Raw genomic sequence first — 144,179 nt, 5'->3', positions numbered from 1 at the left:
AAACTGGTTGTTAACTTAACAGTATATATATTTAATTTAAGTATACGTTAATGATGTATTTTGTTTTTTCCAAAGTAAAATTTGTTAAAAATATTTCAAGCTATTTATTTTATACGTAGTCGTATAATCTTTATCAATATATTTTTGACTCGGTGTCAACGGGACTGGATGTTGTCTTTTATAAAACATCAAAATCATCAAATAAGCCGATAGACGCCCACTGCACAGAATAGAACTACCGCAAAAATTGCCGGTGATAGGACATGCGCTGCCCGTGTCCAGAGACTTCCGGCGACTTTAACTTTGTCGCCGTGTCTTCCGGCTCTTAGTTGAGACTCGAGAAACCCCGACAGTCTTCGGTTGTTAATGTTGTTTCAATAGATTGCAAGTATCAATACTCATTATACGTAGATTAATATTTATTGTCATCATCATTTCATCTATAGGACGTCCACCGCTGGACATAGGCCTCACTCTTTGACATGGTCTCAACTCCAGAATCTTAAAACCTCAGCTACCATCGTTTCCGCGCGTATGTCCTTAATGTAGTTTATTATAAATCTAAATTGAGGGTCAGATGTTTATTTGGTGACTTTTTATTTTTACAGATACATCGTCGTTTAATTTATAAGGAATCTTGAAGAAAATCAAAACTATTGAAACAACAAAATACTTGCAGTATTTTGTTATTATTGAAACTATGTGTTGCATTTTTATCGTAATTTTTAATTTAAATTACAATTTAAATTAACAGCAAGAAAATGGGTTGCATGTGTTAATTTTTAACAAGTCGACTGTAAAGAAAAACTACACAACGAACTTTACCTTAATAAATAAAATAATATTTTTTCCGTTTATTAACTGAGTTTTTAAGTCTTGCCCTTAGTTTTCTAAAGGTGTGTACATTGTATTACTCGTTTCAGTCTATAGTATATTCAAAATGTAATACCGTTTAAAGGTTTTAATTAAATCAAGTTAGATAAAATGAAAATGGTTCACGGCAGCAATACTCAGAAGTATTTAATTAAGTACTCCTTTATTTCAACATCCGCCTACTTAACTTTGTTGCTTCTTTAGTATTGTATTGTTTTTGTTCGGAACTAATTGTTATAGAGGAGGTATACATCTTATTATTTGACTACTCAGTTGACGAATATGTGTCTTATTCATACAATTTTTTTAGCATAGCATAATTTAATAGAATGATTGTTTTGATGTATTAAAAGAAATGCAGAAAGGTTATTTACTTCGTACTAAAGTACAATGTGTTAAATTATAATATTAATTGAAAAGAAGTTTTGAAATACATACGGAGCGATATAAATTTTTTGAAATACAATTACACAGGAATGAAAATGTAACTCGGTTACATCAATCTCGTATTAAAAAAAAATATTTCAAAGAGTTGCTTGCTGGCTCGTCAAACGCAAGCTGGCCTCCCGGTCTACATAGTCTATAAAAATAATCGTTTATTAAAGCCCGTTCTTAACCATGAAACACTTTGTTGTAAGTACTCAATGTTTTATATTATTCCATTCAAAATTGCTGATAGTTTTAATAACAAATTTGTTGAAAATGTTCCAAATGTTTCTAGAATAATGTATTTATTGTGTTTTAATTATTACGTGCAATAAAATTGCATTAAAATGAAAATTATAATTTATTTATAATATGTTTTTGGCTCTTTTCTACTTGCGAAATTTTTACGGTTGCATATAATTTTAAATTCAATTTAGAAAGTTTTTATAAGTGACGTCAACGTAAATACACTCATTCGAATAGATGAAATTAATTAGCTATTACTTTTAAACCAATGGTCACACATCTTTAAAGCGCCATATTTGTTTAGAAGACCTAACTTTATCTATTGTTCCGCTTTTACGGATTCCGATAACACCGCCGAAGCGAAACCCGACATTAAGATTAATGTGCGCTTGGTAATCTGAAAGCTATTTCGAGAAATAACTATACGTACTGTGTAATTATATTATAGTATACTATAAGTATTTAAAAATAAAGATACATTAATTCGTATTTCACTAATATATATAGATTACCATAGATTTTCTACTATATACTGACTCATCACTTTGCTGAATAAAGGTCAGATAAAAATGAGTTTGATGAAATCATATAAAAAGAGGTTGATGATGCGTTCCATAGAATAAAAATTATGTTTTTAAATAAGTAGTTCCTATATTCTTCGCTACGCGAAGCAGACAGGGTAAAGCAAGAATATAATATATGTTGTGTTATTCTTTATCATATTATTATTGCAAAGGTACGTGGTCTTATCTTAAAATAACTTTTACGATTTGTAAATCTTTTTATACAAGAGCCATTTAATATGGATCCAAGCAACTGTAAGTATTAAATCATTCCGATTCGAATCTAGAAAAATTAGTATAAAACATGAACTATTCTATGTATTATTTACGAATTCTATGTATTATTTACGATTTCAAAATCATCGTATTCTTTTAGTTACTTTGTATAACAATATAATTCATGCTTTTGTAGAGAACATCGAACATAAATAAAAAGAATATTTAACCTAACAAATATCTTTGAAATAAGGTAAAGACATATGATTAAACATAGTGATTCTGGATGCACAAGTCGAGGTACAATAAACAAATAATTTAAGATATTCTTCAAAATATTAATAATTGTCAATTTTGAATTGTCAAAACTCAGTTATTTGGATTAAGTTATTTAAGAAAAACAGATGGTACTCGATCAAGGTAAATAAATATACAACTAAAAACTTATTTACTGATTTATGATATATTTGTTACTAGACTGCTAATATTTTATTTGTGGATTGTTATAATTTTTATTTCCAGAGATTCTAAGGTACCAGCGTCTCCTGATAGTACATGGGAGAAATTGAGACTAGATTATTATTCTATTCCATTCATATAAAAGTTAACTTATTTTGATGCATTATGTATTCGCCTAAAGTAAATGTTAATAAATTATGTATTTGTATATAAAGGTATACGTTTAGGCTCTTAATGAACAACAATTATTAACATAATCATCTTAATGTCAATTACATCAATGCAATCTGCGCCACTCCTGTAGTGTAGTAATACGTACGTACTTGTGAAATATGGTTATATATCTAAGCTAAAACAAAACCAAAATAACTTTGTGTACCAAAAAGTAATTGTCATCCTTTAAAGAAAATTATCGAAAAAATTGTACTCCAAAAAATATAATACTCAACCAATTACATAGCCATCTTCATATGTAAAATATAACTACGTTTGTCATTTATTTTTTTAATACATATCCAAAGTTATAATTTATTATTTTTATGTATTTATTATAGACCAATTACGTATTCTGAGGACAGCTAATGAAACCAATGCATCGATATTAGAGGAATCGGAGCGTCCATCCACTCGCCTTTCCACAATGCTTACAAAGCGGATTTTTTACCCGTTCGGTAATATATCCAGGAAAAGCCGTGACATATTTAAAAAACTTATTAGACGGACAGACGGCTATCACAAGGCCACAGCCTCACGTTTTGGACCGAACAGATCCAATCCACGCTCGATACCATAGTAGCCAACGCAATAATACTACAGAAGATCATCGCAGTTGGCGTAGGAGTGCGCAAGAAAATTTCCTAAGAGAGTCACGATCATCAGTATTGACAGAGAGAAAGGGAGAGAATGTAATACGTAGCTATTATGGGTAGTAATGATGGTTTCGGTCAAATCTAGGGCAATTTTCATGTATAAAGTAGCTAAACTATTGAAGCTGTCATTATTCTGGATTGTAAAAAAAAGTAATTCTTTTTAACCAGCTTACTTACTGACAGCTAGGGCTTCTTTTAACGAATTCAAGCAGGTTATGACCGAGTAACCAACATTGCAAACATTACAATTTTCAATGGAGTAGAAAGTCACCATCACGTCGCCCAAAGTACCGAAAGTAATAATAAAGTATTTTTGCTCGAATTAATATACTTGGTTTTGTAATATGTGTAACTTCTAAAATTCTTTATTTACATTAAATGTATTTTATAGCATTTTATCCTATGTTATTTCACTATGGGGCAGTGCTGCAGAGAATAATCCTATAATTATTAAAAAAATGTGTGAATTATTTACAACTTAAAAAATAGAGATTTAATGGCTGCCTCTCAATACATATTTAATTACATACTATTATGTGCCAAAATTAAAAATTTCTTAGTAAAAAATAGTTTAGACATTTACACAAGAAAAAAAAATCTCGTAACTCATTAATTTCATCTTCAGAAAGTTATTAAATTCTTCATGTGTCTGAGTATACTTATGTATAGTAAATTTCTGCACGATATCGTAGCCCTTCCTTTTATTGGTTTTACATTTAAATTAAAATATTTTCTTAAATAAATCTTAATACAGCAGTTAGGAGTTTTTGGATGATCAATATGAGTGGAATTTGGTTGAAATTTTGTTGAGTCATTTACACATAAAAAATTGTAAATTTCATTTAAAAAGAGCAACTGTTGAGTGTTCTAGCTGGCTCTTCTTAGCGGATCAGCATTCCGTGCCAGTAGTAGCTTACTTCCAATAATATTAAAATAATCTACGACACAAAAGTGCATGTAAATGTTTACTTTAATAAAGATGTTTTGAATTTGAACTACATATCTATTTAACATCACATTGAGTATCTATTCGGATGATAAATGCCAACAACGTAAAAAGAACAGGCGAAAGAAGCTCAGCTAAATATATTTTTTAAAAGAATATTGAAGTAAATATTTACTTTATTTCAAATAACTTGTCGACAAACACGTCATTAAAGGACAGACATTTACAGCTTATTAACTCTTAGGACAGAATCGTTCTTTGACATTTCTTTAATATTATCACAGAGTAAATGCGTACACATTGTCCGTAGAAAGATTTACTAACTCGACAAATACGTTAGGTATCTCTTCCACTAGCTACAAGAGCAATAAAATGTACGTACTCTTATAGTCGGAATTGTTTTTTGTAAAATGCATAAATTTGAAACATTATGTTAAATAATTTAAATGACTATACATTCATGTGTACTTATAAGCATTTTATTTATTGTTTTAATATTTTTTAAAACCAAAACGGTCATTTTGTATAATTTTCTTAGTTCATCTCAAATTTTAAATAGTTAATGAATCGAAAATGTTTTATTGCTTTTAAAATGAAAATTTAAATCGTGAAATACTTACTCGACCTCATAAGTGCAATGGGGGATTAGGAAGCGTTCGACTTAACTGGGCTTTGAATATCACGGATGCTTGGCTTGTAAAAGTAATCCCTGATATTGCATTTGCAATTTCGTATAGTTCTAAGAGATAGTAAAACATACTATTTAAAATGAAATTTTTTTTAGTAAATAATTTGTGTTATTGTTGAAAGTTTTAAAGTTTATTATCATGGTTTAGTATCTCTTTGAACATAAAATAGGGAATGTTTAAATTATTATCTTTATATTTAGCCACGATTACTGCTACAAATATTATTTTAAAATATAAAATTTTGGTTTTGATAATCTTAAAATAAAGTTTTATCCATCTTTTAATTTTGTGTATGTGTAGAAATCATAAGTCCATGATTTTAGTCCTGTTTGCAAAACATATTTTTGATAAGGTTAAAATGGATTAGTAATTGGAATAATGTAACATTTCATCCATTAGATTTAATTTCATTCGGTCAGTTTCCATTTTGTTTCTCATAATGAAATTTTGCATCATGTTCAGTTTCAATTTCAAAAAGTTATTGGTCGCTATAATATTTTTATATGTTAGTAATGGCGTGTTCCATTACTAACATATAAAATATTATAAAAGATACTGATAATTATTTATCTGTATCTTGGTGACGAGTTGTAGTAACTTTTATCTAATTTATTTTTAGAAATGTTATTATTAACCGGCGGACCTATAAACGGTGACCTGATGATATCGCAGAACTTGACGCTCGCTTAGGCAAAATCAGATAACTATTGCTGTTATTGTTGTGTTGTTCTGGAAGGAAAAAGAGGAGGTCTTCACCTAAATGGAATCCACATCTCAAGAATTGAGAGAACAAGATATTTAACTATATTAACATTAGATTTAAAAGTAAATAGCAAAGTGTATTAGGAAACATTAGAAATAGAATATGGAGATGTTAAAATAAAAAAAAGTTTATGCGCAGGTGTTTCCTCTAATACTTTTTCTCTAATACTCTGTATGTGCTCCCTGTGTAATGCTTTATGAGTAGTAATACGGAGTATCGGAAGGCGGTCAAGTAACCCGACAACCCTGCTTGCAGGGTAGCTTTTGTTGCCAGATGACACCAAAATAACCTTGTTATAATAACTAAAAGACTTGTACGTGAAGGGAAAACTATAGCTAATAATCCTAAGAAAGCAAACATAAATAGTGAAAAAAGGGCTCTCCCACTCAGGCGTTCCTACTTAAACTCGATGACAGCACAACCTGGTGTGAAAAGGGCTTTAAATTGCGTATAATACCATCGTGCACTGCTATTAAAACTTTCACGAAATAGAATAGCCTAAACAAAAATAGTAGAGGAGACATGTAGACATGGCTTGGAATATTTTTTATCGCCAATCACGTTTCACCACCTAGGGGTAGAGACTTTTTATCTAGACAATTTTATTCCCATTTTTATATCTTGAATTTTAAGGTCCCCGATGTAATCAAATACCACAAGCAATCCGCTCATCTCCCGATCTTAGGCGCTAAGCGTATATCACGCCCTGCGCACAAAAAAGCTCTGCCACTCATAATGGCAACGCTTGAACTCTCCCTAGAGGGGAAGTATTTTTTCGACTCAAATAGGTCAACAACCTTTCGGAAGTTTCTTTCGAAGTCCCGCATAGAAAAGACACCGTTGGTGCCACCTTACGAGCACTCCGCCCCCAACTACTCGTCGCGTAATGTTCCTCAAACATAGACCTCAACGAGGTATCTATATATTTTTTTTTCTGTTCCCCGCTATTGGGGACCTCTCGTTCCCCTATCTCGCGTGGGACAGGGACTTTTTATTTCTAATAATTTATTCATATAACTTTTTATTATTATCATTCTCCTCTTTCATGTATTATATTATATGTCGTACTGTTTTTTTCGTTCTACAATTTTCCCACTCTTTCTCATTTATTCCATTAGCCATACATCCATCCTCAACCACTACATTCTAGGTTTCCTTTTTTTTTTATTTTGCAACATTACATTTATTGTTCATACATTTAACATATATTTTCTTTATAATTATCATATTAAATTATACTGTTTATTGCACTATTTTTAGTACTACTTTATTTATTTTATTTCTATATTTTAGTGTTTGCTTAACTTTTTTATTGGTATTCAAGTCTATTTACGTCTATTATTTTGTTTTATAATATTTTTACCTATGGCATTTATCACCACCTTCTAAAGTATCTATATTAGCCGCAAAGCTCCGCAAATCCACCGGTCCATCGGAGCGCTTTCTGGCGATTGCGGAGCATTCGGTGCTTCACGCCACTCTTGAAGAGGAATTTAAATAAATTCCCCACATTATTCCAAAGTTATGATATTCACCTCATCTAGATTCCCCGTCGGGCGCGAAGCACCACACACGCATACTCACTTGCATGAAGGCAGGGCGGTCAGGAGATGCCCGTGTCGCTACCGACTGAAAAGAAGTCCTCACTTCGCTCAACACTACAGTCAGTACACTACACTATAGTCACAAAACTATACATCTGCACAGGTATAGTTCCTCTTCGTGAAAACGTCATCGTTGTAACTAGGATACGATCTGCCTGAGTAAATTTGTCAATTTGTGTTGTCAATTTCGATGCAACTGCATAAAGCCGAAATGTCTGACAGTGTAATATCACATACTACTCGAGAAACTTTCGGCCGCTACAGCTATTGGTTCTACGAGTTTAATGTAAGATGGGGTGTTTATAAAACTGATAACTAAAATAGAAAATAAATCAATAGACACTGGCTCTCCATGCCAGCAGTAACAAAATTATTAAAATAAACATGAACACGTGTACTTTTGATTTCTAGCCTGTTCTATTTACTTGATGACCGCCCGCTCTTTTTTTCCTTGATTATAAAGTCCACCAAACGATTGTTTTGAATAAATTGCCGTTTGCGATAAAACCGCCCTTTTCTACTTCATCTTTGATCTCTTTTATAAGCCTATTTCTTTTTTTTGCTACTATGTTAATGTACAGTAAAGAATAAATAAATAAATAATTGAAATACTATAGCCGCTTCGAATTAAGCATTTCGTGCTGTATTTGAGCGTAGGGTATTACAATCAAGAACACTAATGTTATCTACGTGGTAATGCATGTTAACGCCTATGATTTATGAGTTCCAGATTAGGCTAACTTGCGACATGACTCAGTGAATATTGCCTCTGTGTTAAATAATTTTACATGAACATTGGCATGAAAATGTAGCTAAAGTTTAATGTATTATTGCATTATACTTTCAAATGGATTTTGAAATCTTAGTGTTTGTGAATAGAACTTCACAGGAATGAATTTACAAATCAATCATTACCAGATAACCATACACTGGTAGAAAAGATATCAATTACTATTATAATATTTCTTGCAGGCACATAGGAGTTCTCAGATTTACGTGTATGTGTACTAATTAAATCACTGTTTACAACAGTTTTAATTCAAAAGAAAGTAAATAATCGTCGTACACACTATATACTGTACAAATATAATAGAATAATCGACGAAAATTTAATTTAAATCAGTAAAAAACTTTAATCAATTAGACATTTACACGCACTTTTGAATCGTCGGTTATTTTATCAATATAGTTAAGTTTATATACCGCCGGAATACTTATCTGCTGAGAGGTGCCGGCTAGAAACTCAAAAATTGCTCTTTTTAATTGATATTTAATAATATTCAGTATAAAATTAAATATCAACCGTCTAAACGACTCAAAGAGCCAATTTTCACTAATTTATTAATCAAGTAAAACCTCGTGAATGCTATTATAATATTTAATTAATCATTTCCTTTTAGTTTTATGTTTAAAATGTGATGATGTATGTCAACTATTCAATGAAATTATTTAAAAATAATTATTTAACAATAACTTAATTTTACATTATCATGTTTACAATGAATAGCAGTAATTGCTGATTCAAGCCATGGCAAGTAGCGCAGTTTTGTAGTCCACTTCTTAAACTAGGGTAGAGTGATAGCGTAAAGTAGGATGCAACGAGCGAGGTCGTAGAGCACGTTCAGTCTTTTAAGGCAAGACAAATCCTAACTTCTTTATCGTATAATTATACTTTTAATGTGTAGACTTTTATATACGTACAATGCTAGTATTTTTTACATGTACACAAAGACATTGACGTATACTTTGCGTATGTAAAACAATTTTATATATTAGTTGTGTAAGTAATACAATTGTTTTATAGTTTTTACTTTTTTGTTGTTTATCTAGTAAATTTGAATGTATTTTTCGATTATTTTGCTTTTTAAGGAAAAGGACGCTGATGGATGTCACAAAGTTTACAACTAATACGGTTTTCAATGACTTAATAAAGTTAAGTATCCTGTAATTGTTCTTCTTTTTCTTTATTATGTTGCCGGTACACATAGTGGGGGGCCTACCCACGCCCCGTCTGTAGGTTCGTGAGCGCTACTCAAGAACCTTTAGGCCACAACAACCATCCTTTGCACAAGCGATCTGCTGTGCCCACTACCGTTCAAACGAGCTACGTCGGTAACCTTGGTTCATCGTATCGCCTCATTTTTGATTCGATCTCGCAACGAAACTCCGAGCACAGTTTTTTTGTTCTTTGGGTGACTTCTTGTAGGCCCACCGTTAGCGACCACATCTCCGATCCGCAAGTAATCAGCGGTTGCACATACTGATCACCCACCTTTTTTTGGACTTTGAATTATTTTGGACGACAAGATGTTTCGGAGTTTCCGGAAAGTACACCCGAGTTGGATTTGGCGAGCGATCTCTATCTCGAAGATTACAGAAGACTGTTATAATTATTAAATGATAAATAAATAAAAAAACTTGAATTTGATAATCAAATAACTGTGATATGTCAGCGTGTGATTAATAATCAATAAGTTTCATCCATTACACTAGTGTTATTTATTTTAAATAATAAACACTATCACCTTTTCACTTAAACAGTCATAAGGCGATAGATGTCAATCATGCAGCTGTTATGATAATCAGCAATCTTCAAATCTCATTGCACCTCTTAGTTATAACACGCTCTGCATACGAATAGATATTCCCTCGTTGATTTATTCCAATCTTAATCATTAGATTAGATTTTGAATAGCCTTTATACTATCTCAATAAAATGTGGTTTTTTTCCATGGTTATATACGTAATAATACCGCCAGAACTCAGATTTTTTTTTCTTTTATGAATAGAACATTTAAGACAAGGTATTTACGAATATTTTATGCAAATTTTCAACCTTTTACCACAAACGATAAATATAAGTGTTATATTCTAAAATCGGAAAAAATGTGCTAGCGAGTTGCTAACATTACTGACAGTAAAGAAAGATTAATATGAAACCATGACAAGAGTTCACCAGAAGTTTAAATTTTTACTAACCTTTGAGATGTAAGACGTCGAATGCTGGACATAGGTTTCGTCTAGATTTTCATTGGACCGGATGGATGCGCCCAGCATCCAGTCTTCCGAGGATCTTAACAGGTTTGCATATTTCAATAACAATTCCTTATAAATAAATATTTTTTTTTAACGTTATTACTTTGGAATGATATTTAATTAGGATTCTACCGCCTAATATTAACTAATTAAAAAAATCGATTTATTAATGTGTCTGAACATTTTAACAAAAATACAATAAGTTGATTAGTAGAGAGTGGGTTTAGGGCATGAAAACTGTAATAATGAAATGTTAAAAGAGAAAATAAAAAATGTAAAATGTTTGTACTGTATAATAAGTATCAATTGGTTAAGTAATAAAATGTTCAAAACTGTATCCCTGACACGGGAATATTGGAATGAGGACAGAGACAAACGTGAACAGGTCAGACAGGCGCCATAACGTCCCGCCAGAAAATAAAATTTAGTAGAGAAAGTTAAATTCTGTCCCCTTTGTATGTCAAAAACATGTAGGTAAATATTGTATGTGTCATCTAAGAATCAGTTGATATTTTTGATATAATAAAATGAAAACTGTAGCAGTGACAACATTGACTTTTGCGTAAATAAAGAGTATTAATACTTCCTTTATGATGTATATTCGTTACACAAAATAGCACACGAAATCTTAGTTTATAGTTTATATCCGTAGTTATTATTTAAAAGATACCACAATAACAGCTGTTGTCGAGAAGCCTGTTTTAATACGTATACAGTTAAAAATGCCAATTGACAACGTCATCGATTTAATCTAGAGACGCCTACTGCAAGGCATTGAGTCCCCCAAAGATATTTACGGGGGATATACTTTAATCGCCATGCTTAGCAGGCGGGTTGGCTATCACAATGTGGTGTTATCGTATACAGAAACTTTTTTGTGAGCAGTGACAACCCTATATAATTAATGTACAAATTGTGGATTATATAGCTGCGACCTTTGGTCACAAGTCTCAGTCCTCTACCGCAGGCTCTGCTGTTCAAATATTCCAGTGATGGGATAAAATTTGTGGCAGTGTTGCAGGCAGTTTTCTGCGAATATCTCTAGGCTTAATTAATACCATTATTAAAACAATGAAGTATATTTGAAGTTTTATCGTACAATATTGTAACTACATTATTTATTCCGTAACATTTGTTAATAAAGTACTACGTATGTTAATAAACTATTAATGGAAGTATATTCATTTTACTTATTTATAAAAATTTCGTACAATTGCACAAGAAGTTAAATCTGTTTTTGTCGTATTCAATTCGTTGTTTTTGTAATTGCTTTAATACCATAATTCCTTTTAAATGTATGCAATAATTTATTTAAATTGATTTAGTAATTGTAGCAAAAAGTCGATGGTAGTGTAAATAAATCTACCAACGTTTTAATTTAAATCACACAATGTCACAAAATGTACAAAACTATCACACTAAAAGAAGTTAATAAGTTAATTTTTTTCTTTTTGACAAATAGTGAACAATAATTTATTTTTAAATGAAGTAATACGAATTTTAAAAATGTTTTATCTTACTATACCGCCATTACGTTTACTGTTTTTTTCTGAAACCATTGATTTATATATATATATATTTTTATATATATATACACACAGATATATACTCGTATATATATATACATATACATACATATATATATATATATATTGTCAGTATATGAGCTAAACATTCACTCTTTTAAAGCTTTTAGTTTATTTCCAATCATTCTGTATAATATAACTGTCACTTAACTGTGAGTTTAAATAAGTAAATTTTTATTTTCGTAGATTTGCCTTTTTAAAATTAATAAAATTAATTGAAAATTTTATTCATATTCACTAATGCCGTATTTAAAAAATTACTGTATAGAGTTGTATAAAATCTTTGAGATTAATTTATGCAAAGTTTAATTAACGTTTTTCTATGTACTTGGTCTTTTTCTAATTAGCTTGGTTATTAAGAATCTTATGTAATAATTATCACAGGCTAATATTCAACTTGCAACTGTAAAGTAATACCTGTCAAAATGATTTATTCGTGCCAAATTATTTGTATTAACGATTGAAATGCTTTTAAAAGCCCCTTAACCAGAAAACTCATTTATCATTTTGCTTCGAAACGTTGTACCGATGTTTGTCTTAATATTAAACGTATTAAGGATACAGATATGTATTTGCAATTGTACTATATGTTAATGTGTACTGTGCTACTCAGTTTGGTTTATAATTCTATTAAAGTTATTATTTAGAAATAATGCTCTTTCCATGATATTCTAAAGAAATACGGTCAATTTGAGAAAAATAAAAATTACCTAGACTGATTTTAATAACATATTTTTTCGTTTCAGCGGGTCTCTTTTTTAAAATTCTGGTTTATATTATTGTCTAAGTAGCATAAGTAAATTCAGCGTGTTTGAGGGCGCAGAGGTCGCCTTTTAAAGTTCGAAGACTCCCTGAGAAGCCTCGACTCGGGACGCCATATACAGACACATAATTTCACCGAATTGGGGTTGGGTTGGATTTTAGTTTTCCCTAGTAAGAGTGAAGATTCCGTGAATTAGATTTGGTAAAGCAATAAGGGCTATTAGCATATATATTTGATTAGTATCAAAACTTCCTCGCAGTTTCTCAGGGGTAAAAACAGCTGGAGTTGTTAATAGATAGTTTGTTAATGTTTAACCACGAGCCACGTAGACATATTGTTTGACTTGGATGCCACCGAGCTTCTTATATCGTTTAAACAGAAGATAATCACAAGCTGACACATTAGTCGTTATGATTGTGAACTGATAAAATTTCATTTTTCTTTACGCCCATCATATTCAAATATTATCGCAGTAGAAAACAACAACTAACGCCGTTGAAAGCTTCGACATGGTTTGTCTAAAATATTACTTTCAGTTTCTTGTTTAACAAGTTATAACTAAAGCAAAACAAGCTATAAAAATTTGCTATATAGTTATTGCGTTTTAGGACCGACCTTTCACTGTTGGGTAGAATAAATTTAAAAAGTTCAAGTTCGAGATGGTTCGAGGGTGCGGAGGGCGTCTAGCCTATGATCCCTTCAAGGGAGCGTACTTCTGGGGCTCCCGGGAGAGCTTTGACTTGGGCTACTACATATACTACTACACCGGATTTAGAGGGGGCTTAGATCTTAGACGATATAATAAAGCCATGCGCTACATGGTTTTAGATACCATGAAAGTCATCATCATATATAGAATAAATATAATTCATGATTGACTAAGTATAAAGACTATTAATGAGACAACTATCTTATTATGTGTCATATACACTTAGGTAAATATATTCTATGTAATTATGCGCTTTCTATAACTAAACAATGATAAAGATAGTAAGGTACTTATAAATGTGTATAGTTTTTATTCGATTTGTTTTAAATTTTTTTCTCAGTATTATCCATTATAAGGAGCTGTGCAAACGATAGGTAATTGAATATTCTTTGTAATTAACGTCAAAGCAAACACAGCGATGAAACATTAAGGTACGTGTACATTGCTTCTTTTGACTTTTAATATTTTCATTATAAATTCATAATTTCTCGACTAGCAAGGTTATTATCATATAATCTAAAAATGTGGTATTTTGTACTGCTACTTTTTAAATGTATGTCATTAAGACTAAATGAATGTAAAAGTTTTTTTGTAGTTTTTAGATTCAGGAAGTCTGTTATCCTATTTTATTACATCACATACATCACAAATATCGGTAAGGTCACTGCAAGTCGTAGGCCTCACCCAAAAATATTTATGGGGTGATATATCGTAATATCGACGCTGTGCAAGCTGGTTGGCGATCACAGGGTTGTATTATGGTATGCATAGACGCTACTGCCCATCTTCTGAAAACTAGATTATGTGCAGTGGAAATCCTATAATTAATGCGCAAAGGGTGTACTATATAAGATTGTATACCGAGATAACTCCCGAAATCCTGAGACCGGCGATCGTAGATCTCAGTCCTTTACCTGCTATCTCTGCTCGATACGCATAAATTAAAAATGTAATTAAAGTGTTAATCACGTAAGTGATTTCTCATATAAAATGAAAAATTGTAAAACTCCTTAGGTTTATGTTGGCTAATTCGCTTTTGCCCTATCGAGACCTAGATTCTGTAATTTAGGTAGCACAGATGTCGGTAACGAGTTCCATTTCTTAGTCTTAGTATCAATAATGAGAAGCTCGTCAATTTGTGTTTCCTGCCACGAAATAAAATATCATATCTCACTGTCTCTCATGGTTGGTATTTTTTTAGTAACTATCTTAATTTTGTGCTTAAAGTTGGATACAGTTGCCTATTTCAAGTATTTTTCAAAAATTTAAAAAAATATATTATTTTAAAGCGAAATATTTTAATTTACGTGACGGAAATGTACAGAAAATATAAGTGAATATAAACTATTTACGAATGATACAGAAAGCGCATCGCCTTATTTTACTTTAATTTTCAAACAATACTAAAATTTACAATATTTAATGCTTTTGATTTATAATGTTCGCTCAACAAAGATGTCAAAAATTGTGAATCAGGAAGTAGTATGTAATTTATTAGCTTCACTTTTTTAATATGCTCTATCAGGATAAATAGCTTTTATGTATATTTTTGATAATATTTTTTTATAACTTCATCAACTAAGAATTAGAGAAAATTAAAACTCATGAACAAATTTTTAGAAGTAAATTTATAAAAATGCTTTACATTTAATTAACGATATTGAGTTTCTATAATATTTCCTATTTTATTTCACTTGTCTTTTTCTTTTTCAGCCTATGGATGGCCATTGCAACGCATCGGCCTCCCCATAGATCGCCACATGTCCGACCTTGCGCTGCTCTCGTTCAGAGACCTTCATAAAGTCTTCGGTTCACCCAGTGAGGAGACTGCCCACGCCACGTCTATTGGCTTGTGGTCGCCACTTTAGAACCTTACAGCCCCAACTGCTATTGGTTGCACAAGCGATGTTCCCCTCCAACCATTAAGACTTGTCTATTACTTGCCACTGCCATCTTGTCTTTGGTTTTTGTAAATTATTTACACACATATTTTATTGTTATCATTGATCCAGCTACTGTCGTTATTACGCCAACACTCAAGGTGCGAAGTAATACCTGTCAAGATGATTTATTTACCTCGGCTTATTAGTGGCGTCTCTAACGGAAAGCTGTTTTAAACCGATGAATCAACGGAGTCGTTCATCATTCACTATTTTATAATGTTGAATTACGTATTGTGTAAATTAGCATAAAGTTCTAAATAAACTGTTAGGTGTTGAGCTATAAAATAAAACAACAGTATTAAATATGTTTATTGTACACGTCTGTATTATAAAAGACACTAAATGGGCGTAAAATACGGTAAAAGGTAAAATAGATTGAAATGTGCAATTATAATAATAAAACTAATCGCAGTTGATACGAAAAATGGGAATTACGGGGTATATTAACAACGGGAATTAAAGTAAACATTTATTAGTGGTCCTGAAGGGAATAGTCCGTATGAGTGTCCAATATATATGCAAGCGGACCTTTTTAGTAAGGGACCAGGGAAGAGCCGCGACCACTATCTTTAATTTCACAAGCGGTGAGTATGCATGCATACTTACCGCTTGTGCATGCATTAGCCACCATGCATTTTATTATATATATATATACATATATATATATATCATCATTATATATATCATCATTATATATATATATATATATATATATATATATCTATATATAATGATTTAAGTTCATAGCAAGCGTAAAATTAAAGGTTTTTTAACAGTCTTTCAGTAACAGCTCTTTATTATATTCTATTGGCACTCAACTTCAGCAGGTGGCAGTTTGTTCATATATTAAATGAATTTTTGTCATCATCATCACCGTTACAGTCGAACCGACGTCCGGCGACTTCCGACGATCTTAACGAGGTCGTCTGTCTTTCTGACATCCAGCGTTCTGGTTACCAGTGCGAGGTATCCACACCAGCACTTTAAAGACCCGAGGCCATCATTCTGTGCGCTATGTGGCCTGCTCACCATCACTTCAACTTGCAAATACGCTGGTCTATGCCGATCACTTTCTTTCGTCAACGAATTTTTACGCTTCTGATTCGATCAATGAGATTAAAAGGAAGTCTGTGTTTTAAGTTTCATCATCATTTCGTAAAGTAATAATTAGTAGAATTGTCTTCGTTTTTAAACGTCTCTATTTACACATCGCCAGTTTCAGAAAATGAAAATATCTTATGTCAAGCAAGTTGCGAACAAACAAGGAGTTTCAATTAAAATTTGCTTTCCATTACAACTTCTACGACTCCGGCTTTGTATCCAATGACGTATTCGTTCCAGGCACATTTAAGTGCTATTAAAGTTCCTCTTTAATTCACCCGTATTGTAATATTACGTATTTTTAGAAAATTTGTATTGAATTAGTAGAAAAGTATAAAGGAAAATAAGGCTAAAGAGTTTTTGTGCATGTCATGTGGTGAAATCCTTTAGTCCACTAAGACACTATGCTCAGTCTTGTCCCAGCGGTAGAGGACTGAGATTTGCATTCGTAGGTCGCGGGTTCGATTCCCAGGATACAATCTCATGAGATTTACTCTTTATGCATTAGTTATATTCGATTGTCACTGCTAACAAACAACTTTCCCCAGGATTCTCTGTATTCGTCGCAATTCACAAACAATTGTAGACTTTTGGTAATGTCGTTTCTAGCGAGCCTTATCTCGCACCCATAAGTTCATTTGAAGCTTAAAGCTAAGATCTTAACTAATGTGATGTGATAACATGTCAAGGGAACACCATTGGCTTAATTTGCGCTTAGGCAGATTGCGCCTTTTTGATACCTTAAGATATAATAATGACATTAAAATTTATAAATGCAGGCTGCGTTTAGAGATTAATTATCTATGAAATTAGCATTAATTTACATATCGCAAGTAATAGTAGTGTTATCAATGTAATTTAGTTAAGTTTATTATATAAGGATATATTTATCTATAAGACTATAGTAAATCAATAGCCGTAGTATGTGTCTTTGTCTGATACTTTATAATTGCCTCGATTTATTGATTACTATAATTTTTCTAACTACAGTTTTTAATTTTAATTTTATTTATTATGCAATGTTGTTGTATTTTTTTCTATATCTATTTAACCTTTAATTTGTTTATTAGATTTATAATAATGAGCTTTTCTATCTCAATCACAGTGTTAATTAAATACCGTTATAATAGTCAGTAGTTCTATTGCTAATCAGTTGTTTACATGTCGATGTGTAGAATTATAGCAAGTAATTGTGGTTAGTATAATATGCTAAATACTTTGCAGAACCCATAATCGTATCGTTTTGAATAAAATGGTTCAGGTCGAGATTCATTCCAAGGTGTTGTCTTCTCCGAATATTGTTTTCAAGATTGTCCTTTCAAACATTTTCATGTAAAATAAATTAATTAATATGACATATTTCAGAGAGTGATCACTTTATACGGGGAGATAAGAAATAGGTGTACTTAAATAAAATTTTGCGCAGTATAGGCACCTGAAAATCCCTCGTCCCCTTGATAAATAAGTAAATCCACTGCAAAGCGTATCATACCCAATAAAAAAAAAATAAACATTTTTTTTAATAAAATAAAAGGTACGTACAATATATAGAAATCTACAGTTGTTGTTTTATCAATAAAATCGGTTATCATGTCATTTTATAATATAGGTAGTACTCATTTTAAATATCAGTTGAGCTAAATTCAGGAAAAGATGTCTTTAATAAAAAAGAAATCTATTACATAATCCTCTCAGCTAATTAACGTAAACCTTTGACGTTTTTTGAAAGAAAATTGTTTTGAAAAGGCTTAAATCAGTTAATTACTTCATACAAGATTGTAATCAGTAAAGGCATCATCTGACGCAGATGGGGCTGGAATAAGCAAATTACAGAATAATATATTGCTTTAAAGATTTGAAAATTTGTTCACAGTTCATGTTCATTTGTCAGAAAAGAGCATTAAATCATTAAGACCTCTTTCTAATCACAATGTATAAGGTTGGCACTCTGAAATATAATACATAAATTTTTTTCTTCTTTTGGAATGCAACAGGCCAGTAACTTCTTACAATATAAAGTCTGCAGGGACAAATAATAGTAATTAGTTTTAGTATATAGTAATTCGAATTTTACAACGCTTTTTCTTACTATAATATCGTTACGTTATTTATTATTTCTCAAGTCATTGATTTTTCGTTAAGGTGTACCACACATTATATATTCTCACTTTCAAAGCTTTTTCACCTATAACCGATCACTTTCTATGGTTATAATAATCAAACTATTTCTTGAGGCTTGAATAAAAATAATACCAATATGTATTTCTCGATATAACAGGGCGTAATTTCATTTCTGCTCGATTGCCTCAATAGCCTACTTCAATAGGGTACTTCGTCGTCTGAGCTTATACGAAATAATATTCAGACGTCTGGTCAAAGATCTATGGTCTCTTTATTCAAAACTTTATTCATGCTTTTGTTAACCAGCATTCTTGTCCGTATATATTTCTATATTTTTATCAATAATACATTAAGTATTTATTTTTATAAACAATAAAGCTTTTATCGTTAGTATCATAGTTATTATTTTTACTGCCTATATTTTACACACGACAAATTTATCCGCTTTTATAACCACCTGTTATTTTGGGCATCTTTTTAGCTCTTTTGAAACACACCGTGTACAATATTCTCTGTACAACTATGGAACTCCCTTCCACCTATTGAAATGCATTTAATTAGGTCCTTCGTGAAAAGCTGTTTCGGAAGCATTGCTTAGAATCTTAACTGTATTTATATTTCTTTTCAAATATGATTACATATACGATACGTAAATATAATACTTGTTTTAGTAGATATGTATGTATATTACATAAAAGTACTACATAAAAATTTATGGACTTAATTTAAATGAATAGGGGTTAATTTTTTTTTTAATTATTGACATTAACTAAATGTGTATATGCATTCCTATTATAATATTAATAGTTAATTATTGATGTATATGTACGAATGAAGTTAACGAAATAAATAAATTTAACAATTTTTTATTTAACCAACTGATATTATTTATTTTCTGGTAGTACGCAAGATGTTGCATACTACCTATGGTTTTGAAGGCGCTTCGGCTATAATCGTCGTGTCAATAGGACATTTAATGCTTAGAAAATAGTAAGATTCGATCACATTTTGCTCGAAGCCTACCAAGTCATGCGGTAAATAGGAACGATTGAGAATAAAATACTAATGTGTTACACTAATTAATGAGTATCCTTGATCGGCGAATATAATATAATAATATCTTGGTCACACTATTGTACAATCTTATGTTTCAAATGATATACGTTCTGGTTACGTTTTGATGCGTATATATATTTTACATAATAGTGGAATATAACATAATATTAGTAAATAAGTCTATAGAGCAGACAATTTCAATAGAACTTGATATTTGTGTGAGGGATTCGAGTTACTCATAACATATGAAGTCTAGACTAGTCGAGTGCTTTTCAATCTTCTCGTTGACGACCATGAAGGAAAATATCGTTTGATGCCAATACAACACGCTAGTTTTTCTTCATACTAGTATTTATATCAACCAAGGCCGCGAAAAAAAGTTTAATAATATAAATAAACATTGAATTACAATTTGTATACTTATAGAAAGTTGAAGAAAAATGCAATGTCATTAATATTATTAATTAATTGCCAAAAAATGTTAAAGGACAATAACAATTTATTGTTTGCTTCTTCCAGTATCGACCAAATATTGCCCGTGCGATAGACCAACGTTCCGCGGCAAGTCGTCATAAAAATGTATGATGTGGAGAAAATAGCTAAATGTTGGAAACGCTAGGTCTTTTGTTCCATGTCGAATTAGTCTTCAAGTGAGTCACTCACCAGAGCTTTCGTCCAGTCCCTAACCATAAGCCAAAGCGATATAACAATTTACTAATCATTACTTAAGACAGTTTTCAACATGTTTATGGGGAGAATTATCTGATCTCGAGTTTCCTGGGAATCATGCCCGCGATCTACGGTCACAAATTTCAGTCCTACAGGTACTACAGGGCCACCACTTCTCCACTTCTACAAATATATAATGTATTGATTCCGTATTATCCTTAGTATTATCCTATAGCTTATCATAACAGTTTAATCCGTACTCATTTGGAAAATAAAAATATTTTTGATTTACTCACAAAACTTTAAAATTCGTCAGTTGAATATTTTATTATTGACGAAAGTTCACCAGGTCTTAGCCATGAACTGGTTACATTTTATCTGGAAAAATCGATACCCATTCAAAGAAGAAAAAAAAATCACGTAAAATATCGTGCATGTGAAAGCATACCGGGACGCAGTCTCAGTTCTGTTTTTGTAACATGCACTTATTTCTGATGGAATTCAATTACTGTTAGTGTAGAAAGAGTGAAAATCGTGTGGTGTTTGGTAATATCAAATAAAAATATGTTCTCCTACGGTTTGTAGGTAAATAGTAATTCGAGATGTTTGTTGAATAATTCAGTATCAAAAAGCGGCTTTTGAAAATTATATATATATAATATATTATAATGATATCCAGAATTTGCAACTAAAATATTTTAACCAATGAGTGCTAGCAGTGACGACTTCAGACACTGAACCGTGTTCTCTCTCTTCGGAGCTCATTGGGAAATTCATGGTCGCTCCGCAAGCCATGGGCAGGTTTCGAGATTTCTCAATAAGTTTGGATAATAAATGAAAAGATTCGTTGATGAATGACAGTAATCGATGTAGCCCAGCTATTTGACAATGAATAGGCCACATAACGTGCTGAACAGATGGCAGTTGAGTCCTTAAGGTTATGGAACAGAGACAAGAGACCGGCAAGAGCAGATTAGGACTTTGACAGCAGGGTTTTTCTTATTATAGTCAACTTCCACATACATGACTTACTCATGATACATGATGAATGAATTACAAATAAGAACATAAAAATAGGCGCTATACAGAGTAACGTGAGACAAAAGGGGAGTCCTATTCTACACAGTAAGTTAGTGATGAGGTATATAGATATCCTTATTCTTACCTTACTCGTCTCACGCAGTCTTCCGCGCGCACCCATTGGGCCTAATGTTATATAGCAGAGCGAAGTCCGATGAAGCTGTAAGAGCCAGAAACGCTAACTGCGATCACCAATAAATATAAATTAAAGAAAATAAAAAAAAATGTTTTGGACGTTTTAGTTACTATATACATTTTAATATATATGAATACATTTTAATATATGTATACATAAATATATATTTAAAGTTTATTGAGTATAGTTATGGTTCGCACATAATAAGACTTATCTTTCTTAATTCTACTTTAATAATATATAAGCATATTACTTTATTTTCACAAATGATGTGAATGAGTTGATAGTATTATAATTTTTTAACTTAGGCTTATAAGTTACGTAAGGGTTCTTTGCGTAAGTCAAGGGAATATGCGCGAAACATGTTAGTGCATTAAGCATTAATTAAAAGTACGGCAATATTCTTGAGGGACATTAATAAGGAACGTGACATTTCGGCTTAGTATGAAGTAAACTAATTATGTTACTACTTTTTCCTAACGCATTATATAACTATAAACAGCAAATTTGTGTATTTAAATATATTTGTTTATATCATAACTTATATCAGATCCGTGTAGACTATGTATACTAAAAATATCAGAATGAACGCATGTGCTTAACTGTAGCAATGTTTGTGTTTATAATTAAAAAATTTTCAATTTAAAAAATTTTTTTTTGGCAGATATTAAGGAAAAGGTTAATACCTATTTTATAATCAACTTCATAAAAATGTGTGTAAAATATATTTTTTTTATTATGATTTACACACACATGGAGGTTAAGAATAATGTTAAAAGGTATTTTAGTTTAATAAATAGGAGATTGGAAGTTTAAAGTTATTCAAAATTACTTACGCGGATTAGTTTTGTTTTATTGGTACTTTTGTTCTTCTTTTATGTAAATTGTAAAATGACGCTGCTGTACTGGAATCCAATGTTTTCAAGAACGTTGGCTAGAGAAAAAATTGGTAAGAACCATACCATTGTCTTAAGGAGTTTTAGAGTGGAGATCATGTACTTGTAAGCGCAGCGCAGGAGGACCACCCGTAAGGTAGACAGATTACCTTGTTGAGATAGATAGAAAACGTTGGATGGAAACTATTTTCTGCCGGTTTATTGGAAATCCACAGGGAAGGCACATGCCCAGCAGTAAAAGTATTACCAGTGAAATTTTTACTTCATCGCATCCAAGACAATACAAGTTTTACTTTACAATTTTAACTTAAGTTTGTTGTAAGAATAGTTTATGCACGATGTTTTTTGTTACATAGGCACGGTTGTACAAACAAGCTTTTTACAGAGGAAAGTCCTACCGCACAATTAAAAGTACACAATGATCAAAGAAAAAGAAGCGAGAAAACATGCAGCACTAATTAACTTGTTGTACAACTTTAGCCTTTGTACTGGGAATTTTTATAAAATAAAATCTGTGTGCGCTAAGACTTATTAAGCGAAAAATATGTGACAATCATTAAACATTACTGTTTTATTGGTTATGTAGTGGATACATTTTCTTTGAGAGGCTGATATATAAGAAAGCCGAAATCTAAATAACTTAAATAAGAAAATAGTAGTAGTAACAAAAGCAAACATTTATTTACCAGTACAATTACTAAAAGTGAAATTGCTAAACTTGTTGTGAAAGTTAGCAACGAACGTAATCCATTTTCCTAGACAGGTGTACAAGGTAACATCCGTTTAACTATGTAAGGTATCTAGTCAACCGACATTTCTACGGAAGTAGAAGAAATTAAATACTTTATAATGAATTTTGTAAAAGAGTTGTGCGTCCCAAGTACGATAAGTAACGGAATTTGATTATAAGAATTTTTTGCCTGTTCCATGTGAATTTTTTGTCTTTTTATTGTGCAATAAAGAGTGAAAAATAAATAAGTTATATAAGTTAAACAATTATGCAATTTCACTATTAGACAAACATGTGGTTGTTTGGAAGGATTAGCATGCTGTATAATTATATAGTATCTTAATTTTATGATAAATTTGTGACATTGTTCATGACACAACCTACAAACATATCCTTCAAAAAAATCCATGATTAATATTTAATTTTGAAATATAATTACAAGTTGGGTCAAAAGCACATTCAGAACTTTTTTCACAAGTTTTACAGAAACTCATAAAATAAAATTTTAAACATAGATCTCAAAAAAAAAATATGCTTCTTATATTTAAGCTTAACCTTGATAAAGCGAAGAAAGCCTGAAATACTGTATATTAAATAGGATGTCACGTCCCTGTTACGAGAAATATGAACGTAATATAGAATTTATAATAATTGCAGACTCTAGATTATTGAACTTTTATTAAATATGACTACTTCTTGACATTGATAAAATAGTGAAAGTACTTATAAATAGTTCACTAACATAATAAGTACAAGGATTATATAACAGTTTGTTTTTAATCAAAGCTATAGCGAAATAATGATACGTTAACACTAACGCCTTGCCTCTTTGAACAAAGGCATCACTGAAGCGTAATATTACGAGTACATTTAGATTAATGTATTTCAGACGTCAAAATTTATTAGTTATTTTCGCCCAACTGTACATGTAAAATATGATATATTATATAGTGAACTTTTGAGTATTACACTAGCTCCTGTAATAATACATTCATCTTAATATATCTTTATTTAATCAAAGTGAGGAATATAATATCGAAAGAATTATAATTAAAACATTATTAGAAATAAAGAAGTAAATAATAGAATTGAGGTTTTATAAAAAGTAATGAAAGATTGTCGTACAACAGAGAATAGTATCAAATGCAGGGTGTAAAAATTGAAGTATATTAGACACAGGGCATTAATTCTGAATACATTTATTATTGAAAAACTAAAGAAATAAACAAATTTAAACTTAAGAATAAAGAATCCACTGGATAAATGTCACTTCACACCGTAGTTATAACCTAACACAATATAATCGCAGATATCATAAAATATCTACCTCAATGACCGGCAAACATGATAATCATAAAAAAAATCCCAATATTCTGGGTCTCCTTCCTCTTGAAAAATATTTCCTTATAAAAATATAATAAGCTGATGTATAATAATATAATTTAAACTTAGGTATAATAAGTAATCGAATGTTTTCGACATCGAAGCTGTGGATATCGACCTTAAATTTCTGATGGTTTATGAGATTTTTGTTTCAAGGTTCGTTGTTTAAAAATTAAAACCACAGCCAACGAACTTTTTAAATAGTTATTTATTATTGATAATATTATCTAGTTTTATAAAACATTATCTATAGCTATTTATTGATTGTACCATTTCCTATGTGTATTGTACTTAGAATGTAACTTACTGGGAATGGATTACATTTTGTGCTTTCTTATAATTGGGCAATTTATTCTAAACTAGCGTGTTTCATATTAATATTGCTTATTGTAACAATTGTAGTGAGCATATTTAAATTAAAAAATAACCATACATATGTATCCTTAAGTAAATAAGTATAAAAAAATAAAAAATGTAATCAAATTTTAAGTTATTAATATAAATCGTAATGTTTTGTTTCGATTATTAAAAATAGTTTTTTTTTTCATAACTTTCTGTCATGCATATGTTTAATTAACGGAAAGATTTATGGTAAATAATAGAAGTTATTTGTTTTATGAGGAGGAAATGCCGTCGATGTGAGGATGGCTTATACAGGACTAGCACACCCGGTTAGACTAACGTTCAAGAACAGACGGCTTGTCGCGAGCTTCTCCGGTTGTCGCTTTCATACCTCAGACGGTGACTAGCATTTGTGCGCGCACTGTAATAACGGATTTAATTGGTTCAATGTCTGTCTGCCTCTAGACGAACCTATCTTTTTATTTGTAGTTAATCAGGGCTCATTAATTTTCACGCATATGTAGTGCCGTTTGTTGCATATTTTAAATCGGTTTTGTAACAGAACATGTTTAATAGATTTTTTGTTGTAAATTTTAAACACATTTTATTCAACAATCGATAGAAAGAAAAAGATTTAAAAAAATTATTTATTTTATCTATTTTACTGTCTTTTTTATTATATATTATATCTTATGTGTATTTTTCAGATTGTTTTTAACAGTTGTTTATATATATAAGTATATGACAAGGGTTACAAGCATGTGTATGGCAAGGGTAACAAGCGTCCCGTTAAAGTTGAGCACTGTCTCGGCTGAGATATTATAACTTCTTTTTCCTAAGAAAAGTGCATCGGAAAGTGTGCCTTAATTTAATTTTTGGATTTTTCACCTAAAACCAGAAGCACCAGAATTCCAGGTGTTCATCACCTAGACACCCGAGAGATGAAGGGAGCGAGTACTAGCATGTGTAAATTTTATTACAGCCGCCAGCTATGCTTTGCCCTATAGAATGTTTTAGGACGACATCTCGCTTTCCCCGACAATTAATAGTTTTTTTTTGCAACACCTAATCGTGACGATTGAGTGTATTTTAAGCAGTTGGCGTAGACACGTCGAACGCACAGTCTCTTTACCAATTCAATAGCAACTTGCTCACGATGGGGTTACCGCTGAGAGTTAAAACTCGTCACACGTAACTACCGGTCTGTGTTTAAATACCCAGACCGCGATGACTTAATCCAGGGCGCGAAAATCCACAAGTTCGAGTAGGACATTGTATTAGTCCCCAATTTCTGTAGACTAAACTATAAAGTATTGTAAATAACATTCAAGAATTGTTTATTTTATCTATCAATCACTCTCATTGAATTAAACTTTTATTAGACCGTGATTTGTTTCCTTTAACTCGTGAGAGATCTAAATAATAAATTTTGGTACGGGACTGACAGCCTCAAGGCAAACACTTACTAATATGTATAAAACATTTCCAACGAACCGAGAGTCTCAGACGGATTTCGTAAATTTGAAAATTTGAGGCTTAATAATTGATGAATATAACTAAGTAAAAAAATTGACAAAGAAAACGTTAATATAGGCAATTATTACAGAAATTACGTACTTGCAGATAGATATAACCCACAAAGATGTAGAATAATTGTTATGATTGTAGACAATGGAGTTTTTTTTATGAAAGTTTACTTGTCATTTCGGCCGAAATCATCTCCGGGTCGGATAATAATATCCGGATAAATGTTTGATAAGATATTGAGATTTATTTGTTACATAATTTAGAATTGGATACGAGATACGTTTGGTTATGGTTACATTGGAAATATTATTTGAACCGGAATCATGATTAAAAGGATATGTATAATATACCTGTGTATCTATGACGAATTTGATATTACTATAGAAATAATATGATGAAAACAATATAAAATTAATTATACTTTTAGGGAAAACATTTAAAGAGTATTTAACAGAAGAATAATTTGTTTTTGTGACACGAGAAATGATTATGCAAGTTTTCGAATGAGCGTCAGACAATTTTTGTTTAGCTGTATATTTGTATACGAAAACAGTCTCTGGGTGACCGCTTCTACATTTACAATCAGTTTTCTGGTAATTTAGAAGAACAATTGACACCAAACACATTTAGTCAGACAATTTAGATTTTATTTCCTGTGATTTTTTTTTGAAAAGTTTCTGAAGCATAAGCAAAAATGTGTGAAAATTTTGCTTGATGTACTGTTTCTTTGACGCTATGATTATTTGTAATTCTAATTAAATTTTATAAGTTTCTTCAGTTGTGTAAATATTAGTTCTCAAGGTTAACGTTGACTTAGAATAGCAGAATCTAATTTACGTAAAATTAAATGCAAGATTCAGAAAACTTTCGTGATGAATTAAAGATAATAAATATTTATTGTTTACCACCACAGTATTTTGTATAATAATAATAATAATCTGTTTGGCACTGAAAATATATACAAGTTTTGTTTTACTTGTGCAGTTTAAGTATTATAAGTAGTTTATAATGTATCGATAATGACCACCTTTTTTGTTTTTCCTTATTAACCAAGTCCGTCTTTCCAGTCTGAAAAAAATTGCCGTTTATATTGAGGCCGCCATTTGTACATTATTTTTTGCCTATTTCATTTCATGTCTTTTTACGTCCTGTTGATGTACAGGAAAAAGTAAGTAAATGACCAACAGGGAAAAGTGATAATAATAATTTTATACATTTTAACAAATTTATTAAGAGGATTAGTTACATTAATTCTTTCGTGATATTTACACCGGCAATTAGACTATAGGTCTCAAAAATTTCCACATATTACGTTACATATATTATGTTACGTTCCATACATTATCAGCTTAATACATGAGTAGAGTAGTAACCTAGATTTTAAGATCATCAGTATGCAATCGTAAGAAATGAAAATTTTGATCAAAGTTTTAATCGTATACCATATACCAAACATGCTATACATTCGAAATACCATCCAAGTTGAAAAATTATGCAAAACTGCAGGCAGGCTTAGAACAGGCAACGATCGTTGAGTTCTTAAAATGGGCATCGATCTATAGCAATGACTCTGCCGCTTAACATACAAACTCATTGATTGTAGCTTCCAGACATTCAGACCTCGCACCGTTCTGGGACTGAGAGATTTGCTTGAATTTTCGGATGACGCGACGGTCCTGACAGGCATCATACAAAATGTTTTACAGTCGTTCGAAAACTAACCGGTCTCGACGGAATTGAGGTCTGCTCGTGTATCACGAGGGTCGTCAACCCCAGATCGTTCTAGATAAAACCATTGCTGAAGTTTATTTCGCCACTTTTTCTCGCAGCACTAAGACATTCTAAAGTGGTAGATAAAATAGTAGTAATATAGCCAGGTAATAGCGGCAGAAAAAATCCCATCAGGCGTCCTTGAGATGGAACGCTAAACGGGTATTATCAACAAGTGACAGCCCAAGTTGAGGTAGCTCCGTGAGCATCCACTGAAGCGATCTATGTACTCGATGGCTTCTCAATCCAGCGCAAGTCAGGTAGAAAAAACAATGTAATTGTGTTTACAGGGACTACAAATGTATTTCATTTTACAAACAAATCCAAAATTAAAAAAGATTGCAACCTTAAATGCTACGAAGCTTAATACGCCATCAAAAAGTACGAGATAAACTGCGTCTAGTATAGAGAATTTAGTCAAAGCAGTGGGTTTTATTGTAATTTTATAAGTCATGAAAACAAAAAATATTGATTTTATTGTTATGAAACATAACCTTTTACACTTGTAAATGTCTAAAAGCTACATATACACCTTATGAGCTAGATCTTATAACGATACCTTAAGCCGGCGAAGATTAATAGGATCCTAATGTTCTAATCCTAGTTAAATGGATAGCAATAACATTCAATGAATAACGTCTTACAGGTTAATTTAACATGTCCTTTAGTTTAGTGCAATGCGTTACGTTTCGACAAGAACTTGTAGATGAAACGATAAAATAAGTAAAGTGTGAAGGTGGTGCCATAAAAAATGTAAGATATTAAAAGTATCGATTACTAATTGATTATAAAAAGTTAATGTTGCTTAATTAAACACTGTCTTGAAAGATATCAAAAATAATTGCTATTTGAGACCTGTTATATATATTTTAAATCTTAAAACGGATCACAGAAAAGGAACGGAGTAGTATTCTATGAACTTTATGAGCAATTATGTATCGTTCTTATATCATAGTTAATGACGTCTTTTGTAATAGTTGAACGAGTGATTGTTGTAATTATCTGTTTAATATCCTCTTTAGGATACCTGAATTTACGTCATATGAATGGAAAATTAATATCGGTATATAATAACTAGTTATTATAAATTTAATAATGATCAATGTCATGATACGATTAAATTAATAAATTATTGAAATTGGCTATGCGATCTGAGAGTGGTAATTAAAGTATTTTATAGCTAACATTAATTGTTTAAAAGATATTTATTCTTATAAAAATGTAATGTTTATGTTTTAACTATGCTTAAATTATCTCATAGACTTCTATATATTATAATTTACACACACACACACACTCATAACTCAACACACAACTCTCTATTGGAATTAGACAGTCAGAAAATCGTTATAATACAAGTTTGTACAGGTAAAGTGAAGATAGTCAGCATAAATTTTATTTAATATAGTATTAGTGTACTTTTGTTTGCGATTTCTGGTTATGTTATATTTAAGTATATGTTAAAAAGAAATAGATAAAAGGTGTAGTATTTTAGATGTAAAGTTTCAATTATTTTCTATTTCGTTATTTATATATTTGCGTACTGGCTATCTGTATACCTTCCTAACTTAACTCGTACAAAATATTTATTAGGCATAAGGTTCGCTATTGCGTAATGTGTATATAAATATATACATATGTATGAAGAGCCTATCTCTTCATGGCTCAATTAACTGTTCTTAGTTCCGTACCCCCTTGTCCATTTCCATGCGCACAAATAATGCGTGGGTAAACAGGCGAGGAACAATTGTGCACCACCGTTAAAATAATACTTTGATTAATAATTGAAATTTATCTTATAATAATTCGTTCACATAATAATTTGTCACTGGTCGCCATCTTGATGGATTTATGAAAATGTTTTTTTATTTTTATTTTAATATTCTTTATTGTACACGTTAAGATACATTTAATAAGTTTTACAATAATATACAAAAAAAGTACAATGGGCGGTTTTATCACACAAGGCAATCTCTTACAGACAACCATAGAATGGAAAAGGTAAAAGTACTAATAAAGCGTAGGTTACGTGTACAAAAAATGCATATTCACAAACGTTCATTTGTTTGTATATAAACGTACATAAACACATAGACATACATACTTAATTGTTATAATACTTTGTTGTTACATTTTCTGGAAATGTCTACATATGTATGTACAATTTATTACATAAACACGTGTATTGTGGTTAAAAATTTATTAATTTGACTTTAAAGCTTATACAAAACATCAAAACATTTGTCTGCGCTCACAGCTTCAACAGGCCAAAAACAACCCACTCCATCGATGTGTAGTCGTACGAACGCTGATATAACGTCTACGTTGCATGATACAAAGGCATACGTTGTATTTTGCGTACATGAATGTTTTAGGTATTAACACAGTGTAGTTTATAAAGAGTTAGTCTATTATACCTGTATTTATATATTTTTACTATTCTTTTGCTTTAACCTCAAAATATTTCTGAAACATTTTAATTTTTACGAGAGCGTAAATAGATTTTACTTTGGATCTGTAAGACATTTGAATTAACTGGTTATTTATACGCTTACACTTTATATATAAAGTAAACAGGGAAGATTAATACACGCTTATTTGTAGAAATAAGAGATAATCATCTTCAATAATTCAGAAGAGTATTTATAAATAAAACATAGTTCTTTAATTAGTTTGTTCACCGGGCTAATTGTTTAGTTTTGCCGCAGATATAAATCTCTGAAAATTTAATTGAATAACAGTTGCCCGTAGTCTTAATTAAATTTCAAACAGAAATAACAACTCAAAACTTTTATGGAGCAAACAAATCCTAAATTATAAAGTTTATCAGTATAGAGCTTAAAATATATTTAATGCTAATTAAATAAACTTAATTCTGAAACTGTGAATAAGGCTATATTCTACATAATATAACTAATAGGTAAGAAATATAATATGAAAGTATACATAAATATAACACAGATAAATAAATATACATGTCAGCAGTGATAGCGCAATAGTAGGCAACTTGTGATCGAAGCGCGCGTTCTATTCTCGAGGTACAATCTTATATGATTCGCACTTTGTGTATTAATTACATAGGATTACCACTGGTCACAAACAATTTTCTAGAAGATAGGAACCCGCGTCCTCTGTAAATAAAATACTACATAGCGATCGTCAACTCGTTTGCCAAGTATAGCGATTACGGTATTTATGGAGCAAGATATCTATGGTGAAGCCTATGCCTTCCAGTGGGCATATATAGATAGTATAGTTAAATCTTGCTCACTCTCCCTTTATTGTGGCTTTCTGAAATTTCAATTTGTATGCTGGTTTATTAATTTAATAAAATCAGAAGCTAAAATGTGACAGCTGTTGCGAAGCAACAACCATAAACCACATTCGCAATCCATTATTCATTCTAAACATGTATATATACTGCGTATATACTACCTGTGTATCAACTAACATTTAATTTTCTATCTGAAATTTTTGTAGTACATTAAAATAAATTAAAAATATCTAAAAACGTATTCCAATAAATTCGAATGTAGATTATAATTATACACGCAATATTATTACCGATAGTTATTCAATTCTCCTTTCACTAGTTTACGCTACGTTGATTAAAATACAAACCTCAAAGGCAAGCTTTACAAACTCCGCTAACAAATTTAATACAAAACAAATAGAGGAAAACATTTGTGGTCGGATTTCGCCAAGTTGTATGTTTAGTAATTTGAATTCATTTTACTTTATCCCATGAATGTGACAAATGTAATTTAGTTTTACTAATATTTTGTTGTTATTATTTTGTAGGCAACCGTTGCTTCTTTGCCATAAATAATGCAAAAGTATCGTACGTAACCACCGTGTTAAGAATTCATCATAATCATGTCAACCAATAAACGCCCTATGATCGCTACAAAGACCGGTCTTGCGCTGTCAGTTTCCAGCTACTTCCCGCGACTATAACTTTATTGTCGGTGCAGTGGGGGGGCTTGCACACAGCGCGTCTGTCAGCTCTTGCTAGCTACGCCCTTCCTCGTCGGGGTGTTTTGCATTTTATCCTTTTGATTGCGCAGACCATCAAACATTACTACGCAAACTCAGCCATCATGGTGTGCACAGTACCACGCTTAGGCTACTTACCTGTTAGCTAAATCAGAGACTCCAAACGGTTGTTGTAAATAATTGTAATTAGGCTGGCTCTCATTTAAATATCGGTGTTCTGCAGAGTTTTATTGGCGACCTCTTTTTGTTTCTGCTTTTTTAAATGTCCTGATATTTTTCGAAAAAAGTCTATGTGATATTGTACTTTTGATGATGATACCTTATTTAGTTGATCGTAATATAAATAATCTTGATGAAGTAAGCAGTGCACTGTCACGTGTTTTTATTGGTTCTAAATTAAAAAATTTAGTCTTAAATGCTAAGAAAACTAAATGCACTGAGTTTACACTTGCTAATGTAAAAAGTCCAAATTGTTTTTTAATTAATAACAATCAATTGTTAGAGCTGTCTAAGTCAACAATTTTCTTGTCCAATACTTTGGATAAGAAGCTTCAGTATAGCCTAATTTCTCGACACTGGCACAAAACTCAGCTCAGCCATCTTTGCAGTTAAAAAACTAAGGCAATTAACGGACGTACATACCCCTCAACCCGCCTATTTTAGTTATTTTCATATCGTTCTCTCTTACGGTATTTTATTATGTGGTAGTGTCGCCGATATAAATTCTGCTAAAAAAGAGCTGTACTGGCCATTTATTACTTTATAGCCTGTGAGATGTTTGTAAAGAAATCAGTATTATAACAGTTGTTATGCAATATATTTTTATTAACTTATTATTTATCCGCCATAATTTAAATTCTTATAAGAATAATAGTGACAGACACATGATAAATAAAGAAAATAAAAATACACATGTAATAAAAGTTCCGTCTTCAAAAAGTTAATAAATCCATAATAGGTATGGGTGGAAGCAAGTAAAATAAAGTTTCACAAGATATCATTGACCTCCCGTTTCATAGTTTTAAATCTAAACTTGAAAGTATACTTTTTATTAATTAAGTTTAACTGAATATTGTTATGTGTAGAAGAGTTTAAAGGTCAGTGTTTTGCAAAATGTTATTAATTAAAGTATGTAAACTTTTGTACATATTTCACAGAAGTTTGTTATATCGCCACGAGTTTACAGCTTTGATTAAAAATGTCTGTACTTTGACATACTTTATATGAACTTTTCCCGAGAAAACTAAACACGCAAGTCCATTTTCTGTAAATCCTTTATATCCCCGGGTAGCGGTTAAGAACTGTGGTACATTATTTGAAGTTGAAAGTTTAGTATCAGTTAGTTCATTTAGAGTTAAATATTACAACTCTTTGCAAACGGTATACCGTAACATTTTAATGAATCTAGTCTAATTTGATATCAAAAATTTCGAGAGCTTGGATCCATACAGAATGATTGGTTAAGACGTAAAATTATAACAGATCTGCTGTCAATTAATGTATGTTTCAAAATTTAATGGTTCAATAAATATTAATTCATATATCAAAACATAGTGAGAAAAAGCATTTTAAATTCACATTATTTATACATATCAAAATTAATAATTGATTACTATCAGTCCATGTAGACTTTGTACAGTCAGAAGTTATCGGTCTATCATTAAAATAATTAATATAATTAAATAAATAATCAAAATAATTAAAAAGTAAAAGTAAAAGTTTTAAATAAAGCTTTTGCTGGCAATTGACTGTTGACAGTTGGCTGGTAAAGCTTTTACATATATAACCAATCAAACTGTATGAGCGTTTTCCCTTTCCAGGATTAAGGTTATTACCTAGGATTAAGTAGAAATAAATTTGCTTGTATGAAACAAGCAAGCAAGAAACTTGGAGTGATCTTATTAACTTATAACAAAACTTTTTTATTACTTCATTCTAACGTGGAAGATTAATTCTCATATTTGCTCTCACAAAGTCGGAATATGACTGACTTGCATCAGTTAAATACGTAATAATGATGTTATATCATAACGGCCGGACTACGTGATTGCTTGGATTCATCAGCAGCCGTGTATTGCTTTTACCAATAAACCTTCCAATTCATCGCTAAGAAGTCCTCCAGAATACGCATTCTTAGATATCCTGAGCCTCCACGGGCAAGAGACCAAACATCTTCAAATCTACGTCAGCTCTTAAATAAGGAGAGTAGTGATTATTTTTTATCAGAAGATAATCAAGTGTAAAAGGCGGACAACTAATCGTATGGGATACGGTCTGCGTACAAAACCACACTTTACACATTTGCACCCGTATTGGAACACAGTACTCATTTAGATGTTCTGAAAGAATTTACTCCAATTTGCTTTTTAATTCACCGTCAGCGATCAGGGCATGAATATTGACATGCAACGCTGCGAAATTGTAATCATCATTTTCATCGTCAATTTAGCTGTAGGATGTCCACAACAGAACATAGGCCTGCTCTATAGATTTCGGCTCTATAGAAGCGGCCTGCACCCCAACTCCTTCCGACGACCGTAACAAGATCATCTGTTCACCTGACTTACATCATACGCTATAATTGCTGGTCCTTGGTCTCCACTGGAGAATTTTAAGGCCCCCGAGCCCATTTATTCCGTGTACTATATGTGGTCTATCTACTGCCACTTCAATATGGTAATCCGCTACGGTATGTTATTTCGTTCATGTACGGATCTCTTCAATACAGATTAAAAATCGCAGAAAATCTCGAACGTCCTCCTCAATGATTAGCCAAGCGATTGTGCACTTGCCTATGAGGCCCGAAGTGAGAGACAATGCTTCCTGCGTGTTAGAATACGAGTTCTATTATATTGAAATACGGGTAGCATGGAAAATTATTCACAATAAGAAACTTTGAACATATCTGTCTTGACAGTTAAAAGTGTAAAGCTTTCTTTAAAATAAAAATGCTTACATCTCAAGTCACAATCACAAGTCGGAAATCAATATTTCCTATTGTAAACTGCAGTCGAGACCAGTTTTATTCTATTTTACCCGACTGCGCACGACTTTTCTTCTTTGTCGTCTAACCGTAATTGAATTCCATCAGGAATAAGTGCATTCTAGGAATAAAAATTGCACTTTTCGTGACCCAGATTATTCGATTTAATATGTTGGAAGTATTTAAAAAAAATCTTTAGTTTAATAAGGGATTTATCCCTTCCCAGCAAGTCGCAATTTACTTCGAAAATTATCACTAACATAACCTTAATAATAATAACCTTTAGTTATATAGTAGTTATATATATAGTTATATATATAGTTTAGTTATATATATAGATAACGCATAAAACTGCCTAACACAACAAAATACTACAGAAGGTATAGCCTGTCTCGTAGAATAATTATGTTGAAGTAACATTATGGCTAGTACGACCCGGTGGACGTGACTTGGGGAAGCCGCCGAATAGGGGAACCGATAGTTAGCGTTGTGGGTAGTTGTTGGACGCAGACAGCGGAAGTGCAGTCATGGGGATGATCTTAGGAGGATTAGAAGGATGATCTTTTACATTTGTTCTGTAAGAATGGTTAAACACTTATCAATATATAGGTAAAGATCCGTTTATGTATGTATGTTCGTATTATGTAAAACATTATGCGAGCATGGCTGCGAGCATGTACCCACTTAAACCTTTGGTTTTAATCAAACGTACTGGATTGTCTGGTAGAAATCACTTACAAGGAAACTTAGGGCACATTAACAATTAGTAATTTAATTGGTTTATGTCCTCAACTGGTTAGTAATAAAACATATGCTATTTTGATAATTTCAAATAACATTTAATTCTTAATGACATCTGACACTCTCTCCTCCTGTGGTTACCAAAAGAGACGGCTAAGGGAAAAATAATTATGGATGGTGGGAGATGCTGTTTATCTCCAGAATACAAAATCGAAATAAAAAAAACTGTACTCGCCAACTCGCATGCCCTGCGTGTTATGAATTGGCGCATATGGTCTCTAGTCCTCGGCGGCTCCACTTTTCGGGCTTCCAGCCTTTCTTATTGGGAACCTATGAGGGAGAACGATGTCCAACAACGGACGTCCAATGGCAGAAATGACAATACTGCCAATGTAATACAAATTAAATAATTTTAGTTTTGACAAGTTTTAAAATAATATTTATCACTTACTGTGTTATAAACATTATTTAGAATGAAAACGCGATTGACAGTCCTAGTCAAGGTCCACTTGAGAGAGTCCGCTTACTAACTTTAAGCCGGGCCTTCGCCCTTGGCCTTCCATTCTTGTGAAATAAATAATCTAACATGTTCTCGGGCTTATTTATTGTAAATAGGTTCTTATTTTATTTTTATTTTACCACATTGTTTTATTCTAACTAAATTTAGAAAAAAAAACTGTAGATAATAAAAAAACAACCCTTACAAAATAAACTTATTGTGTATATTTAATACTATATAATGTAAACATGGACGGGTAACATTCGCATAAAAAGCTGTGCGTATTGTGGATTCCACAAAACGGTCTTTTGAAAAGGAATTCAATTACATGTCAATGAGGAAGAAAAAGAAAATCGTTCACTATTATTTGAAAATACAAAATTATACCCAATTCTGTGCGACATTTTAACTTTGGTTTTAGAAACGTTTTAAAATAGTGTTTACGTTACATAAACATAGCGGCTGATAAAATTATGTGTAAAGTATAGCAGTAATACAAAATTTTACTTTAACTTAGTTTTCTAATATGTGATATCTTAGTAAATACTTTCGCACTTAAAATCAAAAACGTTGCACATTAGATAATTGCTTTTATTGGTATTAATGTGTTAGGTTTGTAACGTAGTATAGAAGCGAAATAACTTTCCCTTTAATAATCTATCGTTAATACTCGGCAGATGTAATAATCGGAGCTCATACGCCAGGAAACTTAGTCTTGTCAAAACTAATTAATCATAGATTATTTCGTAATTTCTCATGGCTTTTACAATTTATTTATCCGATATATAGATTCTCGATTACGATACGATATACTTTATATTAGAGATTTTTTTTGTTCTCATGACGTTCGCGAGGAGTTACTGTAAAATATTCCAAGTGCGTAATAATTCAAATAAATAAAAAAAAACTTTAGTTTTTATAGTTTTAACGAAGCATAAATCTTATCAAATAACCATTTAAGTTAACTGTATAATAGCGAAGGATTAACTAACGAATTACTGAATATATCCGCGTCAGGTAACCGGGAGCTTAATGCTGTTCATTTACCTAGACAGCCAGACAAGTTTAGTCCGTTTAGGATAGAATACACGTTCAACAAAATGTGTACTATCCTGACCAAACTATACCGTCTGTATCCCCAAAGACAAGCTATAAAATTTCTTACAATTGCAATATTTACATATTTTTTTAATTTTTATTTTTACTCGTTCAGGAAACTTAAAAAAAGTAGTTATATTTTATAAGACGACTTATACATCAAGGGGTCATTACCAGTTTCCGACTTTACCATTATTACATACATTGTGAGGACGTGCAAAAGGATCATAATCCTACATAGACAAAAGTTACTCAATAAATTCTATAGCACATACAGGATAAGGAACAAAGTCTTACACGATACATAAAAACATATACTCACATACACATGCATGTCTACACATATGCATGTGCTGCACTTACACTTATGCATATAATGTACAAATAAATAAAAAAGCTGTTATTTTAAATTCGACATGATAAAGCTAATATGTTTAATGGAATCAGGAGTTATTTTGCGGAAGTCCATCCTAAGTAAGAAAAGGACCAATATATAGCCACTTCCGCACATGCAGTCGTAGTCGTGCAATATAGTGCACCACCCCTGCCAGCCCGGTATGTTATGTGTGTCGATCTGTGTTACACACATCAGAGCTTTCATACATAAAATATTAATTTAACAGAATTATAAATTATTCTCCGTTGTAGTGGCTTTTTTAATTAACGTGTAATAATATTTTAGCCACTTTTGTTATCATTGTATTTTGTTTTTTAATAAATAATTTAATTTTCTAATAGCTAACATGTTACTGTTATACGTGATCGTTATAGCATCGTAATGCGACCAAAGATTTGTTCATGCTTTTTAATTATGATTCGTACATGTCGACTTGGAGAGGAAAAAAATATTATTACCAAAATAAGCAATGACTGGATACAAAAAACTTTATTAGTATCTGATATATGAATTGTGGAAATATAATTCTTTTAATATTTTTTTTCTTTATCGGTTTGGAAATAAATGTAGCTTGCATTGAAACAAACACTACTAAACCATTTTAGTTATTTTAAATATACTCACAAAATTATTATTAAAAAAAACTTTATCATAACTACGAGGCAAGTAGAAGGCAAAGTGTTTAAGCCACTGATAGAGTCGCGAAACTTTTCACAAACTTGTCAACTCTAGGACTACGAAAGGCAAGATTCTTTTGACGTCGTGGATACTTCTGTCAAATGCATGTTTACGTTTATTCCTACAGAGATATTAAGAAATATATTGATTTTTCTATGAAAACTTTCATATATTTAGTCTGCTCATAAATACTATTATAATTAAAATAAAACAAAATGTTACTTTTGAATTAGGATTTTGTGATATTAAAATGGATTTGGGCGATAAAAAAATCGAATCGCTCTGATTGCTTTAAATATAGTATGTGTATGGTATGGTGCCAAATAAATTTTTTAAAATTCTCCATACGCTTGATATTAGTCAAATGTTAGTGTACCAGGCTTAATAGATACAATTAAATCTCCTCTGCTTGTGACTGAAAAAGATCTGGCCGAAAAAACCGATCAAAGCAGTAAGGAAAAAAATCCTGTCCGAAAGCAATAGATTTTTCCTCGGGGGATGAAGATAGCACCCAAAACTATATCGCGTATTTAAAAAGATCACTTGTGACTTTTTATTATTAGGATCTGTATTCCACAGACATTAGCGTCGGTACATTTATTTGTATACTTACATTTAATATTTCCGAATTCTTTTTCGCTCATGTTTTTGCATGTTACAGTGTTTACTAAGCCTCTTGATCTATTTACTAACTTAAATCTATTAAAACTAAGTTGAAGTCAACTAACGAATAAAGGTGTACCATACATTATTTGAAAGCAAATGAGCTATACATACATTCTTTTAAAGCTTATACACCTGCAAGCGATCACCTGTATCAAAATCACTTACAATTTCAAAAAAACGTCTATTGCATAGTTAACCGCCGTATTGAATTTTTTAATAATTCTAATGTAATTGCAAATATTTCGTTCAAGTTTTTAAAATATTTATTTATATGTATCTCAAGTCGACTTTTTTTATAGACTTATTTAAAAATTTATCGCTAACTATATCCGTAAATGAAATACCATACATCATCTGAAAGAAAAATCAGCGAAGAGTAATTAAAAATTTACGCCCACGCTTAATAGAGTGAAATAATCGTTATGATGATTAAGATAAGCAGCCATTAGTCCTTTCATCATTAGTTTAAAGTTATTTATTTTCTCGGCTCTGTTTAATATACAAACATAATTAAACGATAATTATAAAATAATAAATAATGCGATAAGATAAACATTAATTAAACGAGCATTACATTACAATCACATATTCTTTCAGAGTCGACAAGGAGGAGGTTTCAGACCGCTCGATTAGTTCAGGATTTAAATATTTTGAGTATCTATGTAACATGAAACACACTATTATCAAAAGTTCCACAATTTTCTTAAAAAAAACAATAACATAAAGTATAAGATGTTTTGTCATAATTTGTAAAATATCCGTGAATGATTAATTCTGATTATAAGTAATACTTTTATAAATGAAATAAACAGTTGATAATAATTTCTCGGAAACACAATCACGAATATAATCTAGTTCAACATAATTAGCAATACGAAATCAATGGTAACTTTCATTAGGGCTGTAATTGATACGAAGGAATCCGAAATTAATCCAAATACCGCTTGAAAGCATTTATCGAAACTGCCGAATGTATCCGAAATTATGCTAGAACTCTTGTGCAGCCATGATTCGAATATACGTACGATAGGCTGGCAATGCTATTTCACGCACATACGCCTTATGAATTTCTATCTGTGCCTCCCCGCAGAGTACGCAAATGACGTTACTCTCGTTGCATGCAATTGTTCATTTCGTGCAATTTAAATTATCCCGTTGTTTTGCGCAAAGTAGAATTTATTAGAATATTTAAAACAGTTAAATTGATTTCGTCATTGACGATATTTATGTGACGTGTTGTCACTCTAAGGATACCTACAAAAATATTATTAATTATCATCATCATCATCATCACCATTCCACTGATAGGACGTCTTTTGCTGCATGCCTTTCCCATAGTTTTCCAATAAAATCAGTTGGTGGTTTGCATCCTGCGTTTTCCATCAACCTTAACGAGGGCGTGTGTCCGCCTAGTAGATAGATGTCCCATGCTGCGCTTGCCGATCCTGGTCTCCTCCCTGACCCAGGCGTAATGCTTTGCTATAAACTAAATACGGCATTTTGTTTATAGCAAAGCATCCCTTCGCCTTTGTTTATTAAGTTTCTAATGTACGTGCCTTAATTATCGGAGAAACACGTCGAGTCAAAAATTATAGTGGAGTCAATACCAGAACACAAATCGAAGGTTATATAAAAATTAATCCAAATACATATTATTCATAGGGTAAGCAGGCACAAGGAATAAGTAAACAAAAGAACGCGTCCTCATTGGTACATTTAGCTACAGTATAAACGCATCTTTACATTGTTATTATTAACCAATAAGAATGGCTGTATATTTTGTAGTATTAGCTCTCTTCAGTGATTTTTTTATCAACTCATAGGTGCCCAGATGACTAGACGCCCACCACAAAGCGCAGACCTCCTCCAAAAACATATTGGGGTATAAACCATAATCGTCACTCTTGACAGGCCGGTTGCCGATCGCAATATGGCATTATGGTACGCAGAGAACGCTCCTGACCATCCTATGGAAACTTGTTTGTGAGTATCAATTTCATATAAAAATAATGCATAAATTGTGAATTATACAGGATTGTATCCTAGGGATCGAACCCGCAACCCTCGATCGCAAGTCTTAATCCTCTATCGCTGGGTCGACATCACATGCAACATAATATCCATCTTAACAAAAATAGATTAAGTGTGTAGATTATTTTGTATGCTAAATAAAAACCTCTTGGGAGAAATAATATTAAAACGGAGAGAGCAGATGGCGATAAACTTATGCAAAATGAGACCTCTTACGTAACTCAATGCTAAAGTCTTTTGATATTTTCTGAGTACCTTCTCCTCGATCGCTTCAGGTATAAATTATTCTGAGATATTTTTAAAGCAAACGATAATTATGAGTTCATAATATTTAAAATTTTTGAAATTCCTTTACAAGTTAATCTTATACTTTGTTTATTACAAATTTCTAAGATAATTAGTAAGAACGACAAGTTATTTCTCTTAAATTTTTCTGTGTAAATTAACATTGAAATTGAAATTTTCTGTAAAGCGTTTGCATGGTGCTTTATTCTGTTCTTTTTTAATACTATCATTTATCAATATTTTCTTTTTAAGTTACTACATTATATGTGAGTATAACCTATTAAGAGCGTATGGATGAGATTAGAATAGAATCTAAAAGAATTAGATTCTATTCTAATCTCATTATGTCTGCACACGCACGCTACAAGGCTTAAGACTTCCCCAAATATCGCTATGATGACTTGTCTCGTACTGCCTGCATTCAGCCACTTTTCGCAACCTTGACGTAGTAAGTTCACCTAGTGGCGGCTTTCGTACGGTACGTTTACAGACTCGTGGTTGCAAATTGAGAACGTTTTGGCCCAAACTATTTACCGCATCTATTGCCACTTCACATAAGGAATTCTTCGAGCTACGTCGGCGACCATGGTTCTTCTGCGGATCTACTTAATCTTGATACGATCGCACAGCGAAGCTCTCAAACCCTCTCCATTGCCATCGAGGTAACCTTGAGCCTTTTTATAAGGCCCATCATAAAAGTTCACGTCTTATATCTATATGTTATGACAAGCAAGATACGTACTGGTCAAAGGCCTTTGTCTTTTGACATTACCGATTCAATGTTTACTTTGTTTACTCTTTTTTTATATCGTATAGTTTAGTTTACTTTGATCCCTTTAGGTTTTTATGATTACATATCGGTGGTATAGTTTAGTTACTTAATAAGGGTTGTGTGTTCCTGATAGAAGCGACAGTGGCAATCGTCTTTGCTCTTGGTGCCACGAGCTCGCCAACCCACCAACTACTACAGCAACTTACTGTATCACGCTACGCTGACGATTGCAAGCTCAGCGCTTAGAGGGTTCGGACGTGTCTCCCGACTTTCCCGACTCCTGTGTTGCTGACTTGTAATTAGGTTCACTGCCTTGCACCCCGGTGCAAGGAATTCCTACGCACAGCGTTTGGAAGTGCGGAAGTGTCCTCGGATTTTCCCGCCGCCCTCTCTGCTGTTGCTGCCCGTTAAATCCTGTGCCCCAGTGCGCGGATTCGCTACGTTCGGCGTTTGGAGTGTCGGAAGTGTCTTCGGACTTTCTCGCGTCCCTTAGTAGCTGACGCAGACTATTGTTTCTAACTGCTAGAGAACGTCTAAGGCCGTTCCTAAGAAACCGGCAGTGAACGTACGTTCAGTCTGTGAATGGTCGTAGACATCGCTGCTCCTGTCGGTCCGGATGGCTCCTTCGTCGTGCCAAGTCAAAAAGCAAACCGCATCCGAGCCATGTGTTCGGTCAAAATCTGTCGGCCCCAAAATCTGCTCGCTCCCCGCGTTCCGCGTTCTCCTCGCGGAGAGGCCCGTGTTTCTCCCGACCGCCGAGTAGTCCTCGCTTCTTGCTACATACACTACACTCCACTTACTACACTATACACCTACACGGGTATAGTTCTCCACGTGTGAACGTCTTCGTCGTAACTGGGGTATGATCCCCTTTTGTATAACTTTTATGACAATAAATTCTTTATACCAACTCATAATCTTTTACAGTAATCACTTGTGGACGTATTGTGAAGATTGCCAGGAGAGCACAATTTGATAAAAACTAGAGTCAGAATGAACTATTCCTGTAATGTCTTTCTTCATCTTCAAACTGCGTGGGTTCCAAACGTCCTTTAATTTGAATATTTATTTGTTCACTTTTAATCTCCTCTATAAGGTAGTAGAGAAAATCATTCTAAAAGCTATATTATAACTAAATAAAGCTTTAATCTGCAATATTTTTTTTAAGTTTTTATTTAGGAAAGTTGTTAAATTTATTATAAAATTATTAAAAGGTATAACTTGTAAATAGTAGTAAGTGAGCGGAAAAAATAAACGAAATTTATATATTTTTTACCTAATTTTGTTTCTGTTGTGAGTATTGTATAGAATAAGTAAATGTATTGTATATGTGTCTAATATAATGTCTAAATTTAAAATGGACTAACACGGTTGCAAATTAGTTTGAAAACGTGTTAACTATGACGACGACTCAGTCGTGAGACGTCCGTCCACGATCGACTAGAAATTATAATGATCAGAAATGTGGCGACCGAAACATTCCACGTTTCGGAATAGTTTAGAATTTAAGCGAGTTATTCGTAGTATGCTGGCCTTTTAACAGATTATTTTTATTTATTGTAAAACTGAATAACGAATTTTGTAAAGTATATTGTCACACCTTGCTTTATTTTCATATTTTTATTTCTTAGCTTTTACTTAAATAAATAAAATAATTTTATACTTTAAAACTGGGATAAAAGCGTCATTTTTTATTTTTAATATCAAGTAACAACGTTTTAGAAGCTTTCTTAAAGTAAATGCTTAAGTAAAGTGATGTCAACTGAGGATTAAAACGAGAAAATGACATAGATTTAGATAAAGTAGGATAAATAATTATTTAAACTCTTAAAATCGGTAAATTATTTATACTTCAAAGAACTATATCAACACTAATTTCTTATTAATTAATTGTCACTACTCATAAACAAGTTTTCAGAGAATGGGCAGCAGCGTCCACTCCGTAATGTACTACTATACTGCGATCATCAATCCGCCGGCCAAGCTAGGCGAATATAGTATATTCCTCTATAAATATAGATACCTTCTAGGAAGGCCTATGTATTGCAGAGCCTTACAACTTCCTCGAAGTTTGCAACAACGACAGCTTTCGAGTTATTTTTTATTCTTCATTAAATTTGGAACACATTACGTTACATTAGTTTAAAATATAATACTTTTGAAATAATAATGCTTTTGACATATTTGTTGGTAGATTAATTGCTATTACGTTACATAACAATAGAGGATACGTATTAATATAGGTTTATACATTCATGCGACATCTGTATAGTTCGTGTCAGTGATCGTGCGTTATTAGTTACTCCAGTATTGCGCTGTTATATTAACTGACGGTATCGTGGCGCTATTATTATCGTTCAGCGTTATTACTTGTAGGCTAGTACATAATAAATATAGAAAACCTTTATTTGACGTACAAAATCATTGGCTGGACATGGACCTCCCCTGTAGATTTCTTAATACAAGGTTGCGCCTAGCATTTTCTGACGACCTTCACAAGGTTAGCTGCCTTGTGAATGGACGTTGGTTATTTAATCTGGTCGCGGTTTGAGGCTTGCCCGCTGATAATTCAACTTGTTAATCCATTGGGCTACATCGGTTATTTCTGTTTGTTTAAGATATTTTTTAATCTTCATAGAGAAACTTTCCATGGCCCGCTGAGCGACTGTGAGCTTGCCAATGAAGCCCGATGTATTTGCTGATATTTTATGCGATGATAAGAATAGTTACAAGAGTAGTTTGGTAGGTATCTGTTCACACACTACACTGTCACATCTTAAATATACCATGACTCAACTTAAGACTACGTTAAATAAAAATAAAAATAGACTGTTTAAAAAATATACATATTATTTAAATATCATTGCTCATAACCCTATCGTGTTCGATTAACATTTAAATTTTTAACTTTACCCAAAAATTTAAAAGTTCTGAACATGACAGCTGAGATTGGAATATACGGCAAAGGCAATGTACATTCTCGGGTGAAAATATATCGACCATCTCAACAGCATAATAATCTTTTCATCGAAACTACAGTTTAAAAAGTGTAAAAATATTTAAAACGATGATTTAGTCATGGTTATATTAATACTAGCTATACCATACCTGCTTCGCGTAACTCGTTCTGCCTTCTGTAGGTGTAATTTTATAAAACCGATTCTTGGAAATTTCTAACATTCTAAAAATATTCTGGTCAAGTTATTATTATTATATTCTGAAAAGTTGAAAGAGCATTGTGTATGTGTGCCGTATCATTTTACTTCGCAGTAGTGTACGCTTCATTAATATCTGCTCAAATATTTTTATTTATTAGAAGTGTTTATTTTGATACATTCTGTTTTAATACATATCCTTCAGTTTTATTTCTAGTAATTGTTTTGTATGTATCATTGTGGTGTGAAACAAATGTTTAATATTTTTAATGAGCCCTTTAACCTATTCTTGTTAAAGTGAAAAAATAAGCAGTATATTTACAGAACGCTATTCAAACCCTCTCTGGGGATGATAGAATTTCGTGGAAGTGTGGGTAGAGTTTCGTCGAAAATAAATTTCGTGGAATCCGTTCTTCTAAATTTCAAGTCTGTTTGCCTCATGATTTCAGAAATATCGTAATGAGTCAGTAGATAGGTATATATTTACGTACATATTTATGTATATATATACATATATATGGTATACTTTTTGGCGATTATTAAATTATTATCGATTACGAAGTGAACATTTGCATATCTTTGTATGGGCCACAAAAAGAACTGCTTGACTCAATTGGAATCCAATTAAAAGCTTTTCGTAAGAAAAAATAATAAAAAAGAGCTGTTTTAAATCGAACTAGCGCTTCGCCAGTTTTTTATATAAACCTAACTCTTTTATGTTAAAAGGGGGTCAGTAAACTTTGGCACAAATTTCTTCTTTGATTCAATGTAACCCTTGGAGAGAATTGGGAATGTGCTTTATTAGTATTCACCAAACAAAATCACTTACGTACGTGTGTTTTGGTAGTACGTCTTAGCTAATAAACATTTATTACTCTGTTATAACAGTATTATTTATTACCCTATGGTATATTATAATATTACGTAGCTTGACAACTTTAATAAATGTGGCTGCTAAAGTGTTTCATCGTGACTGAAAGCCGTGGCCAATCATGTCAATATCCGCAATCATTTTTTTCACGTTTTTCTGTTTTGGTAAGTTTCGTTTCCGAAAAATTACAGCCTATGGTGAAATACCACCGTGAGCGGCTCTGTAAAATAAAAGTACTCTTTGGTAATTCCGTCACTTCAGCCAATTGGTAACCATCTTTTAGCATGCTACATTGCGGTGCAATGTAGCTGCTATGTATATGTACATAACTATTTGTGTATGTACCCTTTCTTGACATATTTCAGGTTTTTTCGAGCGAATTCATTTTCATAATGAGATCAGGTTAATTTGGTCAAAGGGCAATTATAAATAGATGTGTCTATAGTTAGTTTCCTTCTGCTTGTGTACTGATTGATTTCTAGTTGGACTACACGCAAACAATGGTTTTACAATCGGTTATTATAAAAAGACAGCTGCTTTGTTGCGTTCTAATCCAAGTTTTTCTAGATCCATGTCGGTATGTAAAGTTGCATTTTCTTTGATGTACCAGATCTATTCATGAAATAACTCCGCTTGACATTCAGCTGTCCAGCTACTAAGCTATTTTCAAAAGAAGAAAATTTTGTTCAATGTGCCATTTATACCTTTTTTCGGTTTCTGAGGTAAAAATTCTGTACATAAGATCTTCCCTCGTTCTCAGTAACTTAAGGATCTCCTACGGTTCGCGGCGATGCTTTTCTGAACTGTGCGAAGGTATATACGGGGGCGGCAAAACTTCTCTCAATACCCCTGCTGCGTCACAAAGGCATGACGAAGAAGATGCCTAATCCTAGATATATGTGCTAATACCTACTAGGCTTTAGACATATGTACTACGCCCTTTAGATTCGAGGGGTTAGAGGATTACGTCTTTTTATATCTACCTTTAGCGAGTTACTTTGGACCTCGATTTATTCTTATTTAAATAGTTTCCAGGAGAATTTAATTTTGTTTCTAAAAATAAATTATTAATGTATGGTTCGTTTGTTCAAGTCTAATAATAATCTTTTTTAAATTAGCCATTGCTTTCTCTCTTGAAATGGTTATATTATAGCGATAAAAGTATATCATATCTGTGCGCTTTCTTAAAAGATGCTAGCATTTCTTAGATTAATGGCCATATATGGATCATACGAAGTCTGAACACGTAACGTCCCTTTGCAAAAATATTTACTCGAAGAGCTATGCAAGTAGACGCAATCTCAAATTACAACTACATGAATAGAAGTAGCAGTAAGCGTGCCATAAAGCGCGCAGAACTGGCGACCGCTTGGGCCTAAAGATTCTGGCGAAGAGGCAAGCGCAGCATCCGACGTCTGCCCTCACAAGATGGATAGGCGACTTTGTTAAGGTTTTCGAAAAACTCTGTTTGGACAAAGATCTATGGGAAAGGCCTATATCTAACTGTAGACGTCCTATTGTGGAAATGAAATGAAATGATGAATGGAAAATTCTCACTCTGTGAAAAAATTTTTGAAGCTTTATATAACAATATCGTCTTCGTTTATTTCAAAACTTTTACAGCTCTAATTTATTTGCCGTTGGCGAACGAATGCGCTCGGTACTACGAACTCGCAATACAATCTATTTTTAAAGCTTTGTTATACTTGAAAATATGATACTGTTAAACTATCTTTACCGATATATCTTTATTACAAAGAGAGCGGCACTGGATTCAGTCGAAGCTAAACTTCGCTATGTACATTTATATTAATCTAAATCTTAATTCAAAACGTATAAATTAAATTATAACGACACGTCATAAAACAATTGTTAAAAATAAAACATCCTTAAATAAATATATAAAATCCATATATATTTATTGGTGTTCAAAAAATCCAAATATCAGCAGGCTTTGCAAAAAGAACATTGTATTGTAACTTTTTTTTACGAAGTTGATACGTTTTTTTGCTCACATCAATATATCCCACTTTCCATCTTAACAATATTTGACGGCGTCGTATTAGAATCGTGTCCGTACATAAGCGTGCTAAAATTATATTAAATTTAATATATTACCCCGTATTGAATTTTTTTCATATTTTAGCATTGCTTTTGAGTGGGGCTTTTATTCATTCGACTTTATTAACAGTTTTCGTTCAATATATTTCTAATAATATATAGCTTATCCATGTATTGCTTATGAAGTGATTATTATTTCATATTCGATATCACTCTTTTTTATTTTGTGGTAAAATTCATCACAATAGAATTAAACCAAAAACTTCAAATTCATAAAAATTAAGTTTCAAGGATTCTCTCTCAAGTCTCAGGGTAGGCCGTAATGATGTTTCTCCGGATTGGAAAAATAGCACGTTCATTTGGATGCTTCATGGAGTCACTAAGCCTAAAGATACTCTAGTAGGGACCTAGGCCTCGGCACTTCACTTGAGACATATTCAGGATTCCGATACAAGGGCGCGGGGGAATGTTGGAAGAACGTATTTACTGTTGGCCTTATGGGACTTACCTTCGCTTTATATTTCGCACTCGAATATCTAATACATGTTCCCATTGCAAAATTTTGTAGTATAGTATAGTCACAGTTATCTAAATATGTATTTATCACAACAGCGCCAACTAGAGTAACAGCTGCGCGATTATTTCGCTTGCAATTTAGAAATTTACAAACGTACCTAAACATCACATTTTGCTGCGTAATTAATTGCTGTTTAACTCATCTCATAACCGTGATATCTAAACATTTCGGCAACGTAAATAAAGCATTAGGCATTGATAAAACCATTTCGAGTTCATTTATTTTCCTTAGTAAAACGTGAAAATAAATACGTTTAATTATAAAAAGTGTTTTATTTTCATAGAATCGTGTGAATTATTTTTTTGATATTTATTCGAAATGGTACCATCTAAGAAACTTATACCTGTTTATTATCATCTTCATTTTAGCAGCCGACGCTATTGCAAAGCATAGTCCTCCTTCAAAAATTGCCACAATGGCAGGTATTGTGCTTTTCTCGATCATAACTGTGACGACGGTATGTTTCCTTTAACTATATTAAGCTATATAATTATTTTTAATGGAATCAGCCGTTATTTTGCGGAAGTCCACCCTAAGTAAGAAAAGGACCAATAATTAGCCACTTCCGCACATACAGTCGTAGTCGTGCAACAAAGTGCACCGCCTGCCAGCCCGCTGATAAATACGCATGTGGCAAACAATGCGAATTACACAACTACCACCGCTAAATCACTCTACACGTGTTTCACCCCTCCACGGGGCATCTTCAGGAGTAATGTTACACCGATTAGTGCCAAACGCAGAGACTCTGCATGCACTTTGTTGCATGACTACGACTGCATGTGCGGAAGTGGCTAAATATTGGTCCTTTTCTTACTTTTATTTATTTGGTATTGATCGTTACTTACCTTTAGACACAACCTATATAACTTTCCTAATCGTTTATTTTGAACGAATAAAAATATGAAAAAAAGTTCCTAGTAACAGGATTCTTTGGCTCGGGGACACCATTTTTAATTTCCGGCGTCAGACACAAGTGCAATCACTTTTTTTTATTAGTCACGCCGAAAATCCTATTCCATTTTGCAGAAGGGCCCTTGATGTATCGTTTTATTTATTTTGCATTGAATAATTGAAAGTTTGCAAACTTAAGACTAACTTCCAAGTTACAACTTAAACTTTTTGTTATTTTATCAAGTATTCTATTGTTATACAAAAAACTTCTACAATATGTTATGAGGAAATATTTTACAACTTAGTACATTAGCTATGTTTATTTTTTTCTTGCTTCTATAACTTATTATTTGTGGTTTGAATATTTTTTCCTTGTTACTTGTAATTCCATGGGCTACATTGGTAATATAGTCTAATTTGTTTTGTGAGATTTTGAGTTTCTCTTCTTTAACGCGTTAAGCATTTCACTCTAAAATGTCCAAGAGGAATCCATCTCTTTTAGATTCGAATGCTATTACCGCATATGAGAGCATATAATTATAATTTTACACCTGTAAAAGCATTACCTGTTAGTCGTTGGCTTGTAAATGTTCCTGGGGTAAGCTGACAAACAGCTCTAACTGGAAAACTACTGGACTTGGAACAAAACCCCATAAATAATTTTATCCAGCAGTAGGTGACAAGCAACTGAAATAAAGATGATATATCAGGAATATAATAAGTTAAGCTTTAAAAATAAGTTTTGAAAAAAAAATATACAAAATAAATCATCACGGAAAATAGCCGAAGATTGTATAGCTAAAAATCCTGAAGAACATAGGTATTAGTGACTGTCTGGGTAGCGGACTAATTAGTGCGCAAATTTGTAAATATAAAAACTAGAACATTCCAACACATTTTAATTCGTATCATGCAAAATTAAGGCCCTAAATGCTGGTCACGAAATATTCCCGTCGTCGCGTGTCCATCTAGGTTATAAGTACGTCACGCACTTTGTCTTTTTGTTAAGGTTCTGTCTATTTATTTTGTGACTTTTATATGTTATGTTAACATATCACGCATGTTAAAATAGATTTATGATCATCCACCGTTTAATGCGAGTAGAATAAATAATACGTTACATACGTACGTAACATGATTTTCCATTTATAGTAATAGTTTAAATAGTAGAAATAACGTTGCAAATTTATCATGTTATCTTTAAAGTATTTCCTTTTTAAATTCCTGTTATATGAATCTTAATTATAAATCAGACAAACAAAATTAGAGAAACAAATCTGTGTATTACAGTGTAAGATTTTTAAGAGATAAATTAATTAAGAGATAATTAGCTCGGGAATGAATTTCCTCATCCTAAGCTTTCTCCTTTAAGAACTTTACTAAGGATAAATATAATAATAATAGTAAAAAATAACTGAACAAAGCTTGTTGACTCTGCTGATGAGAACCCATTTGGAATACGATGGCATAATTTGATGATAGTTCTATCAAATTAAGCTATTCGGGCATTTTTCTTTTATCGTATACAAGTGATAACTCTACACGAGAAAGATATTTAAAGATATTATATGAAGGTATTAAAAATAACTGCAGTTAAATATTTTAATTGTAATTATGTTAATATGTAGGAATAAGTTATTAATTTACGTGATTATTAATACTTGTCCCACCGGCAATAGTTTAGTGGTACAAATAAATTTATAAAATAAAATCGTAGATAACGTTATTTCCAAAACTGTTTTTTCAATATTATTAACTATATAATATAATATACAAAGACCACATGTGTAAGTCAATTTGACAGAAGATAGTAAGAGATTGAGTATCCCCTGTATCGGCACCTTTCACAGACGAGAGTTTTATCGTAGTCACCTTCATAATATCTATAAATAATTCATTTATTAAGCTCTATTATAATGTAAAAATATTTGACATAGTAAAAGGATATTTGTTCAAGTTTTTATACATCGAACTTCTTAGATTTATAACACGAGTCATTACATAGGAGTATACCGTACATAATTGCCCACAAAAGACTTATATAATTTATGATATTGCTAGTAGTTTTTTACTATAGTATTTAATATTAAATACAATACTTAATTAAAAATGAAGTGGCCACAGATATTTAAAAAAATCATCTAGGTATGTGAAGAGCATGGTTGTACAGGCTAGCTACAGAAACAGCTTAGCCACCTTTCATATAATTTTCATTCATTCCATTCTTTCCATTTACTCTTCATATTCTACAATATTACAATTTTGAATCATAACTTATTTTAAATGTTAAATATAGTTAATAACTTTCATAAGACTTAAGTTTGAATAAGTCATGTAAAGTTATTTATCGAGGAAAACTATAGTTACACGGCTACAAGAAAAAATTACATCCAGGCACAATCAAGTAGAAAGAATATCCAGCATATTTTAACGAGTGCGGCCTGTTGTTGCATTTCGTATTGAAGCCTCCGTACAAAGCGCTTTGACGGGTGACGTTCTGAATACGTAATGGACACGTTTCGTTTCGTACTTCGGAACTGAAATTGCTTTGGTATACGTTTCAATTTTTAGAACATACGTTCTTTTTATAAAATAACAGAGACGAGCAATGCGGCTAGCAACTGTTAAATGTTACGATGTAGTAATAAAATATGCACGGGATTGTAAAACATAATAAAATTAAGCCTTACTCCGATGATTACTTACTCTTACACTTACTCACTGCTCAAAACGGAAAATCATCAAGTTTATTGGTCCCTATTTGGCACCAGAAGCTATCGTGAAAATAGACTGTTCAAAAATAGAACTCAATAAACCAACATAGCAGATCACGTCCTGTAATATATAATAAATAGCTGTTTCCCACCCTCTTCGCAAACTTAACGAACGCCTCGTAACCTGCTTGCGATTTTCTCTATTTTTCTCTATAGGCAATATTCCTACCGAATTTATATAATACATAAGTAAATACGGGTATATGTATATGTGGGATGTGATTTGTAAACAAAATTCGAAGCAAATTTCATTTAAATATTTATCACATTATCAACTTTAGACACAGACACACGTTATACCGACCTTCGACTCTTTTACAATATGTTTACATCTTCAACCAAACCTTACCATAATAATAAATATGCCTAACTAAAACATAATATAAACCACACATACATATATAAATATGGAGACAATAGCGAAAAGAGTAAAAAAAAACAGTATATTTAATTAAATATGTTTAGCTCTGTATTTTCGGTGTGTAAGTAATATCGATGTTACGTTTTGTTTGTAATTGTATGTTTGTTTAGTTTTACGATTAGCCTAGATATAAATATAAATTTAATGAATAATTTTAAATTAGCAGCTGAAGCGCTGAGCGTAGGCTGTTTGGACTGGAGGCATCGGTCAACCGAGGCGTTAGTAAAACTTGTTGTACACACACGTTTGAGAAAATCGTCGCCTAAGGCAACTCTGATAACTTAAAAGTATGCAAGCACAGTTGTCTGAGTTGTATGGGTCACTATGGAAGTTTGTTCATATAAACGGCAGTGATTTTTTATGTTGAACACGCCCTGCCTTCCTCTCTACGAGCCGCGTCTTTTTCCTCTTCTTTTGATTTTCCTTTATACTTTATATGCACTCTTATGAGAATTAATTGTGTACATGCCTATAGCTAAGTGTTGCAAAACCCTAAATAAGCGACATTCGGCCGTTGTTTCGACCGGTAGCCCGTGCCACGGTTTAACCACGTGTTAACTGTATGCGTGTTGATCGTACATTGAATAACTCTTCGCGAGAAATGTTCCCGTATAATTTCGCATACTAAATTTATTACTACAGTTGATGATCTTAAATGTCGTGAAAACAAATTTATAGTTATGTATAAATAAAACAATTTTTATTTGTAAACCATTTAATTGAAGGCAGAATATGTTTAATATAACACTTAACAATCCGTGTATACCTGAAGGTGAGTTGTAGCGTATATATACAAAATTAATACAACTGACTTCCGATAACGTGAATAAATTTTTCCATTAAACAATGTAATCAAATTTAACTTTATAGTGCAATAAGATTTAGGCACAATTAGTTTAAAAAATCATAATGCTTTGAAAACTGCATTAAATAGAATTTCTTTTAATAAATATTGGAATGTTTTCAGTCCTTTCAAAAGGTTGCTTTAAAAGCACACTGTCGTTAATGTCAGTGTAATAGAGGTTTTAAGAAATAACACACGTTTCAAACTATACAGAAATTAAGTTGAAATAATATCTACAGCATATTCAGTCTTCCTGTATACATCTGATACCTACGTTTAAGAAAACTACACAAAGATATTACAACAGTATCTACCGTTGACCGTCCATCAAAACCTTTAGTTGTAACATCTTAAGACAGTTTCTGAAAGCGTCAGTTCATTTAAGTAGACATTAAACTTTAACACTAATTTGCAGGTCATATGGTGAACTGATAAGGGATCGGTCATCATTGTGTTTTAAACATCTAATTTAAAATATTAATAAAATTCATCGTTGACGTACAGCAAATTAATAATAGCTTTTCAATTAAATACATTTCCATTATTAAGTTTATGCTTATATATAAACTATTTTCTTAAAAATGTTTCGCTTTGGTACTTGTTTCTGAACGTACTAATATTGTCAAAGTTTTATATAATAACTCACTTTATCCATAATATTTATGTATGACATTAAAAGTAAAATTATTGTTAAATAGTACAACTTATTTTTATTAATGTCGCCCACAAAAATAAACATTGAGTCTTAAAGTAAGATTTACAAATAACCTAATAATGTTGAATATAACCTTATATATAATAAGAAAGAACATCATGTATAAATTAAAATTATGTATATATGAAAATGTTACAAAAATCAATAAGTTACGTTCATAGACATTAATAAAATCACAAACTTTATGAAAAATTGACTTAATTTCTTATTGAATTGAATTTTGTTTACACCAATCGATTTGTTTGGCCGTTAATACGCCGTCGATAATTTTTCCAAAATAGAGAATGGACGCAAAGGGGTATTAGAAATTCTTCAAAAGGTTAATTTAATGAATATACTTGCAAAATGTAATATCTAATAAAGAAAAGTATTGCCTTTTTTACACGAAATAATAATGTTCACATTCATCGCATAAGTTATATTTAGGCCATTCATATAGCTTGAACACGTACATTTATGCAATTCCAATAACAGACAATTATAATTTCTAACATATATCATATTTACACGCAGCGTAGAATGTTTTTTAAACACTTTAATAATGCTTATACTTCAATCCTTTTTAAACCGATATAGACTGGATGAAGCAAATATATATAACTCTGTTAATAATACAAAGACTAGATGAGAAATCCTTTATTTCTTGTTTCTTTTTATTTATTTAAAATTCTACACATTCTAACACTTTAGAAGCATATGATTGGCAACATTTACTATTTTACTCAACCGTTTAAACCATAAATTTGAATTTCATATAAACCTCTCCGATAATAAACAAGATAATTTAAAATAACAGTTTTAATCGATGATTTGCAAGTTTTTAATAATATGCAATGACTATGAGGGTTGCAATTAGCAGTGTGAACGATGCGAGTAATCTCATAGCGGTATCTGTGGTGCTAATATCAGAAGAGATGATGTCCACCCATTCCGAGTACCCAGCTGCATTGCGTGTACGTACTCGAGCGTGGAAGGTCGTGCTGTTTGGCAGTTGGCCAACCGTGAACAACGTATCTGTGTATAAAAAAAAATAAAGTGAGCATAAGAATTTAAAAAAAAATCTTTGTTTTCTTTAAGCTTTTTTTTTTACCGTTGGCAGCTTCAATGTCAATTTCAAACTTTAATACATTGTCCCATTCCGGTGGATAACCAGCGCGAACTGGCACCAGCTCAAACGCGTAACCTAAAATAAAAACAAAGGATGTAAACAATACATAGTACCAACGTAAGAATCTGACTCATACAACTTATAAGAAATGAAACTATTGATATGAAAATACACTTGCAAAAGCTAGTTCAAACTTCGTTAAATAAGTTTTTCTTATATCTTAAATAATATTGAGGCCTGCTAGTTTATATATTATAAATACCGCATGAGAAAATATATCACAATTTATAAACAGTATTCCTGGTATTAAGCTTACAATAAATAACAAAGGATTGTGTTTTTTCGTAAGTTAAAAATAACTATCCCATTATAAATACACTATTTACATCACTTTTCTTTTGTACGATTTACATAGAAGCTTATTTATGTTTAAAAAGTTGAAACTGCTTTAGTATCTTGTTTCAAAAAATTTTACGTCCTTATTTGTTTAAACTACTGATTCTTTCTTGTACATCGTTCGTTACTGCAGCCGATGGACGCTCACTGCAAGGCATTGGTCTCTTCCGAAGATCGTCACCATGACCGGCCTTGCGCTTCTCGTCTTCCCGCGATTATATCTTGATTACATTAGATCTTCGGTCCACATTGTGAGGGGCGGATCCACGCCGGCACGTACATCAATAAAATCAAAATAATTTTCCTTCACCCACATAAAAGAAAACAAACAGCAAAGTACTACTTATTACACTATAACATTTCTGTAAGCCTATCGACGATATAATTAATATTTCTATGTAAATTCAATATTCAATATATACTTATGTAATCATGTATGAAATGGTAAACAGTAACTTAATTTGAAAGATAATTTATTATATGGGAAATTATTAGATTTTGGACATGAAATAATTAAAGAAATTATTGTTAATAAAAAACCAGAAATCCATAAATTAATAAAGGAACACTTTACCTAATACTACGAGGTTAGCTGGATCGGGAGCTTTCTCACTGTCAAAGTCCATATTACAAGAAGGACAACTCACGTTGAACGTTATTGTGCTAACATTAGATGCATACACGGAAATCTAAAATACAATAAGGATATTTAATTCACAAAACAACAAATTAAGATTAATTGTGTAATTAAGATGTAATTGATAATGTGATGTTTTAATAACTTACTTCTTCAGGCGCATGTGGTTTATTGCCTTGTGTGACATGAAATATGACTGATGCTTGTCCTTTTGGATTCTTCGCAGTACATTTGTATTCGCCATAATAACTTTCGTTGTGCATTCTGAGCACAAGTATAGAAACATTACCAACCGGAGACGTTATTACCTATAACATTATAAAAAATGTATCCAGTATGCACATTAGCGAAATAAAAGTATGGCGGCCTCGCAAATAAGTGAAAAGTTCAGTTACTGGATATAGTGTGTGGAAAGTTCAGATTAACAAGGTCAGGACATTATGGGACATAAGCCTTCGCCATAGATTTCCAACAGGACGGATTGTAAGCCGCCTGCATTCGACGTCTTTCGACGATCATAATGAAGGCATATGTTTTTAGTTCATGGTCTCCACTCTAGAAGCTTAAGAACCCAGAAACTACTCGTTCTACGCACTAAGTAGCTTGCTCATTGCCACTTCAAGTTGCCAATCCGCGAGACATTGTTGATGATGTCTTTTTATTCATTTACATGCATCATTCCTAATTAGTCGTAAAATGTTATTGCTTTAATTATTAAAGTGCACTATTCAGAAATTTATTGGTATAAATAGTAAAAATTTAAATCTTTATTAGCTCAGTGGCAGCCCATATGTATGTTGCGGATTCGCTTCCAGACAGATACATTATTGTGAAAGTTACTGTCTCTCGAAAAGATATGATGACCGATGTTGCATTGACGGCATCCACCTTATTCCCACGACTTTGTCAAAAATACAATTTGGAAGTCGAAATATACCACAAAGATAAATATAACATATCTGAAAACAGTCAGCAGTGAACACAGTGTGCTGCGGCTAGTCTCTGAGATAAATAATGTACTAATACATAATGTTTATGTTACACTTTCGAAAACCCATTTGATAGTAGCCGAAAAAAGAAGCATAGATCCTATAGACAACGAGAAATATTCTTGATAAAAGGTACACTTCAGTGTAAATTATCAAAGGCAAGTTAGCAGGATAGCAGATTTACTTTTTTATACTTTATACATAGTTTTCGAATATTACACGGTAATAATGAAAAGTTCTCGTAGTATTTTACAGAAAAGTTTAAATTTAAAAGCTGATTTTTATTATCACACGAGAAAATTATTTTGTTGACTGTAGGTAAATCTGTAATGTTTTACATTGTAAAGTATAATAAACTGTTTATAAATATTAGTTCTAGTACGATACCTTCTCCTCATCTTCAATAGGTTCATCGAAGTCATTTTCATTTCGTCTATACCACGTAAAAGTAGGTATTGGGTGAGCAATTGCATTGCAAGATACGTTCTTGCTGAAATATATAAACAATTTAGGTTTTCAATACGAGCATACTTGATGTTTGTAAGAAACTAATTGTAGTTAAAATAACACACTTTTATATTATTTTATTGACCAATGTGTTACTAAGTCAAATCTCAAGAATGGTTCCACTAATTTATTTTTTAATATTCTCATTAAGACAAATTCAAGCTTCTTTTGAAAAAAAAGTACGAGAAAAAGATATAAAGAGGTAAATAGTGAAAACTACAATTTTTTCCCAAACAAAACATAGAGTAAATTAAATAATTAAAAATAATACTTTTACTAACGTTTCATTTAATATAGCGTACACCTCTTCTGTTCTGTAAGTAGAAGTATATATTTCTTCAGTGTCGCTGTTAAACAAAATTGGTTTGTCTGAAAATAATCATATCTATTAATCATTTGTCCTTGAAAAATTTCTTATCTTTTATATTAATTTCACATAATACTTACGTTGAACGGTGAGTTGAACTCGCTTATCCGTGTAATACCTTAAAGCGTTTTGTGTTACTTTACACACGTATTCCCCAGTGTCCTGATGACTCAAGTCCTTGATTTCCAACTGATAATTGTCACCCTTTTTTCTTACCACATATTTTTTTGATTTATCTAAACATAAGAAAGTATAACGTTAAATATTAACAATTCCGTAGTTTAGGTCATTACAAAAAAAAAACAATTTAATTACCCGACAAAACCTCTATATCCTTGTACCATTGTACAACCGGTTGTGGTTTTCCCTTGGCTTCACAATTTAATCTTGCTGACTTGCCTTCTTCTCCTTCAAAACTTTCATAGCGATTTGATATATTTACTTTTTCTAAAATATAAAAGAAATTGTTATTTTTTCTCGGCACAGAACTACTACACATGAAAAACATAAATATAACGGCTTTTGAATAATTCATGTTACCATGTAATCATGATTGACATAATAATTTGAACCAAATAATGTGGAAATAATTTGCTTACATAAAATTTAAGCAATACTGTTTAGTCACGTCGTTTCTGTGAATTATCAACGACTTCCTGAAATTTGTTCTTTATTTGAAAAAAAAGTAGTCTTTTTAGATTTGACCGTCGTTTTTACTTTTGTCACACAAAATTTCTCACCTCCAACAAGAATTTCGATGGTTTCATTCAATTCGCCTGCTTTACAAGTCCAATTACCGCTGTCTTCAATTTTTAAACTGTGGATTATCAGAGGCAGCAGCGAGTCATTTTTCTGCTTCTCTACGTACACTCTGGTGTTTGAGGTAGATCGACCCTCAACTGGTACTCCGGAGGGCGAATACCATTCTAAATTCTGCGATTGAATCATATAATAACAATAAAAATACTTTTAATAATATTCTGGTTATATTTTTTTTTTCATTTCAAAAGCAAAAGCATGTCACCCGTATCAACTACTGTACCGTTCACTTTTTATGTTCTAAAAACTACTGAATATATGATGAGTTTTAAATATTATTAATTTTAAATATTACAATGATATCTATTTATTTTTATAATTTGAAAGAAAAAAAAATTAAATTGCATAACTACATTTTTTTTTAGGAGGCAATTTTTATAAAACTGACATTTGGGACCCGATAATTAAAAGTTTGACGATTTTTAAACTGACATATATCATTTCGTTACTAACTTTTAAATTTAAAATGAGATCTACTTTTGGAATTGATGATAGTTTTAATTAATTCACATAGTCGTACACAAAAAAATCCATGCATTTGTTAATGTGCTAACCTGCTGAAGATTTTTTCCTTTACAATAAATCGCTTTCTTTTCTCCGGCGTTATATACAGATGACCTTGCTAAAACACGAAGACTCGGTGTACCCTCACCTTCTTCTGCTGAAGTCACTATAAAAAAATATATTAGTTTTATAAGTCTTCATATTTTACACGCATATAAACTTCATCATATATTTCAGTCCTAGTTCTGGCATAAAGAACCCCAATTTTCTACCTCCGTTAGGGAAAAATATACATGATAGGCAATGCCATCTCCAGAACATATTTGAAATAAAAAATATACACTTAGCAAATACGTTCTGTATGAGAATCTATTGGTTAGGCCTAGGATAATAGTGGACTTTATAAGTAATGATTATAGTGGTATAATTAAATTCTTTGGATTCTATATTCATTAAACTCTTAAAACCACAGAAAAAGAGAAAACTCTTGATTAATTCTTTAAAACCAAAGATTAAACTAATTATAAAAATGAATAAGAGCAATATTTATTTTATCTCATCACATGATGTGTTATGAAAACTCCTTAATCTGAATGTTAAATCTAGAAATTTCCTCATAATATACATGTATGTGTATATATATATGTTCGTTACCGATGAGATACTAGTATATTGCTAGTACATAAACTATGTCATCAGAAATTTTAAGAAATTATTCTTTATCTTTTCATTTTATGTATTTTTCCTTTCGTACTATATAGGAAATCATTATCAAATATAAAAAAATCCTGTCAAGAAAAAAATTCTTGCATGGATTACTTCCAGAATTTATATAGATCACTAAAGATTTACAGTAATAAGTTATTTTATTCTATTTATCATTAAGTTTCAATAATTTTGGGTAAAACCATATAAAAAGATATTAAGCTGCTAGTATTTTTGCACAAACGATAAGATCATCTGGAGCAGTCCAAGTTTGACACGAATGTCAAGTTTGTTGGTACGCCTAAACGAAGAGTGTAGTCCATTAGTAAAATGGAGTTTTGGAGACACGCCTATGTACATCACATTCTGTAATCCTACATGAAGGCCATAACTGAATTAAAAACGTTATTTATATGTTCTACTATTTTGTACCACTCCCTTTAACAATGTACAGTATGTTCGTTTATAGATGTAGCTTTAAAAAGATGAATATACGTACATATAGCAAATTTGTTAGAAAAATACTTTAAGTGAATAACATTACTTTATGTGAAAAATATTATATTAATTTATTTATTCTATTGGAATACGACTGCCTAATAACTCCTGGCAGTACAAAGTCTGTAGTGACAGATAATACAGAATAATTAATTTTAATGTGTAGCAATCCGAATTTCGAAAATGCTTTTTCTTACTATATTACGTTTATAATTTCTGCAACAGTTGTTATTTTGATGTGTACTATACATTAATTAACAATAAATTAGCTACATTAATTAACATATTTATCATTTCAAAACTTTTACACCGATGAAAAATAATTTTGTATGATGTTGAAAAATCGTTGACGAAGTTATTTACATTATTTTAATCGACTGTTATTTTATCAGAAACAATACAGTAACAATCATTAACAATAGTAAATCGTATGAAATTTTGAAAGTCATAACTTAAACTTTTAAAATGAACCTCTGCTTTTTAGACTAGTAAGGGAATGCGTGACTTGTTTTTTAACTTTGAATTTTAACTTCAATACTTTTTAATATTTTAAATATAGCAAAAAAGAATAAATTCTTCATCCTCAAATAATACGAAACAATGTTTTTTTTTTATTTTTAAATACAGTACGGTCTTATTGTGGTCGTTGGAAAGCGTTTGATACAGGCCCCCATGGAGGAGGTATATGCCCAGTAGTGGACGCCAGACGGCTGAAAGGATTAATGATGGTAGAAAAGTGATGATTTTGGACAGAATAAAAGATTTTATGATGAGTTATGTCATAGCTTTTGATTGAGTTCGTCTATTTTCTATGATCTTTCTTATACATGAAGCTTTTTCACAAAATGGAAGTTGATTTAGAGGAAACTTACTTAACGCCCTATTATTTTGCTTGTAACTTATAATTGTTGTTAAAAACCTATAGATGGGCTTAGTTTCTCATTATAACATATTATGACATGTCACGCGATAATTAAAAAAATATGTTTCTTCTATAGATTCACTAGAAATAGGACTGATTCTTTACTTACAGTGAAGTCCAAATATTTTATCATGCGCCTCTCGAACTTTTTGCGATTCACATAAAGAAATGGTAAGCTTATATTACTGATATAAAATGAAGGTGAACAATTCTACAGACTTTATTGCCGGATTATCGAGTACATACAGCGGTAATTCGAGTACTTAAGTAGCTTAAAGTTTACGAGCGATAAGACCTAGGATACCTTGGGATTAGCGACTGATATGGACTGGTGTCGAAGGAAATATTTCTGTTATTTTAACAGGTATTATTAGTGTTAAATTTGAATATACTAATTTACGCTTTATCGCCAATAACTGGTTTATGCAATTAAAACCGCTATTACGGAAAATAAATTTCGTAAGCAATTACCTTTAAATACTAAAGTATGTTGGAATAAAATAACGTTAAGATAAATTCTTTTCATAGAAATTACAAAATAAAGAATTTCAAAATTAAGGTTCCGGGCTCGGGTTATTTCTAAATTAATTCACGTTAAGTTTATTTCTTTACCTAGATAGAACCTTTCTTAGAATTTTTATGGTCGAAAAAGGTTGTAAAAATTTTATTACCTCATTTCTATACATACACGATTATAAAGATATAGTAGTATTTAAACATTGTACAGCAATGTGAAATTTTTGTAAATCATGATGGTTATTTTTGTCACAGGACGCGACAGAGATGCGATTACCTTGTTTATTCTCGGACATAGTTTACGTTTACATAGTTTTTAATCCTTCGTACGAACAATGAATCGTGTAAGAATGAACTAGCTCTCCCTTTCACATATGAATTAGCAAGTGTGTATGTTACAAAAAAGACATTTACTGTTTTGTTTATGACCGGATTCAGCTTTCAATTCTGTGCTCTAGCTCGTTAAAAGATATATTAGATTAATTAATAACTTAGGTTATATATAAGTAAGATTGTATTAAAAATTTAATTAAACTAATTATAAAAGTTAGATTTTAAATAACCCATAGATTTCATAGATCTTTTACAACGCATTTTAAAGTAAAGTGTAGTATAAGAAATTACATTTTACAATTTTTAATACATATTAATGATAAATATAACTGATTTTATATAACATAATAATATAGATTCTGAAAAAAACCTAGCACTCAAACCCATATCTGTGAAGAGTCTCGTAATTTTTACTGACCATACACAGACATGTCTGAATTATCAATTTATCACACGACACATTAAAGGATAAAAGAATTTTCTTTTGAAAATTATTAAGATGTTAAAGGATTTTACAATCAAGATAAGTTTTTTTTAAAACTAGTCTTTCTTACGTCATGGGAACGCATTTATTTTCAATTTTAGTTGACATACACTACGGGAATTTAAATAATAATTTATATTAAAAAAATAAAGTTTACCATGACGGTTTTTTATTTTACTTATTTCAAATTGTACTAGTTCTTTCGATCAATTTGCTTAAATTTAATGTTTAATGCATGTTTCATAAGTTTATTGAAAGAGAAAAAACATTGTAGATAATGTTTTGTATAAAGAGATAAATAATATTCCTACTAAGCTGTAAAATCTATTCGATTTTTAACATCTGCAGAATAATGTTTTGTTCGGTGCTGTCAACCTTTACGGATTTTACAGCTACGTCGAATCCAGGCCCGCGGATGCGGATTTATTTTAGGATTGAGTAACCACAAATCTTAAACGAAGTAATAGTCCAATAATTTTAACAATATTTATTCTTCCTTTTAAACTGCATCTTGCTATGTTTCGTTCTGTTATTTAAAATAAATAAACCGAAGTGTAAAATATAAGTAAGTAAAAGAACGTGGTTACTAGTTAAGAGCACACAAATTCTATCCGCTATTTACTTATAAGTTTATATAAATTAGTAGAGATGTATAAAAAAAAAACAAAATCATAAACTTATATGAACATAATTAGAGTAGTAAAAATGAGAATGTAAATGATACAATGAAGGTTAAAAAAAAGAAACTAACGTGTGCTCGCGCTATCTCAATATTTCTGTGCGCATGCAAAACTAGGACGCTTAAGCCTTCAAGGTAAAGAATAGATGTATGAATGTGCTGTTGGAGAAAGTTAACATTTGAGTCGGGGTAGACAGTGCGCCGCAGTAATTTTTCTATCCTTAAAGAGGTCAGAAAAAAGACCTGACTATCCACGATCTGCTTGCGTAGAATACTCTATTACTTCTGCTACAATGTGCGAACAAGCTGGGACATGCTGAAAAATTGCCGCCAACTATTACCTTCTTCAGAGGTAATACTACTAATTTAGAGGTAATAATACTAATAATGCCAGAAGACGGATACGAAGCTGGACGAAGGTAATTTCAAAAGTTTGAAACATAATAGTGCACGGCTCCTTAAAATTTTCACAAAATATACAAACTGGTATAAAATGGTAGCAGAAATTGAAGTCCCTGACCACGACTCTTTAATCATAAGGAAGCGACGAAGAAAAAAATATTTGGTTAATATTAACGAAAAAAAAATTGTTTATTTATTACTATACATCTTTATGAATATTTCCAGTGGCTGTTAATAATTTAGCTGACGAGAATGTATGTCAAAATGATCGTTCTCTTTACCTGTCCTAGTATTATTGCAAACAAAAGGACATTTGTGTTGGAAACATAAAAATACTGTGTTTCAAAAATTTTGTTTTTACTCCCTCAGTAGCATACATGTTGTATTGTTCGGCTTTCGAATTTTAATTTTTTAATTAGGCCAACTACGACATCTATTAGAAGTATTTGATATGAAAAACGTGATTTTATACATTTATGTAGGTGAAACCACGCAAAGAGATTTTGTTTAAAATACCAAAATAACATTTTCACGGTATATAAATCGAAAACTTTTATGTCTACGTAAACTCTGTCTTTAATAAGAAATTTTAAACCAAAAGAGGTTGTATGACGTACGAATCAGAAACTAAAACCAAATTTTCGTGGTTTTTTTTCAGTTCTGTAAATAATGTTTTGTATAATTTATTTGCAAAGTTATTAAATTACTGACCCAGTATTACTACATTAAATAAAAAATAAATACATTTGATACCCATTTATATTCTCGCCAGTCACGAAAAATATTTTAAACATTATATAATCAATTTTTTTAATTTCATATTGTGTTATTGCGTAAAATTCCGAATACGTCTCCGTAGTTTTATCGATATGAAATTTAAAAACTAATTTCTGTGGAAAAATTGTTACTTAGCTCCTTAGACAATAGTAATAATCTCTTTTAAATGTTGTACGCATAAAATTTTGCGCCCATATTTACCTAATCATACATACAAAAGCGCTTCGTCAAATTTGCATTTCAAATTAAGTTTCTTGTACGCAGTACTTCCAAGAATAGCTTAGGCAATAGAAGGATGAATTGCATTTAAGTTTATTTACATGTTTCGCAAAACTGCATTTATTCTTCATGTTTGCGTGTATAATTCTTATAAAATATGTATTTCTACAAGCGAATTGGTATAAACGCAGAATAATAAAAACAGTAATAAAAATTAATGAATATACTCGTACCATGATTACATGTTTCAGGTTAAAGAAAAGAAGGGAATAATTTTAATTATATTTATCTGTTATATTAGTCTGTTCTTCTTCCAGGAAAAGTATGTTATAGAAGAACACACAAAGGGTAATGAACGTAAACTAAATATAATAAAGCACAAGGACTTTAAATATAATAACTCCACTTCATCCATTAATATACTCCCAAATCTAATTCGCTCCATTACAACTTATAGAAAAACCAATTTCTCTTCACAATGAATCCAATATCATTCAGAAAAAATCTCGGCAAACCGAAATGAATAAGTCGAATTATATATCCTTTGCGAAAGGGATTTGAGCTCTAAATCAATTACGGTAGCTAATTTTAGCTACATAAAGTTAATTTAAGATTCGGCTTTGGTTTTAAAAAAATGTGACCCTTTTCACTACTATGTTTACAGGTACCTGTGTTACTAAACTAATGAAAAATATGTACCAGGTGAATGTTAAACCCAAAGTATTGTTAGAACAGATAGAGCCCAGCGGAATGGAAAATGGCCGCCGGGGCCTAAAAGGCTCTAAAGTGGAGACCACGGACTGGCAAGCGCAGCGTAGAACGTCCACTGACAATCTGTACAGTTGTACAGACGACTTTGTTCACTTCATTGGAATACACTAGATGTAAGCCCATTCCTATTAGTTCAATCGGAGAAATTTAAAGAGGCTTTCGATTAGAGGACAATCTATAGTTAAAATGTGGATGATAAAGTTAAACTAAAATGGCCTATTTGCAATAACAAAAGTTGTCTTGTATTGTAACTTCAAAGAAAGTCTGAATTAATTTAATATATGTAGGCAATCTTTCTTTACAGGTATTCTTAAATTACGTGTAATTTATTGTTTAAGCATTAATAACACCGTTTGTCGTAATTTTATTTTTATTTATGTCATGTGTAGTTGGCATTGTTTTTTAGGCAAAATATTTTTATTAGCCGTGATAATTTGATATAAAGGTATAGTCTGAAAATAGTCGTAAACTATCATCTTTACTCAATGTTATTTTTTATAATATAATATTAAAACGTTAATTAGCGAAGGTCTGTCCGCGTATCTCTTTATTTGTATGTTCCAAAACAATGTCTTGTAATTTTAGTAATCCTATAATCTCTTTTAACAATAACTATAATATTTAATACATTGTAAACACGTATCAATTCAGATATTATTGATTTGATAGTTTTTTTATAGTTATTATTTTTTGTTCAGTATAAATTTCGTTTCCCGCTCGCTCTTTTAACGTGCTTGAGTTTATTTTTATCAATTTTTCTCTACAGTACATGGTCATGTAGTACGGTTAATAATCTTAATAAAGGCAGAATTATCACAGGGTTACAGGGTACTATCTAGTTAATAGAACATACTAAATAGCAGAAAACATAATACTCACTAAAGCAAGTTATGTTTCATCATCATCGTTATCATTTCAACGGTTAGAGGTTCACTGTTTCCATTATGATTGCAATTAAAGATATCCAATACGACTGGTTTGAAGCTCCCTGCATTAAGCGTTGATGATTCTGCGCGCCATATGGCCTAAACACTGGGCTGGACTGTGATCCAATTAGGTTCGAAGTAATGTTAAGTATAAATTACATAAATATTTATACCTAGAAGCCTTTCATTTAGATAGAAGATGTATTTGAAGGAGAAGAAACAATATACAAAATATACAAAAATCAGATCAGGTATCTTTTTTTACTTAAGATTCTGGAGTGGAAACCAAGGACCACGAAAGCGCAAGCGAAACGTAGTACATTCACCCATAAGGTGGACACGACCTTGTTAAGGCCCTATGTGCAACAACTGATGTTATAGGCCTTTAATCTATGTCGGTTAAAAATTATAAGCGTATTTGTAACCTATTTATACATTAATCAAAATCCAATTACTTAAATTTTTATCCGCCATAAAGGGACCTGTTGTAATTAGTAACCTCCATCGTTATGGCTAGCGGACGTTTTTATTATGTTCCATTAGATAAAGAATCTTGGGCGGGGCAAGAGATTTAAAACCCGTGTAAATATAAATCAATTGGTTTTAAACGTTTATAATTAACTCTCTTTAAATTTATTAAGATTCTATAAACTTATTTCAATGTCATCATTTCAGTCGTAGGATTTCCACATTTAGACTTAGGTCCGCTCCATAGATTTTCAATAGAACTGATTGCAGGTGGCTTGCATTCAGCGTCTTCCGACGATCTGAACAAAGTATACTTTGTGTGAACGTCCTAACTGCTTAACTACTCCATCTAATCTGGCCGCCATGTGACCGATTAAATGCCACTTCTTGGATTATTTGGTTATACAATCTACATAAAATTATATTAATTTTCTCTCTTAACATAAGACGAAAAAGATATAATACGAAATTATGAGTCTTTATTTTAAGAAGAAACTTACTTAAGAGCAGAGTAAAACTTATTTTTTATTCTGCTGACAAAAGCCCTCCAATTTCTCTGCTACGAGGGTTTCAAACGCGGCCTGATCTGAGTAGAGCCCACAACAAACACAAACGGGCATATTTATGAATGACTTGATTATAAGAAATTTTAAGTTAAATAATTAAATAATATTAAATATTTCAATATTTCTAATAGTCGATAGAAATTGAATCTCACAAAATTTGTTATAACAATTTCTTAAAAGGTTACAACAATCATTGTTATGTCTAAATAAATAAATAGACTAAAATCAAAATATTTTTTAAACTTTTAAAATAATTTTATCGTCCACAAAGTACTACCACTAGTATTGTCGTTTATTTGAAAATATTTTGTCCACTTATTGAATAGCGAATACACTAAGGTCTGTCTTGTGTTCTGGACACGTACGCAGTAAATGATAATAGATTTACAGCACTGCAATGGCTTCATCCGATTACAGAGAGGAAAAGGGGCTCCTTATCATGCACACGGACAGTGTTGCAAGTAAAGAAACAACGTGCAACCTACACGTGATTAGAAGCTAACTAATTAAATTAATTTAGAATTCCGCATATTCACGTAACAACATTACGTGGCATGTATTATTATATATTACAATTTATTCGTGTTACTTATTGAAAATTTTAAATTACAAACTTGTAGTTGATATTTCAATCAAATGAATTCAACTCGACTGGCCAGGATTCGTGAAACTATGAACAATCTTCCTATTAAATGTTCTTTAACATCTAAACACAAAGGTCTTCGAACAATATCCCGCGATCCCCACTAACCCACCCACAATAACCAACGGCTTTGGAACATGATCCGATACTTCTAGCCTCATTGACAATCTCCCAGTCGCATGACGAACTATGGATAGGATTACTGTACAAGATCTGAATAAGAACGACGAGATCCGTAGACGAACAAAAGTAGCTCAGAATGAAAAGTCAAAGTGGCAGTGTGGTCACATAGGTGGTTTTTGGAACATTACGGTTCTGAAATTGCGACGGTACCCGGTAGTTTTTACGTTCACCTACTGCGTGAAATTGTTAAGGTTGGAAGACACTGAATTTTGCCCTACATTATAAACCTCTAGGCCGATAATAGCAATTGGTAGAACTGTGGTTTCTTGTCAGATACTCTTGAATGAAAAGGCTAAATGCATAGGAGAGACAACCCAAGATATGATTTTCGTTATCGGTGTCATTCCGTCCCAGTCAGTCTTTGGGGCACTCATCTAAGCAATCTAAGAGCTTGTCGATGTCTCAATTCTGTGGAATATCGTGGCGGCCTGTGCAGAAGATCACGAGAGATCCGTTTAGCTTAGTGAATGTATGGAGGAATAGACTAAGCACTATCAGCGGTCTACCATCTCAAGCAAACCACCAACGAGTCAACAGCGTTGCCATTGACTAAAAAATAATTCATCCTTTTTTAAAAAAATGGTTAAATTATTTTATATACTGGTCTTATTATTTATATTTCCTTCAAATAAAATGTTAAGTATCAAACTTAAACAGTCACCACTGTCAAAGTTTTGTGCAAAATTTAACGATAAGCGGTTCTATGTCAAAATAACTTAATAGTCCGTGTACTATATGCAATTATAACTTAATATCATCCAACATATTATCCTTTGCGTACATAGATGGAGTTTTGGTAGATTCATACTTCCCAAGAAGTAATAACCACGTAGCGATAAAGGCAGATGGCGCGTCTTATGTTGAATAGTACTGCATAATGTGGCCTCTTTCAATTCCAAACATTCACAATTCTCCGTTTTCAGACCGTCATTTTCACAATCACGTTTAATTTATAAAGAACAATATTTGCGAAAGAAGTAATAAAGTTTATTTTTTGTAATTTTCAGAAATCACGGCATATTCTTTCACCACTAGTAAATTAACAAATTTATCTACAGTATTTATATTACTGAAGTAATTATTGAATATGTTTGTAATAAAATATGTTAATGCCTTATCTTACTAGCAGATAGTAGCGAAGATGAATTTGTACTAATAAATATATATACTTGGCTATAAAAGTGGTAAGCCATCACAAAGAGCCTAATGATAACAAAAACTTCTTAATTAGGTTTTATATTGTCAAAGGAAAGAAGATTATTATGTATCATAGCTGGTTGTAAACATAATATAATCTGTACTAATTTTTTCTATTTTACTGTAACCTTCTGTGATAATTTCTCATAAAATTAATGTTTACAAAGTTGTTACTTAAAGTACTTAACTTGAAGTTACTTAAAGTACTTAAAATATTATGTTCGTTCGCAAATATTGTTGTTTGTGGTTGTAAAGTCATTGATCGTCATATTATGTTAAAGTCCGGCTATAACCATTGCACGGGTAAAAATAACTACGGGCGCTATTAGTATCTTTGACCAAGTCGGTAATAAAACGGTATGGAGATGGCCTGGTCGAAGATTCTGAGGAAGTCCACCAGACCTTCTACCTAAAAAGAGCTAAGACTATGATCCGTTAAACCAGCGAAATCTTTAAATGTCACCAAAAATAATATTTTCTTTCATTTTCTTGTTGGATCTATAATTTTTAGAGTAAATCGGTATATCATTGACTAAACATATTATTGTTGTAAGATCATTCACTCAAGTAATCTGATATTAGTAGAATTGTATCAAAGTTAAACTTTATATGTAACCCCAGGATTTATACCATCCCGCTTTACAAGGCGAATCTGCAGACTACATTCGTCTTGGAAATAAATTCTTTTCGTTTACTTTTCCAGGTAAATGATTTACTAATTCTTCATTTCAATGAGAAGTAATGATAAATTACAACTGCTGAACTCAATATTAACTATAAAGTTTTAAATATGATAGGAAATATTGGACGTGAAGTTATTGGATTTGACAAAGGTAACAGGTGCGATACTGCTATTAAGCTTCCTTCAAAATATTCTTGAGAGAGGTAAATATTAAATTTTATACTCTTACCTAATATTTTCACTATTTTTAGCACTTATTTGACAATATGAAAGAAGGTGTGGTAAAAAATATTGTATTTAGTATATGTATAAAGTGATAAAAATTGAAGAACTTGTCTTATAAAGTAGAACAGTTTCTGGTTATTTGGTTCATTATTATTATATCACACCCAAGACACTAAATAATACAATATATAAATGTCATCGTCATCGTTAGCTTTCAAGAAATGACTGAACCGGATTTTAGTTAAAATTCCTCAGGAGATGGTTAAGCTATGTTCAATAACCCAGAATGGTCTTTTTGGTACGACTCAGCATCGGATCATACATCCTGATAGATTATACGTAGTTGAAGATATACGTTTTTAACTCCATCAGAGTTAAAAATAGATTAAATCTAATCCCGTTCTTTACCTGCTTGGTTACGTTTTATACTGTTATGTACTGTTTATTTCAGATGTTGAACTTCTACTCCTTAATAAAGATTCTGGCTTTTTAATTTGATCGGTTACAAGCGACCAGGTTGGTCACGTATCCACCATGTGGTTGAAAGTCCTACGTTATGCTTGCCATTCCGTGGGAGTGGTTTTAAGGCGCCAGCAGCCATTTGTACTGCTATTCGGTAAAGCCTACTGCCACAATAAATTAAAAGTTAAGAATTATTAATTTATTATCTTTACAATAATTTCTCACACATGACCCTTCGTGAAAGTCGAGTAAAAATAAACGAATAACTATCTAAGCAAGTTGTCGTCATCGTTTTAGCCCATAGACGCCCATTGGAAGTTATAGGCCACCCCCAAAGATCTCTATGGAGGGGCTATATTATAGATATAATGGCTACGCTTGGCAGGAGGGTTGGTGATCGCAGAGTGGTATGATTGCACGCAGAGAACGCTGCTGCCCATACGTTAAAATTTTATTTGTGTGCAGTGGCAATTATATGTAATTAATGCTCAAAGTGTGGGTTATATTTTATAAGAAGCCCGGGAATCGAACACGCGACCTACGATCGCAATTCTCATTTCTCTACCGCTAGCCTACCTTTGATCTAAACAATCCACTTATAGTAATATATAGTAGATCAATATCCTTTATGTATTACTATAAGTGAATTCTTGTATAACTATAAATTTAATTTAGCACCATAAATAATTTATCTTTCAGGATATGTATATATACACGAAACACAACAAAAGAGAGATAATTAAACCCTAAGCTGCATAGCTTACTGCAGTTAAGAGATAATACCATTAGCTGCAATAAATTTGCAAGAGCAGAGGATGCTTTCCTGTATTATATTAACATCGCATGTTGTGAGATTTTGGTATATTCAAAAGATACCACAAAAGGTATCCTGAATGCGACTGTTTCTTAAGTTACAAGGTAAACAAATTGGTACTTTCTAAATGAACACGTTAGATTTTTTAACCGACATAGCCTGGCGGATTGTAAAGTGGAAGTGACAGACACAAAACGCGCAGAATAAATGGGCGGTGGGACTTTGAGGTCCTGGGGTAGAGAATACGAACCGGCAAGCTAAGCATAAGACGGACAAGGTAAATAAGGAACCTTGTTAAAGTCGTCGGAAACGCTGGATACTAGTCGTTTCCAACAAGTCTTATTGGAAATGTAAAGAATAGGCCTTTGCCCAGCCGTGGGCGTCCTACAGTAGATACGTTGGTTAGATCGTCTGCATTTATTAAAATATTCTCATTATAAAATTTCTTTTAAGATACGTTCGCGAGTATGATATGTGTATTCAAAAACAATATACATAAAACATCTTAATTTATATTACCCCAATTAGAAGCTGACTGGTACATTTCCAAGTTAAAATACATCGCTGTTTTTGCGAAATCCGTAAATAAATATTTGAAAATAGATACAATTTTGTATTCAGGTCAAACGGCTTGTGAAAAACTAGATATTATTTGATTCATTAAAACATTAAGAAATTAGAGTGTCATGTGTCCATTAGTAGAATAGACATTAGAAGGATTAGCAGAAATTTGCATAGTACAATGTCCCGCATCGTCACAAGCGAATCAAGCTGTTACAACTGTTACGTGACTAAGTACCCTTTTAATCTAATTGGCACTTTACTCAATAAACATTTGCGTTTTATTTGTATGTAATGCTTTTTATTGATAGCTCTGTATCAATATTAACAGAACTGATAATATATATTTAAAAAGATAGTCGTTAATATTTTGCGACTATATAATCGTGGCAAAACATATATACAGATTAAAAGTGTATTCTTATAAATCTATACTGAATCTATATAAATGTTGGTAAAATTTACAGACATTACTTTATTAAACAATATGAACAAGTACTACGACTCAACGAAATAACAAGTAATAAATTAAATAAGAATTTCTACGCTGTGAAGTTGGAGAAGAGAAGAAGCAACAGGTATACCAGCAAAATCTCTGTATAACCTGCTGAAGGATTTAGGCCTACTAAGAGCGATCGGAGCTATTAAGAGGAATCGTTGAAAATTTGGTTACGTTATGAGGAATCTGATCAGTAATGTTCAAAAAAGCCTCTTGTACGTCAACGCGATGGACCCAGTACCTTCACAGTTAATCAGTTAATGCTGACAAGTTACGCATTATTATATAAGATATTTATGAAATTATTGTGATCAGACATTAATAAACACGAATCAGTTTCTTTGGGTTCTATCATATTTGAACGCGTCAGTTCGCAATGAGCAGTTGAAGTCATAATTTCATACATAACAGCCATTAAAATTAGGAAAGCTTTTAAATATTTAATGGAATCAGGCGTTACCTTAGGAAAGATTTAATTGGTAGTATTTATTAAATTCTTCTGGCAAATCTTCCGGCATTTTATAAACGTACACATATGATGACTATTATGAGTTGTAGTGTAAAATAAATTAAATAAATGAATACATATTTTATATGTAATAATATTTATTTATCAATTAAATGAAAAATATTTTTATAAATATTTCTTAAGGATGTTTTACATTTTATGTTACAAATAAATAAATACGAATAAAAGGTAATGTTTGCGTTGGTTTTAAACGGCGACAGTCGCGCAGACGCCTTTACGAGGCGACTTTGTGTCGCCATTGCTATGACGTCATTAAAAGTCTGTTGTAGGTCAGCGGAGCGGGAAAATGGATAGTTCTTGGATTCAAGGTTGTAAACTTCATTTATTTCAAAGTAGCTTATCTGACTGAAGATGAATTTTACCGTTCCTAAAATTGCCTTTATATAAGCTAGTAATATATTTAAAATAGACTTTTTAGGATATTACTAGGTTACAAAATTAATTATGATAATTTCAACCAAAGAACGTCTACAGCTAGGCATAGGCCTCTCCCATAGATTTGTTATAGGATTGGTTGAAACCGGCCTATATCCAGTGTCAGCGAAGGTCATCTATCCGCCTGGTGAGTGAACGTTTTGATTGTCCATGGCCTTCAAACCTGAGACATAAGGTTCCAGTGCGATTCTTAGCGCTATGTAGCCTGCCTACTTCTATTCCAAAAATGATATGTCGGTAACTTTTGATAGACTTTAGATTTTTTTATTTTTTTGACCTCACCTATACCGGGCATAGTCCTTTCAATGGCGTGTTGAGCGATTTTGAGCCTGTTAATGAAACCTTAAGTTTCGAGGCATTTATACGTTTCATTGTATTTCATTTATCATCGTTAACACACATTGGTCGCAGACCTACTTATTTAGGGATAATGCAAAAAATACGATAAGTTTACTCTGTAAGAAATTAAAAGAATATATTTGACTAAACAATAATAACATCGTTTCCATATTCAAATAATTTATAGTCATACATACATAATACTGGGATAATAAATGGAGATCTTTCAATCGGTAGAATAAATAATGTTACTGCCCGAGCCGAGGGTCCCGAGGGAACCACCGTGCTTAGGTCCTAGGAAATATTAGGCTAAGTGGCTTTCACGCAATGCCGTTTGTGAAATTGTAGACGCCAAAAGCATATAGCTTTTGTCAATGAAAAAAAACGATGCAAACAGGATATTAATTTTCATTTAGTAAGTTATTGAGTATGTATTTTGACGTTTCTATCTCTCTATACAGAGAGATTTATTGTAGGTGTAAAAGCTTATTGTCTAAAAATAATCCACACCTTTAAAGTTTCACTCAAATTATTCGTATAGGAGATTTTCAACTACATACTAACTCATCGCGATATTTCTGGAAACAGAAAGCTTAGAGACTTGAAATTTGTTAAAAATGTTTCCTTCACCGTGTGGAAGTCAGCAAAGAAAGGACTTTACAAAATTAACTTTTCAAAGGGAGTTGTGGGGCGTTCATTAATAAAGTTAATATTTTTAAACAGTACTTTTATGGCTGTAAAATTTGACCAGAAGTTTTTTTTTTGGCAAAACATTGTCAATAATAGGTATAATATATAGGAGCCCCGTGAGAATTTGTAAAAGTCATGATTATTTCTTGATTACGATAGATTTACAAGTTATCACTTAAACCAGTTGTTATCCAATGTTTTTCTTCACGGAACAAAGAAATAATGTAAAAATGGTCGAATATGCTATCTATCATCAAACAACAATAACATTTTACTAGCACTAACGCGTCCTATTTCACCTTCCAAAACTCACTGACTAATTGGATTGTACTGAAAGAATAACCACCCATTTCAGGTAAATGGTTCCTGTTGATGTTTATGATTCAATTACTTATATTACGGGTGTGTCTGTAATACAAACATGCACTTAATTTTCATTATTAAATACAGGAGTATTGAACTCAAATGTACTTACGTTTCTTTTAATTGACCGACTAAAAAAGAAGAGAGCATTATATTTATAAAATTCAATTAAAATAATTCTATCATAATGGACCTTTAGAAGATGACAGTATAAAAGGAAGGAGATTCGTAAATGGAAAAGTAACAAACTATAATATCTATAATATATATTGTCCAACTATGAGTCATGGATAAAAATAAGTTATGTAAAAGTGAACTTAAGATATTTCTTTTCTCAAGATGCGTTTATTCAATTTATTATTCAATCAATATTTAAAATTATAGTAGAAACGTAACGAATATATTAATAATTCATATTAATATATAAAAATATATTAATGTTAGAATATAATTGGGCTATTGATATCTTTGGAAGAAGCTTATGGCTAGCAGTATGCATCTATGTCTAAATACGACGAGCATGCTTGTAACTTGTATTAGGAAAAAACTTTAAGTATTCATTTTAATAAACTACATTTTTAACAACCTTCCGATGAGTTCAAATTAACTCTATACGTAAAGTATAAAATTATAATTTTGCATATTATTGTAGTTGATACTACCGTTATTGCAAGAAGGAAGATATATTTAAATTTTAGTACATATTCATCTCGAAAATATTTTAGTTTCGAGTTTGAAAATATAGAATAAATGTAGAAAGTGTGCCAAATAGCGCAACAAACTATTTTTCTGCGAAACTATTTTGGCATACGTATTACAATAATAGATCGAAATACATTTTATAAAGGACGAAAACTGTAATATAAAACTGATATGAACAGTAAATTTTTCGATATGGATATGAATGGACAGCAGTTATGTGTTAATCAAAAGCTGGAATTGCTTTATTATGTTAGAGAGAATAAAATATATAACTTTATCATCATCATTTCAACCATAGCACGCTGACATAGATGATGATGACACTGCTAGGCATAGGCTACACCCATAGACTATCAATAGGGCCGGTACTCGTAAGCTGCATCCAACGTTTTCTGACGATCTTCACTAGGTCGTGTGGGCTTTGCAAAGTATGACTTGTCGACAGACGTTTTGCTGTGCTTACCGTCCCGTGGTCTCAACTCAAAAACTTAATCCCAGCGACCGTCTATTCTGTGTCTATATTCGTTAATTTTGTTTGTCTTAGGATCTCCTTATTTTTGAGTCGATCGCATAAATAATAATAATATATAACTAACAGGATCAAAAATATTTCAGTTTTTTTTTCATTGATTTATATTCCCTTTTAATCATAAACCTATTAATTATTATTGATTTTTGTGTTTGCCCACTTTCGAAATTATATCTTATTCTCCATTTTGTTATATTAAAATGTTGTTCCATCGTTTACCTCTGGATTTCACAAAATACTGAATTAAAAATATCTGCTTTATGGGTCCCAACGCGAAGCTGTGTTAGTGAAAGATGGACAGTCTCGCGTAGTAAGCTATATGTATTCACGAATAGCAAGAATATTATCACAAGAAACTACGAACTTATGTAATATTCGAAAGTTTTGATTGTTATAAATATTATTTTCAGACCAGTTTAACATAAAATGTTGTTCCTGTTTTGAAAAAACAAAGAACGCTCTGTTCATTTCGACTTTTAATGATATTAAAAAAAAATCTGACATTAATTCGTTTTAAATTTGGAATTTCAAAGTAATATTTTTCTCTTGATAGAAAAAGGTGCTCCTAGGCAATCAACGACTACAAGCAAATTCAATTCTGTAACAGAAGCATCAATCCCGATGTCGGATTAACTCGATGGAAAAGCTCAGTCCTACAATACAATGGATGTGCGCCTATGATCATATATATTTACTTTCCTTCTCGCCTTTCTATAATAAACAAAATCTTATTTTTTCAAGACGTACCTTTATCCTTATTTACCTATTTTATTGTGTTTAATATAACTATTTGTATTTTATCTATTACATTCGAGTAATAAACAGGAAAAATCCTCAGTATTTACTTTCCGCTTATATAAAGTGATGGTATATTATTATATATACATTTTTATCAAGTACATTATGGGTAGCGCACACAATTATACAAAGATAAAACATGTTTCGTTTTTTTCTGTTTGTGTCCTATATATATAGTACTAAAAGCATTTTTATATAAATTAGTAGTATAGGATATTTGTTATTTTGTAGTGTTATAATATGAAGAAAGCCTCTGAAGTGATCTAAATGTAATATTTAACATAGAGTATAATGTTTTTATTTAACTGAATAAATACAGAAAAATCCTACTTTGTTCCAACATGAAAAGAACAAATATTACATAAGATGAATTAATATATAGTTATAGTTACAGAAATAGATACAGAGATATACAGTTATACATCATGTTCTGTCAATAATGGGTAAAAAAAAGTTAAAACGTGATAATTCTTTTTTAATTCGGATCACTACATATTAAATATAATTATAGTTTACTGTCGGCCCCTGCATAAATTTTACTGGTAAGAGTTAATGATTAGTCGCGCTCTTATAAAAAATGTAACATATTTCAGAGTGATCACTTCTCATAAAGTGATTGAAAATAGGTGTTATTTTTTAAAGGTTTAGCTAACGGATGAATTTACATTTAAAATTAATTGCCTTTTTTATAATTGTTTTGGATATATCTACGTGAAGGTATACAAATATTAAATGTATATGTCTTAACAAAAAGTAAGACGTTCCATATGAAGCAATTGTTTTATCCAACCGACTGAACAACTGAGATTGAGGTCAGACAATTCATCCCTAGTGGAGAGGGTGCGTCGGCGACGGGCTGTCGCGCCAAGCTGGCGCCCGTGACGTCACAGCCCCAATCGATGCCAACACAGATGATCCTGCCTTTGGCAACGATCCTCAAGATGCGCAATTTATTAAGTAAACTAATCAATACTTTGTATACCATGACATAGTTTTAGAATATTCTCGGAGCATATAAACTACATATCTGAACACTGCCTTGTAATGTGATATAAAAGACTATATTAAACCTTTTCTTACCTAATCAATCCTTGTATTCGTATTCTTCATTGCATAAAAAAGGTTGCATACATCTTTATTTGAAAATAATCATTGCAATTGATCCAAATATTGTAACACTATCATCATCATATCAGCTAATAGACGTCAACTGCAAGGCATAGGCCTCACAAAAGATCGCTGCGATGACCGGTCTTGAGATGTCCGACCATGACTATGTCGTCAATCTACTCAGTGGGTGCTAGCCACGCTGCGTTCATTGCCACTAGTTAACTATTAAAATATAACCAATAAAAGTTACATTTATTTATGTGTGTATTTTCTTAATCTTTATTTAGTCAAAAAGGTTACACAAATACTATGTCATCATCATAGATCTATGACCATCAAAAAGATTATGTTCTATATATTGGTGAAAAATACATTTCTTTTTGAGTAAGTACATCTTAATCAACAATTCGCTTTCTATGAAAGTATGAATTCCGAAATGCTGTCACGTTTACCCACATCACATAGAAAACTTTAAGTTATATAATGCTCATCCTCTATAATGTTGAATTATACATGTTAAAACATCTCGCATTGTACAAAATGAACAAACGAAAATGCATTGAGTTGCTGTATTGCATTATAAAATGTATATTCAATTTAACAAAGGCGTAGTTAGACGAAGTACACGCCTTAATTTCACTACATGAATTACTTATATGTACTGAAGGTATATGTTAGTAATTTCATAACAGGGATATGATGTGCTGCGTGCCACAGGCTTCGAAGTTAGAGGCCTTGTATAACTCGTATAAGATAACTTTCAATCTCGAACACGGAACGCTAAAATGTAATAAAAACTTTCTGTGGAACAAGATCCTGGCTCATATTTACTATGTAAAATATATAAAGCTGTGCACGAAAGTAATATATAATAATTCTAAAATTAACGACTCATTTGCTCAAATATAAATACATAAAATATGCCAATAAAAAAGTATTTCGGGATGATCACTTCATACACCCTCTCCGCACCCTCCTAGCGTCGTTCTCCAATCTTTGGGACGTGACCTCTACCTACCACTTTGTTTATTGATTTAATATCTTTATAATACTTACAAATACCTTTTCTTTATTTCGTATACTTTAAGATATATATAAATTATTATTATAATGGTTTTGTTTGTTTCATTAGATAAGATGACTAGGATTTTATTGGTAACAGGTATTTAATTTACTCCGACATTTGGTATGGGTCAAGAATCATGCTGTTTTTAATATTTTCCATGCAAATTTTCAATGTTTTTCACTTTAGAATATTTCTTGATAATATGAATATCAATTAGCTGTGTTCGAGCCGTTCTGGCGGAATGCATTTAGCCACACATGGGCCATTATATAAATATATGTAACATTTTGAAAGAAAAATTTATCACCTTCGAAATATCACTGGTTTATTTTGTAACTGTTTTTAACCTGACTATACTGTTTCATTTGTGTACATGTTTACTTAGGTACAAAATAATAATAATTAGTTATTATTATGTATAATATAAAGCGCTTTCGTGTTCAATGTTTATTAATGTTAATTAGCTAACACAAGTGGAATATTCGTAGCACGGAATCGAATCTTATTTGGCTATAACTGCTTATTGCACACACGGAATTTTCAATCGTGTTAAATGAATGGTATAGTTAAACAGAATAATAATGCAAAAATAATTTTATTGGAACGAATCTTTCAAACGGTAGTAATATTCTCTTTTTCCCTAATATTAACTCCTATATACAGTTAAACAGAATAATAACGCATAAATTATTTTTTGAAACCTTTTTGTCAAATAGAATAGTACTAAAGTAATATAAAAGATTATAAAATTAAATTGTTGTTACGTAACAAAAAAAATGTGTTATAAAAAGTGTAAAAATTCTCAGTTCACTCTGAATATTATGGAGAAACATCTTTCTAAAATTAAATCCCAGTAAATGTGGGTTCGCTCTTACTGACCTCACTCATCTACCCGACGTTGATGAGATCTGACAATGATTGAAGATAAATATTTATAAATGTAGAAGGGGTTGGTTTCTACTATCATAGAACAGGTCTTATGGATCTAACATTTACTATGATACAAAATCTAAAAGCTAAATCTCCTGCATCGTTACCATCTTTATCTCACCCACAGGATGTCCATTGCTGGACATAAGACATCCTTATAGACTTCCAATTGGAGGCTGGAAGCGGCCTACATTGAGTGTCTTCATTCGACCTCAACAAGACCTGAATGTTCAGCGCTACGTTTATCGGTCTGTGGACATTTTAGAACCTTAGAGCATCTGCGACCATATTTTCTGCATGCTATGTGACCTAACACCAAATGCAACTTCAATTTGCCAATAAACTACGCTTTATCAGCTACTTTCAAAAGTTTACGGGTCTGGTATAAAGGTAATAATTTAAAAACTTTTACTGTTAAAATAACATTTACCATATTCATTTGTTCGCGGTGTTTTAAACATAAGGTGAAAAAATTATTACAAGGCATTAGTTATTTTTTTAAATTATCTTATGAGGAAAGTAATAATCTAAGTCAATAATAATTTAATTTCAAGAGAAATTTTAAATTTGCTTATTAAAACCCACAATCACTTATTTTCTTATTTAATAGTAGAAGAGGACCAAACGGATCAATAGAAAATTTTCTAGCGAAATATGTTCTATTATATTCTTTTATCGTTTACATAAAGATAAAAAAGAACAATTTTCACTATACGTAAATATATATAGTGAAAATTTTTTAACTAACCGTATGATATAAAAACTCCAGCTTCCAGCATTTAACACTTTCAAGATGAATAAAATGTGCGACATGAGTCAGAAACACAACGCGTTCTGTGATTTATAGCATACAGTCGCACTGAATCTTAAAAAGCTTAATAAACAAAGGTAATAACTCAAGCCAAAGAGTGACTCGGTTGCGAGGCACCGAGTTATATGAGTATTGTTCGAAAACTAATTTACATTGTGTTCATAATTACTGTATTTTTGCAGTAAATATACTTTTCAGTACTTTTACCATTAAATCAACATATTATCATTTTAGCCGTACGTCTTTCACAGCTGGACTTAGGCATCCGCCATAGATTTACAAAAGAAGCGGCCTTCATTCTTAATCATCTCATATAATTAAATTTTTAAATGTACTGTCTTCTTTTTACAAATTTTATTTTTATCACCTACCATGAGGTAATTAACTGCCTAAATATGACAGACCAACTAAGAACAAACGGTTTTTAATTTAATACATACTTGACGATATAACATTTTAATTTTTCTGGGCACAGAACTTGCTGAAAACGATTCTTGCTTGATAATATTTGGATAAGATTCAAAGCTTGGATTTTATATCCCAGTACTTCGTAATTGAATAGAAATGTACACATTTTCACTCTTATCAGAAATTCTAAATTTAGAGTTAAAACTTTGAGGCAAGGAATCGTGATAAATTTTGCTTCTGAAAGAAGATATGCTGTTTATAGCTTTTCAGTTGAAAATGTCAAAAGCAAACCGGTACGACCATTAATTTAGGGTTCTGGAGTCCCGCGGCGGTAGCTGCCAAAAACTGTAATCGGAGTAGGTGTGCTGTTATAAATCACAATCTTGCGCACCTTACAATACCAGACATAGTCCCTATTTTATCACAAATAGTTTTTGAAAAATTTGACTTTGTACAAAACTGTAACAAAAACGTATGTATCATAACATGATTAAAAAAAAGTTCAAAGCTTTCGTTAAGCATTTTATTGTATTAAAGATTATACAGGAGACATGATTTTCAGGTAAGAGATAAATATTTTGTTACATGAAAAGATTGTAAAAGAAGAAGTTTGAAGAGTAACTATCAAGTTTCTTGCCTGGTTCCAGAACCTAGTTGAAAGAATAATATAAAAAAAATTAAATCCCAATTAAGTGATTACTACCCAAACACGAGATTTCTCATTATCAATGACAAGCCAAATAAATGGTGTAGCAGGTAGACACTAACAGAAAATTAATTTAAAAATGCTAGTTACTTATTTTTAAGATTATTATTGTTTTTACATAAGGTGGACTAATATATTTTATGTTCCTACTAATATTCTTTCTACTACCACGATTACGACTCTTAAATTACCTGTTTTTTTTCCACTTATTGAAAAATATAGCTTTTTATCAAACTTTCTTCTTTCATGTCTGCCTTATCACCCAATTTCCGCTTGACGTCTCTTTTACATGATTTAAATAAAAGAATGATAGATGTAAATAAAAATCAAATTCTAATTATTTCTGTTATTGTATAAAATTATAAAGTTTATTTGTAATGTTCACTGAATAAGTTATTGGTTTATTAGTATTAATCAGTTATACTTTGCATGTTATTATTTTACGACATCTTTAAATGACTAGCTCAGGGTAAAACCATGGTTCACGAGCTAGACGTGGTTTTAATCTATTTTTACCTTCTCAACAAATTATAGAAAAATATTCTAGATTTTGAATTTCAAAATATTAAAATGAATATTATAATTACAGTATATACATACATACGTTTTGTTTAATGTCTTGTTAGTAAAAATCAAATCTCTAAGTACATTGAATTTTTATCGTGTCATTGTGCGTATGTCAGCAAGATTACGTTTCAAAAATATAACTCTATAAATAGATTTATAATTTGTTTTTCTTATATTTGACGGTTCACAAGCTAACTTGTCCTCGCAAAACATGTCCATTATAAATTATATTGGATATGTAATTAATATTGGCATGTTAACATATTTAAATTTGCAACGTTTGCAAATCGTGTTAACAAATGTTTATGTTATACTTGATAAAATAAATACTAACTTCACTTTAACATATACGTATCAAAGTACCGTTATTTCGTGATCGAGAGCGGATTACTACAGGCTTTCTCTCTCGACAGATGACGCTCAACGTTTCTTCAGATGATAACTCGATCGATAGTAATAAAATACTTTTGAGAGATATTACTTGCAATTTTTTCTCAAACTTCGTGAGCAACAATTTCATCAAAAGTCTTATTAGCGCCGAAGGAGTGTTGTTTTTAGTTTTATACTTAAAACACGATTCAAAAGCAAAACTGTTTTTGATATGTTAATAAATATGTGCTATTAGCGTATTAAACAGATTGATTGTCTATGGGTGTAAAAGCTTTAAGAATTGGATGTTTAGTTCATTTATCTTGAAGAAAGCTTTATTTTCTTTGTTCTTTTGCACTTTCATACCTATTTCAAATCGAATCAATGTGATAACTCTAAAATCGGCTACTTTATTTATTTTTTCTATTGGAATGCGACAGGCCATCAACTTCTCAAAGTACAAAATCTGTGGAACAGATATAAAACAATAATTATTTTTAACACGTAGTAATCAGAACTTTGGAAACGCTTTTTCTTAGTATATTATTATTACTTTATGTATAAACTTTGAAACCTCTTTTGTTTATAATATAATTGCGCTACCAAATTTCTACAGACTACTTCTAGATTAAAAATGTAGAAACATCAATTTGCTTTTTTTATATTTATCCAGTCTTGAAAATTACATTCCTCAATGTTATTTATTAATCCATATATGACTATAATATTATATCACAGGGGAAACATCTGTTTACTTTCTTTATTAGTTTTCCCTTTTCATGGGTTGTATGCTTATACGTGTGTAAATAAATCTCGCGATAAAACATTTATTGTTTGCTGAACCAATATAGTATATTGAGACATTTTCTACGCAATTAAACCATATTCATATTACTCGTAGCACAAATAAAAGTAATGGTAAGGTAAATAACGGATTTTCATAATTGTATTATGAAACCGCTATCAAAATTCACTTCGACCGTAGGATATCCAGATCTGGACATCAGTCTTCTCCATAGATTTACAATTGGCCAAGACTGGTTGGATGCTCCAGCGTCTTCGGATGACGTTAACAAGAATTTCTGTCCACCTTGTGGGACTTCCTAAGCTGCGTTTGGTTTTTAAACTTAAGATTTTTTAAATACGAATGACTTATATAACAGTCAAATGCTTCCTTTTAGATAACGTTGTTTTTGTTTATATAAAGAATATAATTTTTATTTCGCCATATCATATACGTTTGTTAATAATTTCATATAATTCACTTATATTATTATTACGAGTATAATAGTATCTCCGTATGCTGAAGTTTTACGAGTATTTATCAAGTGAAGCAGATTGAAGTTTAAGAACTAATTTTCTGCAAGTCCATCAGATCAACTAGTTTGAAATGTTAATTTGTTTTAGCTCTTAGTTAATTTCGACTGTTTCGCTGCTTAAAGTTGAACGTATTTTAATCAAATGTTTATAAAGTCATATAATATATTTAGATTATCTATAGTTCATTGGCGCTAGAATGCAGTGTGTCAATATTGTCCGACGACCCAACCACGCCCTATATAAAATCAAATCATTGCACGTCACCGCTGTGTTAGGAAGTCTGACAAGCTAGTCATTGTTTCACTAGATTTTAAAATTATGAACAATCTGATGACGGTATTTGATGTCTCTTTGCATTTTTAACGCAAGCGGACTATAATTATTTGTGTTAGTAGTTTTCATTCAACATAATTAAAATTACTTTAAAATAAGTACTAATGTATAGTTTAGTTGGTATTATATACCGGGATAAGGTATTAAAACTTTTCATTTAAAAACTGCACTCAAAACTTCACTACTGAAGTTCTTAATTACACTTCCGCATGTTAAAGAACCTCTCTAAGTAATATGTCTAGAACTAATAAATCAATGTTCTTTTCCGCAAGCTCTGCTACCATGTGATAAAGATGTTACACCCTTTTCACGACTCATAACGCATTAAAAAAGAACTACCGTGTCAATATCAACATCACTTCAGCCGTAAGACCATCTCAGCTTGACATAGCCCTCTTGCTTAGAATAGCAATAAGACTGCATGGTTCCGATCTGCATTTTGCGTCTTTCCTCTAACTTAACAAGGTCATCTGTCCAACTGGTGAACATCCTACACCGCGCTTGCTAGTACGTGGGCTTATAGTATCGAAGTTTATTTGTTCAGTGCACAATATGGCACTTTAAATTTGAAATCCGCTTACCGTCCATTACTTTCGTTCATCTACAGATCTCTTAAAGACTTGATCTTAAAAATCTCTTGAAATACGTGCTTAGCCCTCTCCATGGCATGTTGAGAGACAATGAACTTACCAATGAGGCGCGAAGTGACCCTGATTTCCCATCTGGTTCCGCTAACGCAAATCTAAGCAACGTCAGGTTTTGAGCCTTTCGCTTATTTACACATCATTTCAGCGTAAACTAAAATTTGCGCCTCGTAAGTCTTTGTTTCTTTTGTATTGTTACAATCCCTCCATAATAAGTATCTAAAATAAAATCTTATTTAGGGACTATGAATGCCTAGTTACTGATATAATGTTTTATTTTCAGCTAGAATAAATAAAGTTAAGTAGCCTTTATTTATTTTTTTATTTTTCGTTCCCCAATCCTTAGTCATTGACAGGGACTTTTGTTCCAAATAATTTTCAGTATATTTTTTAGCGTTCTCTTCTATCATCCTTTACAGGGTCTTTTACTGTATCTTTTTTCATTCTTTACACATCCTTTACAATCCTCTCACACATTGCCTTTATTCCTTCGCCGCGTTCTTTTAGTATCACAGGTAAAGTTAATTAATCACAACGATTGAAGTATGATTGACAACTACTGCTTTTTTTGTGTTAAATAAAATTAACGAATTTATTATAATACACTTTACTCAACAATCATTAGGATATATTACACATGTGCATTAAAAAATAAAAAAATGGCTATTGCTTTAAACCTTTTTATTAAAAAATTGTTAAAAATTCTGTAATCATTTTCAATTTAAAAATTCAGGGTTTGTAGAATTGTAAGTGATTATAACGAAATATACATTATCCTATTTTGTAATCAAAAATGATACATGGGGAGGTTGCAGGTTTAATTTCCTCTCTCTTAATAAATTTACTCCAAGATCTGCACACATACAAAGGGATTAATTTAATGGGGTTTCAATTTATTTCTCGTTCACCTTTACGATCAACGGTTTGTAAACTGTATATACATTTCCCTTATTATATTCTAGAAGTTTTTGATCCCAAACCATATTTAGCTACAGAAGCCCGTAAAGAGTTTCAAAGCCATTACCTGTTACTCGTGTATCAAATATTTTGTGAAATGTTTTGAATTTGCATGGTTTCTTGTTTTGCATTAACTGTTTACGTTAATTCGTGTATTTTACTTTATTAAAAGGTTTCTATTTTTATTCATAGATTATTATTATTTTATGAATATGTTTATGTTTTTTTTTCGCCGGGAATTATGAATAATTATGAAATTGTACAGATTCATCAATCCAACCTTCATCTTGGTCCTGATCGTTCGAAATAACATGATTTTATAAAAAATAACGTAATTAAGTAAAAGAAGAAAGACTGTTATAGAATTCTGTATAATTGATAAGCTTAGAAAGTAAGATAGAAGGTAAGGAAGAAAAAATTTGGCCATAGAATGTATCACATTACAGTTGCTACGATGTGTAAAATACGGTTATGTGAGGCGAAAATATTGTTATTAATCATTAGACGAAGCTGCCGGCCCCGAAGATGATGAATGAGTAAAAATTCGCGCATACTTACCTTGCCCTGTATGTGATAGCATAAAAGGATTAAAAAAGCATTTAATAATGATTACCGTAACATTTTCATTCATTAAGAATTGCATCAGTGTAATTATAAATGATGTAAGCGATTATTTCATAAAAAATATATACTTTATTTAAATTACGGTAAAATTTACTTATCCAATATTACTATTTAACTATAAATATTGCACTTACAAGTACTAGGTTCTTCTTGGGTAAATAATTCCAGAGAATCTTTTAGGCGGGCCATCCTACCTTCAATTGACTAGATGCTCTGACTATTATCAATGAGAATTGATGTAATAGGAGGAGGAAAAGTCTTTTCACAAATAGAAATACCTATAACAAAATATCTGTGTATTGTACTTTTTGTATCTGGCTGGTTTTGATATCATTCAATAAATTAAAAAAATCTGTCGCGATTTTTTTTACAAAATACAAAGGAATTTTTTTTTTCAACCTGCCAAAAAATTTTATATTTATTTACTACGTTTATTTTGTAGCCCAAAATGTTAAACATGTGAGTCATGTATATATCAGGATTGATATACTCTTTTTCTATGGTGATGAAAATTATAAAGTCCAATCAAATAACTAAAGCATTGTGAAATGCGAACTGGGGTATTTCCGCTTTCAATAAACATGTTTACAGTTGGTTTTAATGGAAGTAGCTCTTTATCTATGTAAATGTTTCATTATTCATATAAAATGTGGTAAAATATTTTGTTTTTATGTTTGAGCGTTGTGAAATTTCTGGCAAGCTTAATAAGCTTCTCGTATTTAAATATCATAAACATTGAAAGGTTGTATACGGGAAAATTGGTGCAGGTGTAATAGCTTTAATAAGAGCTGAATGTATAGCTTATTCCTTATCTATTAATCATGTTATACCTTATCCAAAAATCGATAAACAAAAAAAGTAATAAATAACCTAGTGTAGATATAGTAAGAAAAAGCGCTTTCAAAATTTAAATTAATACATATTAAAGTAATGCAAAGTTCATAATGCTATAAGTTATTGGCCTATACTATTTCAATAAAATTTTAGAGTAGTCACTTTATGTAAAATTGCATTTTTAAAATTGAAATCATTAGTAACTTTAAGTTATAAAAAATACCGACTGTTATGAAAGGAACCACCGGTCTATAATATTTTAGAGTTTTAGATAATACCTATTATCCCTGATTCTCTTGTAATGTACATCTAAAATTCGGAAAAGTAAAAGGCTCAATTGTTCACGTAACGAGACCATTATTTTTGTTAGTCATTTTCAATTGGAGCGGTACGTGAGTCAGTAGTATTCAAAAGGCCGATGTCACCAATTAGCCCGTCGACATTGAAATGAATTTAATTTGGGAGAATCCGAGTTGTCGGTGTAGACTATTTTGTAAATTATTGCTTCGAAATGAGACCTCGGTAAACGCCTACTTTATTATCTTCTCCAGGATATATTTGTAATATTATTAGAGAAGAATTATATATGCTAACAAATACAATTTTAAAATACGTTATGTACATAAAATAGAATCAATGGAATTATAACACAGAAAAAAATAACCAGTCAAATTGCATTCCGTAGGGAACAAAAATAATTTTGCTTTTAGTTACTAACAGCAAAATAACTACAAACGTACGCTAAATGTTTAATTAATATATACAAATTTTATTATTTATATCTGTTGTATTAGCTCCCGCCGAAATAGTCATTATTTTCTAATAATAAATATTTTGAGACTCTTGAAGGAAATTTCATATTCAAACCTGAAGTTAAGTGTTTTACCACGCGGTCTATTGCATTGAACTTTACCAACTACGACCAGTTTGTACAGGTTATCTGTAACACAAGACCAAAATAGGTAACAATTCTTAAAATATTCTTATGTACTGTTATAAAAGTTAACCCTTAATAATAATAGCCAAAGCAAACCATATTTTTTTTTTCTAAAAACCTTTGTACGATTTCTGTTCATATAAGAAACCTTTGCTTGCTATACACATTTCCCAAAATAAGATGTAGTTTTACATGTAAAACAATATGTTAAGCATAAACATAGCAAATGTGATAAAATTTGCACCATTATGTTAAATCAAGATTTACGACTTCATTAACTGTTTTATTGCTGTAAAAAATAAAGTTGCGGGTACATGTTGCGGGGAAATATGTTTATTTAATACACATTAGCAAGATTTTAGCCTGCTTGTTAAGCAATTTCGGAGATTATTGCTATTTAATAACACAACAAAGGTTTCTTTTAACAAAAATTCGTATTATATAATATTATAATATTAATGCTTTAAAATTATGTGCATCGCCTCCCTTTCTTCTGCCCTTCCAGACATATGTAAGTACGTCTAGAAGAGCGGAAGAAAGCTAGTTCTCATTAGTGTTTACTATTGCTACGTCGTTGAAAGAAATGTTATATATATATATATATATATATATATATATATATATATATATATATATATAATTTTTTAAATAGATATGTACAAATACCATATACAATTATTCATAATATTGTCTACTCAAGATCATTCTCATGCATATAAATGATTACTTTTGAAGTCGTGCCAATGCCGTAAAAGATCAATTTGAATAGGAACCAAATTCACACTGGGGTACCCAATATTCAAGATCCAATAAAAGCGCATATCAAGCTTAAACGAGGAATTTTTGAGGTCACTTTCACAATACTCATTATACAATAGTAGAACAATTCATTCCCAATATTTACGATTAATTAAAAATCCCTTCAAATCACTATTTATAACACCGTATTGTAACACCGTACATAGTTGCCCACAAAAGATTTACAATTTTTATTAAGCCTAGAGAAAGGTACTCAAGTTTATTTACATAACTTCATTATTTTAAGCTTATCTTATGTACATCGTTATTTTTTTACACTTATTCTTAATATTCTTATGCATCTCGACTAGATTACAATATATAAGCACAAATGTTACATAGAAGAGCTGTTACTATAAAAACGTCAAGACCTCTTAAAATGTTTAACTAAGTTGCCCAGTCGCCTTAAGCTAACCAACGCAGTAAATTTCCACAGACAAATAGCATTTTGTCAATGAAAAAAAAAATACTTGAGCGCTAGTTGATAGAAATAAGCGCTATTATAATATCTAAACGGCCGCTGACAAAAGAAACCTCTTATCATTATTAAAATGTCTCTAGTAGTCTAGGGGATTTTAATTCTGGTAATATTTAATAGCATGCCTTCAACGCAAAGGAATGCTAGAATAGTACATGAATGCATGTGAATTACAGTTCGTTTTAAATATTTGATTACACTTTTTCCACACACTGTTCATTCTTTACACATTCACATTCGTAAATGAACTGTTTAATGAAAAGAGGTCAGGGACAACTAAAATATTCATAGAAGCGCCAACAGTACTGCTCTACCGAAAGGACAATTTAGAGTAAAATATGTGACTAAAATTTAATTAAACTTCTCAGCAAACTTTCGTCTTTTATTTAATGTTTAGAATAAATGTGGCATAGGTCATTGTGACATTTAACATTTAAATAATTAAGGGAATGATTTTTCAAAAGATTTTGTTGTTTATGTCTTAATGCTACGAAAGAAATTATACTGTCACCACTAATAGATCTGTTGCTGATCTGATCTAAGGAAAAAATAATCAAACATAATACATATCAATAAATAACAATGAATATGCTTATAATAAATAAGAATTACTTACAAAAATGATTGATTCGATTTTAATAACGTGATTGTATTTTAATTGTACAACTTTGGGGTACAAGGTATTTTTTGTTTGTCAGTATCTTAACACGCGTGTTTTAAGATTTAATTGGCGTCAGAAGTTTGACAGCTAGGTATATATATTTAAATTTACGAAAGAAAAATCTTGTTAGATTATTTTTCAAGTAATAATTTACTTTCCCTTCATTTAGAACCTTCCGTACATATAAACAACAAAAAAAAAACAATATCTACATTGTTAGAGCAGTTCACGTTTTGTTGAGAAAGACATTTGTGCCTATTTAGATTACATATACATGTTATTACTTTTTTAGGCATTAAAGGTAAAGAAATCAAATTATTTATGTACATTTTACATATTAGATAAATATGTCAATGACTCTTACTAATTACACAAATTATTTATTAATCATTTCGACCAGAGATTTGTAAGAATTTAGACTATCAAATGATTTATATTTCAAAGATTTGTTTTTAATATTATTTCTGTGATGTTCCCAAATAATAGATTAATATATATTTTAATAATAGTAAACAATTTTGTTTTATTCACAAGCAAGTTGTGTATATTACAACTATACTTATGTACACAATACAGTTGTAAAATACACGGATTAATAATTACAATAAGGTGCTAAGAGTTGATCTTTAGGTTAAATAGGTTATTGCCACAGGGGCTTGAACCACCCGACTGAACCATTCTCAAGTTCCGTAACATCGTATTCCTATGAAACATCGCAAAGTTTTGTAATATGCGACAAACAATATAACAGAATATGTGACAATGCTAAATTGCATCTCGCTCGAGTCTAGTTTTACTCTCTCTTAAACTAACAGTAAAAAAAACTGTTCGTTATTTTTATAAAATAAAATATACAAATTTCGGACAATATTCTATTAATTATATTTTATTTTGAAAATAAAAATGACAACTATTCTATAATCTAATGCAAAATTTAAACTTAGATGTCATCTCGTTATTACTGTGCTGTGTAAAAATGTAGTTATTTTAATATTTTTATATACTAGTCAGCCCGGCAAAAGCTTAAAAAAACTATTAATCTCTACCACAAAACAATATCTTTATATTGAAATCATTCTAGATTCAAGTTATATGCAGACATTCAAGAAATACATAATGTAGAAATCTTATGTTACTAGTCAAATGTAAGTTATTAAGACGTTCATACACCATGTTAAACCATATTTTCAAAAAAATTCCAGTGCTAAAAACTTTTGTTAATTTTATTAGCCAAATATATCTTATATGTAATATGTTTAAATAACATAATATTTAAAACTTTAAAAATGTTTTGCTTTCAACCATTTACTTATATGAGTATTTTATTTGTTCCCTAAACTTAATTTTTTTATTGCTTATTATATTCTGACGCAGAAATAAAAAAAATAAATTGTTTTGAATTTAATCATGGTTAAAAAAAACTAATTAAATTAAAAATGCGAACTCGCTGCGTATTTCATGATATCCTCATAAATGATATACACATAATACATATTTTTATTTAATTTTTCACAGGGGTAATCTCATCATCATTATCATTTCAGCCGTAGGGCGTATCTTCTCTCTACAATAAACATGTAATCGAATTTTTATTTCCCTTTTTCAGGATTTAACTTTAGAACTACTGTACCGATTTCATTCATCGTTTTTTTCATTTCCTAATACTAGTGTTTGCGGGCACACATTTGAGATGTCGATAAATAAATCGTAAGGCCAGGGGTAGTATTTGAGGCCTAACACTTGACAGAACTTCTTTTCACATTAATTATTGTTACTGTCGTCTCTGCCCCAGTTTGGAAAGTTATTGACATTATTTTTTTCGCATCATAACACATTAATAACAATGCTACGTCCATCATAAAGCTTTACAATAAATATTACGTTTTTATTGAAAACAATTTTTTATTGTTTATTAAGTTTCAGTCGCTTGATTATTCATAAAACAGAAAAAACGTTTATTGGATTAGGTAATTTAAAAAAAATATTACATATAATTTGTATTCTTATTGCTTTGAGCATTAAATTATTATATAGAAAACTCATAAAACAGAAATAAAAAAAAATCCACTAGATAATTGGCTATTGAATTTGTTTTAAAATTTGCGTTAGTACAAAAAGAAATAATTTTAAACATGAAAACGTCGGAAGTACGATACTGATGTTATTTTTAACGATCCATAATCTGTTTAATAAAACTGCCCATGAACATTTTAAAACGTTTGAAATAGCAAAAGAGAAATTTCCCTTTGTACCCGTTAGCAATTAACCACTGAACAAAAAATTTAGATAATCTTCACTTTCGTCATGTCATGCGATTTTTTGTTTTATATTGTACTGAATTTAATTATAAATAAATATAATATTAATTACAATCAAATTCTAATTAAAATCAATAAAAAATTCTGTAAATAATTTACGCCTGTGTTAACGAACCCATTTTTCTATATCAGACGTAAAATATATCTAAAATACATATATAAAGAATACTTCAATAATTTTCTCATACAACTTTTATAATGGTGAAACATTCTTGGCAAGATACGCGTAATTATTATAAAATACTTTTACAGTAAAGTTGTCGCAGTAATTGAGTGGTTTCACTCTTGTCCATATATCAATTGAGTTATGTTTAATTTTTACATGAAAATAATTTTTGTTCAGTATATAATTAATAAGTAAATTGAGTAGAACAAAATTTATAATAGTGATGATAATTCATAACATCCATTATATTTAAAACATTTTTTTTAACATAGCATGTTTTTTAGGTTTTAGCTCCGGCACGCCTAATTATTTTAGGAACAATACAGCAAATTAAAAGAAAATCTAACACAATACAATGACAGTCATGTAAACATATGTCCTAAGGAATCGAGATAATTTTAATAGTAAAAAGGTAATGTTTAAAGCATATATTCTTAACTTAGTGCCTGAGGATAAAAATCTACTACCAATATGTGTTAACAGTGATAATTTACACTACTGAAACGTGAGATTTTACCTCTGAGCCTCAGATATGCTCGAGTTTTCTCTACAAAAACGAATGAGCGAAGAAGAAATCCGTAGATGAACGATATTAAATAGAACCCAGCCGATTAGCAAGTTAAAATCGCAGTATGCAGGCGCCATAGTGCGCAGAACAGATGGCCGCTGGTGCCCTAAGGTCAATGTAATAAGGTAATGGAGACCATGGGCAATGTAAGATGTTTGAGGCATATGTCCAGCATGTGGACTTCATACGACTGACGTGATCATGGCGTGATTGAAAAGTCCCTTTCAAATGGTATCATCGGCCCACAAGAATTATTGTGTTAGTTCGAAGGATACCTAAACATAGTAAACACAAAGAACAACCAGTTTAATCTAGTTTATAGTTAAGGGCTCTGTTCATAAATTTTACATAAACTTTAAGGCAAAACGGAGCACAAATCTGAATAAAACGTGATAAATATGTATGTATAATATATTACAACGATTTAAGAATCCACTTCAAAAAATATAGTAAAGAGAGAACCCGCCGATGCTGTCTTACATATTGAATGAAAGGCAAGTGACCTTAATAAAAAAAATAGCAGTAAGACCTAAGCCTTAGAAAACATCCCAAAGCACGTAGGCTGCAGTCATTTACCATAAGGAGTACTTGCCGCTTGCCGTTTCAAAAACGACATCAATCAAAATAATCAAATCTAATTATTGAGTTTTAGACACTGTTCTTTTGACATATAGATTATTTAAAATTATTACCTTTTCACCAAAAGTTAGTTCGGTTCTTTATTTATTTATTCACCCATTTTTACAATCTTTCTAAAGTTTATCTTAATGCCTCTGGGCGTTCTTTGCCATTTCTTTCATTCCATTGTATTCGTTACAACTTTTTATAAGAGTGAACGTATCCGTATATAAAGACATAATCAAGATAAGAAATTATTTCAAAAACAGGGTGTATGGGTCCATTTTTATTTACAAATTAAATAATTTTCTGCTATTCTCTTTTAAGATATCAAAGAACTAACTACTTGACAACACTATTATTCATATGTTCATTATAGAAAAAAAACTAAAGATTATAATGATTTTGCAAATACTTGTTTACATGGAATACACCACAATTACCAATTATGAGTTTTGTTTTCCAAGAGATCTAAATAAAATGATCTCAATCAAATTTATATAATTCATCATTGTCGTCATTATTCCATCCTTCATTCAACTCCTTCCAAAAACCTTAGCTAATTATTTAAACTTTTATTGGTTATAAATTGTTTTAAAGTTTTATAAGTGTATAACATAAAACTAATTTAAACTATAGTTCACAATTTAAAGTATTATTAAAATCTGTATCTTCTTGTCAATGCATAAAAACTAAATAAATGTTGTTTATCTGCGTTTAATAAATGTCTCTTGATAATATATGTATATTTAATGTTGGTTTTTAAGAATGTAGGTTATTTCAGCTCTATAAACACGGCGTACATTTTCCTTGCCAGTCCCTGCCCGGCGGGCATGTGACCTCAAGCCAAATTCAGTCTGCATGTTCAGCAAAGAGTTAAAAAGCCATTTAACAAATATTAACAAGATTACGAATTTATACGAATATGTCCTATGTGGATTACTTAAAAAGCTGTGCTTAAAATAAACAACTTGAATAAATATGCTAAAGTTTCAATATCCTTATTTACTTCTTGGCCAGAATTAAATTTAACGTTAAAAATGTCCTGTACAATAATTAAAAACTTTTTATTGGACCAAAATAGTATTTTTCTTTTACTTTACATTTCATCATAATCCATTATTCCATCAATAGGTCATCCACTATCGGACTTAGGCCTCTCCCATAGATTTCCTATAAGACTAGTTGGAAAAGGCCTGCATCGCCTTGTAGGTGGACTTCCTACGCTGTGCTTGTCAGTCCACGGTCAGCAATCCAGATCCTCAAGGCACCAGCGGCCATCTGTTTTGCATTGTGGCCTGCCCACTGGCACTTTAACTTGACAATCCGGTGAACAAAGTCAGTTTCACTTTCGTTTGTCTACGGATTTCCGCGTTTCTAATCCGATATCTTGTAAAAATCCTGGATTCATCTGTCTCTGTCCATAGCTTGTTGTAGGACTGTGAGCTAGCTAATGAGGCCAGAATTAAAAGTAGGGACTACTAGAGTACCATAGCGTATTAAATAAGCCGTAGTTTTTTAAAAAAAAGATCTTGAAAGAAATTCTTAACATTACAATGATAATCAATTGTAAAGACTGTGGTTTGTAAATAAAAACAATAATTTTCCGTTTAATATTCTTGACTTACATCTAAATAAGCAGAATTCAATTTAGATAAAAATGCTTCAAATGAGTACTTATATACAGAAAGAAATAAAAAGATTTTAACTCTTTTGAGAAAATTAAAAGGGCTCAAAAAATTGCAAATATTAACTAATTCGTAACGATCTGTTTCCTCTGCTACTGCTTTCTTCTTGTGTATTCGTAATGTTTTTTTTTTTTACCGTTCTGTAAACAAAGTTGAATGGCATTTGAGTCCATTACGCAGCACTCATGCGACAAACGTCATCAATTAGCCCGACGCTATTGAAATGAATTTAATTTGAGACTATCCAACGGCAATACGACCATTCCATAAATTAATGTCAGGAACGAGCACACAATACTTGCGTAGTGCTGAAAATTTTATCAGTGTATTTTCAACAATTAGTAAATAGAGCCCATCTCAATAATGTCTTTATATCATATTTATTAATTTAAATTATATTTCATAAATATAATAGTAAAACCCGAAAGAGATAAAATGAATGAAGTTTCGGAAAATTATTTATTGATTTCTATAATTGGAAAAAATATTTCTTTATATGTTAAACTCTTTTATGATATAAAATAATATTAAACATATTATTTTATATCACAAAAAAGTAATAATAATAAAATTTTTCTTTTTTCAAGACATTCCAAATACCGTATTACACAAAGCTTAATTTCGTCTTTTAGTTTGAAATGTGGCATATGGTAAGCGAAAACATGGTCAGCGCTATAAATTTGTGTTCAACATTAAGTTATCAGAATACCTCGCGCTATCGATCATAAACATTGGAAGGATTTAAACATCTACAATCTTTAACAAGACTAAAAGAGTTGAAGCCTGTCTACATATATGTAATGCAAAACATCAAATACGTAAATAGAGAGTTAGCCGCTTCTACACAGATTCTTATAGCTCCGCGGGCCAATTCTACTGCCACCCGCGTACTAGGACTTAAGACCAATTTCGGTCTAGCGAACTACATCAAGGCCCTATCAAAAATAATCTTTAATTTCTGTAGTCGCCGTTTTCGATATCGTTAGGTAAGACTATTTATGTTTGTACTATGAATTTGAAACATTATTATTATTGTGATATTATAAAACAAACTTATTAATTTTATGTATTAAATATAGTATATAAAATGGGAGTCGCTTTATTTCTGTTTAGAACACAGGTACTTAATTATTATAAATATAGTACACAAAATGGGAGTCCTTATTCACGCACGTTTTATCTTAATTTAGAATAAAGAGGCTACTTGCAGTACATAAACACATTACATACTGATCCTAGCAAAGAAAGGGACCTATTTGTTACCGTGGTTACCTAGCTAAAATTTATTAGTGGTAGATAGACACGTCCATTTTGCTTGGTCATTCATTGTTGGAAACAAACATTTTTGTGTGAGAATTGTGTTAAATACTTGGAAATAAATCTTACTTTGAAATTACCTTAAAATAAACACAGTAGACGTTTCGTAAATTTGAGAGCGAAACGTTTTTATTAAGTACTTGATCTGTTTATTTGAACTTCCATCTATTCTTAGACCAGAGATATATTAATGATGAGTACGAAATTCTGTCAAGATAAAACTAATTTATATATTTACAAAAGCCTACAATCTTGATAAGTATAATTTTAAATAGTATTTATAATTAAGGCATAATATAACTAGCATTAATTAAAAGCATTTAGACTTCACTATTCAAAGAATTATCTGTGTTTATTGTAAAGAATCTTAGATTTATTCAGGTGAATGACAAATACTTTAACATTCGAACATAATCTAAAAGTGTTCACTGAAACAGATTGTCCAATTTTCTTCAGTGTAGCACCGACTAGAGCAATTTATTTATTTCAGAGTTTCTTTTTTATCATACGAAATATACAGGGTAGTTGAGTATAGGTTGAAAAGCTTTAAATAGGTGAAAACCTTTTTCAAAAATCAATTGTTTTCGGGTATATTAAATAACGTTACGTTAATGTAGTAAAAAAATCATTTTCGTTATATGTCTGTGTAGATTATTTATTATAGAAGTAACTGGCCTGTTGCATTCCAAATCACGCAGTACATCTGAGTACATTATCTATTCGTTTTAAATGAAAACTGTTACCTTATTAAATTACCAAAATTAATAATACACTAACTTTTTATCTCTAACCTTTTTATGACTTACTGCCCTTGTCTTCACATGTCCCAAGGTGAAGCGGTCATTGTCCCGGGGCTTGGCACCCTACCCTTATAACCACTCCCTCAATCCCATACGCAAACTAGTTAGTAAACTTCCTTAATGCCTTAGGTCGTATATTTTTTTTATGATTTAACGTGTATCCGTGTTGTCAACCAGTTTTGTACAAAACTATTGGTTATAAGTGTAAAAGCTTTTTACAATGAAGCTTTCACACCTATTTCTTTCCACTCCGAAATATGTTACATTATTATTTTTTTTCAATCGGAATGCGAGATACCCATAATTTCTGGCAGACAGAAGACAAGGAAGTAGATAGTAAGGAATAATTAATCTTAATATGTAGTAATCCGAATTTGCTTTATCTTACTATATCGTTGTAACGTTACATATCATTTCGGAAACCATTTCTGGTAAGCTATACATACATTCAAAAAGTTTTTACCTCTATAACCAATCACCTATATAACTACCAGATTGAATTTCTATAACGAAAATTAAAACAAAACTTAGACGACTGCTCAGAAAAAGATACAGCGATCATCGCCAATGTTTGGTGCCGTATGTGGGGCACATTGATAAGGTCATTTCGAGGCGTTTTGAGTAATCACCAAAGTTGAGATCAAGGGAATTGAGACACGTAAGCATTACTGGCCGCCTTTTCGGTGAAGTTTGTAATGTAACGACCCGATCTGTGACCCTATGTATAGTTGTACAGTTGAATTGTACAGTTTTGAATAGATTTAATTTAGGTGCCTACGCCGTTCTGCCTCCCCGCATTCCGTTATAATGTAAATGCTTAAGAGCAAACTGCCTGAATTCTTGACCGAAAATATCTTTTTCGTGAAGGCATAAGAAATTAACACTATCGTAAATCTATTACTTTATGCATCAATATAATTATCTGAAAAAAGGCATTATACTTTTTCTGATCACTGTCTGTTGAAAATGTTTTATTAAGAGTTGTCTTACTATTTTACGATATAATAATTAGTCAATTATTACAAATGATTGATAATTATAGGCTTATCTATAGTGCCTTTTCGTTATTATTCAATGATATATAGCATAGAAAGACAGCTTCTTTTCTTCTTGCATTGCTGATAAAATAGACTTTGTGTAGTTCTATCATCAGCCTAAATCACCCGCAGATGCAATTAAATGTAAGTAAACAGTGTTGAACGTTATAAATACAGGAAGTCCTTCAAACTCCTATATTTATTTTTAATGAGTTAATGAAAAAAAATCGTTTAATGATTACTATTTTTGATAGGTAAAGACTATTTGCGCGGTGGTTTATTTAACTTTCAAGGTAACTAAGCTCTAAAACTATCTCGGAAGCCTTTAAATAGCAAGAGCTCGTTACATAACAAATTTCGCCAAAGTGGGTGGTTCATCAAGCCGTTAAGTCATTTAGACAAGCTGTCTATGGAGAGACCAAGTACTAGGGCCCTCAAAACAGGACATCGGTTTGGCCAGTCACTTGATACGTGTTTAGCATTCGGATTCGAAGATGCCCGAAAGTGACGAATTACTACCACGGTTGCTATCATTGGATTTTACAAAAGTTTCTATGGCTACTTTTTACTATTTATGAAGAAAAGGTTGCGTAGAGGAAGCCTGCGATACATATGAGATTAATTATTACACAATAAAATAATGTTAACACACACTATCGATTACAAGCGATTGCTATCAAAAGTTAATTGGCATAGCGATATGAACATTACAAATGGGGGACGGGTAAGAGTAATGAATAATTTTTAATTTACTATTTCACCTACAAAGCTATTCAATAATTAACCAAATTACATCTTACAGATTTTTGTATGTAATATTAAGTCTGATTAACGTTATCTTACATACAAAAATCTATAATAAAAATATTGGATAATTATCGAGTAAACATGTATCTAAGTATATATTAATAAAATTCAAATGTCATAGTTAGGTATATACATATATATATGTATATATATATTATAATCAATCTAAATTGCCACGAACTGTTAAATAAATCGCCGCATAATGTTGTGTGACTATATTAAAAAGCACAATCATGTAAGAAAGAATACAGGCCGGCAACTACTTTTTATTTCGCCGGTTAACCAGACGCCATGACGGACTACGATTTGTTGTACGTTGCGAGTACATTTTTGGTTTCAAGAATATTGTTTTTTTTTTAATAATTAATTCTTTTCACAATTGCTATTTAGTACCATTTTTATTTAAAAATTAGTGTAGTAGTGATTTCGTTGCAGCTCTTGTATGCCCTTGGTAGACCGCCGACATAGTTAAGATCAGAAGAAGGGGTCATCGTGACGATTTTTGGGCCTATGACTTGCAGTAGGCGTCTATCAGATGATGTGTAGATGATGATGACGATGATTAAATCTGCACTTAGAGTGGAATCCGTCGCTCACTAACAGTATATTAGTATCTATGTATATATTGCGATATAATTTAAAGTAAATGTTTAGCACTCCTTAATATATTACTTTTGACATTTGTTTTATGTTAATATTCAGTTAAGTATCTAAACCTATTTAGTACCATAGATGATAGGTACAAAATTAAGAAACAGCTTTATTAATAGCAAGTTTAATATTAAAAATACGAGAGATCATAATTATAACATTGATAAATTCAATGAGATTATATCGGGACGGAACCAACTTATTTTAATTCTTTTCTACTTAGAAAGCATTACGTACAGCAGCTTAAGATTTTTACATCATAAAATAACAAGAAAATTAGAATTTGAACAGAAAGTAGAATGTTTGTAACGAAGAAATCGAAATCAGTCATAAAAAGTTGGTACTTTACTTAATTTTTGGGTCCGTTATCGTGACTTGTATTTGTACAATAAAAGGTATCATAAAAAAAAATTTTTTTTGGAATGTACTCCATGTCAGCACTCGGAAGGATCAACACTAGAGCATATATTAACAGCCAATTTTATTGGCGTGAAGTACATCGAAAATATTCCAATGACACATCATATCTAAACTCATTATAATAAAAATTGTAATGAAATAAAAAAAAAAATTCGTTAGCAAGTTATAATGACAATATAATAAAATCAATACAATACACAATTATAGAAATCAAAAGAATTGGTGCAAGTTTAGTTATGATATTATACGATAGTTGTAGTAATAGATATAGATCGGTTACAAAAAGAATTTGCGTTAGAAAGATCAGTTCAAATCGTAGACTAATATAAGTACATTAAGTATTATGTTTAAGTAAAGCATCTCCAATTTCAAACACAGATATAATTTGAATAGGTATCACAACTTTTTTATTTGTAAAATTATGATTTCTATTATTTATTTATTTTAATTTTCGTACGTAAATGATAGTGTCGAATTCATCGTCTAATATTCGCATATTGTTTTACGCTTTACACAGTCCACAAATACACAATACAACATTCAAAATAATTTAAAAAAAATTCTTACAATCGTCCAAAAAACTCTTTTGTGTAACTCAAGTTAAACGATTTTTTATTATTACATAAAATCAGGTGAAATTTAAACTGTAAAAACATTATTATACGTTCCTAAAGACCTATATTGCAAATATCTGTAACAGCTTTATAAATTATTAACGATTCTCTCACCGTATTAAGAAAAAAATTAAAATTAAAAAAAACGTAGTTATCTATTGTCATGAAAAACATCAATATTCTACTAAATATGATGTTTGCGTAATTTACTCTATATTTTGTATTTTATTAGTGCGTAACTGGTCAGTTGAATGAACCATAATTGACATACGGACTGACCTTCCAATTAAAAGTATGACCAATGCATCACAGGATTTTTTTTTATTTAACAGAGTCAAGCCGTGTAATGTAGAAACGCTTCTTAATAGCAATTGATAAAGAAAACGCTTACAAAGTTTGAAAATATTTTTAAACATAACGCTAGAATTATGTATGTTCTGTATGTAAATAAATTTGTAGTCAAATTATATAATTATTACACTCTGTTGAGTGTAGCTATTTGGAATTTTTTAAATTGTATCAATAACTGGTTTATTACGCTCCTCATAATAATCTATAAGGTTTATCTCTTTGAACTTGACAAATGCGTCGTAATTCGACTATAAAATAATAATACACATGTTTGTTATATTAGACTGATTAAAATAAGACTAGAATGTTATATCGTATGTCCGTAAGTACATTTAAATAATAAGAATTATTATATATTCGAAATAAATAACGCTTTTCCTGTAATTTTATGTTATAAATTACCTGAAAAAGCTAGACTGCAAAGTATCACAACCGTTGCCCACCGCATCTCGTCTGATTTGCACGATTTTTTACACATCAGTAGCCGTCATTAATCCACAACTTGACGTCCCAAACTAGAGTAACTTAGCTGAAACCGCGTCGGCGTTTGGAAAATTCAGGAAAGTTTTCCGAGCTCCTAAGAGGGAGCGATGCTGGAAGCGGCTCGCGAGACTAGATACGAATGTGAAACTGAACAGTCCATCCGGTGTGACTACAGCCCGACCTTTGACACGCATGCGCGCGATGTTGACCCCAGTTTCAAACTAAATTACAGTTAGTTATGATTTTAATGGTGACAGATAATGAATTCCTACATGGTTAGGTAACCTTCGAATATGGTTTGTAGTGTAGTCTAAAGACTTTAATTTTGCCTGTTTTTAAAAAGTTGATAGCGATTTATTAAGATGCCAAAACTTACTTTTTCTTTTTTCGTATTGAAGAGGGAATCTTCTTTATACATACATACTTTACCTTCTGGGATAAGACAAGATTATGTGAGATTCCCACCCACTAAGTCACCCTCACCGGTGGACTCAACGTGGGTAGGACTCCTTCTATGTATATATATATAGCTAAAGTTGCCGAAAGTCGCTGGATGCGGGCAGCGCAAGTCTGGTCATTGTGGTAATCTTTGAGAGAGGGCCATGCTTTGAAGTGTGTGACTATCCGCTTATATGATAATGAAAACACGAGAATGTTCCATCAGCGGCCATGACAAATCGTGCTATGGCCTGTTTCGAGGAATACCTCTTTCTTCCATGGCATTCTCGCTGTGCCACAGCAACATAAGGCTACTTCGGGTTGCTGCCTTTCCATGGTTCGATTTGGATGATAAAGAATTCTAATCTCAACGCTGGTGAGCCCGACGCATCTTGAAGTCGTTTTTTACGAGACGCAAGGGATACCTGGCCACCGTTCTAATGAACTCGAGTTAAAAGTTGAATTTACCTTACCTAGCGAACATCAATCATTTTAAAAACTAAATTTAGTATTTTTATTATCAACCTTTGCCAAATTAACTAACCCTTGCTAAATTTACATGTTTTATTTTGTAGTCTATACAGGCTGCTTAGAAATACGTGTAAAAGCTTTAAAGGAGTGCTCGTATAGCTCGTTCGCGATCAATTAATGTCATTTTCTGTCAATTAATACAACCCTATCCAAAAATCATTAGTTTCAAAATCAATAAATAATTTTGATAATTTAGTAACAATAAGCGGTTTCAAAATTCGGATTACTACATATTAAAAATATTTATTTTTTATTATCTCTCCGTTCTGCTAGGAGATTTGATTCTGTGATATTCCACAAGAGTTTCGGTAGTCACTTTATTTATATACATGTTTCCAATCATCTTGTGTACTGTGAAGGAAACATGTAGTTTATTTGCTGACAAATAAGCTGTATATGAATGAGACACCCTGAAGTAAGGATTTCCAGTAATAATGCCCGAGTTTCGTCCATTTGACTCATTCAAAAATCGATCTTTTTATAATCGCAAGTTAACCCCTTTGAGAAGCCATATACCATTATCACTTCTGTATCGCTTTTAACCCCTTTTGTTGTGTTGAGTACCTTAAATGTGATACGTTTGAACCCTTATTGTAAAAATATATTTTCGATTGATCTTTGCTGCCCCCACACATTTCCTTATATTTATGAGTACAAAGAAATAGCAGATCATATAACTTACTCCCGCTAGATAAAAGGTACTTGGATATTACATTGGTAACTATTTTCGGATTATACGAAAAATTGATTTGACAGGTAACCTAAATGTGAAAATAGCTGTCGCCGGTCGAGTACATACAGACAAAGGTTATTGATCTTACACAGTCCAATAGAAAAAAAAATTAAATATATTTTACGTGCTTCATTTCTTAGTGTGATATGTGTTACTAACTAAAATCTATGCAAATAAAAATAGGTCTTGTATTAAATGTACCTGAGAGGTCTTATCAATATTATGATATTATTTTCATTGTGCTGTATGGTACATGATACTTTTTGTTCGACAACATCCTGCCTTTTCGGTTTTGATTGACGTCGAATGTTTACAATTTCAGAGCTGTTTTTAATAGAAAAAAGTTCTTTATGGAACATGTTGTTCCTCTTACTGTTTCGGTTTTGTTGTTGCTATTCACGCGGTTTATCCGTTTTCCTTTTCGTTGCCATAAAAAATATATAAAAAAGAATCATGATCAATCATTATCCGAGTCCGAGTTGGTTTAGCGACATGAACAGCAATTAATTTAAAAAAAGGTTCAAAAATAATAAAATAATTTTTGTTTCAAAAATCAAAAGGGTTAAAAAAAATAGACACATGTAATAAAGATTCATTCATGTGAATAAAAAAACGTGATGACGGTAATTTACAATAATTATACGATTTTTAGCAGTTAGCGTATCGAATTACACAGATTGTAAATTTATCTGAGACTTCTTAGTCGTAGCAAAGTGAACGACCGAATGATCTCTTCCAGTGATGACATGATATTCGCTGAACACATTATAGATATGCATCAATTTATCTAACTTGATAACAATTAACATTTCACGATTTTTATTGGATATGAAAATAATGATTAAATCTGTTCATTTAAATAACTACTTTGCCTGAAAACCTGCGGGCAAAATTTTTGATACGATTCTAGCAAAAATAAAGATAAATAATAATAAAAATATGTGCATATGTAAAAATTTGCAGGATGTTAGACCACAAGGTTTAAAATCATTGGAAGACGTTGCATGCAGGCCGCTTCCAACCGATTCTGTGTGTGAACGTCCTATAGCTGAAATAATTATGATAATATAAATATTTCATATCTATATATATTTGTATTTAAGTTATTTTTAATTCTAAATCTTTACTATTAATTTAGTTTTTTTATTAGCTTATGAATTATTTTATAGTGTGAATATCTAAACAACATCTTTTTTGCTTTATTGAAGGACATAACGTATCGTAAAGTATGTCACAAAGTTTTATCATAAATACTATTTTCGCTTTCCAATATATTCAACATCTCTCCTTACGCTAGAAGTTGTCACGGGCTCGGAATATTTATATGATGCGCAAAATATAAATGGAAAACATAGATCTTTATTCTCCTTGAATTCTGACTTAAAGTCAATACAATAGAGAACAAAACTGAAAACGATAGTTTGTATTTATTGGGAAAATAGCCTCAGTAGTTTTTCAAAACAGTGATAATAGCAACTCTAAGATCAGGAATATAATTTCGGTGATTGTAACAGACTTCTAATACAGCACTGTTTTGAAAGAAACCTCTTTTTTACTAACAGTATAACAACGCCAATTCCGAACGTTATTCTATCTTAAATGCAAAATGCTCGTTACTACGTCATAAGTATTAATTACATTTCGAATTTGGAACATTAAAAAATTAATGCAAGTTTATTTGAATTAAAATAAAATGAGAAACTATGTTGTACAGATATCAGTTTTTAAAATTTTCATCCGTCTTTCTTGATTGCCTTTTATTATTTACAACTAGTGTGGTCAATAAAATCTTGATTACGAACATTACATGTATCATTAACCATATTTACTGATTAATACATTTATATACATATATTTTGGAAGCATTAGATGTGTGTTCTATTGCAATAAATGTGTTAACTGTAACGCTTTTTTAAGAGACAATGACCTAATTAAAAAATGGGATAAAAGTACTTAAATTATTATGTATCTACTGGCAGCCATTTTAATCTTTGTGAATGTATAAATGCCAACGGGTAAACAGAATTAATTTTTGTGTATAAGTTATCATGGCTATAATCATCTCCTATATGGCCAATAAAGATATAACAATTTTAATGCGGCTATTTGTTATTGGATGATCCCTTAACCACAATTATGTAATATGGGTTTAGCTCCGCAACATAAATAGGTCAGGGGTTTAATCGGTGACGCATACTTACGTTAAGAAATTTGGCAGGACATTCCTATGGCTCGTCCAAGTGGGTGTATAACGTGGGCCAGTCACTCGCTGGCCTAGAATCACTTGGCAAAGGATTCGCATTGTCTCGGATCCCGTACCAACGAGCTAGAGTGTGCCATAAGTGGCTGAGCTTATAATCCTTATACAGACAATCGTTATGTAATCAATAAGAGCGCTGTTTTATACTACCCTTAATGCAGAAACGAGTAATTATTTATTCAAAAAAAAAAATTATATTTTTATTTTATTTTTGAATTGACATTTATTTAACAATGTAAGTATAGCTGTATTAGCGAAGCAAAAACTCGACTGTCGCTCTTTTTAAATATATTCCAAATCAAGTTCCACGCACTTCGATTATCCAAAAACTTTTGAATGCTGTAATGAAATGTATTTAATAATAGAAAAAGAAGGGTTAGGCTCTTGTGGAACTTTATTATGTAAACATACAATCAGACCCATGAAGGTTTTGTTAACTTTTTTAAGGCTAAATTTACAGTGTTACCAGTTTATTTTTATCTCTACTAGTTTTGATCATTATAAACTAACTTTTATCAAGATTAAGTAACTACTCGCAATAAAACTCCCCGGAGGTTTCTCATTTTTATGAACATGTGAAATTTTTTGATATGTTGATCTAAAGTCATATTTTTAGGCAATATAATTTAAATTATATGTTCCTATTCGCCGCGTTATTAGTCCTTATAGAACTGGAAGTTTTTATTGAAGATTATTTTTTCATAGTCTTTGTATTTGAAGCCGACGTAAATTTTTTACCAAACTTATTTATAACGAATATGTGGATAAAGAATGATTTTATTAATAAATGCTATCGGTGTTATACTAAGAAATATAAGCTTTGTTTACACCCTTACATCTTAGGTATTCTTTATATTTCTTATATATCTTTTAGTAACAACTTTGTTAAGTTTCAAGCAGTTTTTAAGCATAAATGTGTCACAAAACGGTGCAAACGGGTAAATGGTAAACTTGTAACTAAGAATATTTGTATATATTTAATTTAAGCAAGGTTTTTGGTAGTTTTTAACTAAATTTCTTTTAGTCCTCTCATAACCGCTGCATTGTTATAACGTATCGCCATTTTGAAATTGTAATCATATGTATACTTTTTTGGAATCTGGAATTTGGAATCATATGTATACGATTGGCTGACATTGCCTTTTTTGATAAATCTCTATATAGCACGATCGTCGTTGGCTATATAGTAAGCTATAGTTGCTATTTTTTGTCATAATGAGCCAGTTACCGATTATGAAATGCTAAACGGTGTAATGCAACAAACTTCTTTCCTTTCTTGTTCTGATAAATGCCACGTGATTGTATGTCTCCTTGAGTCTCGTGAACAGATAGTATCGCAGAACAGTTATCGCCACTACTGAAACACTTGTTTATAATAATTAAAGCTATAACTTCTCTTACCTTAAGTTTCTTCCTCATGCATTCAGCGGTAAAACGTTCACTATCAGATTTAGTATATTTTGATATTATTTATTGTATTCGCTAGGAAAAATATAAATAGTTTCATAATAATAAACAAAAAGTATAATGGGCAGTCTTATCACAGAAAGCAATTTCTTCCAGACAACCATAATATGGAAACAATACAATATAAATAACGGATTGTTAACGTGTAGAAACCATACATATATACCAACATACATATGTACATAGCCTCTATACATATAATAAATAAAATATAACACATATTACGGTATAATACATATTACAAATATAATACAATAATAAATATAAACATCAAACTAACTTGGATAGCAATTGGCTCAGAAAGAATAAAGATAAGTCTAGTAAAAATTTCTACTTACCCATTTTCTTAGATTTTACTTAACCATTTTCTTAGAAATACGTATTTACTTAGCAACATTGTATATTCAGCGGTAAATCATTTAACAATCGAAAGGCCTGTGTGGTGAAAGATTAAGGCCTCTCCAACAGATTTCTAACAAGTTCAATTAGTAAACTGAAATTACATTCATTTTAATACGATACTATAAATAAGTAATGTCACCAGTAGTGGCATCGTGATTTTAGAACATGAAGTGTGGATTCCAGGAAGAATCCAAGAGCGATTTACTTTCATTCTCTCGCCATTTACTGTCCGATAAATCTTACAAGGAGTTGCTTCGAATAGAGAATTTGGTGCAATATTTATAAAGTCATTTATATTGCGAGTACATATTGCGCCTTATTTTCACGCTTTATGAGAAATTTCTAATAAGGAAAACTTCTTGTAAAATCATATTTGTCTGCCTGAATTCCAGCATCCATATCAGTTTGTTTTTCAAATTTGGAAAAACGAATCGTTAATTTTTTTAAATGATTGAGCATTTTTTTAATATTTACGTTTTTTTATATAATTTGGTATTTATTACTTTCACAACGCCAATTCTTTGTCCAATTTAAATTAGGGCAATTTAAATTGACCATTGATTATGAAAACCATATTCAAGTAAATCCAATTTCCATAGATATGGAAATGTTTAGTTTAACAATATTTATACACGACAATATTTATATAACTAATTTAATATAACGCAGCTTAGAAAGACGTTACAAGACTTTATAAACCCTACCATACTAGGAAGCATCTATATGTTAAATTACTTAAAAATTACAATAGAAGATAGTCTAAGATAGTCTACTAGATTTGCATAAAAACCTCTTAAAATAAGTTTTAACGTGAAAAAAAAAACGTAATATACAATTACACAAAAGACTTACTATTTTTTCAATTAGCAATTATTACGCTGAAACATTTTGTCTAGCTAATATACCAAAAAGTTTTGAAAACTATGTCTTAGTGTCACAATTTTACAATTAAAAGTTTTTCTTGATTGATCTATTTACAACAAATTTTATTTTTTTTAAGCTCAGATCCTAATAGAAGAAATTGGGGATTTGTTAAAGGAAAGTTAATAACATCTGGTAGACAAACATCAGTCTATCTCTATTTTCAAATGGTCTCATAGAAGATTACGGTGACTTTTAACCTAACAGGGGCAGTAAGCAATTCGGGTGCTGCCTTTCGAAACCTAGCCGCTTCGAAAGCGCCTGGGAATTATTTGCGGCAATGTTAACTCAAACGAACAAATTGACAGCCAACAGATGTGCATCTACATAACAACTAAATATAAACGGGTAATGAAGATAGCCTTTATATGAGCAACAAGTATTTCACATTAAGGTAAGAACTTTTGTAATGAATAATACATAATAATGCCTTTGTCTAGGCTTAAAAATTATTAATTCTTAAGAGGAAACTGAAACCACTTCTACTAAAAACTCTAGTATAATTCATCATCATCATCATAAAATAAGCTAGTAGACACTCACTGTAAGGCATAGACCTGCTCCGAACATCGCCTCTATGACTGGTCTTACGTTGCCCGCATTCAGCAACCTCCCGCGACTTTAAATATTATAATACGACAATTGCTGCTGCCAAAAGATTCTCGAGTTTCAATCAAAATTCCGTGACGTGATCGATGAACTGAGCCACGAGACGCAGCGAGTACAGGCGCCTGTATAATTAAAGACTCAGAATTATCGCGCAAAAAATTTATAAAGTTTATTAAAAAAGCATATTACGGAAAGTAAATTTTAAAAAAGTGACAACTACAAAATATTTCCCCGAAATATATTGATCAAATACAAACTGTTGATAGACAAATATTACCTCAATATTAAAGTTAAACTGTAACTTTTTCATTCGATTAAGGAATATTGTATTTAATTTATGTTGGTGCCATGTTATAAAGCTATAAATCTTCAAGCGGTTCAGGCTTCAACTTGCTAACTTAAATTAATTAACCATTATTCAAAATCATGAATACAAAAATCCTGAATTGAGCGCTGCGCTTAAATATCTTTGAAAAAAGAGACACATACAGGTAACATATTATAAATTGAAATTCAAAACCTCAATAGCTAAACTCTTCCAATAAAATATATTTGCAAACATACAGCGATACAGCAAACAGCGCAACAATACAGCGCGTTTCATACAAAACTGTTTCCTCTCTGCAAGTTGACTGTAATTCTGTGTTTTGTTTTTCAATAAAAATAGTATTCTTTAAAAAAAGTGAAATTTTCTAAAAATACGACAAAATACTAATGATAGACTCTTCGTCGGACACCTTTTTTGATATATTTGTATGCAATCCATTTTGGCAAAATCTAAGACCAACTATAATTTTCATTTTATTAAAAAAGAACTTGTTTATTCTTGTAAGCGATAGTCAAACATTAGTTGTAATAATACACTATTTGAAGACTAAAACTAAAACAAAATTCTTTAAAAATATTTTTAACGACAATTCACCAAACTTCAAATCTTAGTCATAAGTTAAAAACTGCGTATACTTATTTGAGTGTATATGATCTTCGATTTATGCCCGCGAGCTGAAGCAATTTTACAAACCCTTATTATAACTACTAAACTACATGAACAAAGGAAATATAACAAGTCAGGTTATGTAAACATGAATTTACTTTTTAAATAAATGTGCTATAATTTTTTCTGTCTAGTTTCAGCTACACAGTAATAGGTATTTATTTCACCGCGAACATCATTGGTAAGTTTATGATCATCTAACGAGCAGTGGAAAAGGCAATGTTTTAGGATTCTCTACGAAATCGAATTACAGATGAGAAGATACAAAGAGAAACGAAAAAGTTAAAATTGGCGGGCCACGCACAGTGAAGTCGACAGTTAGGGCTTCCAGTTTCGTGAAAAGAAGGTCATGAATGATCTCGGATGTAAATAATGATGATGACTGGTATCAAAGACAATTGAATGTACTTGGGTATTTACTCGCTCAGTTTTTTGGTACTTTACCGGAAATTACCTAGAAAACTGTTATATATTTTTAAAGATTTTATTAACCAGGTGTGTAATTAATTTTTACAACGTAATTGCAGCTACATCAGTTGCAATAAAGATTTTTATCGTTCTCTTTGTCTGCTTCGACAAATTAATTTATTATTATCATTGCAGATAGAGACTAATTTCTTTAAAAAGTATTTGTGAAAACGAACCGCAATCTTATCATGAATCAATTAAGCAATAACAAAAATATTTTTTTTGTGTGTGTAATCTAGGTTATCAACAGAACCTTGATTAAAATTTTGTGATTTTTATATATAATCCCAGCGTAAATTGCACAACAGCATAGAACCTGTGAAACTTTCGAGAAACCAGTTTCGAAATGGTCAAGGAATTGTTTCTTTTATTTGCTGTATTTGGAGGTAACGTACATTTTTTTATATTTTTAGGTACCCATATCGTAACCCCTTTTGAGCAATGCTAGCTCAGTGGTAAAGGACTTGCGATATTAAGTCGCGGGTTCAATTACATTATTATACAGGAGTGCTACTACGCTACACGCTACACACACACACACATAGACAAATTTCCAGAGGATGGGCAGCAGCATCTTCTGCATACTATAACACAAAACTGCGATATCCCCCATATCTTTGAAGGAGGCCTATGCCTTGCATTAGGCGTCTATTTGATGAAACGACATAGGCTTTTAATATTACAAAAGATAGGTTACTAAAAGAAAGTAAAATGTATAATAACACTATGAACGATAAGAGAAAAGGTGTGCAATAATTAAAGTATGATAATAATTTAATTTATTTTTTTATTATTGTTGCATCGAGATGTCAGAAGTGTAAAGTTTTTACCGGCATTTTAGAGCGCTTTTTACTCGTTATCCGTTATAATTTAAATGCTTTTATAAAATAAATCTTCTGAATCCTGTATTCACTTAGTCTGTTTTTATCACCGTCTTCTACATCACTTCAGCCGTAAGAAATCAACTACTGGACATAAGCATCCCCCTTCTAAAGTTTTAGCTTCAAACCAGGCAAGGCAAAATAATTGTCATTCTTATTATGCCTACTTATTCCTACTACTAATTTAGTAGTGTGGTAAAAAAATTATTTGTCATGAAGATCAATGCACGAATTTTAATTGCCTCTCAAGTTATCTCACAGATTCATTTCGTGTGCATGGATAGTAGACATATCAGGGCTTTTTTTGTTCCGTTCATCATCGTTCTTGGACAACGTAAATCTTAATGTGGTCGCTGTATCTTAAACCACTTAAACTAGACATCGTGATCACTATAGCATCGTCATTCTTTCAAACACTGTGACATAAGTGTGTGAGCAAAATTTGCGTTAATATCAAAAAGTTTGGTATAACAATAGCGAGCAATCTATTAGTCTTTTGGCTTGGATATCGTAACAGATTTACTTTTCGATTAATGCTTCAAAGTATCCGCATTCGTTTTGTGAATAATTATTCTCGGATCCTGAATAATAAGTAAATATTAATATTATTTTAGGATAGTTTTCATTTTTTTTTGAGTAGATTTTCAGTATTATTCTAATGAAATAAACTAACGTGTACGTGTTGGATGTTTTAGTTCTTGTCACATTAAGCATAGGATATGTAAGAACAAAATAGATTGTTAATCCGATACAATGTAATATATTAATAAACTCTTCCAGTGTACGGAGCCGCAGCAACGAACGAACTACGGAATGGGGACGTGATTCGCTATTTTGTTTTTGTCAGGTAAATAAAGCATAAATTACACATTGCGGCTGATGTCCACTCGAACATTTTATTTCACCAGGAAAAATATTATTTAAAATATACTAGCAAACATTCACAGCTCCGAGCACTTTTGTGATATTATACAACGCAGTTTAGATTTGACAAATAAACATAGTTATTGGTTAATCTCAATTACTACATGTAAACTCCACTGATATTAAAAATGCAGTTAATAAAAATTAAGAATTTTATCCATCTTATTCTTAGCTGTAGTGATAAAAATTTATTTATGTTAATTAATAATTAATAAATTTTAATACCAGGTTAATATTTATTACTAACAGTTTGTTTCTTTTAATTTTCTTCCTGTTAAAAATATATCACTGTCTCTTTACGAATATTATTCATCTTTTTTTACGTTAGTCATTTTGACAACGAACCTATTAGGTTAGTTAAGCGATAATGCACTCATATTGCGAGTTTCTTGAAGAATCGCAACAGACCATATACTTTGCCGGCGATCACAGGAAGGCACCCCGATAAACTGAAATGGGTGGCCCTGTAGCATACTGCCTCAGTACCCTGGAACAGTCCGCGATCAGCAGTCACTTATGCTTCAGACGTGCCTTATAAAAAGGACTGTCTGTAACATCTGAAGTAAACAGATAGTTCAAAAAAAAAACCATGACCGGTTAAGATTCCTAGTTCATTCTGATACGAGAAATCCGGCCTAGTATTTAGCTTTCGATTGTAGATATCTTTCAAAGTATTCTTAATAAATCAAATTCACCGTAGCTATAATATAATGCTCGGTAAAAAAGGGTTATACATGTTTTTTTTTATTTAAGGTCTGCTATTTTTAATCCAAGAGAAATTTTGTCAAATGTCCCTGCGACGATCCATCAATCAGGAATGGAGTTTCACCGCGACACCGTCATTATAGTCCATGGGCACCAAGGCACCGCTTTTAATTCTCTCAATCCTTCATTGGTAAATGGTAAGCAAACATTTCTCTTCTTTCTCTCCACCTCTTTAAATCTTCTTTATGGGTCTTATTGCCAACATTAAAGCTGCTCAGAGACCTGTAAAGAGGGCTATGCTTAGAATTTCTCAACGAGAACTCATCAGGAATGAGATATTCGTAGGTGAATGAATGTAACCGCTTAGCCCAGTGGATGGACAAATTAAAGTAGCAGAGGGCAGTCCAAATAACCTAAAGTTTTTGGAGTGGAAACTACAGACCAGCAATGGAAGCATAAGGTTTTGACCAATAAGGAGGACAAATGTCGTTTTTACAGTCATAAGAATCTTCTTATGGCTGTTAAAAGGTATACGAGTATATAGGAGAGACGCATCTGCTAGATGATGCTATATGATTATATACCGGTTCTACTCGAAATCTTTGAGTGATACGTGAAGATCCTACCGCTAAAAACATGATGATAATTTCTTTATATTATCTGCAAAGAATTCTCTTCATTTTACTTTTTATATCTCGGATAAGTTTTGTACGTTTTCTAGGTATTTTTTTATATATTTATTGCATTTATGTTATTAACATTCAATAAATTTTTTTCTGTGTATTCTATTTATAAACCTTAATAATTAACTCAAAATATGCTTACTTTACGCTCTATTTATTGTATACAGTTAGTAGGTTTTCTTTATCTGGTTTACACTGCTGCTCAACTTGAAATAGCAGATGTAGTGGATTTTAGGGTGCGTAGCCCAAAAGCTCTCTTTTAAGGTGGCAAAGCTGGAGGGCTATCTATAGGGCCCTGGCTCGGAACGCTGCGTAGTATAGTTTCATCTAATTGGGTGTTACATGGTTGTTTCCAAAATGGACTTCCAATATTATAAACTGTGTCGTTGTCAAAATAGGTTGAATATTATACTATTTTGAATATACAAATTAAAGTTTTAGTTTATTTCAGTTTAGTTCATTTTAATATGCATTGTAATAAACATAATTCTAACACTAGATATTTTTAAATGTTTGTTATAATATAATGTTTAATATAATGTATACTATGTAATTTACAGCCTATCTGCAATACTACGATGTAAACGTGATCTCAGTTGACTGGTCGTCGTTAGCAGGACAAAGTTATAATAATGCTTATTTTGCTGTACCTACCGTCGGTGAATCTATTGCCAACTTCATAATCATGCTGGAGAATTATGTTAAAGTAGACTTAAGTCGGTTGCATTTAATTGGATTTGATTTGGGTGCACACGCAGTTGGCATCGCAGGACGACAATTACAAGGACAAATCGCGAGAATCACTGGTAAATATTCATATAAAAGTATTTCCAAATCAAGTTTTTGCTTAATTTACCTGAATGTTTATTAGTTATTTTAACTGAAATTTATTAGTTATTTTAACTATGAGCAGTTAGTATAACAAATTTTTAAAATACGAAGTCAAAAGATGCATAATCATTTTTAAATAAACAGATTTCTTAATATTCTTTAATTAAAAATCTTTTCTCAGGTTTAAATCCTTCTGGAAAGAATTGGGGATTGGGTTCAAGACGATTAACAAAATCTGACGCTCAATTCGTTGAAGTAATCCATACGGACAGCAGCGGTCCATTTGCAAATGGTCTTATGGATGCTCTTGGTCATATTGACTTTTATCCCAACGGTGGCAGCAAGCAACCCGGATGCTTTCTTTCAAATATTTGCAGCCACAATCGCGCCTGGGAATTATTTACAGCAACGTTAAACGTGTCAAACGAATTGAAAGGCAACAGATGTGCATCCATTACACAACTAAATAGGGACCGGTGTAATGGTGATAGTCTTTCCATGGGCACCAATGCCTACAGTAAACCAGGGTAAGGATTCCATCAACAAAATTAATTTTAATTATTTTCATATATTCAGTCGTAGAGCCACCGCTGAACATAGGTTACACCCTTAGATTTCCAATGGGCTAGGTTGAAAGCAGCCTGCCTCCAGTATCTTCCAGCAACCTTAACAAGTTCGGCAGTCCACCTTGCCAGCATCCTACCGTGCACTTGCAGGTCTATGTTCTTCGCGCTTGTGGCCTTCTCACTCCTGCTTCAACTTGCTAATCTGCTGAGTTTCTTTCGTTCATCTACTGAACTCCTATACCGACCACAGCATTTTCCATAGCGCGTGAAGCGTCTGTGTACTTATCAATGAGACCCGAAGTGAGAGAACGTGTTTAATCATAATATTATATATATATGAAAAACTCAAATTTAATATTTTAACTGTTTATATAACAAGAACCAAAGTTCTATTCTGTGTTGTGAAGTTACTAGGCGACGATATCAAGTCTCTGATAGTGGAATATCGAGTCCTTCTACCTACAGTACTTCACATACTAGAACACGTTTCTGTTTCGTGATACAAATAGATTCCGTAGTATAACAAACTTTACCAGACTGTCGTGAATGGCGTCATCTACCACAAGAAGAACCATATCTATTTACATAAGTTTTAAGAGTACTTTAGTTTTTTAACCATTATTCTTAATCATAGAAAAACTAATAATATTTTACTTTCAGAAGCGGTATGTACAGGGTCAATACCGGCAGATCTTATCCCTTTTAATCGATATAAAATAGTATCCAGCCAGTATTTGAAACCTACCTGAGATTATTATTCAAATATTTATGATGTAATTTTCGAAATAAACTTTTTTTTTGAGCGTATTTCTGTTCAAGGCTGATTACTTTTTCTATTACATTTATTATAAAAACTTTGTTAACTTGGACAATATTGATCTTTAAATAAAAAATGTGCTCAAAATTTAAAAATATTTGTATACAGTAGTTTAAATGACTAACCAAACATCTAAAACTGCTTAACATTGCTCAATGACAAGTTTGGTAAAAAATATCCCCGTTTCGCTACAAAAACATGTTAATAATATATATAAAGCAATGCTTTACTTATTTTTACGACAATTAGTAATTAATAAAACTGCGGTGAAAATAATTATAACACCTTCTAAACATACTCCACGCTTCTTTGGAAACGACATGAGTTAAGGTGTTCAAAAAGTGAGAGATGAATAGTCTTTATTGAATTTGGGAAGGTCTATAATAAAGTATGCATTAGTGATTTGTTTTTTATGCAAAACATATGCCAATAAGAAGTGTTATATTGCGCTATGTAAATATGTATATCTAGTTATCGTTTTCTCAGGAAATAACTTATCTATTATCACGTTAAAACAGTCAATTGATAAGGAAAGATTGCAAATACAAGTAAAAATTTAAATGTTTTCTATCGTTTCGTATGTGTCAACAACATAATGCAGGCAGCGAATGTACCTAAACAGTTATGTGAAATAAATGACACTCCAAACACCATAGTTGTTTGTTTTGTGTTTACGATTTTTAACTTTGAGCATTGACCTATTATGTTTCTCTCTGGGTAGCTGAGACTTCTTATAAGTACTACTCCTAAGTGATCATCTCGGATTCGTACATCATCAACAGCTTTTAACTTTATTTAATCATTTTCAATCGGTTTTTTTTCTGTGCTAAACAATAGAACAATAGGTAAACTACTAAACAAACTTTTAAAAATAAAAATGAAATACACGTACAAGTTTCATTATACAAATTAAAATACAATCCCTATAGCAAATCACCTAATCAAAAACTGAAGTGAACCAAACAAGACAAAAATTCTGAAATGTCAAAAATAGGTATTATTATACGTCTTACAAACCTATAATTCTCTATGATATATTATTTTATGTATTACTATAGAATAGTAGAAACTTATTTCATACATAATCTGAATTGTATATTTTTCCTTTTTTTTCTGCATTTTATTGCTTAGCATTGTTTTAGCGCCCATAGTATGTCACTAGGTGTTCACTGAAAATGACCGTTGTGTTTTGGTGTGAATCACAACAATATTATGCTGAGTAGTCACTAGGAGATTCATAGTCACAACTAGCCATATTTGTTTTTGTCTCTTCATGCACCAGTATTATGTTGACTGCGATCAAAAAAACATTTTTCTTCCTTTCTCTTCTTTTCTATATTTGTTACTCGTATGTCTACCATATATTTTGGGTTATATATTTGTTATGACAGTACATTTACACTTAACCTATAGCAAAAACTTTGATTTTACACCGTATAAGGGTGAAACAAAACTTAAAGCCCCCTCTTTAAAATTGTATTTCTTTCAACAACTTACGTTAGTTAAAAATCTTTCTCATGACTTTTGTAATGTGAACAATCTATTATTTCGTTCTTGAAATAAAAACTTTGCTCGGTGAGTTAATATAATCTACCAACTTTATTTTTTTTGTCAATATATTTTTAATATTAAAAAACATACACATAACTATAACTGTTTCTGTGATTTTTACTTGTGTAACCGGTATCATTGATAACCACGTATCTCGCCGACTCATTTACGTTAGGATAAAGTAAAACATATAACTTGCAAAACGCACCAAATGTAGTTACATTTAATTTAGTTTAATGTCGTACATTTTTGCTTTACTAATTTATAAATTTTATTATCCACATAGAATCTCATACTAATAATGATATCAGTCATACATCATGAGAAGAATAGAACCTAATGGAAACTAATTTCTTGACCAACTAAGAACCTAATTAGATTAGATTAACCAGAATTAGATTGATCTCCCCTATAACGGTATATTTCAGTTTTAAACTACCATGGATCAATCTCGTCCAGATTTGTAAAGAGACCTTTCAATATCCTTAATACAGTGGTAGAGCAAATAATTCTTAAGCTTTAATTACATTCAAAAAATCCTTTACACTGTAACAAAATTTTTAATAATCTTTTTTTTTTAAACTTAATTAATATGAGCAATTATGTTAATTTTTACAAGCGTATCATTATTTATAACAATAGCCTTATGTAGGTCGCTATTTCTCATGTATTTGATAAATATTCTCATGTATCAGAATGTACATATATGTATATATCGACTACATTCTGTCAAAATATTTTATTCGCAAAAGTTTTCACAGACAGAGTCTAGCACTCTTATTATGAACTGCATGAACAGCTCTGTATCAATGTCGGCGGCAGTATCCAATAACCAAAATAAATTAATCAAGTTATTTTAAACCAATATTTATTTATTATATTCAATCTAAAACCTTTTTCTTTAAAAGTAAGAGCAATGAACTTTATGTTTATTTTAGTTAACGAATATCACGTGTACTTAAATGTTCAAAAAGGTCGATAAGTAATACCTTGACTGAGGTCAATTCGCTCTTAAACAATGTCATTGGCATATCACCGACATGTTCACGTATCCGATTGTGCTTTACAGATATAATATTACATATAAGCTTATGCGTCGTGTAATTTCGACAACAAAACTCGATTTCGATAACAAAATGAAATTTTCGAAATGGTCATTACGCGATCTATAATGCGAAAAGTTTTCAAGTTTTTTACCCTTTTTCAATCCAGCCGTAAAAGACGATCATTTTAAAATAAGTTACATTAAATTATTTTTTCTATTAGAATGCATCCAGCCCGTATTTCTGGCTGTAATAGAACATATAATAAACAATAATTCATTTTAGTATGTATCAATCCCAATTTTTAAAACGCTTTTTCCTACTATAATATCATTGTGTTATTTATTATTTTTAAAAACATTAACTTTTAGATAGATGTACTATTAATTGAAAGCAAATGTGATTTTGATATTAAAGCTTTATACGAGTACCTGTAATGAAATCAGTCCGTATAACGATCGTCAGTGAATTTTAATATCTGATAATATAAGTCCCCTACAACGGTAATAGGTATTTTTACCTTATACATTTTCGTTTTCGTTTATACCTTTCACAGACTATAGCAGCTATAAAATTCAAGTCGACATCAGTATTTTAAATGCATCGTGTGTCCCCGATCGAGCTCGGTGCTCATTCATGCTAATATTTTGATAGCGCTTGTAGTTTGAAAATTTAAAGCTACCGATATTCAATATTTTTCTAAATCTTCAGTAATGTACTACAAAAGAAAGCATAGTATTCAAATAAAAACACAATAAATAATATTTAACAATAACCATGAAACGACTTGGGTTAGCCCCCTATATTTGAACCGATGACAGTCAATTTATGACCCGATACCGATGACAATCAAGATCGCGGGAAGTAGCTAAATGCGTGTAAAACAAGAGCAGGGCGTCGTACGTGGGCGTCTATCGGCTGACGTAATGATAATTAATTATGAAACGTATTTTTTATTTACCAACCTAATTAATACGTTCACAATTTTAAACATATAAACAAGTAAACTGCGGTTAATAAGTGTCCAGCGACGGTTGACCGCAAACACAACTACCGCGTGATTAAACCGAACAAAATGTTAGTACATTAAGCCTTTAAATTGCAAGTAGTTGAGTCAATTATATACTATTTGTTTTAGTTGTTAAGTAAATAAACCTTATCCAGGGTAATTGGTTATAGATGTAAAAGTTTTAAAGCGGTGAATGTATAGCTCATCAGTCCGTAAAAGGCTTTAATGCTTTTGTACCTATTTCTAAAATAAAGTACATTTTGTTTCTATTGGTATGCGACATGGTATTAACTTCTGGCAGTACCGGGACAGATAGTAAACAATAATTAAATTGTAGCAATCCAAAAGGTGAAAATGGTTTTTCATGTTATATTGTCCTTGAGTTATTATTTTTGTAACCATTAATTTATGGATAGAATGCACCATATATTATTTCATTGTACTGTATTTGAAAAGAAAATATTTATATTCTTTTAATTATCCTAAAATAACAAACGGACAAGCCATTATTTGACCCAAACAAAAACCTAGAATGATAAAACGCGTATCGAGTTAAAGATTAAGCCGAGGTTCCCCCTCCAGGGGCTTATCACTCCATGGAGTACTCGCCTAAGCGATCTTATAGTTCTTAACATGTAAAGTAACGGGGAACTGAAGGCATAGAGTGAAAAAGAGAAGAAAAGATTGAAAAGAAATAAAAAGATACCTTCAGCGTAGCTTCAACAAACCTGTTAAAGTTCGAAATGCCAATATACAAACAGAATTACTCGTGGACAAAAAAATAACGTATGAATGCTTTGCTTTTGTACATGTTGACTCTAATTTTGTACTTCCATAATCATGACAGCTATTGGATGTCTACGGCTGGACTATGGCCTCCCCATAGATTTCCAAAAGGATCAGTTGGGAGAGGCCTGCATCCAGAGTCTTCCGATAACCTTAATAACATCGACTGTCTACCTTGTAGGCGAACTTGCTACGCTGCTCTTACTCATCCGCAGTCGCCACTACCGAACTTTAAGGCCCTATCTATCTATCAGCTCCGCGTGCTATTTGGCTTGCCCACTGCCATTTCAATTTGCCAATCCTCTGGCTATAACAGTTACTTTCGTTCATTTGCAAATCTCCTCATTACTTCTTTCAAATTCAATATAAATAATAGGTAATTTTTTTAATAGCACTTATTTTACGTATATTCAAATCTTAACTGAAGTAGCGAATGAAATGAAATCTTTAACGTACAATATATAAAGAACAATAGCCTCGATTATTTACAAACACTTAAAGGTCAATGTGAACAGTTCAGTTTAGGGGTCAACTGCTACAGCGTTAATAAAAACCATATTATTTTAAAGTTATTTATTACATCCATTGTTTAAAGATTACCAAAAAATACGTGATTCGGGTTTCCACCTGTGGGCTTCTTACGGAAGAACTAATTATCATAAATATTATTCTTTAGATTCGTATCAAATAAAAATAAACCTGAAAGTTGTACAATTAAATGTAGCCTGTCTTTATTTTTAGCAATTATTACGGTTTGATAGGAAGTAAATAAAACATAGTAAAGTTAAAACTGGATATTTTTTTAAATGACATAAATTTTTTGTTTAAATTTCGAATCTAGTGTAAAAAGTTCATTCTTCGTTAATCACAAACAGGGCAGTAATAAAAAAATATAATTTCTATAAAGAGTACAAATCATACGCATTTTATGTAATGAAATAATATATAAACTTTAAGTACATTGTAAATAACTTTTAATTGAGTTACAATGTGATATCGGATGCATAAAAATTAAATTCAATAAAACAACAGTTTTTTTTTAATTGCTTGTCGCTTGAATCGTATTGTTTTTGCATTTTGATAATAAACATTATTAATTATTTAAATCAATAAAATAAAACCTGAATTCGTGTAAGTCAAATAAAGTTCATGCATTTTTTCCACTGGACTGATGACGAATCACGGAAGATGATAGTTGGAGGCTGCTTTCTATCTTGGAAATCTATAAGGAAGGTCTAAGTCCAGCAGTGAACGTTATATAGTTGGAGCGATGATGATGATGATTAAAAACTCCAGAGGACGTTTTACGTATTTTTGCGAAGGCCTCTAGAGCGCTTGTAAGTTTAATCAGTGCCCATTGAAAATGCTGAGACATATCGTATCAAGGCATTATAGAGATTCACCACCTTGTCAGGCTAGCTTACTCCCTGAAATTTCCTGCCATGTCTAACGACGGGAGAATAATAGGACAAAGGTCTACTATATTTACTAAAAATAGCTGCATTGAAATATTTGGTTCAAATAAACTCGACAATATAGTGATACATAATGATGGTCTTTATAATTCGTTATGATGAAATTTTTATTAACAAACCTATTTTGACTAAAAAGTCATTTCTAAGCCTAAAATAATAGGTAGTTTTCATATTAAAATTGTCAAGAGATGATAAAGGGCCTTTCGTTTATCAGGGGTAATTGGCGAATAAGACGGGACACTTTTTTCGAAGGCCATTTTTCTTATTCGATTCGCTGAACAATTCACTATTTGTGTAATAAACTGACGGTCGACATATTTTTTTTTATTTTCATTATTATTATTTGTCGATTACCTCAAGGAAACATACTTAATTCCAAGGGTCGATTATTGTTAGAAAACTAAAAAAAATACTGTGTTGTTTGTTTTTTATTTAATGTCGTTAGATTCATTTTATGTATAATAATCTCTTTAATTTCAAACAAGTTTTTTAACTTATTTAGTTAAACATGTATAGTAGTTATATTAAGATGATCAGATAACTAAATTATCATGAGTTTTGCGTTTTGTGAGATATAGTTAACATATTGTGTCTATACATTAAAACATGCTATACGTAATATACATAATGCCAATTTATAAATTTGTTTTTTTTTTATTTGACCTATTAGAATTCTAGTTTGCACTGAAAGAAAAGTCTCTCTTTCTCTCTCACTCATAGTCATCAGTTCTATTACCAGAACTTAATGTGAATTGGTAGATGGTGATGGTAACAGTTGCTACAAAGTATATCTATGTTGGTAACCATTTTTAATGGTCACAAAGATTTACATAGAACCCTTAAACATAAATACGTATAAGACATAGCGGTGGTATCTTCTACACAAGATTTATTTCTATTTTCAATAACATTTAACTGTTCCTTGGAGTAACAAATATACCTCAATCCCCGCTTTAAAAAAGGTACTACTACCTAGCAATTAAATACCTAGGAATAAGTCCGTAGTAAATGTGTATGCGATAGAGATAGCAGCGAGAGATGTTACAGTGAAATCTCGCCAAAACCAGCAGAAGGACTTAGGCCTGTCAGGATTGAACACTAGATCATTTTTGGAATGGAATTCGAAGCAGGATTGGTAGAATCATTTCAAATTTAAAACGCCATAGCAAGGAGTCCTCTTTAAAGCTGTGCCTTCAGCCTTGAGCATGAACCCGGCCTCTCTCTCAAAAATGGATTACGACACCTGAAACGGTGAATGGAATACTTATAATTGACGTCACTGAGAAGGCGTCAAAACAAATTCCTAACAAACTCGTATTTCGTATATATTATAGAGGCGAGTAAGAAATACAAATACAAGTGACAACAAAATTCAAGGAAGATAAAAATTTCCGTACGTGATCACCACACCTGCCACACGTTAATTGGGTGGCTTTCGATTTCCGGTCATGAGTAAACAACTTTATGTCACAAAGGTCAATGATACGAAACGGCATGGATACTGACCCTTGACTTACTCTCAAGTAATGTATAGTTAAATCTATACCCGCAAATAAAACCAAGGTGACCAAGATGTTCGAAGTTAAAGACACTGAGAAACTTAATAGTGTATGTGAAACTTGCATGGTTTTCTGTTATAATTCTATTTAAACTTACAAATTGTTGACAACTCTTTATTTTTATCTTAAGATGTAACACTAGCAATACGTGATTAAACTTCTCAATGACCGAACATCAGGCTTTGTTTGCATGCTAACAATCGCTCAACAAGGGCTCAGAATTTGTCTAGGAGATCAAAGATCAAAAATAGGGAGATTCTAAGACAAACGTAAGTACTTAGCCCAGCAGGTTGGCCGCTGGCACCTTTAGGATCTGCGATGGAGACCACACGCCGGCAAATGCAACTTATGACACTCTAGCTCAAGGTGGACAGTTGACCTTATTTGGCTCGTCAAAAGACGTTGAAAGCGATCACTTCCTGCAGGTCAATCTGCAGCGAAGATCTATGTCCAGCAGTAGATGTCCCACGGTTGTATTGATAAAAATCGCTACATAACTTAAATTACAACTTCTGAAATTGTGCACAGGTCTTTAGAAATAGACATGTTTATTATCAACACGATATGAAAGACACTTTTGCTAATAATTGAGGTTACATTAAAGGGAACCCGAACGCTACAAATTTTCCCACACAAAAGTCTGCTCTGTGATAATTTGGACCTAAAACTACTATGAACGTATAAATGCTTCCTTCTTTTTCATTGAATTATACATCATTGATTCCTGGAAGCCATGTTTATCTTAACATTTTATAGAGACTTTAACGAAGTTATCTATCCACCATGTAGGTGAACGACCTACACTGCGCTTACCGATTGGTGGTCTCCACTTCAGAATCTAAAGATTACTTCTTTCAAAAACTAAGAACATAAAAATAAAATGGTACAATCATAGGGAACATTTTTTCCCTAAATCATTTGTAATAAAAGGGGTCAGATTTTTAAGAAAATTCCCTTAAACATTATTGGACTACCATTTATAAAATTTAAAACGCATATTAAAAGTAAATTAACGGAAAACGCTTATTATTCAATAAGCGAATATTTAAATGACAAGAATCCTTGGCAATGATGTTGCTTAATTATTTAGATTTCACTTAGGCGATATTTAACAAAGTGTGTGTGTAAATCTGTGTTGTTAAACTATTAAAAGATATACTGGTGTAGAGTTTCTTCCTGGTTCTTCTTAACAACTATAACACCTTGCGACGCCCGCTGCGGTTAAATATAAAATAGGTTAAAAAAATGTTGATGATCAAGAAGTTTTATTAAAGGTTCCTATGTTGATTACATATAAATGAATTACATATTTATCTTTTTCTTACATCCACCTACAGCTTTCTCATTTTATGAGGTAAGTGAAAATGTTCGGGAGATGAAAAAGAAAGATCTTTAGTGTTATGATAAAAAAATTATAATCATTTTTAAATCGTATTGGTTTAATAATTACAAAAAAAAACATATTACTACCAGTGACGTAACAAATATAACAAAACATTGTAAACTTTACTAAATCGCTAAAAAATGTTAGTTTTTCCAAGACCTTTTTATAAATCTATGCACTGTGTGCATAGTTTAAAATAAAAACAAATAATGCAACATTAGCTACATAACGTGTAAATCAAACAATATAAAATATCTTTATATTAACTACATTAAATAAAGGCATAAAGTTACATTCCTGTTTGGTAAGTATTGTATTAAGTAAAATGCTCCTTTAATTCCTACTTTGGTTTACATCATTTAGCGACTTAGCGGTTGTTTTTTGTATTTTTTATGTTATCACCCTGTTTTTTACCCATCAACAGAACAAACACATACATTTCTACCCTTTTTTGTTGTTTTATTTCTGCTGTTAGCCCTAAGGCTTTTACGGCTTCATCGGTAACGAGTTCACGGAGCAGAAGGGTCTGTAAACTAGATTTAAAACTAGAAACTAAAAGCTGGTGGGACGCCTACCAGTTGCACGGGGACTCTCGCGCGTTGGTAAGGCTCTTCACGGTAGAGCTTTGACAGGGTGTGTTGCTGGAGTGTGCTTACGGGTTGGGACGGCTGCGTGGACCACAGGCGAGCCGAAGAGGGATCCGGATCCAACCACGGTCCGCCCACGCTGTTCGCTAGTAGGGAGCGGGCAGTCGCCCACTAAAAACGGGTGTTGTGGCGTGGTGGGTGATGTTTTGTTTTGTTATGTAGAAACGATGACCTGTGTAAAGTGTTGCAGTTGCAGTGGTTGCTGGTGATGCTGGGTGGTTTGCGCTTGCAGTGTTGTGAATGTCTGCAGGGAGTGCGGTGTGGGGAGTCTTCCGTGGGAACCCTCTGATGGGCGTGAGGAGAACGTCTTAATGACGTCTCTTGGTGTTAACTGAGGTACGAGAGGAGTAGCGTGAAGCGCTAACTATTAGGGGATTTGGATGTGCGGTGGCCGACTCAAAGTAAGTTTTTGAGCAAGTTTCAGAATCCCTACCACCACCGCTTCCTTCCAGATATCTGGAAAGATGGAAACCAGTAGAATAAGGAGGGGAGGGAGGATTTTTAGGAGTCTGTTGGATATGCCGTCAGGTCCTGGGGCTGATTTTTTTAAAATCCTTTTATAAGATCTGCGACCTCTTCAGAGCAGACGGGAGGGATTTCCGGTCCGCTCAGCGAGAGCGCCGATTTGATCCAGACCTCAGATTTGACCGTACGCAAATGGATAGTGTCCACTGGCGAAGATGAGTGAAAGTGAGAGTGAGAGAGGCGAAGTGAGTAAGCTATCGTCTGCTTTGAGACGCCAGAAGGCGTCTTTTGTGGGCTTGAGGTCACCAAGCAGATCGTGCCATTTCTTGGTTCTGTGCTCTGCATGCCGTTCTTTGACTAGCTTTTGAAGTTTGTGAAGGCGCAGTCTATTCTCCACGGTGCGATCGTGGAGTCTCATGACAGCGTTTTTTTTTTTTAATTAGGCGCCGAATATAGTCCGAGAGAGAGTCGACAAACTTGCTCTTGATGACTGTCTTCCGGGTAAATTGTTCGGTGGCTAGGTGAACTTGTTTAGCAAATGAGTTATTTTCTGTAGGGTTTCCTCAGGCGAGTTGAGGTTGTTAAGAATACTAGAAAGATACTGACAGCTCATGTCCTTGAGTCTAGACTCGAGGGCATGCCAGTTAACGCTAGTTTTGGTTGTAAGAACCTCTATAGCGCTCTGGCCCAGTTGCATTAGGACGGAACGGTGGTCAGAGTAGAGTTCGTGAAACAACTCGATGTTATTAATTTCATTGTCGCTAAACAGGGCTAGGTTGACAATAGTCCCTGTGAGGGAGCAGGTTGTTGGGGGAGCGAGTTGGTGATGCGGGAGCCCTTATGGCTAAACCTAGTTCGTCGGCTAATTTGTAAAGTTAAGAGCCGTTTGCATTGTTAGAGCTGAGATTCCAGCTGTCGTGCTTGCTGTTAAAGTCGCCAGCAATCAAGACTGCCTAAGGAGGTGAGCGTACTAATGTCCGAACGGAATATCTCTTTCTTACCAGGGAGGTATTTGTATTAGTGGAAGGTGTCCGGCGAGGGACATTCTGCATTGTCGAAAATATTATCTTCTGGCTTAGTTCCCTTGATATCATATGATGATGATGATAAACGAAGGCATACAAATAATTATCTTCCCTTTTCAAAAGTAAACATGATAAATTGAAAAGTACTTTTAATTAAATATTATGTATCCAATTACAGAATACATAATTAACAATAACACTTAATTACCGCTAAAAAACGATGTCCACTTATTAACTATTATGGTATTTTCAAATAAACCCAAGTAAACACACAGATAACTCGTCGTCGGTAAATATCTACGTTTCAGGGAATATCCTTTGACTAAATAAACTTGGTTAAGAGCAAATATCAACATTAACAAATGAGTAACAGAACAAAATAATCATTTGGTTTATTTCCTCAAAACAGTGAGACTGACGGTCAAATAATATTAAATATACAGGCTGATTGGTTATATTATAGATATAAAAGCTTTAAAGGGATTCATGTATGGCTCATTGGTAATTATGGTGTATCCCCCTATGCCTATGCATAGGGGGATACACCATAATCACCAATGACCTTACAAGGTATAGACCTTACGGTGGGCATCTATGGGCTAAAAACGACGAAACTGAATTTTTGAAAACGCTTTGTTTTACAATATTATCAACACATTATTAAATCTCGTAAACCATTTAGTTTTGAATGGGATGTTACGTACATTAATTGACTGAAAAAAAGCTTTCAATTCATCCGTTTAAAGCTTTACACGTCTAAATAATCACCCTATATTTTAATGTTACATAAAAGTTAAAATGTGTTACACTGTTTTAATTGAATAAAATTATAAAACAATTTGAGTGGGTCATGATGACACCTTGTTAAATTTCGTCAATGACTTCTCCGTTTTTCGTGTAATGGCACGCATTCAAAACGCGATGCCTTGTCGGGAACATTGGCCACAAGGTAAACTGTCCATGTCTGTCACCATTTATTTTTTATAAAAATAATCTTGACGTGAAATTGAGATGCCGCTACGCTACTCATATTTAAAGTTAATAAATAATAATTTAAAAAAAATGTATAAAGTCTGATTTACATTGCCTAAAATTACGTTCTCTTTTCGCTTTATGATAATAAATGTAATTCTGTAAATTGGTTTGCTAAACAAATTATATTTGTATTAGTAAAAATTTGTTCGTTTTAATAAAGTTTCGAGGACATGTGAGATTTTTTTGTGGGCTTGGGAATTAAAATTTACAACAAATTAATCCGAAACAATAGGAATGTGCTAGAAACTAGTATTTTGTAGGTAGTTAAAGACAAGCTTATTAACAAAATTTCAAATTGATACTGGTTTTACAAATTATTTGTACAATTTCCACTGTTTTCAACTTCTTCAAGAAAAATCGTTACTTTTTCATGGGTGTTACGTCTTATATTACGCAACGAATATAGAAACTAAATTTTAATGTCTAGTAAGCATTTTTTTTTGTTCTTTGTCTTTTTACTGTTTCACGTCCATATCGCCTTTTGGCCTCTTGAATCAGAATCAGACATTTAATTAGTTTAGACAATTAGTTAGTTTCCTCTGACCCCCCGCTGGAGCAGATGGCGTATACAATACGTCGCCATCCAGATCGATTTTGTCTCTTGCGTTTCAACTCCACGTACTTCATAATATATCAGGCATATACTAAAAAGTATTTTGTATGTTACCCTAAACCATAAAATCAACGCAGTTTCATCTATTGAAACTAATACATTTTACAAAACAGGAATTATAACCAGAAAAATTTACGTACGTATGGTAGGTCACATAATTACCATCACGACTCCAGGACGGCTCTAAACCGATGCGTATCTGCCTACCACTGTTTTCATTGCACAATCGGCTTCCCTCTGCTCGGGAAACCGCGACGTATTTTTACGTCACACGCTTAGTACGATCGAAACATACTCGGAACGTAAGTAAAGAGAATTTAGGGAGCCGGCAGCTTAAATGTATTATAAATGACAATATTAAAAAGAAACAATTAGATAACGATTAGATATGTAAACAGAACTGCATCTAAAATAATACTTAGCAAATTAAGTAACATAAATGCTAAAACTCGTTATTCAAAAATGTTTAATTGCGCAAGCAACTCGCCAGTCGCATGGGTTCTCAAAGCAGCACCTTTAACAAAGCACGTGCGACTATACGAAATATTATGACCTTTACGATGCTTAATCTGTTTAGCGAAATCTCAATCACATTGGTAATGTATAACAAGGCATCCGGCGGTTTTCATCATTTTTATACATGTATATCACCTAATAGTGAGAAAGGTTATTAAGCATGTATTAAATGCCGCAAATCATTACGTTTTTAGGGCATACGAGAAGAACCTAAACTGATTGCTATTTTGGATAAACAAATGGCTTAACAAGGTCATAATTGCATTTCCAACTGGTCCTATTGGAAATCTATAGGGAAGACCTATGTCCTGTTGTGAAAGCCAACAACATTATTCGTTACAAGTCGACCAGAGTGTTGTTCAACTTTAAAATCCTTTTTTTACCAATTGATGCACATACATATTTAGATAAATCCAAAAAAGTCAACATTTTTTTCGCAAAGTATATTACGTTTTCCCATTCTCAAAACAAAAATGAAAAAACCCGAATTTTGAAGTAAAATTGCGTTGTTTAAAAATAGATAAAAAACTAAACAAAAATGGCGGGAAACACGTATTTACATGTCATATATTTTACGTAAGCAAACCAGCCAGTTACAAAAAGTTTTATGAAAAAGATTACGAGCGTCAAAATGCTTTCTTAAAAAATCTTTTTCTTTTTCTTTATTTTTCTTAATCTTTTCCCCGACCTAATAACTATAGCGTTATATGTTAATCAAAACGACGAACTCACAACTTTTGACTGAGCAGTCGCCCTTAATATTGTAATGAGTGTGTACTCTTTACACCCCTATAATAAAGTTAGCATGCACGTGAATCAAAAGAATTGTCGGGTTAAAATTATGGGTCCTGCAAAGTAGATAAATAATAACCCTTCGTTTTTAGCAGTAAAATCTTAAACTTTTGGAAATACACAAAAATAAGTGTTAAAATCCTGGTTTGGAATCACAAGTCTACGTGACAAAAATGTATATCAACTACCACTCCGTGAAAAAAAACGAATTTCAAAAAATTAAAAGAAATGTGAAATACGTATAGTAATAAAACCAATAAGTTCTTAATATCATATGTACGTCAAAACTTTTAAAAACATGCGAATACTATTATATTGACAAATCACTTAACATTATTTGTTCACTCTGAACAAAACATCGAGATATATCAGATGACGTCGTTCATCTTCCTAATCACATAATGATGAACAAAAAATTTTCTAAGACAGAACTATCGAGATGTAAAAGTTATTGTTACCTTGAAATCAAAAAGATTTCGGCAGCGATTGCATTTAAGCAAGTGTGGATATATTGATGAGAACGTTTTTAAAAGAAAATTGTCTTCCATTTCATTACCGAATTCCGTAGTAGCTGGTTGCCATTCACAGACATTCGCGATGTAAACAAAAACATAACCTGTTATCGAAAAATAATAATTAGTTAAGACTTTTTTAATGGATTTATTACATTTTCGCGGAACTTCAATTGTTTTATAAAAACAAATATTGAACGTAAATAGTTGAAATGCATAGTCTTAAAAACCGGATTATTTCTACACAGCTCTGTGCATATATGTGTCGGTTACAAAAGTTTAAGCCGAGTTCCTCTTACGCGTTTATTAAAACCAAACGCAAGCCGCGGTTGTGGAGTGACGCCCGACGATGTTGAACTTGCAAAATGTTTTCTTAAGAAACAGTGACTTGTTCCTTAAAGCAAGACTGTTTATATACTGTTTAACATATGCTCATCTTAATATTATGTCTGTAGTATTACTGAATAAGGATTTTTCATCTTCTACTGATCCAGATCTCCTGGTCTATCTAACATTAAAATGGAAATTAATTACCACATGGTTCAATGTAAGTCTTTTTTTATATTATCCTTACGTCTTTTACTCAAGAATTTGACATTATGTTATTTTATTATTAAATATCAACAACTTAAAAAAATACCATAAATTTGCTTTCGAAAACTTATTTATTTTTATTCAATGTTAATTTAATTTGATCAAAAATAATATTTTGTTTGCATATTTGTTATTTAAAATATTTATGTAAATTTTAAAATATTTAATAATTCTCACTAAGAATTTTAAGGACAATAATATGCTTTTTTAAAAGGTAAATTTAAAAAAGGGCACCAGGTACCATATGTTGTGCGTATCTTATTATTGTCTAAATAATTATATAATTTTCTTAACACATAAACTCCAATAAAATTCCATTTTAAACGGTTTTATTTAAATGACAGAAACCTAAAATATTCACATCGGTAAATGTTGTGTTTCGTAATATCTTAAACAATCAAACCTATTTTATTACAGATTCTAACATTACCGTACATTCCAATTTGCGTTTACTGCGACTGGCAAGAAATAAAAGGAAAAGGAAACCAACCGATAGTGAAAAAGTTTAAGAATATTCGGGATTTTTACTTTACCAGCCTAATTCTGCCGTCTACACTGGTAACACCTATATTTTTTTAACAGAAAATATTTATTGAATCTAGCGACATCGTTTGTTATCGGTTGTGATGAACTTATGTTATGGCGATGCAAAATTATTTAAATCTGATATGTGATAACAAATATTATTTATGTTCTAATGATATGGATTAGAGATTATTATTATAGATTAGTGTATTTCGAGTCGATTTGCATTAATATGTCTTTACAAAATAATACAATATGGGAACCGTTAATTATATAATCAGAAAATGGCACAGATCGGACAGTGGCTAGGCCCTCTTGAATACCCACGAGTCGCAATTTATATCATACCTTTCTATGAACTTCATATTATAAAATTAGTAACGCTTTTGTGGGGAACTGTATACGGTATTACAATTAACCAACACGTAATATCTCCGTCAATGAACAATTAAAACAAAATTAAAAAAAATTCGACAGCAGCATACATCCTTGTCTACTAAGATTTACGATTATTTTGTTTACTTAACATAAGTAATATTACCATTCGCTTCGTGTTTTGAATTTTACGACAACAATACTTCCTTTATTATTATGAGAAGCCAATAACGATCAAACATTTCGCAAAACTCGTTAAAAGATAAGCAACTTCTATCCTGATTGAGTATATAATTATTTTTAAATTAGATTCAAAGGAGTGAGGAGTTTAATTATCTTACACTAGATATAAACTTCCTGCTTGATAATATATCAAAAACTTGTTACTAGTTTATATTTCTTTAGATATCTGTAAACAAGCTTTTTCCCGGGCACGTTTAAAGATCGAAATGTATTGCCCGGACGGTGCACGAAATCAATTTGTTTTGATTACACGTGTAAGTCGTCAAAAGAATACCAGAACATTTTATTTAATAGAAACCGGATTGAAATTCAGCTATTCTTTAATAACCTTCAAGTTAAAATATGTAACCACTTTGTTCTTAACACACTCATATCTTAGAAAATCCCACAACATACACAGTCTGTTCTTTTGTTATAACATTTACAATAATTATTATTATAATTCAATTGCTACAGCAGTTTGTTCGTGACTCAAATATTATTATGGTTTAAAAATCTTTAACGCTATTACAGAATTTTGACTACATTCAGTAAACTTTAATAATGTAATTATCATTATCATCATTTCAGCCGTAAGGCGTCCACTGCAAGAAATATATCTCACCGAAAGATTTCCAAAAGGACCGGTTGGAAGCCTGCGTCTAACGTTTCCCGACGACTATGACAAGTAGGCAATTGTGAAAATGTCATTAAAAAGTAATTTGTAGTGTACTACATGCTACATGTACATGCTAAAAAAACTCTATGGTAAAGTCATTGCATAGTAATTCATTAAACCTACTACCTAATTGTAAAAACCTACACAGTTGCCCACAAAAGATTTTGTGAAGGCTCTCACGGTTGATATCAATGATAATATTATTCATACCAAATATTCGAGCGGTCGAATGAATATAATTTACATATTTTTTGTGTATACAGCGTGACGAATATAAAAATCGTATTTAGTGCAAAATTATAGTACGCTAAAATACATCAACATCGTGTAGTTTACATAAAATTTCAACATTGTGATTCTTTCATAATAACGTTTCTTAGCTAATTTAGACCTCTGCGTTTTATGAAGTTGACAGCAAATTGCGAAAATAACAGTATAACAGATATTTTTAGTTAATAATTTACATGTCAAAATATTTATATCGTATATTTAAAGCCCGTGACTTTGACCCACGTCAAAGTCACGGGCAACTACCAGAGTTATACATAATTTTGCTTTGTTAATACAAATTTCTTAATTTTGTCTACAATAACATTGCATATCTGTACAAAAGTTTGTCATAGAATATTCTGCCCATCGATAAATCCACTTTTTTAACGTGGTTTATAAGATGGTCGGTTTTAATAACTTACTAATTATACTATCTGTGGTATCAGGTCCAAAAGACGATGGATACCATATTAGCCGAAACAATGCACAAACGGCCTAATATAATGCGCGACAAATTTTCCAAAGAGAGTCACAATCCTCCTTAGTGGATGGACCTTGGGGATACGACGCAAGGAAAGAAAGAAACAGTGCTTTCACACACTGAAACACAGCAATATTTTCGCGCTATCGTTAGGCGGTAATATTGACATCGCGGTGGTCCTATCAAAATTTATTGTAGAAACAAACAGGAAAAAAATTGTTGTGTTTTTTTTTATGAAATAACATTCACAACTCTCCGAAGCCAATTATTATCTTAACCCCTAATTAAAATTCAAATTTTGAAGTATATTGTTAAAAAATCCCAAAAGCACCTATGCAAAAATTAATAAAAATATATATATATAGTCACGAAATGAATTTCAACATTTTTGTAACACGTCGAAAAAAAATTCTAGTCGAGTTCCTATAACAGAATTTTGAAAATAAGCATTTATCTTATGTCCCCTAATTCCTCTCAATACAATTTCGTAAAACCCATTCAAGGTTTATCTGTGAGAACAAATAAAAAAAGGGTTATTGTTGACAAACAATTATTACAAGCCAATTACGCATCAAATTATTAAAATTAATACAGGTAAGTTAAAAAAGTACTAACAATGAGAACCATTACTCAACTATGTACTGCAGTACAGTTTTATCAGCACTACAGAGCTGAGGACAATAAGGGAAAAATCAAATAACTGTGTTATTTGAATTTTTTCTACTCGTCGAAAGTAATATTCTCATCAAATGTTATGCCTTTGAGTCTTAAGGTCTAGAGATATCATTATGAGACAGTACATAAGTAGAAATATCATATATACTCGAACATTTATGGTTTTCATTATAGCATCTTTCTCTTCAGTCACCTTTCTTATCCCTCTGACTGCAGACATCCGTTCTTATCCCTATGAGTTCGTTATTCCAATAAGATCCAGTGCGTCTTCCACCTCGAAAATTATTATTTATTGCTTATTGTAATTTATAATCATTATTCGCTTATTGCATAAGCGACCTTCACAGTAATTACAGGTGTTCGACTCAATGCACTTCAGACTTTGAGACCATGCTTAATGATTTATCTTTTGCATCGTAAGATCACTATTACCTTACTGATACTTATAGATGAAGCGGGTTACGCACATAGGATAGCTCACACTTATTTTTTAAGTAGCAATGCTCGAATTGGGTCACTATATATTATTTTTATTGCCAGATTGTCTGATAGCGTATTGTATGGGTTAAAGAGATGTGCATATATAACATAAGATACCATTATGTATGTTATGACAATGCTCGTTTTAATCATTTAACAATATTAACGTATGACTAACACTGTTTATGAGATGATCTTACATAAAAAAATACATAAACGAGGAAAAAAAGTATTTTTAAAAATAAATAAAACTAGTTTGACATATTCTAATAAGTAAACAAACTATGACTAGATATGAATATGCAAATATACATTTGCATCAAAAGTAATTGGCTGCGTATGAATAAATTAGACCGTATATTTTCAAGGCTAAAAATATGTACCAGACTCGGGGATTTTTTTTTCTAAAATTCCTAATGTGCTTTACTTACTTGGTATACTTCGATCTCAAGAGCGTTTAAACATGTTTGAAACAAAAATCAAACAGTGTTTTTAGCTCTCAGTTCGTCAAAGCTTCAAAAGGTACGTCAGCATCGAATACAACTAAAAGCAAAAAAAAAATACAAGTTGTTGGTCATACTGTATCTCAAATTTGAGATGATTTTTAGAAACATGTAGCCTTCGTATTATAATTTTATTGATAACTAGTTGCCCCGCAGACTTTAAAAAGTTATTGGCATATAGCAGTCCAATAAAAAATAGAAAAATAGACATTGTGTTTCAGATTTTACACTTTATTTATTGATTTTGGTCTCTGTCTTTGTTACGTAAATTCAATAAAATTAGCGATGTACATAAGGTTTGTAATAGAAATAAAGGTAAGCTTGTTATATCTTTCTCTAGGCTTCATAAAATAGGGAACTTTTGTAGGCAACAGTTTACGGTATTACAATACTCCTGTATTGTATTGTTTCTGAAGATGTTAATGCTGTTAGCCCCAAGGCTTTTACAGCTTCATCGGTACTGAGTTCACGAAGCGGAAGGGTCCGTGACTAGATTTAAAAATAGAAACTAAAAGCTGGTGGGGCGCCTACCAGTTGCACGGGGACGCTCGTGCGTTGGTAAAGCTCTTCACGGTAGAGCTTTGACAAGGTGTGTTGCTGGAGTGTGCTTACGGGTTGGGACGGCTGCGTGGACCACAGGCGAGCCGAAGAGGAATCCAAATCCAACCACGGTCCGCCCATGCTGTTCGCGGTTAGGGAGCGGGCGGCCGCTAACTAAAAACGGGTGTTGTTGCGAGGTGGGTGATGTTTTGTTTTGTTATGTAGAACGCGACGACCTGTGTAAAGTGTTGCAGGTGCAGTGGTTGCTGATGGTATTGAGTGATTTGCGCTTGCAGTGTTGTGAGTGTCTACAGGGGGTGCGGTGTATTCTGTAAGAACCCTCTGATGGGCGGGAGGAGAACGTCTTTAGGACGTCTCTTGGTCTTTATTGAGGTGCGGGGGGAGTAGCATGAGGTGCTAGCTATTATGGGATTGGGATGTACGGAGGCCGGCTCAAAGTAAGTTTTTGAGCAAGCCAGAAAGAACTCTTGGACCGTGGTGAATTTGAGGTCGCTAAGGAGGTCAACGTTGCGCTGGAACCAATCTGCCCCCGTTGCTATCCGGGTGAAGGGGTTTTGGAGCATCTGTAGAGCGTTGGTGTTGGTGGGTGCGGCGTGCGCGAATACAACGCTCCCGTAAGAGAAAACTGTTCTCACGCAAGCCTTGTACAAGTACAGCTTGGGACTGAGTGATAGTATTCTTGAGGAGCAAATGAGTGGGTAAAGCCTTTTTAGGATGTGAGATTCTTTATGCTTGAATTAGCGAACATGCTATTTAAATGTTAGTTTGGTTTCTAAGGTGAACCCGGGGTATTTGACCGAATCTCTACTAGGGATGGATCGGTCGAAGAGGATGAGGGTGCCCCGGACGGCGAGGCGCTTCCGCTTACTTGTTGGGGGGATCAAAAGTCGACGCGAGTATATAATCCTGGCCTGGCTTTTGGCAGAGTTAACGTCTATTCTCCATTTCTTAAACCACTCGCCTAGGCGGGTGGCCACGGCTTGGAAATGACGCGAAATTAATGCGCGCGCTCTACTACAGGACCTTGCTATCTCTCGGTATATCGCTGGTAAGCCGTTGAGAATGGATTCCGTGAATTTGTGTGCTTGATGGTTGCATGAATGGTGGTTCCGGAATCCGAACTGCTCGTCCGGGAGGAGATTTTGCCTGTGAGCGACGTCTTTAAGCCGCTCGAGAAAGACGCATTCGTATAGCTTCGACAAGGTGTTCAGGAGGCTAATAGGGCGATAAGATAAAAGGCGATTCCTTGGTTTGCCAGGCTTCGGAATCCCTACCAACACCGCTTCCTTCCAGATATCTAGAAAGAAGCAGCAGGCGATAATGGAGTTGAAATTGGAAACGAGTAGGAGAATAAGGTAAGAAGGAAGGATTTTTAGGACTCTGTTAGATATGCCATCAGGTCCTGGGGCTCATTTGTTTTTAAGACCTTTTATAAGATCTGCGACCTCTTCAGAGGAGACAGGAGGGATTTCCGGTCCGCTCGGCGGCAGCGCCGATTTGATCCGGACCTCAGATGCGACCGTACGCAGATGGATAGAGTCCACTGGTGAAGATGAGGCAGTGCATGCTCTAAGCAGTCGACCAGGCATTCAATCTTGTCGGCGTCCTCGAATGGTAAGGAGGAGTCGGATTCTCTAATGAGAGGGGACATAACAGAGCTGTCGTCTGCTTTGAGACTTCGAACCAGACGCCTAAAGGCGTCTTTTTTAAGCTTGAGGTCACTAAGCAGACCGTCCTATTTTTTGTTTCTGTGCTCTGCGAGCCGTTCTTTGACTGGCTTTTGAAGTTTGCGAAGACGCAGTCTTTTCTCGGTGCGATATCTATCGTGGAGTCTCATGGAATTTTCCTCGTTCCTTAAGAGGCAGCCTTAAAGATAAAAGGATTGATCAAACCGTTAACTGATTTCGCGCTAAGCAATTCATTTGTTATAATATGCATTTGCATTAGATATAGTTGAAGTCATGCTACTAGAAGAATTAGGCTTTGTGCAGTTTCATCTAAATTGAGCTCACGAAAAAAATGATCCGTGAATGAGAGAGAAAATTACCCTAGATGACGAGTGGTCCTTTAGATAAGGTGTATAGTACAGTAAATGGGGTGTTATATAGTTGCAAAGCGAGAAACGCTCGGTGATCGGAGGAGATACGGACCTCACTCGACCACCGTCGCTTGAACGCAGGCTAGGCGGACGCGGCCACCTGTGTCTGTGTGACAGTAATAATTGTAGGGTGCATCATGCCCGCCGGTGGCTCGATGTAGGATGTCTATCGTTGCAAAAAACTTGGAGAGATATTTGAATTCCGCTTTAAGAGCGACGGAAAGCGCCGAGTGTACCGCGATCGCCTGAAAGCGCTCCAATAGACCGGAGGCTATGCGGAGCTTTGCAGCCAAATTATTTTACCCTACAAGGTCTTTTTTAGAGAGATTTTGTGCGAGGGCTTTGAACTCTTTGGTGGGTTATGATAAATATATAAATATATTTATTACACTCAATACAATTATAATTATAGGACTAATTAAAGTAGACACAATAAAAATACACAATTTTTTTAAAAAAAGGGGGAATTAATGTGAACATGTATTCATTTCGTGTGTATGTGTGCGTGCATGAGATTGCCGACAAGGCATGGCGCGCAGGCTTTCCATAGGCCTGTTGTATTAATTTCACATTAGTTGGATAGTTCAAAGGACTTATACGAATAATCAAGCTCCAGAGGACAGGAAAGAGCTATGCTCGGAGCTTTTAACTTTTCTTCGAGATCGAATCAGAAATGAGGTGACGAAAAGTCACCGACGAAGCTTGGAAAATGCTGGCACGGCCGTTGAGGCTTAAAAGTTTTAGAGTAGGGACCACGAATCGATGTCCGGAACTGATGATATAGTTAGGGTCGCGGGAAGTCGCTGGATGTGGACGTGCAGATCTTTAAGGGAAGCCTATGCTTTGCAGTGGGCGTAATAATGAAACAAAAATATATATATATATATATAAAAGTTAAACACACTTTTTTTAGTACAAGGGGCATTTTATTTCAAACCCTATCCTTGCACGTAACGTAACATTATTTTATTTTTTGTATTGCAATGTAACAAGTCTACAACTTCGGGCAGTACGAACTCTGCAGGGACAGATAGTAAACAATAATTAATTTTATTTTATAGTATTCGGTACTTTAAAAACGATTTTTTACTTATTTATTATTTATGAAATCAATGATTTTTTATCGCGCGTAACATATATTAATTGACAGCAAATGATCAACCTATAAGTGTTTTTTTATAAAAACTACCTACATATACTCACTTTTTAAATTAATTTTACTTGCTTTCAGTATGCCGATATACTATTCTGGAATCTGTGGAACAAGGACAGAAAGATATTAATGCCATTGTCAGTCGATAAATATGTAGCGGTTTGGGAGCAACACAGTATGCACACAGCTTCATTGGTGTTTGTTATATTGGATTTAGTGCTTGTACCGCGACAGAAACCAAAAAACTTTAAATGGGGACTCTGTCTTCTTTTCATATACGTAACTAGCTACATCTTTGTGTGAGTACTTTATTTAATAAACATTAATGATAACTTTTTATTTTCAACATACAGAGCTATTGGTTATAGAAGTAAAGGTTTTAATGAATTAATTGCATAACTCATTGGTCAGGAAAATGCCATTTTTGACATATTTTCCAATCATCCTGTATTAAATTATTCACTTTGAAATATGTTGAAATACGACAAGCCAATAACTTATGAAATTAGAAAGTTTGCGGAGATAGATAGTGAACAATAATTAATTTTAATTTTATGTATTAATCGAAATTTGCAAACGCCTTTTTGCTACATTGATTTTTAAGTAGGGTGTACGACACATTAATTGGCAGCAAAAGAGGTTGGTATTTGCCCCTTGAAAACTTTTACGTTTATAATCAAACAGCCTGAAAAAAACGTCCGTACACGTCTTGACGTCTCCCTTGACGCAGTGTGGGTAGACCTCCCACTAGGTAGACAAACGCAGCGCAAGACCGGTCATCGTGGCGATCTTTGGGGAAAACCTAGGCTTTGCAGTGGGCGTCCATCGGCTGAAAGGACGAAGAAGAAACGTCTTGACGTCTATTCATCGTTAGAAATTTATTTGGTCTCATAGATTCCATTGCCATTACGCACACATGTATATCCCCTGAGACTTATTTGACATTATAGTTTCACAATGATAACTCGAACATTGTTGTTAAATAAAAATTAATTAACAGGCACATTGCAGAATAGATTGCCTAGTATATTGCGCCATACAACAAGCCACTGGAATACACGAGATCTTGAAATGATTTGTAACTGTGACTACGCATGTGTTAACGAAGTTACATTTTGAGCTATATTTCTCCGATAGTAGAAAACTCCGGTGTAGTAAAGAATATACACAAGTTTTGAATACACCAGAAACATTTTTTGTTTCAAAAACATTCAACATCATTTAAGCCGTAAGACTTCGCTTGCCGGTCATAGGTCTTCGCCTGTAGATTTCCTATGATCTTATCAAGTAAAAGTTTATATCTTAAATTTCTCATATTTTTCTACTCATCTTTCAATAAATGTATAAAATGTTACCATCTACCTTATTGATTAAATTATTATAATCATTCCAATAATGAACTGGTGAATACATTAGTGTTTTTTGTAAAAAACCAAAAATTATGTATTTCCGTACAATATCTAACGCAAGGTCATTTGTCCGCCTAGAGGTTGGATAAAACAAATTCATAAATACATTTTATTTTATTTTTTAGAGTATAATAAAACTTTTTTATTAAGTTGTTTTCAAAGAGCAATATTTTTCAATTAATATTCGATCACTGTTATATATAATAGTCCTTACTTAATATTAATAAAAGAAAGAAAATCTAAAAAACCTTAACTTTCTATTTCCTCAATATCCAAAATAACGTTTTTCTCTCTGCACCTAGTTAATATTATCTCATCGTTTCAGCCCATAGACGCCCACTGCAAGATATAGACCTTCCCCAAAGATATCTATGGAGGAATATCCCACGCTTAACAGGCATTTTGACGATCACGAGCAGTTTTGTATTATTGTACGCAGAGGACGCTGCTGCACTTAATCTACTCCACTTGTTAATGAGCAGTGGCAATCCTATATAAATAATGTACAAAGTTTGAATAATATATAAGACTATGTCCGGAATCGAACCCGCGACCTATGATTGCAAGTCTCAGTCGTCTACCGCTGGACTACCGGGGCTTTATATCTTAAAGAGATTTCCACTTATTCATCACGATAGCTCAGGGACCATTAGGCTCAGAGACTTAAACTTTATTGTAGATATTTATTACACTCAGTAGAGGTCAGCTAAAATCGGATTTTACGGAATTGTACCTGCAAGGTAAGTTAAGAGGGCGTTCATTCTAACTATAATTCACGTGGACTGAATTGAGTACCAAGATATTTCTGTTATATTTGTTTAAAATTACTCTCTATATTTTACGCCACAAAAAGCTGGTGGCGGACAGGTATTATATATGTATTCAAATGCCAGGTACTAAACAGGGTGATTGGTTGTATGTGTCAAACTTTAAAGAGCGGAATGTATAGTTCGTTTGCTATCAATCAATATATCCTATCTTAAAATAGATAGTTTGAGAAAAAGAAAGTAATCTATTGATAATATTGTAAGAAACAGCGTTTTCACAATAAGTGTTACTAGACACTAAAATTAATTGTTAGCTATCTGTTCTTAGAGACTTTGTACTGCCAGAAGTCGCATTCCAATAAAAAATATAATGTAACATATATTACATACATTACTTATACATATTGTTTTATACAGAATTATCGGAAATAATTGTAACTTTATAAGTTTTTGCTGACAAAACAAACTATAGATTCTCTTGAGTCTTCTTGTAGATGGAGCAATCTTTTTTTTTTCTAAACTCTTCATAAGATTATAACATTATAAATTGTCTGTCAACAGGTGCATCACAAGCTTAGTGAAAGGAGAATATGTTTATCCAGGGCTTAAATCATTTTCAACGTACAAATTTATCGGATTAATTATACATTTGTTCATTGGTCATCTATTCTACTACACGGGACAATGGTTCGTTATCGATTTACTCTGGAGTGAAAAAAGGGATATTAAAAAAATCACGTGATCTTCACATCGACGAAGTATACTGCGTCTACTGTGTACTTAAATTTACTTTGTAATTTATTAAAGTATTTATAAGTGTTTGTGTATTTTACGGTGTTAATATTTACTTACGTGATTCTCCAGTACATTCTGTGTAACAAATAGGTGATATGTTTTATTTATTTATAAGTTTAATATGATACAGTGATATTGTAATGAAAATATAAGCTTAATAAATGCAACTCACATTCACGGATGTGTTTCGATGTATTGTGAAATATAATATCATGTGCGTGTTGTCATACTTCATTCCCATCATCGTAATTGTCATTTCAACTATAGCACGTCTACTGATGGAGATGAACCTCCTAAATAGACTTTCATGAAGGTCGGAAGGAAGGAAACAGCTTTCAAGTTTTCTGACGACCTT

The 144,179-nt window shown here is 31.9% G+C and overlaps 3 protein-coding genes across 3 annotated transcripts; 2 read left to right on the top strand and 1 right to left on the bottom strand.

The window, feature by feature from the left end:
* Nucleotides 1-54,162: 54,162 nt before the first annotated feature.
* Nucleotides 54,163-103,671, bottom strand: LOC137932938 (limbic system-associated membrane protein-like). The gene is made up of 11 exons (XM_068776628.1): nucleotides 103,515-103,671; nucleotides 60,338-60,453; nucleotides 59,705-59,897; nucleotides 59,280-59,411; nucleotides 59,045-59,200; nucleotides 58,879-58,966; nucleotides 58,478-58,580; nucleotides 57,251-57,409; nucleotides 57,039-57,153; nucleotides 56,051-56,143; nucleotides 54,163-55,974 (listed from the first exon to the last, which is right to left on the bottom strand). The coding sequence occupies exons 1-11, from the start codon at nucleotides 103,588-103,590 to the stop codon at nucleotides 55,781-55,783; spliced, it is 1,425 nt and encodes a 474-aa protein (XP_068632729.1). The 5' UTR covers nucleotides 103,591-103,671; the 3' UTR covers nucleotides 54,163-55,780.
* A 9,044-nt stretch (nucleotides 103,672-112,715) lies between these two features.
* LOC137932754 (lipoprotein lipase) lies at nucleotides 112,716-117,815 on the top strand. The gene is made up of 6 exons (XM_068776422.1): nucleotides 112,716-112,804; nucleotides 114,080-114,146; nucleotides 114,977-115,125; nucleotides 116,172-116,417; nucleotides 116,624-116,969; nucleotides 117,669-117,815. Exons 1-6 carry the CDS (start codon nucleotides 112,765-112,767, stop codon nucleotides 117,712-117,714), a joined length of 894 nt encoding a protein of 297 aa, XP_068632523.1. The 5' UTR covers nucleotides 112,716-112,764; the 3' UTR covers nucleotides 117,715-117,815.
* Nucleotides 117,816-132,536: 14,721 nt separating this feature from the next.
* Nucleotides 132,537-143,948, top strand: LOC137933006 (androgen-induced gene 1 protein-like). Its single transcript, XM_068776732.1, has 4 exons — nucleotides 132,537-132,784; nucleotides 133,249-133,389; nucleotides 140,932-141,152; nucleotides 143,591-143,948. Exons 1-4 carry the CDS (start codon nucleotides 132,587-132,589, stop codon nucleotides 143,769-143,771), a joined length of 741 nt encoding a protein of 246 aa, XP_068632833.1. The 5' UTR covers nucleotides 132,537-132,586; the 3' UTR covers nucleotides 143,772-143,948.
* The last annotated feature ends 231 nt before the right edge of the window (nucleotides 143,949-144,179 follow it).

This window comes from Battus philenor, unplaced genomic scaffold, assembly GCF_028537555.1.
Source record: "Battus philenor isolate CCGP_79_NKW_IND1 unplaced genomic scaffold, ilBatPhil1.0.hap1 SCAF_12, whole genome shotgun sequence".
In the NCBI taxonomy this organism is placed as follows: Eukaryota; Metazoa; Arthropoda; class Insecta; order Lepidoptera; family Papilionidae; genus Battus; species Battus philenor.
Note: the sequence above shows the minus strand (reverse complement) of the source record. Positions and strands in the feature narration are given on the sequence as shown.

Coding starts and splice junctions, on each gene's coding strand:
- LOC137933006 (XM_068776732.1), top strand. CDS start 132,587: ATGTTGAACTTGCAAAATGTTTTCTTAAGAAACAGTGACTTGTTCCTT. Junction 133,390..140,931: donor TAATTCTGCCGTCTACACTG/GTAACACCTATA, acceptor ACTTGCTTTCAG/TATGCCGATATACTATTCTG. Junction 141,153..143,590: donor GTAACTAGCTACATCTTTGT/GTGAGTACTTTA, acceptor GTCTGTCAACAG/GTGCATCACAAGCTTAGTGA.
- LOC137932938 (XM_068776628.1), bottom strand. CDS start 103,590: ATGTGTAAAAAATCGTGCAAATCAGACGAGATGCGGTGGGCAACGGTT. Junction 59,898..60,337: donor AAGGAAAAAATCTTCAGCAG/GTTAGCACATTA, acceptor ATTCAATCGCAG/AATTTAGAATGGTATTCGCC. Junction 59,412..59,704: donor CATCGAAATTCTTGTTGGAG/GTGAGAAATTTT, acceptor TTTATATTTTAG/AAAAAGTAAATATATCAAAT.
- LOC137932754 (XM_068776422.1), top strand. CDS start 112,765: ATGGTCAAGGAATTGTTTCTTTTATTTGCTGTATTTGGAG. Junction 116,418..116,623: donor ACAAATCGCGAGAATCACTG/GTAAATATTCAT, acceptor ATCTTTTCTCAG/GTTTAAATCCTTCTGGAAAG. Junction 116,970..117,668: donor AATGCCTACAGTAAACCAGG/GTAAGGATTCCA, acceptor TTTTACTTTCAG/AAGCGGTATGTACAGGGTCA.